Source organism: Zymoseptoria tritici, chromosome 6 (genome assembly GCF_000219625.1).
Source record: "Zymoseptoria tritici IPO323 chromosome 6, whole genome shotgun sequence".
NCBI lineage: Eukaryota > Fungi > Ascomycota > Dothideomycetes > Mycosphaerellales > Mycosphaerellaceae > Zymoseptoria > Zymoseptoria tritici.
In genome coordinates, this window is record NC_018213.1 from 644,139 (window position 1) to 784,367 (window position 140,229).

Genomic DNA, 140,229 nt, shown 5'->3' on the forward strand with positions numbered 1-140,229 from the left:
TCGTCTAGTCGCTTGGCGAATGAACAGAATCCGATCGTGATACAGCTGACTGAGATGGAGACAATATCGAGCCCGGTGTCGACAGCGGGCCAGACGGCGAAAGGTGGATGTGCTGTGTTTTGCGCGATGATCCTGATGTACCCACAGACCTCACAGGCCGCCGACACAGCCGCCACGGTGGATACCAACGAGGATTTGGCAGTCGGATGACAATCTGTCGTCTGTCGGCTTCACCTTCTCTTTGTATGGCGCCCGAATGAGACATGCAAATACCACGGATCCCTTTCGCATCCAGCACAACGAACACGCCATCGAGGAAGTCAGCGGGGTCCGATGATTGCGCCCAGAATTGCAGGATAGAGGACGTGGGCAAGTTCGACGAGTTTGAGTTCGCGGAGAAGCGTCCCGGTTGATGTTGAGGCTGCGGTTGTGGGTCGGAAGAGAAGACGGCAGTCCGGCATCGCAGAACAAGGTGCGACGGCGGACACTTCCTGTCAAGGTCATGGCGGCGGGAGAACAGAGGCAAGCTCGGCGAAAGAGGATCGAAGGACAAATGTGAAATTGGATGACCGGTGAAATTGGATGACCAGGGTGCGGCAGTCCGACGGGAATGTGGAGTCTCGAGACGGCGGATTGTGCCAGATCCGGAGCGAAGGAAAGTCTGTCGTGTGGCAACGATTGTGCACGAGCGTAGTGTCCGACGTGCGAGATGGAGCCTTGCATCAGATGCGGAAGGAGGTATCTTGCCCACGTCAGCGTCAAGGCAAAATGGCGATGCAGCAGGTGGCGCGAGTCGCTTGGGCGAAAGACAATGCGTCGGCGTGGCCCAGACGTGAATGATCGGCATCCTGGTGCAAGGAGGAAAGGGAATAAGTGGCGCATCATTCGCGATCCCGATGGCTTCCAGTGAGGCCAAATTGCTTGTGCAGTGAAGAATTTCAGCCAACATCTCGCGATAGCGCCAGGGCATTCGTGTCGCGGGAAGACGACGTCAGGGTTTGCACGCATGACAGAAGAGCCACGGTGAGTGCATTCGTTCAAGGCTAGATGGTCAGGCAGCGTCCCTGGAAACTTGATGCACACCACAGAACAGACAAGATCCTGTCATGGCAACCAGATGATCGGAGGATGATATTCTCATCAGTCTTGCCTTCCATACATGGCGCCGGAGCAGTAGATTGCAGGAGTATTGATGTGAGACCTGGAAATGCCGTGTTGGGAGACCTGGCGCCGTGATTCCGGCGATGTTCGAACATCGAAGATGGAAGAGACGAGGCGCATAGTCATCGTATCGTGAATCGCAGCTATTCTGGTCAGGTGTATCTTCAAAGACAAGCGATGAAGGCTCTGCTTTTGCATGCGCGATAAGAGACGGCAGGATCCACGAGGGGTCCAGGTCGTGTATAGCAACTGCTTCAGGCCATGGACAGAAAGACGATTCCGACGTCGGATTGGAGGAGTTGTTGAGCCGCCAGTATCATGCGTGGAGCACACAGCTACTCCATTCCACGAGACGTGCATACAGCGCTTGACTTGTCCGTGGTGGTGCTGTTCCGCTCCCTTCATATCTCGTGCAGTGAACGGACCACGTCTTGTGACGTCTCGGATGGCTCAGACGACGAGAAGAAGGGAGGGCCGAGCAGATCCGTCCAGCGCAGCTGATATGGACTGAGCAGAGAGAGACGTTTAGCATGTGAGGCGCATGAGTCATCGTCAGCGGTCGACCAGCATCAGTGCTGCTCATCATGCCAAATGGTGAAACCGCGAGATGTCATCATCTTGGAGGCCTGAATCTCGGTGGATGCAGACGGCGCGGAGATCAATTGTGTGTCGATGCACTCCGCGGGTTTTGCGGGCTCAGACGAAGGAGCCTAGTGGTGACACTGTGGGAGGCTGATATGAGATATGGCTTCGTCGCATGGATATCATTCCAAGGGTGGGCGGTGTTGGATTGGCGCAGTGTTGCTTGCCGCGACAGAGGAGTTGCTGTACGGTCCAAGGCGGGAGGTTGTGAGTACTGCAGGTTCCTCGGAATGTCGCCCAGCTGCGCGAGTCGTTGTGACTTCGAGCGACCGAAACCAGTCACAATCGGAGATACGGAGCCCGTCCAGGCTTGACAGCATGCACCGACGAGATCACTCGAAAGGAAAATTATTGTTCCACCCTCGACGGCACGACGATGTGTTGACAGACGAACCGGGGGTCTGATGAAGCTACCTTGACTGTTCGCTGAGGTGTGGGTGGATGAAGGTTGAGATTTGAGTCGAGAAAGTCATGGGCGTGCTTGTGGTGCTGGCTGGAACGCCGCGAGGGCTCGGAAAGGCGAGATTAGTTCCACGAAAGGGTACTCTAGTGATCGACGAGCCGGTTGATGTGCCTGCGAGCTCCCGCGAGGAAAGAATCTGATGTATGCGCACGAGCATCTCCTAGATGGCGACGCGCAAAGTCAAGCTGCGCCATGCTGGCTCGTATGAAGCTTGAGTTGACAATGACATCAACGCGGCAGTGCATGCTTCCGAAACTCCGGTCGCCTTGACCGAAGTCTACGAGAGCGATCTGGCGGCGAAGGCGGTCTTGCTCGTTGTCCTGGTTGGGAAGAGCGCCACTCATCATGGCCGGATCGATCTCAGCGAGGGCCTGACGACCACGGTTGTTGCGTGTGGGGGTCTCTGGGCTACCAGGGAGAGTGTTCTCATCGAAGGTGATGCGGTTGACGGAACGGTTGTGAATGAAGTTGTCGCCGGCGGCACCGGTGCGGCCACCTTGCGAAGCAGGGACGGAGACACCTCCGCCACGGGAGCGGTTGCGCTTGTTAGCAAAGCGAATGGCCCGACGCTCCACTTCATGACGGACGCGCTGCTCTAGACGAGCGGCCTTGCGCGCTGCCTTTGCACGCTTCTCCTTGGCGAGGCGGAGAGCACTGGCGCTCTTGCGCGGCGATTGGCTCTTGCGCACGCGACCACCGGAAGCCCCATCGTTGTTGGAAGAGCCGCGGCGACCACGGCGAGCCGCAGGCGAGTATACAACGTCCTCCTCTTCTTCTTCGGATGACTCCTCGGTGTCGGAAACCTCACTCAAGCCAGCGTCCTCCTCTTCCGAATCGCCGCCGGCACCCGCGGTTGCGCCAGATGCGCCACGGTCGTTGGCGCGGGTCGAATGAGTGCTAGGGATTTCGCGGTTGGATTGAGGACGCATGTCGGCAGGACCAGCGCCAAAGGTGATGGCACCCTGTTCGTTGGAGGCAAAGGGGCGTGCGGCGAGGTGTGGTTCGAGAACTCCGTTGGAGCGACGGGTCTGATCAAAGTGAAGAGTCAGTGAGAAGTCGTTGCGGTATGGTTGCGGGACAACATACGCGCGACGCCCCAGAGGACAACATGCCAGTCACCTAAGAGGCGTGTGTGCCGTTGAGGCGCGCAGCAGCCTCGTTGGCAAGAAGAGTGGCCTCCATGTTAGAGCGAGGCTTTGAGGTTGGGCCAAACAAGCGGTGTCCCTGGCGGGACGCATTCGTCTCCATCTGCTAGATTTTGCGAGAAGGCGAAAGCGATGGAAGATGGCCATTGGTCCACCAGACCCGGGAATTGAGAAAGGCAAATATTGCCGCCTTCCTGAACGCGAAGAGTGCCTGTGGAAGATGTGCAAGCCGCCGGGTCATCGGACTGTGCATGGAGACGCCGAATGGTCGCCTGGCTCCTTGGTCAGCCATGATGCCAGTAGATTTGCCCATCGTTGACAGGTCGTTCGATAGCTCCGAGGCAACTGCCGCCCGCGAACATTCGTTGACACGGGATGCTTTTCCCTCACGGTCATCCTGCTGATGCAATTCATAGCCAACAGTGATAGCAGCGCGCGGCGGAGCAAGAGGAGCCCTTGAGATTGCCAGGCGGGCGTCTTCTGCACAGCTTCTGGATCTGCAAGCGCGACCACCAGACCAGGTATAAAATTGACACCTTCGGAACGCCGCGCGACGGCTGATCAATACCGGAAGCTTGTGTCCAGTCGGCTCGCTGCCTCCTGCGGACCCAGACCGGCAACCACGTGCACTGGCAAAGGGAAGATCGAATTCGGTCCAAATAATGCGTAGTGGCGCTTGCGAAGCACGGGTTGGATTGAATAATCAACCCAGAGTGAGCACTGATGCGACGTGCTGTTGGCAAGTCAAATCGTCGGCTGTGAGGCACCGGAGGAGGCGCGGGCATGATTCGAAGGAACTGTGACTCGATGGACCAGAACAAGATGCTTCCAGCATTGAAATCGCAGTCGTCCACAAACCGATGATGTCTGCAAGCATGCGAAGCGTACCATGGGCAAAGCTGCGCAGTCCAGTGGATTCCATGCGAGGAAGAGTCGGAAACTGTGGACGAATCCCAGAGGCTGTGGCCGGGAATCTGCTATGCGGCTCATTTGATGTCCACGAGCTGTATGCCATACCTCGTCTTCGGTCTGCACTCATCGGCGCGCTCACGTCACTCATTCCAGAACCACTGCGTTATCCTGCGATGCCTAGGCTCCACTCGCGCCGTCGACACTCCATTGAGCGGGCTCATCTCCACGCCGCCTTATCTCAGTATCCATCCCATCTCTTTTCCGATCGAAAGCAGCAAGGCATCCTAGCAGCGGCCAGTCTGATTCAATTTAGGGGCTCGTCCTTTGGGAGACGCGGAATAAGTGTAGAGCGGCGGTGCGGAATTGGGGTATCGGGTTCGGTAGCCGGTTTCGAGGTGGCGATGGCATCGAGGCGGTGGTGGCATCGAGAAGGTGGCGGCGAGGACATCTGGACCTGTAAGTGCTGGAGGATGATGCTGAGCGGCGTAGTGGCTTGCTATCAATGCGGACGCTGTGTATTGACCCTGAATGCAGCAGCTTTTTATTCCCCCGGTGATGCTCTCTCGCTACATTCCCTGCCTCTCATGACATGGATCGCTGCAACGCTGGCAACGTCCAATCTTCGTCGCATAGGGTTGTGCGGTGCAGCCTTGTCGTTCTTGCCCTTTAGTGTCGTGCATTTTGAACCACAACTGCTCTTTCGCTTTCTGACCACCTGATCCAGCATATGGCCGGTGTGTGTGTGTGTGGCCAAGGAAAGAGCCAGGTTGCTGCGAGGAGGTTTGGAAGACAAGCATGGCTGTCCTGCCGTTGGTGGCAGATGATGCTCCGTCCAACCGATGAATGCCGAACTTCATCTCGTACGGTCCCGCTGGATTCTCACGTGATACGCCCGTGATGCGACTCGATGTGTTCGTCCCAATCGTCTGCTCTACCTTGAGATGATCAGATAGTCTCCTCGCTCGAACCGCGAGCATACCCTCAGTCGTCTGCGTATGCTCCCAAGCACTCTTTCGTCATGCTCGTCCACTTTTCATCTTCATTTGCGTACCCTCGGCATTCAAGACGATGCGGGTCGCGACAAGGGATTGTGATGATCTTCCAGCCGTGCCACGTCGATAGGTCATGCTGATCAGGGTTGACCTAGAACCTTTGACGCCTCTCGTAGCAATTGTGTGCGCTCATCTTTCCACTCGTTGAACTCCTCGAGGTCTGGAACGCAAACCGGCGTCTCGCCTGCCATTCATGCCCTTCTGTGCTGCCTGGCGCTGTTTTTCCACGTCTTCTGGCTCTTACTCCTGGCAGCTTCTTCGATCGATTTCGTCGGGATTTCCGAGCGTTCGTTCATCAGCACTCCCGCCTCAATGAGATACAAGTCGCTGTGTGGAAGAGGACTGCTGGCGTCGCAACGCGTGCGGCTGTGGTCGAGATATTGCCCAAACGGCTGCACATTGTCTCTCCGTTTCGTGGTGTCATCGAGGGCCGTGGTTTGAGGCGTGGCAAGAAGCGCTCTTCCGAGGGATGTGTTGACGTTGGGAAGGTGATGCCGACGGGATGGTGAAGTCGTCACGCGACGGATGATGGATTGGCGACAATAGAAATTCGCGGCCGTACGTTGATCCGTTCCGAGATCCCGACCGAATCGAGGCAGTGCAAATCCTGAACGCATCACCTCCTCCACACTACCTTTCAAGCGCAAAGACGTCCATTTTTTTCTAATTAAGTCGGCTCTGACCTATGCAAACGCCTCCATCTCCTTTTCAACGCCCCTCCCTACCTCTCGAACAAAACAGTCTTCGTCTTCAACCCCCAGCATCCCCGGCCACCAGGTCACCGCGATCGTCATTCCTCCTCGTCCCACACTTGCCACACTGAACGACAGAGGCTCGCCTGTACCGTTCCCGGACTGCGAGAACGCCATCGAGTCGACTTGCCAGCCTGCAACAGACGCATCGAGCACCCCGAGATTGCTTACGGAGAACGAGACCTCCGCCGACGAGCTTGCCTTGTTCAAAGTCCAACCGCGAAAGTCGCTCAAGTACTTTAGCAGACCTGTCGGTTGGTCTTGCAACGACTTGGACCTCTCTTCCAACAGCTCCGTGCTCTTTTGTACTGCTGTCCAGTCGATGGGATCGTTTGTCCGTTTGACATCGACAGTCTCCGTCACAGCAGAGACGTAGTTGCAAATCTGCCCTTTGCCCTGCTTTAAAGCCCGGCGGAGATCAATGGGAGTCTCGCAGACGAGCTTTGTGAACGGCCGCTGTCTCTTGTCGAGGGCTCGGCAGAGACTTCGGGCAATCACGTGGTTAAGCAGGCCTGTTATTCGAGCGTCATGCTTGCGACAAATAGCAAGGGCGCGATCGACAATGTCCGGCGAGATTGAGAAGAGTGCAACGGAGGTAACGGGATCGGAGTCGACTCTGTTTGGTCGAGATGGCGCACCGCACCATACATCGGCTGTTGTGTTGGACTGCAATCCAAGCAGCCGGCCGACGAAACCAGGACAGTACTCTCCAACCAGCGGTCCGAGAAGAAATTTCCAAGATATCGGGAGCATGCCTGCTTTTTCCATAGCCGGAGGGATCAAAGTCGTCGGACCAGGCTGACAAATCGCCGACGAGTCCATTCCAAGCTGTTTGAGCCCCTCCAAAGCGTTCAGAACAGCGGTGTGAAATGTGAAGCCCGATCTGCCATCGACAAGAGAGTGGGAGGCCGCAAAGGCAAGGCGGAAGCGGCAGGAGGACGGGTGATCGATCGGCTGAACGACCATACGCCATTGCGGACGCACGTTTGATCCAGGTAGAGGGTCGTTGTGAATTGATTCGAGAAGGCGTCGTGTACTCTCCTCATCTGCTGAGGCGGAGCTTAGCATTTGAAGGTGCGCATTCAAATCGAGCGACTCTACTCGAAAGAGCTTCGGATGCTCGGTAGCCGCATCGTGAACGACCACGCCGAGCATGGGATGCTCTGTGACGCATCGTTTCAGAATCTGGACAAAATCCGAGGACTGCAGGACTCGAGGTCCAATATATGTGCCAAGCGTGACGATAGAGCCGTACAGCTTGAGGTCATCCCTCGCGATACAGCGGAGCTCATTCAAGCCTAAAATCTTATAAGTTTTGAGCTAAGAGGGTATGGTCAGCTCACTTACCAGCTGGGCGAACAAACTCCATTAAACACTTGAAGCCAGCTGTGGATGAAGAGAAATCAACTCTTTTCGTCTGAGAAATCATCATTTCACTTGCCCTCTCGCGGCCCACGATACACTCAGCGGGACAGGAGATACGCGCAACGCTGGAAAACATTCTCCGTTCAATTTTCTCTCACTGACAGGCAAAGCTCTCCGCGATCCTCGAGTCACCTCCAACATAGATTTGAACCTTCGGCCAAGGACATGAAATTCTCGTACCACTTCCACTCGGGCTGATCGCCTCCAACACATCAGGCGACACCCCCTCCTCCACCCACTTCACAACCGCTCCAAGGGTATCGCTCGGCTCCGGGCCCGCACCGCCACTACAATGCGCCACGCCTGGAGCTTCGAAGTACCCGATAGAAGTCGTGTACATTGGGCAGCACATCCATAACCCGTTCGTAGTACTCCTTGGTGACATTCGGAGGGATAAGCTGATCGGTCAGACCATGCCAGGTAATCATCTTGCCTCGACGCTTGTGAAACTCCGAAAGATCCGGATCCGTAGTGCCGATGATGCTGTCGTACTCTTGCACGGATTTGTGTATGTTGTTGAAGAAGTCCTCGACCGTCAACCTAAGCACATCAAACTCTGCATCCTTTTCAACAAAGTATCGGGTCCACTGCTCGCCATATCCTTCCACGATTCCCATGCACGACGTCTCGCTCGCATTCTGACAGACTGTGCCTGCTCCGCCGTTGCCCGTCGTCGCATTATCGAAGGTGAAGAAGTCCGCGCCAGGTGTCAAGCCGTACCAGCTGTACCTCCCGTTCGGATCTTTGGGCCCGGTCCAGAACTCCTTGGCGATAGCAGCGGTCTGCGGAGCAAACGTCTTCATCGTTCCGTTGCAATTATACTGTTGCCCAATAAGCACCTCGGGATCAAAGTCGCACAGACCTGGCAAGGAGATGATGCCATCTTCGACTCCATCCATACCATCGCATGCTTCCAGAAGAGCGGCATTGACATGTTCGAGTTCGCATGGGAGCGGGTAAAATTTGATATTCTTCATAAACTGCTGCGTCCACATCATACCTGGGAGTAGCCTCGCCCAGTTGATCGCAGGAGCGGTGGCCACGATCCCGTCAAAGGCGTGTGGATACCTCTAAGCTAGCATAAGCACCTGTCGACCACCGGTACTGCAGCCATTCCAGTACGACTTCTTTGGTGGGGTGCCGTAGAAGCTGGCAGTGATCTGCTTCCCAATAATAGAAAGATCGTTCAATGCGAGTAAGGCAAAGTCCTAGTATGCTCGCTAAGTATCCTTCTAAAGGTAAGCCTCTTAGTCCTCCTTTTACTACTCTTATCGATAAAATAAGCACTTATACTAAAGATCGAATAGCTATTCGGACTCGTCTAGCTATCGAACGATATATATACGCTACTTAGTATACTTACTAACTCCTCCTTTAATACTACCTTCCGAGCCTAATACTTAGCTATAACCTACCTTTAAATAGTCGCCGCCGTATAAGGAAGATAGCCTACGAGGCCCTTATTTATAAAGGATCTAAGAGCTCGGAAGTACTTATTCTCGAGTATATACAAGGCGATATAGTAATATATAATCTACCTTACTAGTAAGTACTTAAAGCGCTCTACGCTCTTATTAGTTATAACAGACATTATAGTACTTATAATACTACCCTCCTTAGCCGGCTCCTTACTTATTACTTCGTAGCCGTTCTTATTAATACTATAGACCTTTAATATACATATTAAGGGCCCTTAATTACTATTTAATACTAGTAGCTCTTACTTCTTCCTTTAATCCTTATAGGTATAATAATAGTAGTAAGAGGGCCCTAATAGACTAACTAGCTATTTATGTAAGGGTCTAAACCGAAGTTACGTATAAAGGTCTAGATCCGAATGTATAAAATTCTAAAGCTACCGAAAAGAAGATCTATCTAGAACAACGGAACGTCGAGTATAAGCTATATATGCGCGTAGCGTCGCTTAGCGTATACGTAGCCTTCTAGTCGGCCGAAAGGAAGCTTGTTCCCGATTCGGCCTAGTGGATTTCTAAACCGGCGTTCGTCCGTTAGGCGTTAGCCTAGGCATCGGCATAGCCGATGTAGCCTTAGGCACTAGCCTCTAATAATACCCGCCCCCCCCCCCCCCCCCTATCCCTACCCCTAATCGCAAAACTAGTGTAACTATTAAATCTGCCTTAAAATTCTACCCTATTCCTAGAAATCTAGCTCTGTTACCTCCTAACCTACTAATCTTATACTCTATAGCTTATAAAAAGCCGGAGGTAAAGGGTCTATTCTACTTAGCTATTTAACCTCCGGGAAATTGTTAGGTATATATTTTTTAGGAATCTGTATATACTTAGATTTATACGTTCTTAAGACGCCTTATACAACCTACTAGTCGACAACGTCTAGGCCGATAACGAAGCGGCTAATAGACATAGTAGCCTAATAGCTAGCTATTTAGGGTGCGTATAGAAGTAGTTCGGCTAACCCTATATCGTAAGTAGGGTTATGCTCTATATATTACTATATACGCTATTGCGTTATATAGGTCCTCTATTCTATAATGCTCCTCTTAAACTTATAGGTTTTACCCGGTCGGGAAGTCGTAGACTTCTAAGTACTTCGTTATATAGTCGATATAGTTTACTATAAGTTTAAGAGGGGGAAGACTTAAATCTTTTACGAGATTCTTATCTTTTATCGAAGGAAGAGGGTCGAGTCTAGTATACTAAGCGCGGTGTCGTAGTTTTATATTATACGATAGATAAATAGGTATCTAGTAGTCGTATCTAGTATCCGGTAAAGGTAAGGGCCCGTAATAAAGGACCGGACTAAGGAGTCTAACGTCGCGTAGTTTAAGGTTATATAGGACCGTCTACCGTATTCGCGTCGCCGTAGAGTGTTTCGAAACGCTCGAGGGCTACTATATCCTTAAACTCGCGTAAAGGCTCCTAAGTAGGTCGGTCGTAACCTACCTACTTAATAAGAGCCTCTCGGCGATAGCCGCGGCCGACGCGCCTCGTACGATAGCGAAGAAGCGCCTCTATACTATATTCTTCGTCTCCCGTATTATTAAGAATCGCGGCGGGCTACGAATCCGTAACGATCTAGGACGGAAGCGTATTATTATATACTAAGCGTAAGAGCGACGTATAAAACCTCGGATAAATACCGCGAGGAACATCGAGCTCGACGAAGTAGGGCATACTCTCGAAAGTACGAACAACTATATACTTCGCGTAAATCTAGTCGAGCTTCTTCGTTAGCCGGTCTATCTTAATATTCTAAAGTAAGAGCTAGACCTTATCCCCGACCTTATACTTAGTAGCGACGTTCCGGGACCGGTTCGTATAGTACTCCTACTACTACTAGGCTACGGCTATTACTAAGGCGGCGAACTCGCGAGCCTATTATAGCTTAGTAACGATATACGTACCTTCCTCGCGAGGGTTCCGAGGCGACTTAATAGTATCGGAAATAGTCTCGATCGTACGCGGGTAGTACCTATATATAAGGAAGAAGGGAGAGACCTATATTATAGAGGGTACGCGCGAATCTAAGGCGATCTATACGAGCGAGAGCTACTTACCCTAATCGCCCTAATTATAGCTAACGAATGCCCGTAAGTAGGTCTTAACTTCCTAGTTCCGTTGTTCGGTAGAACTGTTAGTCTCCGGGTAGTACGCGGTAGATAGTCGCTAAACGACACCTAACTGCTCGTATACTTCTTTCTAGAGGGCGTTAACGAATTAAACACCTCGATCCGACGTAATACCGGTAGGTAGCTAGTATATGCCGACGTAGCGTTCGATAAGGAGCTCTACGACGCTCTTAGCGTCGAATTAGCCGGGAGGGACTCGTAAGAGTATAGTACCTTTCCCGAGGCGATCCGTAATAATAAGGAGGGTAGTAGCGCCGTCCTCCTCGTTAGGCGCTAGGTCTATAACAAAGTCTATCGATATCTCTATCTAAATACGCTCTAGGATCGGTAAGGAACGTAATAGCCTACGTCGCTTCTCTCTCTAGATAGTAGTCTGTCTATACGTAGTATAGTTTTGTATGAACTTACGTACTTCGGCGTTTATTCCCGGCTAGAAGAACTATTAAGATAGAAAGTCGATAGTAGTATTGCGTCCGGTATATCTACCGAGGACTAAGTCGTATATCGTTTAGATAACCCTTATCGTTAGCGGTTCGAAGAGAGGTAGCTAGATCCGTTCTCGAAAGTAAAGTAGGCCGTCCCGTATATTACATTCCCTAATAGAGAGCTTAAGGTTAAGATCTATAGGGAACGCCTATTAACCTTATTCGACGGCCTCGAGTACGCGTAAGTAACTATTTCCATACGGTAGCAAAAAAGCGTCTATCTAAAGCTACGATAACTCGGTATCGTCCGGGAAGGGAGAAGTAGGCGTAGATAGCTCGGTAGGGAAGGTCTTTAGGCTAGAGTCGAGTAAGATTCCCTCTCGACTACGTAGCCTATCGTCGGATTCGTCTCGCGGTATGTCCTACTCCCGTCGAGATAACGTATCTAGGATAGTAGCTTATTTTCTAGGTCGATAAACTAACAATATACAGAAGGGCGCGAGGAACTTGCTCTATCGGATTTAGCGTTCGTTAAGAGACTTCTTAATAAAGAAAGGCTCGAGGTTCTTATAATCTATAAGGACCTCGAATTCGTACTTTAGTCCGCGTAGTTCCGAATTCTATTCCTTTAAACACTTAACGATAGCTAAGAGTTCTTTGTCGTAGATGTCGTAGTTAATCTCGGTAATAGCGTATCGCTACAAGAAGAACGCTACCGGTCGCTAAGTCTATAGTACCGTATCGAATTAATGTAGTATACCGCCTGTCGCCTAGCCTAAAGAGTCGGGCTCGACTTACGTCTTCTTATCCGGGTCGTAGCTCGCTAGGACAGGTCCGTAGATAAAAGTGTCCTTAATATCCTCGAAGGCCTTATCCTATTTGTCTTCCTAACGAAAGCCTATCGTCTTCTTCGTAAGATCGGTAAGAGGGCGAACAAGATTACTATACTTACGGATAAACATCCTATAGTAATTAGCGAACCCGAGGAATAAGCAGACTCCGCGAATAGTTAGGGGTCTATCCTAGTCCCGGATAGCCTATACCTTCGCGGGGTCTATTCGTACGCCGATACCTACTTCGACAATATATCCTAGGTACTTCGTAGTACGAGTCTCGAACTCGTACTTCGATATATCTAGGACAAGCTCGCTATCCTCGATACGTTATAAAACCTATATTACCTTCTCCCGGTAGTCGGTAAGGGTACCGGAAGAGAAGATAAGGATGTCGTCGATATAGGCTATATAAAAGTTGTCGAGTAAGTCGCGTAGGATCTAGTTTAGATACCGTTAGAAGGTAGCCGGCGCGCTAGTAAGACTAAAGGGGTAAACGTTCTACTCGAACAAGCTATAGCGGGTACGGAAAGTAGTCTTCTATTCCTTACCTTTAGTAATACGGATCCGATAAAATGCGGTAGAAACATCGAGCTTCGTAAGCTACTTAGCTTTACTAAGAGACGTAAGCGTCTCTCGGATAAGCGGGAGGGGAAAACGGTCCTTTAGAGTAATAGCGTTTAGGCTACGGTAGTCGATATAGAAACGAAGGCCGCCGCCGGGTTTCTTAGTAAAAAGAACCGGCGTAGTAGTAAGGGACTTACTATACCGAATATAGCCCTTCTCGAGGAGCGAGTATAGTTCCTTCTAAAGGACTAAGAGCTCGTCCCGGGTTATATTGTAGAGAGGGCCCTAGGGAGGTTCGCTAGGTTTCCCGTTACTATCGGTAGTAAGTAGGATCTTGTAGTTAAATCCGGGTCGATATAGCGGTAACTACTCTCCTTCCCGGATAAAGGTACGTATCCAGGGGCGGTAGTATTTAGGAAGCTTCTCGACAATGTCCTTACGAGTAAGGGCTTTCTTCGTATATAACGCCTTCTCGATGTCTTCGAGAGAGGCGGTAAAGATAGTAATATCTCGTTTCCGAGATAACTAAGCAAGGTATCTAAAGGTAGCTCTACTAACGGCCTTAGCCTTCGTAGAACCTATCGGCTGTATCTCGTAAGGTATCGAAAAACTGTTAAGAAGGAACTCGAGACAGTTCGTCGACTCGATAACTTATATACTCTCGTAAAAGAGATAGGGCCTTCCGAGAATAAGATCCTCTTATAAGTCGGGTATAGCGTAAGTAAACGCTATAGACTTATGCCCGCTAACATTAAGAGAGAACTTAGTAATAAAAGAGATTCCCTTCTTCTACGAGGGGGATCCTTACGCGCCAATAACCTTTCGTCTCGGAATAGGAATCTATAGGAGCCGGAGTCTCTTAGCTAACTATTCGTTTATTAGATAATACGATTAGCTACTATTGTCGATAAGAGAGAATCGAAGTACGTCGTCGTTAATAATAGCGGAAGTATAGAAAAGAGATCGTTCTATTTTTATATCTCGAAAGATATTCTACTCTACTTCTACTTATATCTAACTCTACCTCTACGGACGACTTGTCGTAGAGGCTACTCGTTTTCCGATACTAAGTCGTTGTCTTCTTCTAGAAAGACTTCCCGTATCTCGCGCTCGGCCTTACTAACCGTAGCTTATATAGCGTTCGGGTTTCGGGCAGTAAGATAGGTATAGTCGGCGATAAGGTGCCCTTTTATCCCGTAACGGAGATAAAGGCCTTATTCCCTTCGAGCCTATATTATTTCTCTCGTAACCTACTTTGCTCTCTTCTTATTACTTAACTCGACTTAGTTAGATCGAGTCGGTTCCTAATCTATTTCGTCTTTCGATTCTCGCGGTAGGGTCGCCTATAACCTTATCGATAATAGGGTCGCCTATAACCCTATCGATAGTAGGGTCGCCCGGGGAGCGGAGGGTCTAGATATGTTCGACCGAAAACGAAGGTTTACAAGCAATCCGCCGATAGTAAGAAGGTTTCTTATAAAGGTTAAGTACTTGTCCGGCGGGTTTAAGGTAAACGGGAGTAATGCCTTATATATCTCTTCGTTAAGAGAGTTCTCGAGAAGGGTAATCCGAATACCTTTAAGCTTTAGGTCCGATTCCGTACCTAGTAAGAGGGTCTCGGCTATTCCTATATTAGCGAGAACTACCTCGAATCGAGGTAGGTAGGTCGCGATAGGTTCGTTGTCGCGCTATTATATCCTCGAGAGGGTTTGTAGCGCTCGTCGTTACTAGTTTATGTCGCTATAGATACCGTTTAGGTACTTAAGGAAATCGTTCGCGTTACCTTACCCGAGTCGGAGAGTATTCTCGATAGCTGTTCTTACTATTCTCGCCGTACTCTCTTCGAGCCTACTTATTAAGTAGAGGAATTAGTCGAAGTCCCTACCGATAGCTACTTTATCGATAGCGAGCTTTAATAGGGTAGCGAGGTACTAGTCTTCCTATTCTAATCTTTTGCTACTAAAGGTCCGTAGCGTCGGGAGACGCTCTTTTAGGCGTCTTAGTATATAGTCGTCGTTCGTATTTATGTCCGTCGTTGTTGTTTCGATTATTTCTAGGGCGAGTATAGAGCTACTTGCTTCCGGCGTCCGTTATACTAGTCGTTTTCCGGCTTATTCGAGACGTGTCTCGAGTTTACGTTATACTACCTCGAGTTCGCGCCGTACTGTCTCGAGTTCGCGTTATATGAGCTTATTAGCTCGATGTCGTTCGTTATATATAGCTTCGGTCTCTACGATAGTAGCGCGATATTCGTTTCGAATCCGCTCTATCTCTATAGCGAGCTACGCCTAAAGTTTAGGTAGTATTTCCGTCGAGGAATCTATTCGATAGTAAGCTTTAGAAAATATAAGGGTCTAAACTAAAGTTACGTATAAAGGTCCAGATCCGAATATATAAAATTCTAAAGCTACCGAAAAGAAGATCTATCTAGAACAACGGAACGTCGAGTATAAGCTATATGTACGCGTAGCGTCGCTTAGCGTATACGTAGCCTTCTAGTCGGCCGAAAGGAAGCTTGTTCCCGATTCGGCCTAGTGGATTTCTAAACTAGCGTTCGTCCGTTAGGCGTTAGCCTAGGCATCGGTATAGCCAATATAGCCTTAGGCACTAGCCTCTAACAATTTACTATACTTCTATATCTTACTCCTTCTCTTACGGATATCCTTCGGTAGTATAAACTTAAGCTAACGTATGTAACTTACGCTACTAATAGTAATATAGTTTAGTAAGGATAGCCTATCGTATTTAGGGTTCTAAGGGTTAAGGATATACTAGCACTCGCTAAAGTAACTAGATAACGATATTAGCTATATAAACGGCATAGTAAGAGGTAGAACAATAGATATAATAACCGGTTAAAGAAGTAGTAGAAATAGTATTATATATACGCGTAAACGCGTTAAAAATAAGGTATACGGATTTTACGCATTCTATTAATCCTATTAGCTCGGAGACACTTCCGGCTAGTTACTAACGATAGTATGGTTTATACTAACACTAACTAAGAGGGCAGTAACTATTAACTACACTAACTAATAACTACACTAACCATGACCAGCCACTAACCGCACTACACTAACAAGCAGCCTGATCGCCGCCCATCCGATTTTATTGCTCTCTGAGAACGGCGTGCCGTCGACCAGACAATTTGCTCTCTTCATCGTCTGCCTCGTAATGCGTACCCAAGATTGGCGAGCGGAGCTGCATGTAGCCACCAGAACATCCCCCCTTCATGTCCTCTACCCCAACGCAATAACAAACCGGGAGACGAGAACAGAATTGATGCAACAGAAGGACCGACAACAGGACAATGCATAAAGTATCTGCAGATGAACAATGTCGTGATCCGAGATCATCCCACGTCTTAGCCCATCGAAATGCTCCCAAATCCGCAATATGAAATCCAAACGTCGACGTTAAGGTCGCTCACACACATTCGCTTGCCCTTTTAACAGAAACACACATTAAGAAACCAAAAGCCGACGTTGAGGTCGGCCCTGCGCACCCGCCATCTTGTCGCTCATTCCTCCACAGAGCAACGCACGAACTCTCAAGACCCATCCATCCGCGCTTCACCAGATCCGGCCCGCGCCCCGAGGTATCGACGTGCGGCCACTATATCATTCCGTGCTGATAGACCACATCGAGGGAGCGGAGGGTGACCCAGTATCGTCGGCCCTGAGGAAGCCTCTATTGACATCCGGGAGGGTTCTTCTTGCCGACGGGGCCTCCGCAGAAACACCTGCAAAGCAAAGCGTATCAGGTCAGCGGACATTGTAGACAGCGCGGAATGGATGAAGGCCCGGTGCCCAAGACAGTTTCGGACGATGGAGGCCTTCTGCACTTCAGTCTCTTACCTGGTGAGGTGTGAATTGCCTGGGACCGTAGAGACCAAACAACCAACAAACAGCGGACCTGCACTTGAGGCTGGGCATTTTGGGCACAGTATGGCACACTGGCGTGAGCAGAATGATCGGTCATCGTCTGGGTCCTGTGCGTTCAAAGGTGCACATGGCACTACTTTACTGCCGTAGATACCCCTGCAAAGCAAACAGTATAACATTAGCGGGTGCCGCAGACAATCTGGGATGGACGAAAGACAGACCGCTTGTTCTTGGGCGGGGTAGAATAGCACCACAGATCACCACCTTCATATTCATAGGCCACGACTTCGGGGACCAGAGAAGTGAAAGCCATAGCGGCGAAGAACAACTGCTTCGGCAACATCTTGGGAACGTTTGAAGAGCTGAAGATGATATTTCGGAATGATGTTTTGGATGATGATCTGAAGTGATGTTCCGAAGTGATGTTCTGAAGATGACGTGAAGTGATGATCTGAAGATGATCTCAAGTGACGATCTGAAGTGATAATCTGAAGTGATGATGAGGAGGGCAAAGAGCGACTCTTATGGCCGTTGGACGACCCGGCTTCCCATGAGATTCCAGCACACCATCGACACTTTGGACACCCCTACCAGGGCCATCTTGGGTCTATTGAACTTTCGCGGACCGCGTCGGGTCGTCGACTCTTCCAGCACCCAGCAGCTGAGATAGCTTTATTGAAGTCTGAAGAACCGCCCAAGCTTTTACGAGCTGACATCAGGTGTCTTCCAAGGTCTCGTCCGGAAAGCATAAATCGACGCCCGCTCCTTGATCGCTTCCTGGACCACATGAGCTCCGGTAATCTCCTTATGCAGGGTATAGTATGGTCTGTACAGGGTAGGTCCTGTCGTGAGCAGGACGAATGGCGAGGTACAGTCAAGTCGCAGCGCCGGTGGTGATTCACGCTATTACAAGGGTATTAACATACTGTACAGCATCTTCGCACATCGGACGGGTCACCGGTGGTGGGCGTCAGGGGGCTATGTCTGGGGTTGAATTGGCTGACTGCCTTGCAATCCGGCCATCAGCCTGCGGACAAGGATTGAACGGTGACCCGTCCGATGCGCTCACACGCTGTAGGTTTGGTCTTGCCCGTGCGTCGTGTAAACAAGGGAGATACTAGGTTCGAAGGGACCGTCCAGACGACCTTTTCGCGCTTGCAAGCCTTTTAGCATGCTCTAGGGCCGTGTACTACAGGCACCTTGAATATGACATGGTTTGAGTGGGTCACCATGGCACTGGTAAGGTAAATATAACTTCCACCAATCTCGTGTGATACGCATCACGTTGATGGCGGGGATCAGATCGTACGGTTCGAGCCTAGGGCAAGGACTGTTTTGTTTGTTTGTTTGTTTGTTCCATTTACGTCCTGTAGGAGTCTATGACTATGTAGGACGGCTGTCTCGCGACAGCAGTCTATCTATGTACAATCGTTGTTCTCTCGTATCTCTTGACCTTAGGGAAAGACCCGTGCCTAGGATAGTAGCAAGCTAGTATCGAAGGACTTTAAAGAAAGACAAATAAGGAAAAGTAAAAGGAGTGTAGGCTAGACGGTCTCGTCTTCGCCTCTTGCTAGGTGCCAGGACCTAGAAGCAATCTTTGTATCCGAGAGAAAGGTAGTGAGGTGTTTCCGGAGTTCCTTATCTTCTACTATTTCTAGTAGAGATTGTGCTTGTCGTAGCGGTAGTGGCCTAAATACATCGTAGATAGGGCAGCTACATACGAGGTGTTCTGCTGTTTCTCGTCGTCCGCAAGGGCAGTCTGGCGTCGTTGCGTGTCCAAAGCGATAGAGATAGGACTTTAGGTATCCGTGTCCTAATAGGATAGTATAGAAGGCACTAGTTAAAGCGCGTCTTCCTCCTATTCTATGTTTTCCTGGCGAGCTCCATGGAAATCGACTAAGGTAGCTATTTGTATTCCTAGGTACCTTATTAATCTCCCGTTGTCTTGCTATTTCGTATCGGGTTTTCCAGACGCTAAAGAGATCGTCTTTTGCGTAGTTAGCCCTCTCGTGTTCTACGAAATGCTTGTATTGTCGGAGTCGATAACAGAGTAGTTGTATCTGTGTTCTCTGTCGTTTTTGCGGAAGTATCTCTCTCGAGTCCTCGTGTCGGACTTCTCGCGTATCCGAAGGCGCGCTTTGGATAGCGAGTCTTATAGGGTGGTTTTCGGGTAGCTTTGCTGCGCGTAGAGAGTATAAAATTGACTGTCTCTCTAGGCGTAGATCCGGGGGGAAGAGATTTGACTCTACTTCGGACGGGACGTTTGGGGCGGTACGGAAAACGCCTAGGATCTTTCTACAAGCTTTACTTTGTAGAGATACTAGAGGTTTTATGCTCTTTTTCGACCGCCACCAAACCGGGGCCCTGTAGTCTACTATTATAGTAACGCAGGCTAGGTAGATCTTTCTTAACGATATAGAAGATAGACCGCGTTCGGTATTTGCTAGTCTTTCTAATCGATAGAATGCTGCTTGTGCTTATGCCGCTCTTATTATAATATGCTCCTTAAAGGTAAGACCGGCGTCTAGCTAAATCCTAAGCTACCTTATTACTTTCTTTACTAAGCGAACAATATTACCGTTTAGAAGAATTACCGGGCAATCGGACCCTTTCCCTTTCGAGAAGTGTACTAGGTCTGTCTTTGCTAGGTCGAAAGTAATCGAGTTCTTCTTTCCTAGGTCTATTAGCCTTCTTGCCTTACGTTCTAGTACCTTAGAGTTCTTCTTAAGGGACGTAGACGAGGTAGATAGTCTAATATTGTCGACGTAGGAACTAGGAGTAACTCCTTATAGCAAGAAGAATATGTCGCGCGTATAGATAAGAAAGAGGATAGGAGACATCGGGCTACCTTACGGAACGCCGATCTCTACGTCCTAGAATTCCTATATCTATCCGTCGAATACTATTCGTAAGCGTCTATTACTTATAAACGACTAAACCTAATATATAAGGCTATACGGAAGCCTTAACTAGATTATTATTCTTAATAGTCGGTTCTTTGTAACGTAGTTGTATACTCCTCTTACGTCGAGGAAGATAACCGAAGTCTTCTTTTTCTTTCTTCGATTCTCCTCGATTTCGTTCGTTAAGAGAAGCACCGTATCGATAGCCGATTTCTTCTTTCGCCCTCCTAACTACGAGTCGTATAAAAGGGGCTTCGTCTCTACGATAATCCCTAGGCGTTTTGCGAGTATTCTCTCGCTAATCTTACTAAGATAGTTTAGGAGAGAGATAACTTGGTAGGCCTTAGGGACCGAATAGTCTAGTTTTCCCGGCTTTGCTAGAACTACGCCTATCGCAACTTTCTAGCATCGGGGGTAGTGTCCTTCGTTAAGTAGCCTACTATATATACGTAGAAAGGTAATAGGAATAGCGCTATACGCTTTACTAATAATAGCTTGCGTAATACCGTCTAGGCCCGGCGTTTTTCCTTTTACTATCTTCGTACTACAGGCGGCAGCGAGTTCCTCTTCGGTTAGCGTAGTCCAGCCCTAATCCCCAGCTGTATACGCTTCCTAACGGCTAGGTAGAGGTTCCTTAGTAGGAGGGCGCGGAAATAAGGCTTCGAAGAAGGCCTTATATTTCCCCTCGAAAGAATCTTCGTTATTTATTATAGGTATCTGTCTTCGGCTGCTATTCCTAGTATAGGACATAGCTTTAAAGATAGATTTCGAGTCTTCTTTTTTAAGGAAAGCGTTCTAGTAGTTCTTCTTAGCTGTTTTAATAGCTTAGAAGTACTCGTTTCTCGCTTTCGTATACGCCTCTTTCTCGTCTAGCGTCGGCGTACGTCTGTAGGTAAAGGTCTGTCTATATGTTCTAGATATTGTACGGCGTAGCGTGCGTAGCTCTCTATTCTACTAAGGTTTTGCGTAGGCGTGTACTACTTTCTCTAGGATTGCTCCCTGCATCGATTCGGTAATACACGAGGTAAAGGAGTCTGCGATATCGTCGAGGGAGTTCGTATAGTTAATAGACGTCGCCTTGCAGGGGCCGGTCTGTCAGAGTAACATTACTTATAATTAGAAGGCAATTAATACTCAGCACTAACAGAAGCCTATTAAGACTTCCTTACGTGGCGAGGTCGGATTATGTTAGGTTACATTAAATGCCGATGGGTCGCATTAATGTCCTTATAGCGGCATTAGCGCCGGCAACTCGTTAAGTTCTATGTTACTCCGCCGCGCGAATGTATGCTAAGCAAAAGCCGGGTGTAGGGTAGTTAATGCACGTCGGTGCCGGAGGCAACGAGGTCTTCCGACGGTTAAGGGATAAAGGCTTATTAGGGCTCGTTCGGAGAATTTTTAGGCCTTGTTTAGCGATCTTATAAGACAGCGTTATAGCTACATAGCTGTCTAACGCGGACTAATAAATAACGCTTAGATAGCGCGATATAGTGTTATATAACGAGAAGGTTAATATAGCCCTACAAGAGCCTACAATTTAGCTTAATACTGTAGCTATATCGTCGCCTAAAGGGGCAAGCCGAAGTAAATAAAACTCTATATAATATACGAGGATAATATAGCCTTATTTACGCTAGCCTTATATTGTAACAACCGTTCGGTAACTATATTTACCTAACGCTATACGAATTAGCCGCAGTTTAGCGTTCGGTAACCTTATATATATAACGCTAAATAAGGTGTAGAGATTCTCCGAACGTGCCCTTAGTCCTTATAAGGTAAACTAAAAGCTGTAGACCCTAAAATTATATTAACCTTAGGCATATGCTTTTAGACATAAGCGGCGAGAAGGAGCTGCCTTAGGGCTGTTGTTAAAAGCTTATTAGCCTATAACGTGTGCAAGGAGGAAGTTAGACGACCTAGAAGTTAGTAGCGCCTTAGCACTCTACCCCCCTTAGCTATATTTACTAACACTACTATATTGCACCTTAACTAGACGTCCTATTAACATTCTAAGTAGGCTAAATAAAAGAGCGTTATCTGTTTACTAAGAGGCAATAAAGAAAGCGCTCGTATAAAATAGTAGTAGTGTTATAATTATCGCACGAAGTTTATTAGCTAGCTTTACTAAGAGGGGCTTTATGCTACACACCTCTACTACTATTAAATAAGATAGTAAGTTTACTAGCTAATAAGAAGCGTCGCTTAGATAAGAACAATTAATAGGTATTAATAAGAAACTGCTTCTAAGGGCGGCAATCGACTTAGAATAGCTTAGAAGTAGCTAATACCGCTATCTACCTTAGGCCCCTCTTTAAGAGCCTAATCTAACTCGTTGTCGGTATATTAATAGCTTCCCTTACCGTATAGTAGTAAGGAAGGCTGTAGTAAGGCTTTACGGAGCCTTAGATCGAGCTGTTAAGGGTAGAAGGGCTCGTCGTCGTCGTCGTCGGTACTATTGCCCTTATCCTTAGCCTTATTATCGGCATTACTAGCGGCTAGCTATTTAATAGCCGCTAGTGTTGCTGCCGCTCTAAGGCTCGTAAAGTAAGCAATAACTATGTCGTTGAGGAGGTCTGCTTTAGTATAGATTGCTTCTATTATAGCTACCCTATCGGCTATGTTAGTAGTCTCCTTCTTTACTGTCTCCTTCTATGCGTTATAAGCAACACGAGCGGCTTCCTTAGCCTCCTTCTACGCTGCAAGATCCTTATTAATGCGGTTAAGGGTGCGCTAAACAGCTAGCACTAGAATGTTATGCCCTTTATGCCTTATTACTACGTCCTTACGGAATAATATTAAGAGCTCGTTATATATAGCGTCCTTCTGCTAGCTCTTGCTCTTGCTTATAGCTACTAGCTTATTAGAGCGTATTCGTTCCTTACGAGCGATAGTCTAACGTGCCCTTACAAGCCCTTGCCTTATTGCCTTAACCGCTCTAAGGGCAACAATGCGTTGTCTACAATGCTAGACTGTAGCATTAAGATGCTCCTTGTTAGCTAGCTTAGCGAGTAGCTTATTACGGAAGGAAGCATTAAACCGCTGCCCCTTAGTAACTAGCTTCTTAGTAGCCTTCCGTTATATCGATCGTGCAGTACTCTTACGGAGTTTAGTGTTTTCTACGAGTAGGAGGTTATACGAGTCTACTACAATTACAATGCCCTTAATAGCTTGCTTATATAACCGGCTAATCCTCTTACCCTCGTCCTTACTAATAGACTTAATTAGCTCGTTATGTAGCGCTATCTTAGAGGCTGTCCTTTTTAACCGATTGCGTATAGCTAGCGTATATCGAGGGGAGCTTATTTCCTACAGAGGCTGTTATAAGGGCGTTGCTAGTAGTCGTGCTGCTCGTAATAAGGGCGTTAGTAGATCGTTCTTATCTACGTAAAACGAGCCTAATAGTGCGAATTAAGTAGGTACGATTTAAGTGCGCTTCTTCGGTAGTAAGACGTCGGTAACGAGTGTTAGTAGTAGCTTGCTAAGGACTGCTTATGCATTAAGAGGTATAATTCTAGTCGTTCTAAACGTAGCCTTAATATTTAGCTGTTACATCTGCCTCCGCCGAATACCGACAATCGGCATCTAATCCCCTGCCTTAGCGGCATATGCACCCCTACTAAGGCCTTTCGAGCTCGTTCGAGCTAGATTACGCCTGTATTATAAGGATACGTAGAATCTCCTCCTTCCGAGAGAGTATCGAATCGAGTCCGTTCTAAAGTAATTTATACTGCTACTCTATTCTTAACTGCACCTTTTATATACGATTCGATCCTCCCTATAGTACGACGAATTACTTCCGAGATAGCTTCGTCTCGTCCCGGCTTATTAGGGAGCAAGAGCACCCGTCGCCGTACGAACGAACCCGCTAACGACCCAGAGACTATAGAAACCCCTACTTAGACTACCGTTAGCGACGACGAAGACGCCGAAGGCGGGCCTAAAAACCTAGAAGAACCTATTAGGTACTAGGATGCCGCTAACGAGGGCAAAGAAGAACCGGAGAACCCTCTATAGGAAGAAGACACTCTACCTAAGGGAGAAGAAGATAATATTAATAAACAAATCCGTAAGGAAGAGGCCGCTACCGCTAGATAGGAGCGCCTCCTCTAGCTTAGCCTTCTTTAGGTACGCAATAAGGCTATAAGGAACTGCATCGCCTAGGTATAGAACGGATCTATCCCTACTATCCTGCCCGATGCCCTAGTTCGGCTATCTATCCCTAAGAACACGCTCCTAAAGGCCCGGAATCCCTACATCTTCGAGGGAAAGAACTGCGCCGACTAGGAATAGTAGTAGGAAGACATTAACCGAGCAATTAACCGGGCTAGTATAGCTACCGACGAAGAAAAGATAGAATTCGCTAAAGAATAGATAGCGAGACCCTAAAAGTAGCACTAGAAGCGCTACCTTCTTAACAAGTTACCTATTCGGCTAATATAAAGCAATATATAGCTCGTAATACTAGATTCTATAGGTACAAAAGACGAACGCACCTAAAGAGCTATAGATAATATTAAAGAGGCTAAATAGGGCGACAGGACCCTAACCGGGCTAATAAACTATCTAAAAGAATAGTAGGATAAGATCGGTTGTACCGACATTCCTAGGATAATCTATAAATTTAAGGGAGCTCTTACCCCGGCAGTTAGAAACAGGCTCGAATAGGGCTAAGTTACCCTTACGACCCTCGTAGATGCGGAGGAACGAGCTAATATATCGTACCGACAGATATAGGAATTTAACAAAAAACGCTTAGTAAAGACTTCCGTCGACGAAACTAATAGAAGGCACCTAAACAAAAACAATAAGCCCCTAAGTAGGCCGAGAAGGGCTAAAACCCCCCCGAAGGCGGCTAATAAGGAGAAGTCGGCTACCGCCTACTAGATATGTAGTAAAGAGGGCTACCGGCGCTAGGAATGCCCTAATAAGGACTAGTTAGGAAAAGGGAGAGCCTGTAGTAGATCTCCTCTAACCGCTACGGGTTAAGTCTAGTACTTAGAGGCCTAAAGAAAGGCTGCCGAGCTAGGAGGAATTACCCGAACTATAGGGGAAGGGCTAATACGCCTTAAAGTAGAGATATAGGGTCCTAATAGGACTAAGACACTCCGAGCACTACTCGATTACGGAGCGCAAAGTAACTTTATAGACAATATAGTAGCTAAAGAGCTAGGCCTAAGCCCCGAGTTAGGGCAAACGGCCTAATACGTAGTACTAAACGGCTAGAGGATAGCTATTTAGGGAGAATGCTGCGTCCCGTTTAAAGTAACGGACACTTAAGGATATATAAGAGGATATATAGAAACCTTCGTAGTCGGAAGAATCTACGGGTTCTAACTAGTCCTCGGCATGCCCTAGCTAGAACGATAGAACCCGAGGGTGAACTTTATCTACAAAAGCGTTACCTAGAAGGGGACGAAGGGTAGACAATAGAGGCCGGTTAGGCTCGTCTTACCCGAAGAGTTCTAGAAGGACGCCTCCGGCATCCCCTCGGGGCGCGTTTAGGCCCTTGCCGCTTAACGTATAGACGACGCGCTAAAAGAACCGGAACTTCTAAGCGAATTCTCGGATTTCGCGGACGTTTTCGTAGAAGGAAACGAGTCCCTTCTCCCTAAGACGGGGCCGAATAAGCTTAGTATCGACCTCGAAGAAGGTAAGGAGGCCCTATATAGCCTATTATACAACCTCTCTATAATAGAACTAGAGACTCTACGCAACTACCTCGCTAATAGCCTAGAAAAGGGGTAGATCCGCTCCTCGACCTCCCTAGTAGGGGTAGGCATCCTCTTTATAAAGAAAAAGGACGGTAGCCTACGTCTATACGTCGACTATAGGGCCCTTAATGCCGTTACTATTAAGAATAGACACGCCCTACCCCTCGTCTAGGAATCGCTAGACTAGCTAGCGCCGGTAAAGTTCTTTACAAAGCTAGATATATAAGACGCGTACTATCGTATCCGAATTAAGGAGAGCGACTAGTAGAAAACTACCTTTCGGACGAGGTATAGCTACTTTAAGTACACTATAGTCCCGTTTAGGCTAACTAACGCCCTAGTAGTGTTCTAAGGATATATAAACTACGCCCTCTGGGGCCTACTAGACTACTATATTATAGTATACCTCGACGATATTTTAATATACTTATAAGATGCCGAAAGCTATAAGAAACACGTTAGGATAGTCCTCGAGAGACTTAGAAGATACCGACTCTTTACTAAACTATTAAAGTACGAGTTCTTTAAGCGGCAAGTCGGCTACCTTAGGTTCGTAGTAACCCTAAAAAGGGTCGAAATAAAGGTAGAAAGGATCTAAGCTATTGCTAACTAGCCCCTTCTGGCCTTAGTTAGGAACATTCGCATCTTTATCGGATTTGCGAACTACTACCGCTAGTTTATTAAGGGATTCTCCCGCATAGCTAGCCTACTAAACCGCTTAATAGAGAGAGGCCTAAATAGTACTAAAGGCGGACACCGATAGAGAAAGGAGGAATTAGTTCCCTTCGAACTCCTACCTAACGCAGTACAAGCATTCTAGCAGTTAAAGACTAGGTTTATTAAAGCGCCTATCTTATAGCATTTCGACCTAAAACTGCCTATCCGCGTCGTAATAGATGCCTCTAGGTTCGCCGTTAGGGTAGTACTGTCCTAACCGCATAAAACGGAGGGCAAAATGCACTAGCACCTAGTAGCCTTCTTCTCTAGTAAGATAAACGCGGCCGAAAGGAACTATAATATATACGATTAAGAGCTTCTCGCTATAGTCGAGGCCTTTAAGCACTAGAGACACTACGTTAAGGGCGCTTCGCACTAAATTAAGGTCTTAATAGACTATTATAACCTAAAATAGTTTATAACAACTAAGCAACTAAGCCGAAGACAGGTAAGATAGGCAGAGCAGCTATTAAACGTCGACTTCTGTATAACGTATAACCTAGGGTCGCTTAATACCGCCGCGGACGGAGTAAGTAGACGCCTAGACCTAGAAGATAGGGACTACTCGGGACGGTAGATTAACGAGAGCGACAGTGCTCCTACATTAGATACCCTTCGGTACTAACTAGGTCTGTCCGAGGGAACGACGGCCGAATCTAGCCCCGTCCGGTTTATAATAGTAGTTATAACCTACTATCTATAGCTCGCTAGGACCTACTATAGCAAAATGTATATAATAGCGAGCACTCTAATAGAAGAATTATTAGACTCCCCGTTAATTAATACAATACGCGAAAGCCTAAAACATAACCCTATAGCATCGATAGTCGAACTAGCTATAAATAACCCGGATCCGCCGGAATAGACCTAAAGGTAGGCTATATAGGGCGAATTCCTCTTCTACGAACGGAAACTGTACGTGCCTACGGGCCTAGTACGCCTAGCAGCTCTCTGCTAGTACTATAACGATCCCCTAGCCGGCTACTTTAGTTTTAAACGGACCCTAGAGCTGTTGCAACAGTCGTTCTACTAGCTAGATATAAGAAAATACGTTAAGGACTACGTAAACAGCTGCTAGACATACGATAGGGCGAAGCTATAGCGATATAGCCTATACGGAGAACTCTATACGGAAACTCTACTAAACGGGCCCTAGGAGGACCTAACATTAGATTTTATTACCGATCTACCCCTAAGTACGTTTATAGGGCATATATACGACTTAATCCTCGTCGTTATAGATAGGTAGTCTAAAATAGCCTACTATATTCCCGTATAGAAAGACATTAATATAGAAACCCTCGCGGAGGTCTTCCTAAGAGAGATCTTCTACCTTTACGGAACTCCTAAGTTAATTACGTCCGACAGAGGACTAATCCTTATATCTAAGTTCTAGAGTACGCTCTACTACTACCTTAGGGTCCGAAGGGGCCTAAGCACTACATATTACCCCTAAACGGACAGTTAGACGGAGTGTTAGAACTAAACGCTAGAGCAATACCTACGAGTATACTACAACTACGAACAGGACGACTAGGTACAGATGCTGTCGGTAGCCGAATTCTCTTACAACGATAGCGTTTATGCGACAATAGGGGTAACACTATTCTAAGTATATAACGTTCGCGATCTAATTACCGCTAGATAGCCTAACCTGCCCTAATTAGAGGGCAAAGCTCCTAGTGCGGCGGAGATAGCGCATAGAGTAATCAGCCTATAGAAAACGCTACATAAAAGACTAGCTACGTTATAGGAGAGACACGCACGATACTACAATGCTCGCAAAACTGCGAAAACATATAAGGTTAGCGACCGTATGTACCTCTCTACTTAATATTTAAAGTCTATCCGGCCGTCGGAAAAGCTCGATTATAAGTATGTCGGCCTATATAGGATTAAGCGAGTCGTAAACGACGTCGCGTATACGCTAGAACTACCGGAAACGATAAACATCTATCCTACATTCTACATCTCCCTACTAGAGGAGGAGAAACCTACCAAAATTACTAAACGGGCCTAGAAGAGCCTAAAGGAGATCCGATTAGAGGACCCCGACGTTTATATAGTAGACAAGATCCTAAAGCGTAAAAAACAATATAGCAGATAGATATATAGGGTCGCGTAGAAGGGTTGGCCCGCGTCTAAAAACACTTAGGAACCTACGACTTATATTAGCCCTACTACGATAAGAGCATTTAATAGAAGCATAGGAGGTACTAAGGGCGGTAGACTAGTACGATAGATATACAAACGCGTTGTTAGTTACTATTAAGGCCTAAAAGACACTAGTTAACACTATATAGACTCCTTAGTCCGGTTCCTAGTTACCTTAAAAAAAAATTCTACCTTAGAAGAATTTTACGAACCTAGTAAAATCCTAGGGGGGGAAATTAGGGGCCAAACGGGCCCCTAAGGACGACATTATTACACAACGAGAGACAATCGAGCATAGTAAAGTTATTTTAATTCTATCTAATCTATAAGTCGCTAAGTCGTAGCAAAAAGAAACAACCCGGGCGTTACCGCGCCTATTAGTCCTAAAATAGGCCTAAAAGAGGCTAAAAGAGACAAAAGAAATATAAAAAAGCGCTTACATGCTTATTCCTTAGGCTCGAGGTCCCTAGAGAGGTCGTACTCGGTCGGACGGAGTACTCCCTCTATAACGGAGGCCTTCGAGCCCTTCTTAGCGCCTGTACGGGTATAGACAGTGTCTAGAGCGGCCGAAAGGGCCCGAACGCGACGCCTTAGGCGGTCCTCGGTAGATCCTTAGGCTAGAATAAGTCGCTTGTAGGGGGTATCGGGCACTTCTTTACCCTATTAGGGTTAGTAGGGCACTTTTAGGTAAGGAGGGACCTAAATACTTATAAGCTCCCTCTTTCGCTTTATAGCCTCCTTAGCGAGCAACTTCTCGTGCTTTCTAAGTATAAGCGGTCCCTTCTAGTCGAATTCGTCCTTACCTTAGTACAAATAGAGGCCGTTAACACCGGTAAAGGAGTTAAAGCGCCTAAAAGGGGGTTAACGGAGCTAAACAGACCCGAACTAACTACATATACCCCTAAATGCGTACGTAGATCGCCTTATAGGCCGAACAAGCCGCTGTAGCTATCGCTTCGGTACTATCGGCGGCAATAGCGGCCTTACGGAGCGTATTAGCCCTCGTAATGTTGCCTTTAACTAGTTCCGGCGGTCGGCGACGAGGAACACCTGTACGTAGTGCCGGCTACGAACCTGCGACGATACCGTCGTTGCAGAGCTAAGTTTCCTCCGGAGGATTGGAGAGGCCGTCGATCCCTCTTCCCTTACAACAACAACACGACCTAGAGGTACGCCTCCTATTAAAACACAAGCTATAGAACAACAGCACGATTCGAACGAATAGCCCTCTACGCTACGAACGAGAAGAAGAAAGAAGCAGTCCACTCTGCCCTATACGCGCACCTCCTCGAAATCCGAATCGAAATCGCATGTCCCTTCTCTAGAGACTTCGTCGCCCTCGAAGGAAGTATACATACACTTTAAAGAGCTGGAACAACGGTAGAATCCACAACTCTACGATTAACCTACGTTATCGTAGATAGAACTGCTACTACGATACTACAAAGGCATATTAAGGACAAGAGAAGGCAGCGAGTTAGACAGCTGCCTTTTGCGCCTTTGCGCTACATCGCCTTGCGCTACATCTCTTTCGAATTCGTAGCGTATGTGCGAAGCGGAAGGATCCGCTAAAAATTCTACAAAAAGCTTAGCGCGAAAATTCTGCAGCCCTAGCTGTAGACAACGATACGCGAAAATTCTACAGCCCCGGCTGTACGACACTCGTTGGATTTCCTTTGTTTTGCGCTGCTTTTAAAGTCCTTCGGTAGATTCTGCTTTGTAGATTCTACCTTAGGCACGGGGTTTTCCCCTAAGGTTAAAGAATACCGAAAGAATTTGATTGTAAATAGATCTACTGCCTTACGCGCAAGGCCGTCCTACATAGTCTTGGACTCCGAAAGGACGTAAATAGAACAAACAAACAAACAAACAAACAATAACTAGTTCCGGCATCTTTTAACTATATTAGCCCCCGAAAGCCCCCTTTTAACCCTATGTATATATACCTAGAAACAATCGCGGTTAGAGCAATTATAACACTTTAGGTAATATTCGTCCTTATTATTAGCTACCTACTTATCCGGCGAGTCGCGCGCAAAGAGGTAGAACTAGGCTAAATCGGCCTTGTTCGAGGGCTTGTTAAGGTAGTTAATGTACGGATTGCCCTTAAAGATGCCGTTAGTAGCGAATTGCTTACGTTAGGTCGCGATAGAGGCAGGTTGCGTTATAATAGGCTCGTTCGGTCGCGGATAGGGTCGTTTAGTAAGAATAGCGGTTTTTCGATAAAATTCGAGGTCGTCCGGTAGAAGATAGGGCTAGAAGGGAACTAAACGCTACGTTAGCACTATATAGGCTACAAATGCCCCTTAGGGGGGCACTTTTAGACCTATTTAGCTATCGGATAGGGTTAAGTTATACTTACTAAGTCTATATAAGGTTGTTAAAGAAGAGAAGAATTCGAGGGATCCAAGCCTAGGTTTTAAAGCCGCGGTAGACCCTAATTAAGGCCTTAGGCTATTAAACTTAGCAAACACTAAAAAGAATTTACTCGAGGTAAAACCGTTTAGAGCGCGACGCTCTACATAAGGAGGGGGGCTATGTTACATCTGCCTCCGCCGAATACCGACAATCGGCATCTAATCCCCTACCTTAGCGGCATATACACCCCTACTAAGGCCTTTCGAGCTCGTTCGAGCTAGATTACGCCTATATTATAAGGATACGTAGAATCTCCTCCTTCCGAGAGAGTATCGAATCGAGTCCGTTCTAAAGTAATTTATACTACTACTCTATTCTTAACTGCACCTTTTACATTAGCTTATTAAATACTATTGCCCTTATCTCCGTATACATATCTAGGAAGTCCTCCTTATTAACCTAAGTTAGCCCTTCCTTAGCTATAAGCCTAAGTAGTATTAAGCTATATGCCGCCTTAAGGGGACCGAAGATGCTAATATTAAGAGGCTACAAAAGGTAAGTAGAGTAGCTTAGTAAACAGATAAGCTATATACGGTTTGTAAGGGCGTAGTTAATAAACTCGAGGTCCTTATGTGTTAAGTAGCTATCTATAATAAGCAGTCGCTAGCGGTTAGGAGCAGAAGGTAGACTAGTAGTATTAAAGTGTTGTAGCTATACGATGCTATTGTCTCTATTACTCTAGCTATTATTAGTAATTGTAAGGAATGCCTTATCGACAAAGCGAGCTTAGAATGTTGTTAGTAGGCTCCTTGTTATCTGCCTCGCTCTAAAGATAATATAGGGTAGCACCTATGCACTAGTAGCACTAATAGCCTTAATTACTATAGCCTATTTACGAGCTCTAGGTTATAAGAATTGTATAGTAGCCGCTAACCTTCTACATACGGCTTAATGCATACGGTTAGCTATGCCGAGTATGTAGCTAGTCTTATCTATATTATATGTATCCGGTAGCACGATATCTAGCTCTTACATCGTCTTCTTAAGCAGCTTAAACTACTCCTTTAAAACCTAAGGGTTTCCTTCTATAGTACGTTAATTAGAGTCCCTCGCTATTACCTATTTTAGTTGTAATATAGGGTGTTTACTAATAAAGTCTGTAGGCTAGTAGACGCTAATAGGCTCCTTATTAGGGTTATAATTAAGCTAGTAAGTTCGTAGTTACTCTACCTACAGCCTAACTATTTTATATACTAGAGGGAAGCCTATATTAATTAGCCGGTTAATGTAGACTATAAGGGCAGCTCGGCTAGCTCTACTTAGTCGATTCTTATGCTCGTGTGCAATAGTGCGTTCCTAAGTAACACGGTTTAATCGATTAAGGAAGGTGCTATATAGAAGATCGTAGAGGACGGCGCAATCGATGTAGTGCTAGAATCTACCGGTGCCCTAGTCTCTAATAGTATTCGTAATAGTGGCCTCCTTCTTAGGCCGTGTTTTAGCATTCTATGCTATACTAGCTAGCGGTCGAGGTGGCATTATAGTCGTTGTTTTAAGGGTGTTGTTTTAAAGAGCCCTTAAAAACACGCGTTCAGAGGTAAGATAGAAGTTTGGTTAATTACGGACGATAATTAGTGCGGGAGCCTCCCGCAGGGGTTAACCGCTGTAAAGCGCTTCCATTTACGGTTTAGCGCCGGGCGCTACCAACTTCCAGGTCGTCTAACTTCCTCCTTGCACACGTTACCCTCACTACAGAGGTTATGCTGCATACTAGAAGCAGCAGGCCGCCAGGGAAGTCAGATCGAGCCAACTATTCCCCGTCTTCGAACGAACGTGTACTCCAATCCTTCGCCCGACTCCGGCACTGAGCCCTTTATGCGCGAGTTTTAACTGTCGGTCAAAGATGAGCACATTCCAGTGGCTCGGGTCTTCTTTATCATGGCAGCCATGAATGACTGCGTTCTTGCGGTGTGGAACGACACCACTCTGCAGTCCAAACTTCAGGATTAGGAGAGCCTGGAGCGATTGATAGTCTTGAATTCGAGGCGACCAAGTTGTACTTCGTAAATGTAAAACTTGCGGTTGGAGCACGACCTGGTAGTGCGAGAGCATTGGGAATTCGTTGCACGTGTCGCCCAGGTCGACGTCGTCAATGACAATGATCCAGCGCGCGTGTCACATCGCCTAGTGTTTGGGGATACCAAGTTGGATTGTGTTGTCGAGGGGATTCTCGAATGGTGGGTGAGGGAGGCTTGCTTCTTCCTTTCAGGAAAATCCTCGATCAGATTCCGGAGCTCCGACCTACGCGAACCATGATTGATGGACGAATCTGAGGAGGTTTTGACGCTAACTTCGAGATCGACAAGACTGGCATCGTTATCCATCCATCGGCGGGTACGAAGATTCTGCACAACGTTCCACTCGGAAATGATCTTGTCAGAGTTGTCTTCGGAAAGGTTGACGATTTTCAGGTCTGGAGGGGCATGCAGAGACCATCTACAACAGAGCTACCCATCAGTTCCGGTATTTCAAATCGAACAGCCTTGAGGCACTTCCTGGCCGCGCCTTCGAGGGTCTCCCGGGCGGTACCCAAGTCGGCAACCATTTCCAGCCTGTGGTTCACGCTTTCCAAAAGACAAAGATGATGGCACGTCAGGCAATCATTACAGACGCGATTGAGGTTACGGCCGAGTAGTCCCTGGAAGAGGGTGCTCTAGGGGAAATGGAAGGTGAATTCGAGATCAACACGGAGGGCGTGGCCATTGCACCACGCGGAGGTGTAACTATCTGTCCTAAAAACCCATCGGACATGATTTTTGAGTCTGGAGGGCCCCTCCCAAACAGAAGAACAACTCGCAGAAAACCAGACCATCAAACATCCCCAAACGCCTAATAAGGAAGATCCTCCTGTCCCGTCATACCATCTGCAGGCGCATTCTTCGGGACATCTGGGTCAACATCCTTCTTCCGCTCCTTGTTGTTGCGGTGTGCGCGTGGGATCGATTTGCCTCGTGGTCCAGATGGCGGGCTTCCGTTGAGGTTCGCCGCGCCGCGAATGGTGAACGATGAATTGGTGTTGTTGTTGTGGGGAGCGTTGACCTTGTAGGGGGAGCCGCTATTGTGCGAGGCGCTGCTTCGTCGACGTTTGCTGGAGTGAGTGCTGAATCCAGGAGATCGCTGCCCGCCCAGACCGTTTTGGTTGAAACTGCCATCCGCGCCAAAAGCGACATTCCGCATCAGAGGGTTGTCGTAGCCTGCAGTCGGTGACGCGGGAAACGCTCCAGCAATCAGAGGCCCCGCCTAAGAGCCTCCGCCGCCGCGTCCACCGCCAGGATACGGAGCCCAACCTCTGCCCGCTCCACCACCGCGTCCACCACCTCGATAGTTCGCACCGGGCCTACCAGCGTTCTTCGGACCAGTGGGCGCGTTGGGAACCCCACCTCCCCCTCCGCCTCCACCAAAGTTACCTCGACCACCACGTCCGCGTCCAGGACCAAAGTTGCCACCGCCGCGGAAGTTTTGAGGAGCAGGAACGTCGTCGTACATTCCATCCCAGGTGTTGCTCGGCCCCCCGAAGTTCTGCTGTTGAAGGCGGGCGTTTTGTTGACGTTCGTACTTTTGCTGTTCGAATGAGAGCTGTTCGGAGGCGGAGAATTGGCCGTTGTTGTTACCACCTCCCCCGCCAGCCATGGGTGACTGCGAGCCATTTGATCCTCCACCTCCTCCCATGCCCTGCTGATTTTGCTGCTGAGCCTGTTGTTGCTGCTGCATTTGCTGCTGTTGCATCTGTTGCATTTGCTGCATCATCTGCGGGTTCATCTGTCCGCCACCACGTCCAGCGGCAGCCTGCATCATCATCATCTGCTGCATGGCCGGATTCATCATGCCACCTCCCATACCGCCCATGCCACCCATGCCGCCCATCCCTCCGTTCAGGTGCGAAGCGAGGAATTGCTGCATGCGTTGCCAGTACTGCGCCGCCATAGCAGGAGTCATGGCGTCTCCACCACCTCCTGGTCCCTGCTGCGCTCCCATTTGGTTGTTGAAGCCACCTCCGCCGCCATTGTTGTTGTAGCCGCCGGACTGCTGGAACCCGCCGCCACGACCGCGTCCGAAACCGCCCTTGTTGTTTTCCTCCTCACCCATCTTGCCCCTCGGCTGCGCTCTCTTGACCTCGATCCCCTTGCCCAGAATCGCGAGCGGGCCCTCGAGCGTGCGTTCTACAGCCTTCTCATCATCGAACGTGACGAAACCGAAACCACGGGGCCGGCCGGTGTCCTTGTCCATCATCAACGTGGCATCCAGCACACGTCCGAATTGCATGAAGAATTCCTTAAAGTCCTGTTCGGTCGCTTCTTGTGACACGCCACCGACGAAAATTTTGGCGGTTCGTTCTTGTTCGTCTCTTGGAATGGCACGCTTGGGATCGATGAGCTTTCCGTCGAGGGAATGTTCCTTCACCATGACCGTGTTGACTGTCTTCGGGTCCTTGAACGTCAGAAATCCGAAACCACGCGAACGGCCGGACTGGCCGTCACGCATGACGGTGCATTCAACCACCTCGCCGAATTGGGAGAAGTAGTCTTTGAGCGATTCTGAGACGGCGTTAGAGGAATGAAAGAAGAGGAGGAGAAGATTAAAGCTTACGATCGGTCGTTTCCCAGTTGAGGCCGCCGATGAACATCTTTCTATGGGTTGGGTCAGTGGTACGTTACAAAGGAGTGGCTGGGTGCATGGGATGGGCATGTGTGAGTAGTGTATGTTGTGTGCATTTGTGTAGATTAGTATATGTTCCTATGTCCAAGAATCTCGAGCGGCCAGCATCTTGGATAGCAACAGGTCTTGTTTCCTTGTTTAGGTGCCAGGATATGATCGCGTTACGACAACATCGAATGCGCGCGCGTGTTATATTCGTACGGCTGCTCAAGGTCGCAGCGGGTGGCGTAGACCACAATACCAGAGTGGGGTATTTTCTGAAGTTTGTCCGGATGAGAGCGAGCGCAGAACAGCGGGAGAGTTTGATCGTGCGAGAACGGGCGCCTTGCGGCATGGCCTGCTTCTTTCGGGCATATCGAGCTGACTGCATGTCGTGACCACCGTGTCTCGCGACTTCCTCAGGAAGCGAGTCAACGCGGTGATCTTACGACTCTATCGGCTATCTCGTCTCTGCTGAGTGACTGTCTGACTGTCTGATCCGACTCTGCTGCTGCTAATGGACGCTAGGCGAGTTGTTATCGATTCCAAAGCCAAGGTCGTGCGCTGTTCTGAGATTCGACCTCACAAATAAAGTAGGTATGGTGAAGTGTCGTCCTGAAGGACCCTCCTCATCGACACGCCAGTCGGATCTGCAACATTGTGCCTTGAGGCATGCGTATAGCGAGAGAGCGCGCTTTCCCATGAATCAAGAACAGCTTGCCAAGAGTTCTTCCAGTCCTTTTCCTGCAGCCGGCCACGAGTAGCTCTGCTTCCTTCCAAACCACAACTTCCAGACCCTTCACAGAGTATGCGCCATGACCGCGCAGCAATCGTTGTATGGTTGTGTCGTTGCACCATAATTGAGCATATTGATATTCTCGCTTGTAATTCCCAGAATCGAGACCGCGTGGTTGGGCCGTCGGCATGTTGACATGGCTCGTTCGAGTCGGACGTTGGGCAGGATATGACGCTCGTCGTGCCGTTGTTATCGCAAGCACGGCTGCTTCTGCTGCTGCTGCTGCCATTGCCGTGATTTCACGTGTCACATATCACATTGCACATACTCACTCACACAACCCACACACGTCGCGCGTCAAAGGGGAGTACGTACCCATCTTCCTTGGTGCCAATTGGCCGCTCCTCGCGCGGCTGACCATATGATATACCGAAGTCGTTGCTGTTCTGCTGTTGATGCATGCCTTGCATGTCATTGTGCTCTTCTGTGTGCTCCTGGTTCGCCTGTGTGTCCTCCTCCTGGGCAGCAGCGCCGCCGGCACTGCCGACTGCGATGACTGGAGATGGATCTTCGGCGGTGTCGATTTCAGGCTCGGTCGTGGTCGCCGCAGGTTCGCGCGCAGGTTCTTCGTTGTCGTCGCCATCGTAGCTGATACGTGTTAGCTCGAGTCCAGATGCGCGCGGTAGAAGAAGTGACTGACAGATCAGCGAAGAGGTCCTCGTCCATATCTGGTTCAGCCATGTTGGTAGACGGTCGACTGAAGTGTGGCGAAGAGAGGTGCGCGGTCTGTGAGGGCACGCGCGGAAGAAGAAGTTGGTGTCGAGGGTAAAGAGGACAAGAAGAGCTGTTGAACGAATGCGGAAGACGAAGGTTGAACCGGGTTCGGGTTCGGGTTCGGGTTCGGGTCCAAGCGCCCGCGACCAATGACTTCAACATCACCTCGCATGTGATTGAACCACAGCAGATAACATGTCTTGACCAACACGACATTTCTCAGCATGAATTTCAAGCGACCGTCGCATCGTCAGGTATATACCATGCCATTACTGCCTTCCCAGTCGAACGTCGTCAGCTAACAGATCAAGACGCCCTCTCAGCAGGAGATGATCCAAGTCGGTTCGTAGATTGCTCCACCTACGAGGACCTCCGCTAATATGGACATATGGGCGTTCATAGATCGCAACGAGTAACACAACGCATCACAAGATCAACACGACAAACGCTTACAATGCCAGCACCGCGACACCCTTCTGGCGAACCACCTCGGCCAATAGCCAGCGGAGCAACGACAGCGGCGCATCGAATGCGCCGCCTGAACCACCGCGCAAGGTCATTGGCGCATCATACTCCCACGCCGATGTCTTGAACCTCAGTCAGCTGTACGATCTCAGTACCAAGGTCAATGCGATCCGGGCTAATCGTGAAACAAGATCCGTTGCCGGCGATACTCGACCACGAACTCCTCCCTCGAACCCCAGATCTACCTCTTACGGAAACCGAAACACACCACCACCTGGATCAAGCTCAGCGGTATCATCGCCTCCTGCACGGCGAGGCAATAGCAGTCTTCTGGCGGAAACAAGCAATGCGTGGAGTCCAGCAGAAGATGAGGAGGACCACTTTGGCGTGGACGATGACGAGGATGAATTCGGTCTGCCCAGTATAGCGAACATGCGGCGGAAAGGAAAGAGAGCATCCAACAAGCGAGGACAAGATCCAGGAGGAGGTACTTCAAAGTTCAACACTACTACAAGAAACGGCACATCAATCACACCCGCTTCCATGTCAAGTTGGGCCCTCGACAACGGCGACATCACCGAAGAGCGCGCCCAAACCATCCCGACCTACCCGTCCACTCGACCATCTCCCACTTTCTCCAATCAAAAGATTCTCCGACCTCAATACAAGGACATCCTCCGCGACCCTGCAAACTCTCTGCATCTCATCTACCACCCTCCAATCCAGCCCACCGCATCACCCAAGGACATTGACGCTCACGCCGCCCGCATCACACGAATAAACAAGTTCAAGAAGATCTTACAAGCCTCCTCAATATCTCTCCCAGAATTACGCAATCTCGCCTGGTCTGGTCTCCCACCCGAAGTCCGCGCCATGTCCTGGCAGATCCTGCTGAACTACCTCCCCACATCTTCCGAACGTCGCGTCGCTCTTCTAGAGCGAAAGAGGAAAGAATACCTCGACAGCGTGCGTCAGGCGTTCGAGCGTCCCACAACAAACTCCGGCTCACCAAGCCTGTCATCAACAACATCCCCTGCCTCCCCTGCTCGTGCCCCTCGTGGCCTCGATGAAGTCCTCTGGCACCAAATCACGATTGACGTCCCAAGAACGAATCCCATTCTCCCACTGTACCGCCATCCGACCACCCAACGATCTCTCGAGCGAATCCTGTACGTCTGGGCCATTCGACATCCCGCAAGTGGGTACGTACAAGGCATCAACGACCTCGTAACGCCTTTTTTCCAAGTCTTCCTCGGGCAATACATCACATCTTCCTCCGATCCCTCAGACGACATCTCCGATTTTGATCCAGGACAATTACCGAAAGCGGTCCTCGATGCTGTGGAAGCAGATACATATTGGTGCTTGACAGCTCTGCTCTCCGGGATTCAAGATAATTACATCCACGCGCAGCCAGGAATTGTACGGCAGGTCCAAGCTCTACGAGATCTCGTATCTCGCATCGATGGTGGCCTAGCAAAACATCTCGAAAAAGAAGGCGTGGAATTCATCCAATTTTCCTTCCGATGGATGAACTGCCTCTTGATGAGGGAGGTATCTGTCGAGAATGTGGTGCGGATGTGGGACACCTATCTGGTGAGTCTGTCAGATTTTGTTACGACTTGACATTACACGTGCTGACCTTACAACCAGGCCGAAGAGACGGGCTTCTCCACCTTCCATCTCTACGTCTGCGCCGCCTTTCTCGTAAAATGGTCCAACGAACTGCAGAAGATGGATTTCCAAGACATCATGATGTTTCTACAGGCGTTGCCGACGAAAGGATGGACAGTAAAGGATGTGGAATTATTATTGAGCGAGGCGTTCATCTGGAAGAGTTTGTTTGAGGGGACGAGGGGGCATGTTACTACGCAGAGTACGCCGGGAGGACAGTTTTTGAATTTGTAAGGATGGAGAACGGAAAGCGTGGTGGGGTGAGAGGATCTGACGAAGCAAGACGATCTTATGAGGCATAGACGGCTACTAAGCGTGTGCAATGGTGGCATGCATGGTGATGGCGAAGCTATCAGTGCTGTATGGACTCAGTGGAGGGTCGATGGGCTAGGAATTGACGCATTCGCAATGTGGCGCGCGTTGGTGCAACGGACAAGGGACGGCCGCATCGAGAGTGAAAGGCGTCGTTGAAAGGATGGCTCACGAAAGCTGGTGTCGGTGGAGAAGATGGGAAAGGATATGTGAGAGCCCTGCCACACGACCAGAATTGACGAAATGATCGTCGAATGCCGCCGCCTCGGCACACCTTCATCTGTCGCCGAATCGATCGTCTCGACCCGTTCTCACATCCTCCTAACTTCTCGCGCTACCGCCCTCCTACCCACCCCACCCCTCCCCAACATCCACAACTCCCTCTCCACCCACCAACCCGCCGTCAAATTGCCTCAACTTCACTCCCGCCTCCTCAAACACCTTCGCCGCCTCTGCATCCATGTAATAGCTCTGGCTGAACACCACCTCTGCAATTCCCACCTGCACAATTTTCATCGTGCAAGTCAGGCAAGGGCATGTATTGCAATACAGCACCGCTCCACTCCCCGGTGGTCCGCTTCGATCTCCGATCCTCTCCCGCCCAGCTTCAAGAAGTGCATTCTCCTCCGCGTGGATACAAAGACAAGTATCGAGCGCTGCGCCGCCGCCGCCGGTGGGTGGTTGGAAAGGTGTCGATAAGGGGAAGCTTGTCTCCTCCTTGGCTACTGCTGGTTCGGGAGCGGGACCTGCAGCGTTATTACAGCGCGGACACCCGCCTTCGCTGCAGTTCCGAACCCCACGAGGAGTACCATTATATCCCGTCGCGAGGATACGGGAGTTGCGGACAAGCACGCAGCCGACTTGGCGACGCATGCAGTTAGAGCGGCGGGCGGCAAGGGAGGCGAGGGTCATGAAGTAATGGTCCCAGGTTGGTCTTAACCTCGTCGGGTCGGGTAGGTTCAGTTTGTCGAGGGAGGCGCGAAGGGTAGATGTCGAGGTTGCAGAGTTGAGGATTGTGAGGGAGGCACGTTTGGAGAGGGCAGCTAGAGGGTGGGGAGGAGAGTAGAGGTGTGTGTCGGAGAGGGTAATGAAGGACTCTAGGGAGGGAGGAGGGGTATGGAGGGCGGAGTAGCGTTGCCAGCGGAGAGTGACTGGAGCGTCGACGTGGAGGAGGAGGAAACAAGGACGGCGGGAGAGGATGTCGACGGTTTCGGTGGAGTGGATGGAGACGGTGACGAAGTTCTTGCGCCAGTCGCGGGTTGCATGGGTGAGGAGTCGGTCAATGGTGGGGAATGTGGTGATCGGCTGGATGTGTCTTGTCCGCGGAAGAGAGATCGAAGAGTCTTGCTCGTCCGAGGCCAGAGCCAGCACTTGGAAGTCGTGTTGGGTGACGAGGTAGTCCAGGACGGAATGCTTGCCCGCGCAGATTGCTGCATGAATTTAGTGGATGCTCAATCAATATGGATCAATGTGCAATGTGCTCACCGCCGCAGATCCCTATGAGCATCTCGAGATCGAGTCTTCGGTTGTCTTTTGATACCTAAGCTAGGTAGGTTAGATCGATGGATCTTGTTCAATTCACGCATCAAATCGAGTCTCCAATTCATTTCACTAGAACTAGCGTGTCTTTCATTCCAACTCGGACGAGATCGACGCGCCCCGCGTCAAGCTGCCGGTCGAGCCCCACTCATTGACCTCACGTCCTCTGCCCTCCTCCATCATCACCAAACCCGCTGACTCTCCCGGTCACGAGACCTTCTTCCAAGACACGACATCCTACGACCACCTGCGGCGCATGACCGCGCTACGATAGCAACGTCTGCTCCTCTGCGACGACCATTTTCTCCACCGACCGCATTCGATTCACCAACAATGCCAACCCTCCTACCGCTGCAATACGCTCCTTGGAGCTCAGACGTAGAGCTGGCATTCTACTCAGCCCTGGCCTCGCTCAAGATCAATCACGACAAACTCGACTCATCTGCTCGGAAGGTTCTCGGACTGTACGAGATCAGTCACAAAGATGCTCCCGATCGATCAACACGAATGCAAATCCATGGCAATTCCTTGACGACTGACGAGTAAGTAGTGAGTTGTTGTGCTTGAAGAGAATGGATTCACGACACTGACCTGCATGTCCTCAGAACTCCTCAAGGCTTCTACCGCGCCGAAGGCTTCATCCGCAATTTCAACACCATCGAAGAGTTCCGACAGGTCGACAAGGCCGCACACATCGAAAGAGCCGGCCGCATGATCTGGGATGCAATTAAGGATGGCACAATCTACTCATGTCCTTCGCTGCTCTGCTCCTTCACCGCAGTATGCTTTGCCGACTTGAAGAAATACAAGTTCTCATACCACTTCGCATACCCCGCATTACACTCCGATCCGCAATGGAGACTGGTCGCACCATCGAACGATCCTGAGAAGGCCACGAAGCAGCTGGAAGCGAAAGAGACAACGACACTAGTGGATGCAGTGCAGACATGGCGGTATAGCGTGGACACCAGACAGCATGGTTTCTTCCTGGCAAAGCGACTACGGAAGGAAGTGCTGGAAGCACAGTGGAAGAAGGGATGGGGTGAAGTCGAAGAAGAGGAAGAAGACGGCAATCTGAGCATGAAGAAACGGAAGAACTCGAGATCTTCAAGTCTGAGTGAGTTGGGCTTTCTCTGGTGGATCGGACCGTTGTCGGCATACGAGACTGGTTTCTTTGATAATGCGAGACCGGATGATCGATATGTCTGCTTCGCCGACCCTTCCACATTTCCCTCCAATCCCGGCTGGATGCTGCGGAATCTGCTCGTTCTGGTACGACAAAGGTGGAGACTGGACAAGGTGCAAGTTCTCTGCTATCGAGATGTGCATGCTCGAAGGGAGCACCCTACTTCTGTCATCATGACATTGCAGACGGCGGAACCTGTTTGGGACTTCTCTGCGGAAGAGAAATTGCAAGAGGTCACCAAGATGTCCGACTCCAGCGCTCTCCTGCCAGGTCAGGTCGATCGATTTGGTGAGCTCATCATCGAGAAGCCCAAAGCTGTGGTCCCAGTAATGGAAGAAAAGGTAAAAGCAGTCAGACCGCCACCAGAAAGGGTAGTACAATTTCCCAAGGTCACTGGCTGGGAGCGAGGAGACCAGGGAAAGATCATGTCCAAGACAGTTGATCTAGCATCATACCTCGATCCATCACGCCTCGCAGATCAAGCGGTCGACCTCAATCTCAAGCTCATCAAATGGCGGATATCTCCCTCAATCGATCTTGATACCATCAAGCACACATCTTGTCTCCTTCTCGGCGCGGGTACGCTTGGATCCTACGTCGCGAGAAATCTGATGGGCTGGGGCGTGCGCAAGATCACATTTGTTGACAACGGCCGGGTCAGCTACTCGAACCCCGTCCGCCAACCACTGTTCGATTTTAAAGACTGCCAAAATGGAGGCGTGTGGAAAGCACAACGAGCAGCCGATGCTCTGTCCGAGATCTATCCTGGTATCGACTCGACGGGCGTGGTCCTCAGCGTTCCGATGGCCGGCCATCCGCTCGTCGATGAAGAGAAGACGAAGAAATGCTATGAGCACCTCCGAAAACTGATCGACTCTCATGATGCGATCTTTCTTCTTATGGACACTCGCGAGTCTCGCTGGCTGCCTACGCTAATGGCCAAAGCTGCTAACAAGATTGTCATCAATGCCGCTCTTGGCTTCGATACATATATGGTCATGCGCCACGGCATGCGACTTCCTCAACTTACGACTTCCTCTTCATCAGCCGTCACCGCCAAAACCCACTCGAACTCTGTCCCAGATGCTCTCGCCGCCGCCGCCTCAGATCCCATCGAACAGTCCTCCTCATTCTCTACGAACCCCACGCCGTCCCTCTCCAGCACACCACAGACAACTCAGTCCCTCTCCTGCTACTTCTGCTCCGACGTTGTCGCTCCCGCAGATTCCCTCCGCTCCGCCACTCTCGACCAGCAATGCACGGTAACCCGCCCCGGTGCCGCTCCCATTGCGTCTGCGCAAGCCGTCGAACTTCTAGTGTCCATCACACAACATCGCTTGAAGGGCCTTGCGCCTCCACCGCCGCCTCTCACATCCACCGCCATCGCCGCTGCGCCCCCTACCGACCCGTTAGAACCTGGGTCTCACCCGCTCGGTACTGTACCGCATATCCTCCGCGGATACATGTCCACCTGGCAGGTCTTGCAGATTTCTGGACAAGCATATGACTGCTGTGCGGGATGTGGGACGGGAGTCTTGGAGGCGTACGAAAAGGAAGGATGGGAGTTTTTGAAGAGAGCGCTCGGCGAGAAAGGCTACGTGGAGAAAGTCAGCGGATTGGAGGAAGTGCAGAGGAGGGCTGAGGAGGCGGAACGATTGATGGCTGAGGAGGATACTGATGGAGAATGGGGCGAGGATGAAGGTGAGGGCGAGTTGCTCTGAGGATGACAACCCTGTCTGATGGTCGGAACGGAGCCCTGAGTCGCGCAAAGAATGTCTATCGCAGAGACTGCGCGAACAGCGCTAAGTGACGTTCAACCCTCCATCCGCGCTCATTTCCACACTAAACGGAATGCACAAGGGACTCCCATAATGACTTTGCGCCGCAGCTGCCGAGCACGGTGATCGTGTCATGACAGATTCGAGCATTTTCACGCCTCGTGTACTATCGTTCATCGCATTGGACAAGCCGCTCGCTGATCACCACAAGTGTTGCTGTGCATGCTCGGGCGGCACATCTTCGAATTACGATGCCGCCCTTTCTCCACGTCCACCAGGGCCTAGCCTTGCGAAGATGACGCGGCATAGCAGTATCCATGCGCAGGAAGATAAGTATAGCGATGTGAAGCAGGGTGACTCCTGATGCGCGCTGTTTCGAAGCGGAGTCCTTGTGAATACGACGATGACCCTTCGCTGATGCGGCGCAGTGAGAATGACCTTTGAGGCGGAAGAGACGTCTAGAGAGGGTTTTCAGTCAAGTGTAATGTGTCGTTCAGCTAAAGAGAAGAAGCGAGCGGAAAAGAGAAAGTGCGTGAATTTGAAGTAATGAGTGGACGACAGAGCATGCGTCTGCCTCGAACACGATCCGAACACCCGCCTCCTCGAGATCTTGCATCTTCAACCGAACAGTGACAGTGCCACAAGAACTTCCTCCCTCCACCAACTCCTTCTCTACAATGCTTCCGATGTTCCTGAGACGAACCTCTAGCAGTCTAGACTGCCGAATCAGCATCCCGACGTGGATTCGGGGGCGTTGCACTGCGAGTAGGTCAGTATGTGGTAGCGAGGATCGCAAAGCAGGCCAGAGAAGACATACGCATCCACAATCTGTGGTGAAAGTATGTGGATTGCATAATGGCACGCATTCGGGTTTGATGGCTGGCATTGCGGACACGCAGACCGCCAGGATGGCCGCAGCGAGGAAGAAGATTTTCATGTCGTTGGGGTCGTGGGTTTGGTGGTGGGCGTGATGTTGTTGATGACAGTTGTCGATGACTTGTGATCTTCTGTCGTGTACTCGATGGCCGGCTGACTTGGAAGTGCTGCGCAAACTTCAAGAAGTTGTGCCGTCGAGCGGAGGCTTTTATGGACGCAGATGGCTCGGCTGACGACGACGATGTTGAGCGATAGCGGAGCACCGGCGCTGGAGTTGGGCCGGGGAGGCATGGCTGTCAATTATAGCACATGACGCAAGTCAGTGCAATTAATGCTGGAACCCGGTCCCGGGCCTGACTGGAATCCTCGTACACGGCGCACTTTTTCCGCATAGCCATCTCTTGGCTGTTTTCGCCGCTGGACATTTCTTCATGCTCTCCCTGTTGGGATTCGGCAGTCTCCAACTCGAAACAAAGACCTTCTCGATCTTGGTCGTCGCAGCAAGTCTGCATCTGATCGAAAGCTCCATCGTTGATACGCGAGCGTCAGCGGGTCACTCGCATCTCGGCGTGCAGGGGAGTCATGGATGTGACGCTTCAATAGACGTCGGGAGACCGGGCGATGCTGGAACCTGGGCTGCCGAAAGTTCGGTAAAGACTGGATGCTTCGTATTCGGCTCATGTCGGGGACCGTCCACGTGATCAGACCAGATCGCTTTCTCCTTCCCACAAACTGAACACGATCATCCTGCGAAGACATCCGTATCACTCCGTCCACGAGGTCGGGTGCCTCTTCATGCTTGCGAAAAAAAGCTCTCGGAATATCCAGGCGATACAAGCCCGATGAAGAATGTCCGTCGCCATCTCCGTGACTCCAGTGGAAATGCTCTGAGATTCAGGCTGGAGGATTGGGGCAAGTCGGATCGCCGTACTGTCGCAGTATGGCTAGCATTTTTGCTCTTGCGACATGAACGCTGGTTCGACATGGGACGAAGTGGCTGCATACGCAAGCACAATCCAAGCTGTCCGGAACCTGGCATTCCCGGTGACAGTCTTTTGCCAGCGCGGAGGTGCAGAGCGCAAGCAAGGTCGATGCGAAAAGCATGAAGTTCGTCCTTGCAGTTATTGGACGGTCGTTGGGGTCGTTAGAGTCGATGGTGTCGGTCGTGTCGATCGCGATTGTTTCTGGTTGGCGTAAAGTCAGTAGAAGGCAGGCCGAGCAGCTGGGCTACGGTGCGACGGCCTTGGCATGAAAGGTCTGCCGCTCTGCGATGACGTTCGCGGAGTCTGGCATTGGATGCGAGATGCAGGGAACACATGTATTGCCGTTTTAATTACTGTTGTGGAATTGACCAGTCAATGTCACATTGTGTTCATCGAAGGTCGATCCTAGCACAAACGATGCTGGCATGATCAAATTGCCAGCGCCAAATCCAGCCCACACTCTCTGGACGGAACGATCAATTATGCCCGGGACTGGAAGATCTCCGCTTCAGTTTCCGTATGCTGTGGGACGTGTGGATCGGAAGTCACATATGGATAGCTGCATGAAGCAGCGTCGTGGCTCGTCCATGAGATTCACCTTGCGAGGAGAAGAGCGGCGATGTGTTTGAAATAGAGCTCATGTCCAGTGATCAAGAATTTCCGGAGGATCAGCAACTCCGAGGTCGGTCGTATACACAAGGGGCCTGCAGTTCCGCCGGTCTGCGTATACTGAAGACTTCGTACTGCAGCAGTATCATGTCTCCTCTGCCTGTTTCGCACCTCCATCATCCTGCCGGCGCGTCTTCACCGCTGAGTCGAGATCCGGCAGTGGGTCATCCTCGAAACTCACCGCTCTAGTCGGACCCCAAGGTCGCCATGCATGAAAGTCTATGCATTGTCCCGATCTCCAGCCGCCAGCCTCTCGGATTCAATCTTTCGGACTTGATGGGAAGATGGAGCGTGCATTGGTGGAGGGAATGAGATGAGGTGCGACGGAATGCGATGGTCGGGTGGGAGTGGAGCTGCTGACAAATCGGCGCTTGCTGGATCAGGTCCCGGTCCACTCTCTCGTTCCATTCTTTCTTGGTCCAACTTGAATATCTTCCACCCACCCGATCAATACTACCGCTCGCATAAGACGAATTGGCGTGCAAAAGCAGACGGGCGTGCTGTCTCCCTCCATACGTGTGCTCGGGACGGTCTTTGGGCAACTGCTGCGTCCGAACGAGCGTGTCAAAGCTGGAACAGCCAAGTCTGGACGAGCCACGGAACTCCCGAACGCATACCTACGAAGGACCTGAAGGCTGCCGACCCTGTCCATGTCTGGCCAGATTCTATATGGCGAACCTTCGGAAACAGCGCCGCTACTGGATTACTACCGAGAATCTGGACCTTACGGAACCGGTCAGTGAAGAAACTTTCCTTGAATACGATTCGCCGCGACATGTCACACGAAACCTCAGAGCGGCACATTTTCCTGACCGCAACTTTCCCTTGCCTTGAGGACCATTCTACTCGCAAAGCGTGGCGTGTTCCCGTCCTACCCATCGCCGGCTGAGTACCGTGAGTACGCCACGCTGCTTTCTCATCCACCCATCGTTGCACGAGACACACCGGTAAGATCGCCGTGCTACCACAGGTTATTCTCGCGGCAATTGTTCCTCCCACCAGAGTCAAACAAGCGCGGCTTTCAACTCCCGAGACGTGCTACGGTACTTCTACCGGGTCCTTCCCTGCTTCGTCATGCCTCTTCAAGGGCCCCACGTTGCTTGCGGCTCTCATTGTGACCCAACCCAAATGGCGGTCGGGAGTTCGCATAATACCTGCGGCTTTCCGTCTGGGTTCTCATGGGTTGGGATGTCAACGTTCCATGCTCCGTCTATGTGTCTGTGAAGCGTCTTCATGAATTTTGAGAAGTTGACCATGATGACCAATGGTGTTCTCCCAGAATATTCTCCGAATGCGAACACAGCGAAAGACGTCAAAGACCGCAAATCCGTCGAAGAAACTCCTTCTTCCGCCAAGTCTACGAATACCACAACAAGCCAGGTAGATATCCAGGATGAGGATGCGAGGTTGTTGGCTAGGATCGGCTACAAGCAGGTGAGTCTGTCTCGATTGTGCCTCAGAAGCATCAAATGACTGACGACTGGTGCAAAGGAATTGCGGCGTGAATTCACCAAATGGTCCACAGTCTCATACGCCATCTCTGTACTTGGAGTACTAGGATCGCAACCAGCGACATATGGCGTTCCGATCAGTGTTGGAGGTCCAGCAACTGCGGTATGGGCATGGCTGATCGGATCGTTCATGGCTTATGCTATTGCCAGTTCAGGTAACCGTGGGCTGTGGTCTCAAGCTTGTTCTTTTGCTGACCATGTGGAGTCGCTGAACTGGTCTCGGCATACCCGACCGCTGGAGGCATGTACTTTGTCACCAAACATGTCGTCCCCGAAGAGCATGTCGCCATCTGGGCCTGGATCATCGGCTGGTGTAATTTCCTTGGTCAAGCATGTGGAGTTGCTTCACTGGCATACACTATCGGCCAGATGATCCTCGCTGGAGCAAGCATGAACTCTGGCTTGCTGGGCGACGGCTACCAATATTCTCCGTGAGTCCGACCAACAGCTAGTCCTCCCTCCAACTAACGCATCTCCAGCAAACCCTGGCAGACGGTCCTCGTAGCCCTCTTCGCCCTCACGATATTCGGCTGCGTTTGTTCTTTGCCCACCAAGAATCTCCACCGCATCATCCTCTGGTTCGCACCCATCAACATCCTCGCTACAATCGCAATCTGCATCGCCCTCCCTCTCTCCACTCCCGACCTCCGCTCCTGGCAATTCGTCTTCACCGACTTCCGCGCCTCCTCCGGCTGGTCATCCATCGGCTTCTCCTTCCTCCTCGGCTTCCTCTCCGTCGCATGGGTCATGACAGACTACGACGGCACAACCCATCTTTCCGAAGAGACGCACGATGCCGCAGTCCGCGGTCCACTCGCCATCCGTCTCGCAGTCGCCGTCTCCGGCGCTCTCGGTCTCGGCCTGAACATCGCCTTTACATTCTGCCTGCCTCTCGACTACCCAACTTCCATCCTCGCCTCACCCACCGGTCTTCCTGTCGCCCAACTCTTCCTCAACGCTGGAGGTCCCGCAGGTGGCACAGTAATGCTCTGCTTCGTCATCCTCGTGCAGTTCTTCACTGGCTGCTCCGCCATGCTCGCCAACGCACGCATGACATACGCTTTTGCACGGGACGACGCTCTACCCTACTCCTACCTCTGGAGTAAGATCGACCCTCGTACCGGAACTCCAGTCTACGCCGTGTGGTTCGTCGTCGGCTTTTGCGGATGTCTAAACCTCATCGGTCTGGGAAGCACGCAGACCATTACGGGGATCTTCAACCTCTGCGCGCCGTGTCTGGACTTGTCATATATCGCCGTCATTGTAGCGCATTTGTACTATTCCCACTGGCAACCGTATCTCGCTGAGAAGTTTCCCACCCTCGCCTCCTCAACGGCATCGAAGGTTACGTTTACACCCGGCCCATACACTCTTCCGGCGTGGAGGAAAATTCCGACGAATCTGGTGGCGGTGATATGGGTGATTTTCATCAGCGTGGTGCTGTTCTTCCCGACGACGAAACCGGTCACGGCGGAGAATATGAATTGGGCGATTGCGATTGCGGGTTTCGTTGGGGTGTTTGCCGTAGGGTGGTGGTTTGCTGGGGCGAGGAGGAAATACGTTGGGCCGAGGACGAAGGATTTGGGGGTTGGAGAGGGTTGGTCTTAGGTTGAAAGAAGAGTAATTCTTGATCGGCATATTGCCCTCAGCTTTAGCTCTCAGTATGGAAATGTGCAAGACTGCCACAGCGGCGAAGCAATCAGCGAGTGAAGTTCTTGAACCACTTTGAGCTCTTGCCTACATCGAGGACCTCTCAATAGCAAGCCTTTGGAGAAGCGGACTGGAACTTCACCTGTGTTTCTCTTCCTCGGCCAACTCCACTCCAGATGTAGAGCGCAATCAGGAAGCAGGCAGGACCCCGAATCTTTCGACCCATCTTTACTTTCTTCGATCTCGCATGCCATCATCTCATCTCTTCCACGACGCTCCCGGGCGGTTCACAAACAGTGACGCCACCGCCTCAACATCCTCCAGATTCAATCCCTCCGGAGACGGCCACTCAGTCATATTCTCGGCCATCCAGTCCACGACCAGTTCATTCAGCTTCGCAATCTTCCAGTGACCATGCACAACCTCGGCAAAGATATCAACCAAACCCGACGAGCCGTCACCCAGCGGAACAATTTGTCCCGTACCCTGGTATGGTTCTCCCGGACGAACGAAGGTGATGTAGACCCGGGCAAGCGAGCGAAACGCAGTTCCCACATCAAAGCGAACACTTCCGAAGCGGATATCGTGAACGCCGCCTAGGCTCTCGAGGGTTCGATGCACGTCCGCGTGCTCGCGGAGTGACAGCGTGAATTTACCGCAAGTTTCGAAGCGCGAGTCGTGGCTATTGTACCATGAGCCCCGGCGACCGTCGTAGTTGGTCCACACTGGGACTACGATGGTCGAGGAGTGGAAGAAGTCGTCCAGATGTTGGCGGTCCTCGGGTAGAGAGCGAGGCAGATGGGAGAGAATGTAGACTGTAGGCTGAAACGGTATCGGTGCCGCGTCTAGTGATGGGTGCTCCAGCTTTGTGGACGCAGCAGCTTTGGTGCCACGAGGTGCATTTTCTGCCGCCTGTTGCTTGTCACCCTCGTGATGTGCGTTGTCGATTGCTAGCTGCTCATCGAACTCCGCTGGCTGCACATCAATATGAGGCTGCTCGAGCATCATCATGTCGTCCACCACCGCTTGTGACTGCATCTTCGCCGCTGTGTACGATGCTGCTGGCTGATGATGTGGGAATTGTGTTGTGGAGAGCAATTGCGGGTCAATCCCCAAGTCCGGCGGTGGCTGGGTCGTGCCGTCCTCCTGAATCGCTGTGCCATCGCTGTGTCTGGCCACGTCATTCATGAAGGCGTCCATGTCAAAATCTCCGTCGACGTTCAGCACCGATGCATCATCCGAGTGCACAGCGTCGTCTTCGACGGAGGTGAAGCGAGCAGAGAACTGATGGCGGTTCGGTGGAGCATTCTCCTCGATATGTCTGCCGCTTTGGAAGCCCAACATCCTGTCAAGGAAAGCGCCCATGTCGCCAGGCTGCCCGATTTTTGAACCCGATGTGATGTCTGAGTGTACACCCTCGCTCGCTAGCGAGTTGAAGTTAGCCTCGAGGGCCTCCTCTGATGTATCGTCGAATGCATCTTCGGATGCGCCAGAGGCGAAGTCTGGGTCCTGCTCTGCGCCCGCGGAAAGCAGAGCTGGCATGGAGTCGGACGATGATGCAGAAGTCGATGATGCCGGAGTCACGATGCCGGACGATTCGGGCGACTTCGACTCGCGCTTCGTGGGGCGAGGAGAGGCGGTTGGATCTTCGAGATCGTGCTTGAGGCGCATCTCGTCGTTGATGAAGTTGTTGTGATGAGTCTCGATGGACGTCTTGAACGTGCTTCGTTTGCTAGTGGTGGTTTTGCTGTGGTGACAAAGCCGTGGGTGGTATGGCGTGTGTGGGAAGAGAGGATGGCAAGTGATGGAACAGACTTGGTGGATGAGTAAGATGGTGATGAATATTTCTTCTTATTGTACCAAAAGTGTCGTTTGCAAATGGAAGTGCGCGGCGTCATTGCGGATGACGAAGTGAAGTGAATATCACCAACCAAACAGCTTAGCGTGATTTCACGTGCAAACAAAAGAATCTGCCAAGAGGTCGCTTGTTTGGTTAATGACCTCACGCTACAAGATGGGAAACGAGAAGAAGTGAAAGATATGGAAAGCCTTACAAGCCTTACGAACCTTACATGCAGGTCCCCAAGAGGTCTTCCTGCCAGTTTGGCTACTCACTGGAATCGGTCTCCTTCGAGGCGGCCGCATCGTTCGCCCATTCACTCACCGTGTCCATCACATCAGCGATTTGCGCCGCAACCCCGTGCTGGAACATTGATTTCCGACACTCGACATACCCTCTCAGTTTTGCGAGCTGATCCGGTGCGTTCTTCTCACACCAATCGCAAAGCCTCACATCCGATTGCGCACACAGTCGTCCTCGCCAAGACAGGGACATGAGGTCCTCGCGGATTGGCCAGTGCTGTCTCGATCGTCGTCATCGTCACTCTCGAAGTCCTCATCACTCTCGGAGTCCTCCTCATCACTCTCGGAATCCTCATCGTCATCACCGTAGTCTCCCCACAGGCGTTTGACTCGCTTCCGTTTCCGGCTCCACTCTGCCTCATCCTCCAACAGATCGTCGGCTTCCTCCACCAGACGCTGCATTTTGCCCTTCTGGAACTTCTTCTTGGCATTGATCGACGAAGTAAGATACCCGCGATAGTATTGGCTCAGCTTCCTGTGACGCCGAGGAGGTTTAGGCCAAACTTGAGCTTCTTGATAGAGCAGTTTTCTCGGAAGGATCTCGAAGTTTCGCTCGTGCCAGTCTACTTCGCAAGGCTGGAGATGGGGCATGTTGAGCTGGCCGCGTTTGACGACGGAGAAGTTGAAGTATTTAGTGTTGAGGGCAGTAGATCGATGAAAGGCTTGCGATGGTGAGCGAAGGTCGAGATAGAGGTTTTCGATCGTGCGATTTGGCGTCCAAAAGAATCTGCTGCGTTGGCGGATACGATGCAGAACGATGTGCTCCTTCTTATCGCCAGCGGATTCATGCTCGGAGTCTTGGGTGTAGCTCTTCTTTGGTGGAGGGTCTGTTGGAGGTCTGCTCGCAGCTGCTCCATTCAGCTTTGCAACTCCGCCAACCATGACGAGATATGGTTGCTCAGCGCTGCTTGAGTGAGAAGAGGAATGAATGTTGTAGGTTTGAGGTGCGCCAAGGAGTCAAGACCTACCAGAGGACCGACGTAGAGAAAAGAGTCAGCATATCGATGTGCTTTCACAAATCTGTAGCAAATATCCGCAGCCATGATTCTTGCGCCCTCTGAAAATCTCGAGCTCTCACCTGTCGGTCTCGGACAAGTCATCAAGCACAAAGAAGCTCCAAGTAATTTCGCGGACATGTCAGCTAGGCCCGCGCGAGTCAGTCTAACACGCGTATGCCTGCATGGGGTTGCGTATTCGCATTGCGTTCCGCTTGAGGCGGCTTTGATTGCAGCAGTTTTCGACAGTTCCAGTCATTGGGCTGGTCTCTCTATTGTACCAGATCGGCTAGGCCACTGAGGAGTTGCTTGTAGGTACACGAACGGTGCCATGGTCTTGCTATTGTCGTGAAGGCTAGTGTAAAACAAGTGCGATGGTGAGTGAATGTTTCGAGAGAAAAAGGGGTCCAAGCGTGCACTCGCGGGGATGATGCACACGGGCCGCGATGGAGTAAGGTCCGCTCCAATGACAATTCTCCGACATGCTTATCGGCCTACGAGGCCTTGTCGAGGCGTCTACAGTGATCGCGTGGGGGAAGGGAATCCCTCGCGAGCTCCATCTTCTCTTTTTTTGTTACCTTTGCTGCACAAGTATCCGTACAATTCTCACGCCTTTGAAACCACTGCTCACGCTCACGAACGCTTCTGCTCCGACAACGACATCGACCTTCCGACGCTTGTACGCCTACAGCTGTGCCATTGCTGTGAGCATATCGCCGACCGACCAATCGTGTACGACCTACGATCCCCAGCGACGAGCGCATGGCATGCTGAGTGACCGTTCGGGCTTGAGCTTCGCGGCTCGCCCATGGCGGCGAGCTATGGACAGTCCATTGGTCGAGCAACGCTAGGCGGTAACGGTGGAATCAATGGAGGTGGGAATGGAGGACAGCTGCAGTCGACATATCTTCCCAATGGAGCGTGCGGATATCGTGATCTGAGCGGAGGACCACAGGCACCGACTTGCGGGTGTCGGCGATTCTGGTTGAACACAAGCGCCGTAGTGCGGGAAGAAAGCGAGAGGACATCTTGCTTCTGCGGACATCATGCTTGCTTTCACGATTTTGTGAGCTTGGGCTTGCCGAATGGCAACACACAGGACATGATCTACGGATCGCAGATGCGATCTCCTGGCTTCAATCAGGCGGGATACACAGCACCGACATGGAGTCAATTGATGGGAGATACTAGTGTGGGTGCTACCAATGGCACGTGTCCTGCTACATATCAACCTCCTGCACCGCCAACGCCAGTTCAGCAGACGCCGGTTGACCACCAAAATCCACTCCAGACGCCATTACAATATACGCCAGGAGCATTTCACGGCGTCGGACTTGGCATCGGGAACAACGCTCCTCCACAGTCACAACCGCAATCGCAATCCATCAACACCCGCCTGTGGCAGGCTCTCAACGGATTCGCGCGCGACCAGGACAATGGCAGCAACTCTGGCAACTCGTCCAAGCTTCCATCGACTGCAGTGCCAAGTGTGGTCGACGAACCTCAAGTCAGCAACGTGCCGGCAGCGAGCACGGCTCGTCAATTTCATTCCATGGCTCCACCATTGAACATACCCTCTGCACTGACGAACGAAGCTCGACCTGGCGACATTCATAGCGCGACAGAGGTTGCCACTCCGAGCGTTCGCGGGACTCCCGATTTCCACGCTCTAGCGGCTACTGGCGCGCAGGGCGTGTCTCCGAGTGCTCCTCAGTCAAGACAATCGCATCGTAACACCGACCAAGTCATTTCAGCGGATCTGACCGGCGGATCTCGCGCGATTGATCGACGTGCGTCCAGCGTAGGTCCCAGTCTTTCAATACAAGAGATGTGCAACACAATACAGAACTTCGGGCAGCGAATTGATCAGCTCGAGAGCATGTCGTTCGCTCACCTTCCCAGTGACGAAGTCATCGATCGGTTTGACATGGTCGACGGCCGCCTGATGGATCTGGAGAACTGGCGCACGGAGCAAGACAAAGCTGATGAGAACAACGATGTGGACGAGAGATTCGAGTCCTTCCAGAACCGTGTGCTAGACCTTGAGCAGTGGCGTGAAGACCAAGACGCTCAGCCGAGTCATGATTCCGACAGTCCACGGGAGCGTGCAGGACGGCACTTCCTGCCAGAGACCAGCTCGTTCGCATCGGATGGGTCATTCGATAGTGACGCTGCCGCTCAGACTGAAACAATCGTTCTGGCGACATTGGCCGCCAACGCAGAGACTGGTCCACGCATCGACGCACTGGAATCTCGTCTGACCGAGCTGGAGGAATCCGCAATGCCATCGTACATCCGTCCCTGGCATGTACAGATTGTCCTCCTTCCATTCGGCCGACAACTGCCGGGCATTTGGTTCTCTTCAACTGAATCCTCTCGTCAATCACAGCGAAGATCGGCTTCTCGTGCTTCGGAAGAATGGAATGGTCCACTGGAGTCGCACTCCTTCACAGCGAAGAATTCGTTCCCGTCGAGTGCAAGTGAGAACGCAGCCTGGACGACCGCTTCAATCGAAGAGTGGGCCCGTAGCACTCAGGAAGAGTGGCTGTCTGCTAAGGCTTGCGGGCCCAGCGGCGCCGTGTTCCAGCGTTTAGAGTCTCGAGGCTTGGTCCGAGATATCGAGATCACATCGCCCAATGCCCGTCACATCTGGTCTAGCATCTCCGAGGCACTCGGCGATGTCCTGGGCAACGACAACGAACACGAACTGACATCAACCTCAACGCTGGAGAGATACCACGCTCTCAAGCAGCCGTTCGTTCCGCTGCGCAAAGCACGGAAATCCTCCCGTTTGCGCTTCCTGTCACCAGCAGAAATGCTCACATGCGCTCTATGGACTGCCGAGTTCCTCGACTCCAGCGCAATGATGAAGTTGCCAGACGGCCAGCGACGCCTCTATCTCACCACTCCAGAAGCCTATATTCAGCCTTCCACTCACAAGTTCTGGTCCTGGCCGGCACTCCGCAGTCTGCCAATGTATGGCGCCGATGGCGAGATCCACGCAGCGCAAGTCGTCGGCAATGTCATCGAAGCGTGCTGGTCTTACAACGACCGGCTCGACCACCGCGCCGCAAGCCTCCACTCTTCTTTCGCAGACCAAATCTCCATCTCCGACTCAGACAACGAGCGCGATCAATTGTCGCACTCCGTGCCAATCACCAAACTTCGCCGCTCGTCGACGTTCCGGTCAGCTTCGATGCCAACGTCTCAATCGCCACCTGTAGCGAGATTTCCCATCGCACCTCCGCCATCCTCCTCGCCACATCCTGTAGCTGCCGCCAACCCAAAACGTCGCGATCGAGAAGTGGAGCACAAAGCCGACAAACGTCGCCGTGTCTCCTCACTCTCCTCGCGGAACTCCTCTTCCTCTGCCCTTGGACCGTTAGGCTCGCCAGAGCTCCATCGCGGAGGCGTGAACTTCACTCCCCGCTGGAGTCGAGAGCCGCTGTCGCCTTATACTGGCGGTGCATCGTCCAATCCTGCACGTGGGAGCAGTCCCGCCGAGTTTGAAGATCATGGCATCCTGCTTGGGCGACGAAGTGTAGGCGCCTTTCCAGCTGGCAGTCGCGAGGGGCTGAACGATCACATAAATGAGAGAAGAGGAAGGGCAGCGAGCGGCACGCCGTTCGCGTACGCGACGCCGCATAGTGGGGTCATGGACGACGGCACTGAAGGTGGTGGAGATACAGAGGTGGAAGACGAGGACGATGATGACGGAGCGGAGAGTGAGACTTCGTGGCCGGGATGGGACGATGGGATGGAAGTTTGATGTGAGGAAGGATACGGAGCTCATCTCTTGGCGCATATGGGAAAAAATGCATTGGTCTCTGCTCCTTCCTGGATTGTGGACCTGGACTGTGGATCTCTACTTTGGAATCGTGGGACGGCGAGCAACATGGAGCCGAAGGACAAATTGCATTGCGAACGGGATGATGCTCCACTCGACATACACCAACTTTGCGCTCAAGGAACATATGTTAGGAAAGATGCGGCGAGGAAATATCGAGGGAATTAGGGGCATACGCTGGACGAACGTGAAGGCTTTGGAAAACGGGTACTGGTATTTGAGCGAAGCAAGCGAGCGGCTGTATACTTTTTTGTTTTGGTCTTGTAACTAAAGTCTCCAATCTAGGGAATAGAAAGCATTTTCACTCTACCAGCTCTGGCGAAGTAGTGGCAACTCACACGATGCAGTAGCTTGGGGTACAGGTCGATGGAACGGCGCTCGTGGTGATTATCTGGGCTTGTTGGTCAGATGCTGCTTGTCGCTGTGCATCTCTCCGATCCAAGAGTGAGTCTGAGCCGTTCATCTGTTCATTATAGGTGCTGACCGCTTGACATCGAGAGAGAATACTAGTACCTGCTACACCATCGATCGATGCTCGAAGCTGACTTGGGAGCCCAGCCAACGAAGAACGAACGCAGATATCCGGCGCTGTCAGATCCGTGATACTGGAGAAACCCGACAGCTACCCACAGATGGTCTGCATCAATCGTGCAACTGCATCGTACCGAGCAGTATGTACCGATTCTTAAGCCGCTCGGTCTGCAATCAAGGGATGCGGTGCAACTGCCAGTACCGCCATTCATACTCGTTCCATTCATGCGGTTTTGCTCTGTTTGGCTTCTGCGGAATACACGGCTGCGTCTTCCATGCTGTGACCACGATTTTCTGGGAAAGATCTGCGGATCTGAAGCAGGAGGCTCAAGCTGATGGTGAGGGGAATCTGGTGGCAGCTCCTTCGTCGTCAGATCCAGGATGATGCGTCCAATGGCTGATCAGTAGCAGCCGCGTGAGGTTGCTTCGATCACATGCGGTCGACGGTGAGGGCCATGTGCAGCGAACTTGCCAGCTGTGGACACACGACCAGTACGGCGATACTTCGCGAGGATTAAAGCTTGACAACGGGAGCCAGCGGGCCAGGGAGCTTCCTCCACCTTCGTGGTACCGCTACTGTATCACTGCAGCTTTGCTGCGTATCCTTCGATTTTGCCTATTTTCCTGGTCATGCTTCGGCTCGGATAGCGCTCCCCTTCGCCAACGTGGCCCGGCTTTGAGACATTTCAAGGCTTGTTTCGGCGACCGGTAGGGGAAATCCATAGACGAGTCGTACTGGATTCTATGACTACTCGGTGGCATTTGCCTGGCTAATATCGTCAAAAACCATTCTTGAGGGTACAAAGTGCTCGGTTTGCCTTCAATGATCCCAGTCAGCTTGCGTGGACATCCTGCGTCGAGCTCCACACTCCATCAGTACCCGGATGTTCCGACTCCATGCCAATGCTTGAGCATGATACTCTGCCCGCATCGACCGGGAGGACATTACTTGGACGTTGCATCAAGGCTGCAGGGATTCCAGCTTCCCCGCAAAGTGCTACATGGGTGGTCTCTCCACTTTGTGGGGATGAAGCAACGACGAACAGCTACCCCTGGACGCATACTGCGCCGCCCTTCACAGAATCTGACGTCTATTCGTTCGTCGGCAACTCTGTCACCTGCTCCGCGAATCAACAGCAGAACGTATGTGGCGGCTGCGAGTACAGGTTCCGAACGCTCATGTTCAAAAACAGCTAGGGCTTGGGAACGCCCGCTGTCCTTCCGACCTCATGTGTCGATGTGAGGGACAAGTATGATCGCAAGCATCTGCGGGCACGATATTGCCGGCGTGCTCATGGTACAGCCTCTTTGGTACTCACGACGAACGTGACCAAGTCCTCGCCACAGCCTCAGAATCTTACTTGTGCTCGATGAGAGCGGGGCACAATCGTTCGATGTCGTTGGCGGAGCTAGAACCATACCGTGTGCTGTCAGCTCGGTGATCCGATTCGAAAGCTAGTGCTCTCGCGGGGAGTATCGATACCACAGCGTACAGCTCTTCCATGCATGCAGTGCGGAACATCTCGTCGAGCTGGGTTCTCCGCACAGCCCAGACGAAGCGAGACGACGTGCCAAGTCCATGTCTCAAGGATTAACGAGGCATCTTCGAATGAGCATCAGCGGCATTGCGGTAGGAGAACAGTGACATCGCGATGGATCCGTCTGTTGAGTCTGGGTAGAGCAGACCAATTTGGCGACCAAAGCCCAGAACAAGCACAACGACTCCGCAGCAGAACGTTCACCCGAGCGAATACGCAAGTGAATCCCTCAGCCATTGGCTCATAACGTCCGTTCCGGATACTCGCTTGAACTGTACCTAACGTGGGGCTGGCTATGCTACATCAGGATCTCACTCAGGAAGCGGGTCTTCACATCCTTGCACATTGGACGGAAGTTCGAAAGCTCCTCTCTTCCGGGCATGCTCCTGAGCGGGGTGGAAGGTGCTGATATACAGCTTCAGTCGCCCACTCTGACACAAACTCAAGACCTTCTTCTCGGATCGATCTTCTCAAAAACCAACGACGTATATCTTGATTGAACGACGACACGCATTTGAGCTCAACCGCGAAAATGACCATTCCAGACGAGGTCGACATCATCGTGTGCGGAGGAGGATCATGCGGGTTCGTGCTACTCAGTTACGAACAGCAACCCTGGCTGATCAGATCTCAGCTGTGTCGTGGCCGGCCGATTGGCCAACCTGGACCACAAGCTCCAAGTCTTGTTGATTGAGGCTGGCGAGAGCAACTTGAACAACCCGTGGGTGTTCCGCCCGGGTATCTACCCACGCAACATGAAGCTTGACAGCAAGACGGCCTCCTTCTACTACTCTCGTCCATCTGAATGGCTTTCTGGTCGCCGTGCCATCGTTCCCGTCGCCCACATCCTCGGCGGCGGCTCCTCGATCAACTTCATGGTAAGCACGATCGATTTTCTGGTATGATCACATCTGACAAAAGATCAAGATGTACACCCGCGCCTCTGCCTCCGACTACGATGACTTCCAGGCCAAAGGCTGGACCACGAAGGAATTGCTCCCACTCATGAAGAAGCACGAGACATACCAGCGTGCCTGCAACAACCGTGATATCCACGGTTTCGATGGGCCCATCAAAGTGTCCTTCGGCAACTACACATACCCAGTCATGCAGGACTTCCTTCGCGCCGCTGAGTCTCAGGGTATCCCGACCACCGATGACTTGGAAGACTTGCAGACTGGCCATGGTGCTGAGCACTGGCTGAAGTGGATTAACCGGTCGGTCGCTCTTTCCTTCCTACGCGATTTCCATTTGTACGTGCTGACTTTTTACAGTGACACCGGCCGTCGATCTGATTCCGCACACGGTTATATCCACAGTACACGTGCGGTGCATCAAAATCTGCATCTCCAGTGCAACACAAAAGTCGACAAAGTCATCATCGAAAACGGGCGTGCTGTCGGCGTCCGAACTATCCCGACAAAGCCCCTTCATCCAACTGAGAACATCTCTCGCACTTTCAAGGCTCGCAAGCAGATCATCGTCAGTGGTGGTACTTTGAGCTCTCCGTTGATCCTCCAGCGATCCGGAATTGGTACGACTATCCGTCATGTGCTCAACGATCTTGACTAACGATTCAATACAGGTAACCCTGAGAAGCTCCGCAAGGCTGGCGTGAAGCCTCTTGTCGACCTTCCAGGTGTCGGTCTCAACTTCCAGGACCACTATCTCACATTCGCCCCATACAGAGCCAAAGCTTGGGCTGATAGCTTCGACGATTTCGTGCGTGGTGACAAGGAGACGCAAGAGAAGGTATTTGCTCAGTGGGAGCTGAACGGTTCGACACACACCCTGAATGTCTTCGAGACTTTGCTAACCGTTCCGCGCTCATAGGCACTGGTCCTCTGTCCACGAACGGCATCGAAGCCGGTGTCAAGATCCGTCCCACGGAGAAGGAACTTCAAGAGATCGACTCGTGGCCGATGAACGAATTCCGCTCTGGCTGGGACAGCTACTTCAAGGACAAGCCTGACAAGCCAGTCATGCATTACTCGGTCATTGCTGGCTTCTTTGGTGATCATATGCAGATCCCACCTGGAAAATACTTCACCATGTTCCATTTCCTTGAGTACCCATTCTCACGTGGACATATCCACATCACGTCGTAAGTCTAGCTTCAGAAATCTGATCTCGCCATCGGTCTGCTAACAGAGCACTAGCCCCAACCCGTATGAAGCTCCCGACTTTGACGCTGGCTTCATGAACGATCGCCGCGACATGGCACCAATGGTCTGGGGATACATCAAGTCGCGCGAGACCGCCCGCCGCATGGATGCATACGCCGGCGAAGTCGTATGTCTACTTCTCCTCCTCACAGAAGTGCCCAGTCTTCGCTAACCAAATCACAAAGACTGCCATGCACCCCTTCTACGCGTTCGACTCTCCGGCCCGCTGTCACGATCTCGACGTTGCGGAGACCAACGCCTATGCCGGCCCGAACCATATTACATCGAACATTCAGCACGGTAGCTGGACCACAAAGAAGCTACCTGGTCGTGCTCCGCAGACTACGCACCTCAACTCCAACGACCAGCCCATCCAGGACGACCTTCAGTACACCAAGGAAGACTTGCTCGCTGTTGAGGAGTGGACCAAGCGTCACGTCGAGACCACCTGGCACAGCCTGGGTACGTTACATATCATCCCACCTTCTCACCCACCTTGCAACATACTAACCACTTCGCCCAACAGGCACTTGCTCTATGGCGCCCAAGAATGGCAACTCCATCGTCAAGCACGGCGTGCTCGACGAGCGTCTCAACGTGCACGGCGTGAAAGGGCTCAAGGTCGCCGATCTGTCCATCTGCCCTGATAACGTGGGCTGCAACACGTACAGCACTGCGTTGCTGATCGGCGAGAAGTGCGCTATGCTCACTGCCGAAGACTTGGGCTACACGGGCCGTGCGCTTGAGATGAGAGTGCCTGAGTACCATGCTCCCAAGGAGACGGTTGGATTGTCGAGGTTGTAGGATCTGACGAATTCTGTTGTGAAGGTCACCGAGAACGAAGTATGCTTTGGAACGCTTGAGTGCTGCTGCTGCTGAACATTTACAAAATCAATGAACGCATGTTGGTATTTGGCAACCGTTGCTTTTCAGGATTTGACGGTGACTACTCTCACTACTCCATCTTCCTCCAATTGACAAGCCCGCAGCAACCATCTATGGGAGTGTGCCAAAACGGCTCGAATGATATCGAGATGACTTCAATACAAGCGGGCATGAACAGCCAATTGCTCCACCGCTATACCCTCAAAGTGCTGTACACTATACAAAACCCCCGCTATAGCCCGAGCTCCTGCGCTGTTCCGGCCAAACAGTCAAAACGCTGTCCAAATGCTCATGATCTCATATATCTGAATCTCCTCTTTCTTCTAGACACGAATCCGTGAGGACTGGGCCCATGCGCCTTCCCTGAGGCGGCTGTGATGCTTGTCCCGGATCTTTCATATCTCTGCTCTGGTTGGCTTTCATCTCGCTTTTGTGTTTATAAGCCCGATCTGTGAACTGGGCTCACGACGATGCTCATGTGCTTGACCCGCTGCTTTCGTCCTCCGTCTTCTTCCTCCTTTCGTCCAGCGCTCTCTCAATGCCCGGCCCACCTCGCCGAGCACTTGGTCGTGGACTTCCAGTCGACCGCGCCACTGGAGCGTTGTTGTTTTCTTGGCTCTTTCGCTTCGAGGATAAGCTGGCAGTCCGCGAGTCTCGAGCTGGTCGTTCCGGTACTTCGGTCTTTTTGCTTGCTCCGACGTGTATCTCCGTCGTGTCGCTTCGCGGACTGACAGATGGCTCGTCACGGGATGCTGTTTCCTCCGTATTGTCGCCGAGTCTGTTGGTCGTGGGCATCGTAGTTGATACATTCCTCTTCGCCTCAACCCTTCCGTCGTTCCCGGTCGTACCACTTTTCGCCTCGCTCCCACTGACGACTCGGTTGACCAGCTGATTTGCCTCCTCCTGCAGATTGGGCATCGCCTTCGCTGGCTGATGTAAGTAACTCTCCAGCATCTGCTTCAACGTGTCCGCCCTGACCGGTTTCGCCAAGTAGTTGTTCATTCCCGCTTCTAGACACTTTTCTCGATCACCTCGTATCGCACTCGCCGTCATCGCGATAACCAGAATGTCCCGGACCGCTGGATCGGAATGTTTCCGGATCTCTCGGGTCGCATTGTAACCGTCCAGGACCGGCATTTGGACGTCCATGAGTACCAAGTGGAAAGGATCTCCTTCCTCGCTAGCGCGGGTGAGAGCATCGACGGCTTGCTGTCCATCGCCATAGGCTTCACATCGGAAAGAAAGCTTGCGCACGAAGCTGATTGCAATTTTCTGATTGATTGGATTGTCCTCCGCGATACAGACTCTGAGCTGGTCGCGGGGTATGCCCTGGAGACTGCGTATAGCGCGAGCACCTGGGCCGTCATCGACAGCAGGAGGCGTAAAGATGGCCATGGGATCGGTCTCCCGGGAATGAGGCGTGGGACCATTGGATTGGGTGCTGTCGCCGCCAGGATGCACCTTTTTGAACGGCAGACTGAAGGACACGGTTGTGCCGACGCCGGGAGCGGACGTCAGCCAGATTTGACCGTGCATAACGTTCTCCAGTATGGCTTTGCAGATGGAGAGGCCAAGACCTGTGCCGCCGTAGCTGCGAGCGGTACTAGAGTCGGCTTGGGAGAAAGGTAGGAAGAGTTTCTTCTGCTGCTCTTCCGAGATGCCGATGCCTGTGTCGGCGACGGAAATAGTGACTTTGATAACTTCGTCGTCTTCGCTGTCGACGGTGGCACGGATTGTCACGCTGCCTTTCGATGTGAATTTGTATGCGTTTGACATCAAGTTCATGAGGATCTGGTGCAGTCGGACCGGATCACCCATGACGACCAATTCTGGTGGCAATTCAAGTGCGGTGATCGTTTCCAGGTTCCGCTCAAGGTTGGTGTACGACAAAGCTCTGACAACCTCGTTGATTGTCTCACCCAAAGAGAGTGGGACGCTGAATACCTCTGTGAGACAGTGTTAGCACAAAACTCAAGTCATACAAAAATTGCCAAAACTTACGCATCTTGCCAGCCTCGAGCTTCGAAAAGTCCAAGATGTCGTTGATGACACTCAACAACGTATCGGCGCATACTCGAATCGAGTCAGCATGCTCCTCCTGCTCCTTGCTCAATTGTGTACTCTTGAGCATCTCCGACATGCCGATGACTCCATTCAAAGGCGTTCGCAGCTCATGTGATACATTGGCGAGGAACATGGACTTCGCCTTCGCCGCCTCTTCCTTGAGTCGCACCATCTCCATCGCCTTGACTTCCGCTGCCTTGGCCTTCTTTTCCGCTTCGCGTGCTTGGGCAAGAGCTTGCTTCTGGACCTCCAGCATGGAGGTATTGCTCGCTTGGATCTTCTCCGAACGTTTGAACAGCAGAGCGTTCGCGATGGAGATGGCGATCTGATTGACCAGCAGCTTAAGCAAAGTCACCGTCCGCTCAGTGAACGAGTTTGGAGGAGCCTGGCAGTAAAGACTGCCCAATAGCACATTATTGCCGTGCAAGATCGGAATGGAGATCATCGAAGCGCCTTCTGGGTTCTCCTTCAACCATGACTCCGGAACGTTGCTGAATCGCTCGTCTTTCAAGATGTTGCTAAGGAAGACATTTTCCTTGAAACGGAGGCAAAACAGCGTGACTTGCTGAAGGACAACGTCGACTTGGTCCAGCGGAATTGGCTGTTCATGGGCTGTAATCCCATCAGGCGTGCCAAGGGAAGCAAGACAATACTCGCCTCCCTCAGCCTCGACCACTAGACCGACCAACTCGGCGCCGGTGGAGTCGACGATGATTGAGGTGAGTCTTGCCAGTAATCGATCGACTTGCAGCTCCGAGGACAAGAGTTGCGACGACTGCAAAATTCCGGCGAGGTCGATCATATCCAAACCCACGGCGGAAGACAGCACAGTCGACGCCTCTTTCCCGCCTGCATCCATATGCGAAGCTGGAACAGGCTGAGGATCAAGCCACTCATGAGTTCGATCAGCCGAGCTCTGTGGCACATGATCCCGCGTGATCGACTCGAGCTTATCGGCGTACGCAGGATCATCCGTGCCAGAATCTTCGTTTGTGGCCGTCTGTGTGCCTGCATGAACGGCCGACAGCGACATTGTCCCAGAGAGCAGGTAATCGTATTGTTGCGAGACGTGCTCCGCCTTGCCGAATGCGCCGACGCGCCGATACGCAGAAACGCAGTCGAGGAGAATTCCGCGTGCGGGCCTCGCGGCGCCTCTTCGGACCAGCCAGTCTCCATACAGCTCATTGCACAGAGCCTCTTCCAGAAGATTGCTGGTCAGATTCGCGTGGTTGACAGCTTCCTCGTAAAAGCCCAGGACTTCTCCGTATCGTTCTTCTACATCAGCCAATTCCGCGCTCAAGAGATTAAGGAAAACAGCAAAGTTGATGGAATTGACACTCGCGACGACTTCGATCTGCGCGGTGTATGCGCCGACCCTGGCAAGAAGATCCGCGCGATCAGATCGGCCAGGATCCTCACGGATGCACGCTAGGATGGCCATGGCGGTATAGAACATGGTTCCATAACGATATCGCATACACAGCAGGCCGTCAATCAAGGGCAACAGCTGCACACCGAAATCCATGGCTTCCTTGTAATGTCCGAAGCGATAGAGTGCTTCCATTTCGTAGCTGTAGTAGATACTCAGCGGACGATCGGGATTAGAGACTGTGCTCTTGAGATAATCGACGTAGTCGGTAGTCGAGTGACTTGCGTCACACAGGACTTGTGCTGGGCTTCCATAGTAAGTCTTGCCGGCAAGCGCACAAACATATTGTCGGACTCCCATGAGAAATGCTCCTCCGCGAGTGTTTTGAGGCCACTCTGGAAACTCTTCTCCCACAGAGGCGATGAAGAGTTCGATCTCAGCCAGGTTATCGGATGACCACAGTCTCATCGCGGCTGTTATCCCTATTGAAAGCAGATGAAGAATCTTGTCTCCCGCAGCCGAGGCAGCTTCTAAGCCCCGATTGAGGACCGTGAAATTGTCGCGAATGGGTAACTGAATGTGGCCGAGCCACAGTACATGCAGAGTCAGGCCTCGTCCAAGGGTGTACGATTCGCTCTCGAACAGCTCCAGAATTCGTACTGCGGTATTGCCAAACTCGACCGCAGTGGTAATCATGCTGAACCGAGAGGCAGCGATGGCCGCGAGATTGACATATCCCAGCGCTACTTGCGGAAACAATCCCCGCTCCAGAAAACATGACAAGATCGTCAACGAAGCATTGAAGAACAAAATGTCGGAATTCCAGAAGGCTGCGCTTTGGAGCTCCGTCAACAGTGCTGCCAGCGTCGTCAAGTCTTTGTCAACCGACGCTGGATCGAAGCCGTCGATCTGTGGCAAATCTGAACGTATTAGCGGCACAAGACGCTGAAACTCGTCGTCCGCCTCGTCCCAGGTACGATCTGGTATATCCAAGCCCAATTCGGCCAGCGCAGTCTTGAGCAGTTCGAAAGCCGCCGCACTGTCGCCTCTCTGGGCGAACATTCTGCTGCGCAGGATGGCGACTGGAGCTCTGTCGGAGACTTCGCGAGCATGTGAATTGACCTCCTCGAGGAGCTTCGCCGCCTCAGCGTGTTGTCCGGAGTACCAGTATGCTTCTGCTGCTCGGGTCTTCAACGTAAGGCACTCGGTATACGTTGTATCGCCGGAGTAGTCATCCCAAGGATCATCGGGCAGCAATTGCAAGCAGTGTTTAAAGTAGTACAACCCAGAGGTCCGAGCGCCAGACTCGCGGGCAGTCTCAGCAGCCTGATAAAGAAGATCTCGATAGAGAAACTTGTTCTGCACTCGTCGCTTGATGGTTTCGATGCCTTCGCAAATATGCCGGGCGAGCTCAAATAGAGCCTTGCTCGGCTGTGTGACGGGATCGTAGGGATCGTGTTTGATGATGCTTGCAGCTGCAACGTAGTGCATTGCGCTTTTGTCGTATTGATCTGCGAGGATCTCAGCTGCTGCGATGTACCTATCGTGGGAGAACTTGAAGCGATCCTCGTGCTCTGTTGGCATCACAACGAACGATGCCAACGCGATCTGAAGCCCGGCAACGGCGTCCTTGGAGATGGGAGGAATGAGTGGCTGCTCAATTAGTGACCCGCATGAACACGACATTACGCCCCTGATGAGATGGAACTGGAAACTGCTGCCCATGAGAGACGCCCAAGCCATCATCGTTCTGGCGTCAATGCTGAGGGTCCTCATGCGGCGAAGGACGAAGTCGTTCGAAGAGTAGGCATCGGGACTGGCGAACTGTTCGAACAGCTTATCCATCGAGAATTCCCACAGGGAGTGCTGCCAGCAGAACGTGATAGCCTTGCCCCGGTGAGCAGAATCTAGCATCTCGCGCACAGCGAAGGGATTGCCTGGGTGCAAAGTGAGCAGGGTCAGCGTATTGTATAGGAACGGTTGGAGTCGGCAGGGACCACAAAGCATTCTGCCCACGGCGTTTTGCTCTCAAATTTCGTACCTTGTGTCTTCTCTTGAACCACCCCAATTAGCGGCGTAATATCCTCCTCAGGTCGATGCAGCGTCTCAGAAATGAACTTCGCGGTTTCCGCCTCGCTCCAGGGTCCAACCTCAACCTTGACCGCGTGTTCCAGAATCCGCTTGATAGGCTCATTGAGCATGTCCTCCCTGGAGTAGCTCAGGAGCAGGACGATCGGCAAGCGGTTTTTGACGATGATCTGGATAAGCTCGAGGCTTTCCGGGTCTGCCGACTCGAGATCTTCTAACACCCAAGTCACAAGCTTTTGCACCGCCAGCAAGCGGAGTACATCCAAGAAGATGTGAAGGAATCGACTAGACTTGTTAGACCCACCCATTCGCAGCCAGTCCTGCGCGTTGGCCAGATTACAGCTTTTTCGGTCCGGCGCGACACCAAGAGAGGTCTTGGGAGACGTTGCTCCAGCGTCGCTGGCTTTGACGTCAAGAAGCCAGATAGGAAGATCCAGGAAGGAGTGGAATACGCCCCAGAACGGCTTGACAAAGATCCTGATATTTTCGTGAAATGGCGTGTTAACATCATTTTCCGAGAAGATCTGTCGAAAGACAGAGGACATCACCCTCACCATAGCTTCAAAGGGCGAATTTCTGACTTGATCGAACTTGGCAGAGGCGAAGTAACAATGCCTCCTTGCTGTGCTCTGGAGACTCTGTACCAGAGCCGACTTCCCGCAACCTGTAGCGCCGTATATTCCGATAATTTCTGCCTTGCCTTTTCTTTTCAACTTCTGTGCAGTTCGCAGCATCGAGCCCGAATCCGCGGTGCTCCGCTCGCCATTGATCTGATAAGATGACAACGTCTGGTGGAGACTGCCTCCATTGCTGTGGAGATTATTAGAGATTGAGCCCCGGCTGTCTGTCGAGTCCTGCTTCTCGAGTGGTTTGATATCATTTTCCTCAGTTGCAACAGATGACGCCACACTGCCAGATCTGTTAGACATCACTGCCTCAAACTTCTCTTGGCGTATGTTATTCTCATAAGGCGAGAACTCGGGAATAGAACTGAGTCGTGAATCATCGCGTCGATGGTCTCGACCTCCCGTAGAAGAAGTGCTATCGCTCATTGTTTCATCGAAAAGCTCTGATCGCTCCCCTTGAATGAGGGAAGAACTGGAGCTAAGGCTCTTTAGGCCCGCGCGCGTGACCGGAGCTGCTCGAGCTGACTTCTTCGCAGCCTTCTCGATGATGTTTAGGATGGTGTCCCGTTGAATCTCTCGGCCGACAAGGGTCGAAGGTAACACAAAAAAGCACGAGACATCGGCAGTGGCCACTTTGAAGTCCGACAGTGCCGACTGATCTCCATCCGTGAGGATTTGCTTTAGGACTTGGAAGTCATGCTTCACTCCGGTAGTAGAGTTGTATCGATCCTCCATGCTCCTCGAGGTCATCTTCTGCAATACCTTGGATACGGCATCGGGAACATCCTGCCGGATAGACGAGCATGGAGCTATCCTTCGCGATAGCACGTTCTGCATAATATCCAGAGGTGTAATCCCTTCAAAGGGTACACGACCGGTGAGAATCGTCCACAACAATATGCCCAGCGAGTAGATATCAGTCCGGGCATCTGGCTCCGCAGGCAACCGTCCGGTCTGCTCTGGCGCCACAGACATCAACCTTTGTTGAATGCCACGTTCTGACATGAGAGTCGACCAATTCGCAGAGCTCAAACCATGCTCGAAACTCCTAACACCCGAGCCAAAGTTGATCATGCGCACTGCACGAGTGTCGCGGTTGAAGTGAAAAGCATCGCCTCTGATTTCACCATGAACCATGTCGTTACCATGGTGCAGGATCTCCAGGCACTCCGTCGTCCCAATCGCAAAGTCCAAAAACGTCAAGAGCTCGATCTGTTCTCGCCGTTGGACGTGGGACGAATCGGATGTGCTCAGATAAAAGTTTGGTCCAAACTCCAGCACTTCACTCAAGTAGTTCTTGCTCGGAGCCCGGACGATTGACGCACACAACGTGACCTCGCCGGGTTGTCTCGCAGGCAGACGGAAGAAGTCGAGAGGCTCCACGAAATGCCTTCTTTGTGATGCCTTCTCATGCAATGTCTGGCAGAGCTTGAACTCCCGCTCCAATCGTAGCACCTGCTTAGACACTCTTGCGACGACCCACTGATCTTTCTCCCGCTCTTCATCAACCGTGACTCCATCGTAATCGGATCGCGTTCGGACGCTCGAAGGCCTCGAGGCTGAGGTATTGGATGGTGCGCTCGATGCGGTGCCACTAGGCGTAGACTTGCTGGACCTGACGCGACGTCCAAAGAAGTGCCAGTTATCGTAGCTGGAGTGGAATGGAGAAATCGTGTCGTCGAAGACGTATCCTTTCACATCGTCGCGGATGCGCTCGAAGAAGCGCCTGAAAGGGGCGTTGCGCGACTCTTCCACCGCGCGAGGCGTCTCCACCGAGGTTGCGTCGTCCATGTCCTACGTGGGAGGTACAACGGCTACCACATGATCGAAGCTGGGCCGCGATCTGCGGAAACCGGATTGAGATCGCTCGCCACGCAGAAGGAGGAACAGGACCAGGCGGTTCGTATGCGATTCGTCGTGCTGGAGGAAGTGAAGTCGTTGGAAGTGAGAGTCTGAACGCGTCCGATAATGGTGGTGATGTAAGAGGTCAAGTCTAGTAGAAAAGCACTTGCCTTCTGGAGGTCGGGACGAGGCGCACGAGGCGTCGATCTAAGGTTTGTGCAATTCAAGCTCTCCTAATAACCATCAAATTGCAATCACGTCACTCATACCGTTGGAGTTCTTGTCTGTCGCTGAACGGAAAGATAGCAGAGTGATCCGAACAATCTTCAAGCCGTCGTATTGCACTGATACGTACCGCGTCTGCGGTCTGTCCTTAGTTGTCAAGAAAGCAATGCCGTACTGTCGTCGCACCGAATCCTTGCTGCACATCAACGGCCCCCCGCGCTGCGGACCTCAGTCCGAATAGCGTGCAGGCCGATTCATTCGACGTGGTGGCCTGTATATCACCCTGTTCTGTATCTTCACGCTTGCCTCTCTCGAACTGTTGGCGATATTGCTAGTGGCAGCATCGACTACGATTCCGGTTCTTACTTGATCACGACTACACCGCTTCCATCCTCATTGCTCACTGGCACCACGCGTAGCATGACGACACGGCAACCACAGAACTCTTGAGAGCTTCGACATTGGTCTGGCTGCGTGGTGATGGACACGGAGGACAGAGACATCGCCGAGCATCGCAATGGCGAAGGAGATGAGCACGAGGAGGAGGATGAAGAGGAAGAAGACAGCGACACAATGACAAGGCGGAGACCGCGAGAGCTACCGGCTGATCTGCCACGCTCGCTGAACGACCGGACAGCATATACGGGATACACACAAGAAACGGAGTACTATGATGCATGGCAGGGTACGACAAATTCGTTCACGGATCGCTGCGACAGACACATACTAATGTCACCTCAGGCCAATCGCAATTCCTGACAGCCCCGACCATCGCGAAACCCATCAACTTCAATCTCTCCCTTCACGAGCCCGACGACGACGGCGATTTTGGACGAGACTTTGGCGACGACGATGTGCGATTGGCACAGATGCTTGTCGCACAAGGCCGGGGTCCGAGCGATGCGGCAGAGGCAGAGGAAGACGAAGTTCTAGCGGACGACAAACTGTCGCGTGACCAAAAGTCGTCTGCATTGCAGGACTTCCTGTTCATGGCTGCTAGCAATGGCGATGCGCGAAGAGTACAGCGGCTTGTGCGAGGCGATGCGTCAGACTTGATCAAGCTCGATGGAGTCGACGCCGAGGGTACGCCACCTTTAGTGTATGCAAGCTGCTTCGGGCATAAGGACGTCGTTCTGGCTTTGCTCAACGCGGGTGCCACGGTGGATAATCAGGACAAGAATCAGTGGACGGCGTTGATGTGGGCCATGACAAACAGCCACAAGGACATCGCGAAGATCTTGCTGGATCACGGAGCGTCTACGGATGTGAAGTCCTCTAGTGGTAGGACTGCGCTGGATTTTGTGCCGCCCCAGAGTGAAATTGCGGAGTTTCTTCAGCGCAATGGATACAGTGTTGGAAGCGCGGGCGTTGGTGGGATGGGAATCACGGACGATTACTACAACTCTGGGTTTTCGCAGGATCGGTTCGAGGAAGAGCTGGCTGAGAGTGAGATGAGACGAAGAATGATGATGGAGAGTGCAATCAATTTGGAGGTGGATCTGGGAAATTTGGGCCTTGACGAACAGCCAGACTCGCCAGATGATTTCGAAGACGCCCAGGAATTCGTCTGGGACCGATGTCTCAACGACCAAATGTTCGTCTTCATGCAGAGCGACATCGAGCGGATACTGGATGTCGTGATCACCAAGATGACACCACAACGGACACCGTCGCAGAAGCCAGTACCTGCGAATGTCATTTTCCTTGGAGCTCGATACGCGCACTATCACGCCGACAAAGACCTCCTCATAGAGTGGCTCGAATCGGCGCAGGACAAAATCTACGCGGTAGTAGACCAGCACCAATGGGATATGACGATATTGGCATTCTGGGTATCGAACGCGACTCTTTTGTTGCACTACTTGAAGAAAGACTCGGGTTTGACACAGGAGACCACACAATTCCAAGCACAAATGGCGGAACTCATCCACGAGATCTACATCTTGATCATCCGAGATGCTGAACGGCGAATGGACAAAGTCTTGGATGCCGCCATGTTGGATCACGAGACGATTCCTGGATTTGAAGACATTGCCTTCCAGAATGAGTGGAAGTTCTTACGGAGTAAGACGAAGGTGAAGCCGGAACCGGTCGAGAAGCGCTTTCGGCCGCCCTCGCCGAAACGAAAGATGCAGACATCGCCGCGCAACATCACATCTTTACTCTCGTCGACATTGTTCGTCTTGGATCTGTACGACGTGCACTCTGTTATCACGGTGCAGATTCTCTCGCAACTTTACTACTGGCTCGGTGCAGAGATATTCAACCGGATAATGTCCAACAAGAGATATCTCGCTCGGACCAAAGCGATGCAGATCCGCATGAACATCTCCACACTTGAAGATTGGGCACGCACGAACAACAGACAGCCAGAACACTTTGACGCTGGCAGTACGGTAGCTGTCGGCGAGCCCACAGTTGACTCGGCAAGACGGCACATGGCACCTGTCGTGCAATTGTTGCAATGGCTTCAATGCTTCTCATCACTCGGCGAAGATCGCGAGGCGATGGAGGTCACTATTCAGCAGCTGCCAAATCTTGGCACGAAGCAATTGCTGCACGCTGTCAAGCATTATCGAGCTGAGGTTGGCGAGAAGACACTAACGCGGCCTGGACTGAGGCACATTCAGGAGATCAAGAGTCGACCGAAGAAGTCTCCGAGTGCAGAGCCCGCAACTGCAGGATCAGCAGAGCCTTCCACACCGATGTCACCTAACGGCCAGGCACTTCCGGCGACTGCAACCCTGCATGCGGACGAGGACGATTCACCACCAGAGAGCAACCTCATGAACCCAGCATTGCTACTGCCTTTCCACCTCCCAACATCTACAGACATGCTTGTCAGCTATGGTGCCGGCTTTGGCGGCATGAACAAGGAGAGGGAGAGGCGGTACATACCATCCATTCCGCCCGAAATCTTCAGCAAACTGGATCCGTCGGGAGGGCAGACGGCCAAGAGCATGTACGAGAATGCGACGTTCGACGACAGCTCTTGAGCAGAAAGCATGCCAAGAGATATCGTCGGAGATGGCCGATCGGCTCGAGTCCCGGGCCCCGCGCCCTATCGATAAGGTCGATAGCGGGAGAAAGCGATCTCGGCAGCTTGGATACAACAATTCCCACCAACATTCAGACATTGTTTGTTCCTCTCTGAACATATCAATTTATCCTACGATATCAATAGCCAAAATGGAGGCCCAAATTCTGTCCCCAGAAATGATTCAAGACACTCTCAGGGAAACCGTGACGTTCGTGCCAGCAGACAAGATCGACGAGACGTTCAAGTCCGATAGCATCGGTGAGCGGTAAACACTCCAAACTTTCCACTTGCAGGACTGACCAACTGCTCGACAGATCTCGTCAACAAAGCCCTAGGCTCCCGCATCGTCTCCACCTCGGACGAGTGGTTCGCGGCTGCCGAGAACCTTACGACGCCCACACCTCCGATCCGCAAAGCCGGCGTCTTCACACATGCTGGTGCCTGGTTCGATGGCTGGGAGACCCGCCGCCACAATACTCAACCCTTCGACTGGGTCATTATCCGTCTTGGCGTAGCTTCAGGACGTGTCAAGGGCGTGGAGATTGACACGGCATATTTCAATGGCAACGAAGCTCCGGCGGTGGGCGTGCAGGGATGTTTTGCAAGAGATGAGGATGAAGAGGAGATGAAGAAGGAGAGATTTGGTGGGTGGGAGACGATACTTTCGAAACAGCCTTGCGGACCAAGTCAGAGACATGGATGGTTGCTAAACCAGGAAACGGAAAAGGCGTATACACATGTCCGTTTGCAGATGTTTCCCGATGGAGGTATTGCGCGGTTCAGGCTGTTTGGCACTGTGGTCCCCGTTCTGCCGGCGGATGCGAATGAAGTCTTCGACTTGGCGGCCTGCGTGAACGGAGGCGTAGCGGTTTCCTGCTCGGATCAGCACTTCGGCACGAAAGACAATCTCATCCTCCCTGGCCGAGGTGTGGACATGGGAGACGGATGGGAGACAGCTCGATCTCGAGGCGAGCATGTCGACTGGACGATTATTAAACTTGGTGTCCCTGGACAAATTGAAAAATTGGTAGTCGACACCGCGCACTTCCGCGGAAACTTCCCGCAAAAAGTGCAGATATATGCGGCGCCTGCGAATGGAGACTCCGTACCCGGATCAGACGATGCGAGCTGGATTGAGATTTTGGAGCCGCAGAAGACGGGACCGGATGCGGAGCATGAGTATGCTGAGAAGGTGTCGAAGAATACGTCTGGGAAAGTTTATGGGTGGGTGAAGTTGGTCATTATCCCCGATGGAGGCGTCAAGCGGATACGGGTGTTTGGGAGAAGAGGATAGTAACGAGGGCGGCGAGGTGGATTTGGATAAGGGGATTGGTGGGGGAGGAGGAGATGGAGAAGGACGTGTCGGAGTATCGCAATACCATTCGATGATTCGTCCCGTTACATACACAGTCATCAGCTACTCGACGTGCGAAGTGTTGGAGGAGTCGCCTGCTAGTCTCACGAACGTCGGTCCGGTTCCCTTTAATGTCGGTCCCGGCCCATACGAGAAGCAATCGGCTCATACTCTCCATGATACGAGCAAGAGCACGCCCTCTCGGCACCCATGAGTGGAGACTCAGTGATCGACATGAAGAGATCGTAGCGATCAGCATAGCAATCCTTCGAGGTATAAGACTACATCTTTGATTCCGCTCCAAATGCACCGCAGATGTCGACCTCCGGTGCACGAAGTGTCCGCGCCAGAGAACGCATCGACGTTAGTGCTTCGAGACACAATTTAGACGAGAGTGCTGCATATTTCATATAGCCTGCGTTGCTGTAGTCTAATAATAGCGTTAACTTGAAAGGGATAGTATCGAGGAGGGAAGGAGCGATCGTTGTTCTTTACGAGAGCATGGAGCATAAGAGTGTAGAGCCTGAGGCACAAATGTACACGCCGCTTCTTCCAATGCTTCTCCCCCACCTCTATCTAGGTACTTCGAAACTACCGAACATCCCATTTACATGCCACACTGGCGGCAATTCTGCCGCTCAACTCCGAGGTCCTGTGCCACACAAACAGCGCGCAATCTTCATCCCCAGCGCTGTTCCCTCGGATATCCATCGCCCAAGCAACCCTCTTTCACGGACGTCCGCGGATTCGGAATTGGAATTACAGTGTACGCACCACAAGGGAACAACCATGGTGACAATGGATTGTAGTGTACCTGAGACGCTGCATGCTCGAGCCTCCGGCTCATAGGATTTGTGAGCACCACGCTCTCTCGCTACGAGGCGTCCAGCCTCACCTGACTGATCCGGTAGCGTACAGAGACGCGGGAGAACGCCATCTTTCACGAACCCGTTGCTCTATTTGTGCTCGGATGGGCAACCCGGATACTTTGTCCTTATTCGAACCTTGATAGCGTCGAGCTCGCTTCTCAAAGCGCCGCTCACAAGCTCGAGGGATTTATCCGTGCTTGCGGTACTGGCCGTATGCGTTCTGCGTTCGAGGTCCAAGATGTATTGCGAACAGTGATGAGTATGCGCGAAATCTCTCGTATAGGAGTCGATCCATGCGCCGGAGATACCAGGCTTCAAGCCTCGTGCTTCCACTTCCATCCCGCGATGGAGTTTCCTCCACATGTACAAGCAATGTACTAGGTGGTACGATCCGGTCACGTACAGGTCCCCAGTCCCTCCTTGCTCGACTATGCTCTGATGAACAGGTTCCGGCTCGAGTTCGGAAGCCGAATGATATCCTTGCTTGTACCAGCTCCAATCGCTGTGGTTGAGGAACTCCGCGGATATCTCAGCGTCGTAGCATCGTTGAGGTAGCCAGGAAAATGAAAGCAGGTCGAATGCACAGTGGTTGTCTCTAGCCTCCTCTGGAGAATCTCCACAAGGCGACCGCGTATCATTGATGTGATGGCCACTGTGGGGCTGGAGCTCCGGTCGCATCTTTGCGGGAAGACTTGGGAGACCGGCTGAAACGGTCATACCAGCAAAAAACGATGTGAGAATGAGAATGGTGGAGAATGTCGCTAGGATCCATTGCGGTGCTCGAGGCAGCGCTTGATGGCAGGTGCCCGAGGTATTGTCCGGGAAATTGCCCGGGTCAAATTCGTGTCTGTTGATCATTATCAGCGCAATGCTGGCAAGGAGGGCCGCCCTTGAGCAATCAAGATATAGGCTGCCGAAGATGCACCCACACAGCTTTCATGGTACAGAACTAGGACGCGGAGACGACGATCAGGCCTGTTACGTGTGCGGCTCGAAAATGATGCGATTGCATGACAGATACCTTACATGATCTGCTGTAATGAGGTAAGTGACTTTGCGTTGACAGATGCTTGGAGTCAGGCGCGGAGTGAGGGCATGAAGCCAACCCGTGCATCACGTAATACCTGAGCTGAACACCAAACACAACTGAACGATGCAACAGGATGGCTTACGACGACGCTACCGACATCTCGGGTTCGCACCAAGGTGCAGTAACGTGATCAAAGGAGGTGCATCCACGAAGGTCCTCCACGTTCTAACGTAGTGAGTAGTGGCTGGATCTTATTCCTCAACACATCGAACACAAACAATTTCCATCAACGAACGAGGCCATGGCTGGAAATCGCACAGAACGGCGAGACGACGAAGAGCAGCCTTTCCTGCACCACCACAAGGGATCGCCATACCCGACTGAGCCTTTTCTGGGCATGAAGCAAGGCCGAGACTGCTGGTGGAGCGTTTCCGGCCTTCGAAGTGGCATACTGAGACTGAGTGATATGCTCGCCTCGCCTTTGTTGACACATGGTCTCGTCTTTGTCATGGCCTTCCTATTTTCGCTAGCGGCGACATACTTCGTCATGTTCAAAGCGACGGCACCATGTTCTACGGATCTGGCCTCTGGACATACGCATCACAACGCCGAGCGTCCTCCCTCAATTCGACCGCAATGGCCGACCCCTCCAATGCACGGCAATTTCTCGCTGAAGGCAAAACTTACAACTTGCGGACACTCGACGCCAGAGGCGAAGGAGCTTGGTTGTCGATACGATATCCTCAGCAACCACTGGATTCCTGGCGCTTGCATGGACGAGGAAGCGGTCGTGGAGTATCAGGCTGACAATTCCTGGTATGGCTTCGCTGATCCAGCACATACCAAGCTCTTGACTATCGAGGAGATGAGCGAGCAGGACTTCTATTACACGAACGAGCGTGACCACATCGTTCACTGTGCCATGCTATGGCGCAAGCAATTCCGCGCATTCTACGAAGAGCGGCCAAATATCGATGCGCTGATCGCCAACGTGGAGCACACATGCACTGTTCTCAATTTCTCATCGATATGTCAGAAAGAGGGCCAGACTATCGGAGCATGCCAATCAAGACGTTCGTGGGATACGCGGGCTGCTGGATGAGAGGCGAGTAGCTGTTGCGCGGCTTGATTGGAATAGACAACACTGCATGATTTGTTTTGCACTATAAGAAGCTCATTGATTTACGACATTCTACGCATTCTCGTCCATTGCGAATCGACGTATGCAGTGCTCTAAGCGACTCATACATCATCAACACCTTGCACAGCTCTGACATGTGCGGACCAACGTCGTGAATAGCAGCCTTTGGCCCATGTCTAGAAGGACCCAGGCACGATCAGAGTCGAATTTTGACGCTGTAGAGGAAACCGTTGTTCGAGGCGCCACGCCGTCCTGACAGCATCCGAAGATCCTTCGTAGCCATTCGTGAGCTTCGCCGAACCTACAGCAACTGTAGGCTGTCGAACGGCGTCTGAGGTCATGCGAATACGAGCATTGCTACGTGATACTGGCAACGGAGCTTGTATATATTTATGACGGGCCAAATTACCAAAGAAGGCGCATGAATTTCGAGCATACGGATTGAAGGTGACCGCAAGAATCGATATCAATGTTCTTGTGTATGTAGAGACTGAGCGATTCCAGACGCACTCATCGACTTCCGATCTTCCCAATGACAACGCAGTACATTCTCTTGACCATACGCTCGCAGACAATCTCGATGTGATCTACCTTCTCGCCCCTTCAAGTCTCCGGATCGCGCTTGATGTAGTTCATGATCCCGCCGCGCTGAGCCTCCGGATCACGCTTGATGTAGTCCATGATCCCGCCGCGCTGAGCCTCCGGATCACGCTTGATGTAGTCCATGATCCCGCCACGCTGAGCCTCCGGGTCACGCTTGATGTAGTCCATGATCCCGCCGCGCTGAGCCTCCGGGTCACGCTTGATGTAGTCCATGATCCCGCCGCGCTGAGCCTCCGGGTCACGCTTGATGTAGTCCATGATCCCGCCGCGCTGAGCCTCCGGGTCACGCTTGATGTACTCCATGATCCCGCCGCGTTGAGGCTCGGCAGCACGTTTGAGCTCGGCGTTTCGCTTCATCTGAATCTCAGGGATGGGGTAGTATGCCCCGAGAGCCTCTACTCAGCTCGCAATTAGCATGATTCGCGCCTGAGGATGAGAGACGATGCTCACCATACGAGCGAGCCTCCACATTCTGAATTGGCGCTGCCAGAGCGGAGCCGGCCAAGACTAGCACGAGCGATGTTGAAAGATGCATGGCAGCGACTGTCGTTGCGGGTGTGACGTAGAGTGAAGTGGAGGAGCAATGTTTCCACTTTGTGAAAGCCCGTAGAGTGGTGCTAGAAATCAATGGAAGCAAGCAGTCCAGCTGACTCGTATTTGTGCCAAACGACGCCACTGCATATTGGAGCATATGACAACTAAGCCAGCCTCACGAGATACTACATCGAGCAGATCTGACTGGGTCGCCTGTGGTAAGGGAAGGATGAGTAATTTACGACTGTACACAGCTCATGGTACAGTCATTGGAACCCGAATAATCATGCTAACCTCTGTCGGGCTCTCATAACGCAGTGGAAAGCTGAAACTCTCGAGTGATATGAATCACTCATGAAGTTCCTGACCCTGGGTGCTGGATTGGAATAAAAGACATCACGATGGCAAGTGAACACCCACCAAGAACGATAAAGGCCACATCCGCGAGAATGACAGTGAAAAGAATCATTAGAGCCGGCCGATCAGGCTCATCGACTCAAGTCTGGTCTTACTGTCCAATCGTATCCTTGATAGCTGAGAAGATGAGCATTCCGAAATTCTGACGTGAGTCCTTGTCCAGTCCTTAGGTGTGGGAGGTCATTCCACGGTCGACCCACCCATGGACCTCGATGTTCTCGAGCAAGCCAACGCTCTTGCTCGTCCTTCACTGAGCCTCATTCGTTGCGAAGGTATGTCTGACCATCACGAAAGCACGGCCGCCATTCAGGAGAAGTGCAGTCTGCTCGAGGATCGCGACTCGGCGAAGGAGCGCTGGTCGTCAAGGACGAAGCGCTCTAATCTCTGTTTATGGCTCTCGGTAACCATCAATATCGTCCTGTTGGGCATCCTCATCATCTACTGGGCGCTGGTCTCTCGAGTTTCGACCATCTCGGGCTCATACGAGGAAGGCTTCGACACCGATCTTGGTATGTTACCAATTTGCTCGTTCGAGAACATCATTGACATGAACAGCAAACCTCTATTCCAGCGTGCGGCTGATCAAGCGGGAGTTCGACGGTGAGATCATTGTTGATAGCGATGGACACTTGAAAACATCTGGGGTGGGCGAGGAGTACGGAGGCCCACCTTCTCCAGCAGTGGACGGTGCCTGGAACAACCTGCTCGCTGGGCGTAAGTTCGATCTCTGTTCATGCATGCGTTTCAGAGAGTGCTCACTAATTGCATTCCACATCAGTCAATGTCGATCTTCAAAGCAGCGCAAATATTGAAGGTGGAACGTTCCAATGGCCGGAGTCTGGCAATTATTTCACCGGCCTTGACGTATTTCATTCCCTACACTGCCTGGTAGGTCCCAGCACAGCCTTGGATCACGACGGAGCCCTGCTGACAATGCGTAGAATCGTCTTCGGCAAGCTCTGCATCCCGAATACTACCGGCACGGCATCTTCGACAGCCCAGACGACCCTTCCAGGGCAGATCATATCAACCATTGTATCAATCACTTGCGCCAGTCGATACAGTGCCACTCCGATCTTACTCCGATGGCGTGGGTCCAAAGTGGACGGAAAATCATCTTGAAGGCAGGGACGGAGCACACGTGTAGAGACTTCGCGAAGGTCCATGATTGGGCAAGTCGTAGAGCCACCAAGTTTGATAACATCGAGAGCATCAGCAACGGTAGCCTTGTCGTAGTGGATTGAACATAGCTGAGTACCGTCCAGTGTCACGGAAGATATTGCGTCGACGTCCAGAATTAAATATGCGCCCTCTTCCAGCTGGAAGCTCTCCAACTCAAGACACCTTTACGTCTCATGGTGTCGCGTTCGTATACTGTGAAAGCTGTCAGACAGATCTGGATCTTGCCCTATCGTATATATGCGTCCGTAGAGTCACGGAGAACGTGCACGAAGGTGGACCGCAACGCCAGTGAAGATTCAATCTGCACTGAGGCTACGATGGAAAGCCGCCCAATCAGGCTTCCGGCCAAGGAACGTCGTCAAAATCTCCATCTCATCAATGCTCCCTCCTTTGCTCAATACCGTGCGACGGTACCGTTGGCCTTGCTCGCGGTCCATGAGGTCAGCGCTGAAGGTCGACTCGAACATGTCTGCAGCGAAAGCCTTGGAACTGCGTAGCGGAGAACTTGACGTTAGCGTACATACGAGGCTTGGCTGCAGTCTTGACTTGTCCTTCCAAAATGTAGCTGTAGTATCCGGCGGAATAGTCTTCCTGCATGAGATGTGCAACAAGAACCTGCCCATGACCCCAATTGAATCCTTCCCCGCTTGCTTCGGGACCCAGGGGAGGATACACCTTGCTTCTTATTTCGTTGAACACCACGGATATGTCCATGGCCTGAATCGCCTCGTGGCTCGATGGATGATGGACAGCCATGTCGAACAGACCGTAACGTATCTGATTCAGGTAAAAATGGGCCGCATTGACATATCTGGCGCTTGTCAGTGCGGTGATCATACTCCCAATGAGGATGTTTGATGCGGCACCTGTTGCCAGTGATGTCCACACGTCATGCGTTGCGAGAACAGCAGACTGACTGGCGTGAGCGCTGGAGTAGCGGGTTCTCAAGGCTTCTCAATTGTGAAATGGCTCCAAAGCAGCGTAGAGAAAGAAGGATGGAAAGCATTGACTTACGTGAGCCCTGTCCCGTCTGTCTGTCGAGTAGATTTAACATTACGTAGAAGAGAGGGCCATGCTGTGCACGGGCCACGCTGTGCACGGCTTAATGTCGAGGATCCTTCTACAACTACCACCACTTCTATAGCTAATATTATCACAACTAGTAGTTACAACGAGGTGTTTAATAGCTTAAATTCATCGCATTAATTATATCTATTAGCCCTAAGCAGCTTAAAGTCGTTGCCTTAATGTTATGCGTGTTAGTAGCTTAGAGGATTTAGCTACTTATGCACCGGCCCTCTAACCCCCCCTTAACATAGAGGGCAGTTTAAACACTACTACTAGCTTCTTCTTTACTATACGATATTTAGCTAGCTATACTTTACGTATAGAGGCTTAGAGGTCTGTATTTAGCTATAAATTAACCTCCTTATGCTCCTTCTAAGTAGCCTTCTTAGCCCTCTTTTGTGCCGCCTTAAAGAGCCTGTCTGCCTTAGCTTATATCCGCTCTTTAGCTCTTAATTAATTATCTACCTTCTTCGTAATTAATGTAATCTAAGTTTATTGTTATATTATAAAACTATCTGTCCTAAACTACGAAGGTATAGTCTACTACTAAGGGCAGCTGCCGTATTAAAATCCCCCCTATAAAGGAAGCGATTTACGACCTCGTAAAATTAAAAAGCAAAAAACATCTCGCACTTCCGAGTTAAACGCTATATTTCTCCTCCGTAAATTATAACTTTCTACTATGTTGCATTCCGTAGTAGATTCCGTCGCTCTAATCTTTACTATGTCTCGATTCTTTAGATCCCTCTCCGTTAATATATAGACCTAGGGTCCTCTCTCGGGCCCGTAAGTAAACAACTAGTAAAATAGTTCCTTTAGCGGCTTAAAGTTAGGTCCGATGTTCTTATACTAGTTCTAGATCGTCTTAGCTAAGTAACAGACTCTAGTAGTTTTCTTAGCTAGTAACACTACGTTGCGGCAGATCTTTATAGCTTACGGGTAGCGGCACTTTCGACTATCGAGTACGATAGAGAGAATGTGCCTTATCTTCGTCTTAAGCTCCTCGGGGTCCGTTATATCTAGGTAGTTCTTCGAGATCTACTTAGTCTACATCTCGAGATCTAAGTACTATAGTACTTTACTACGCGGAATTTAGCCTTTCGTACGGCTAGAGCTAAGGTTAGAGGACTTAGAATGCGAGTGCATAGACCTAGCCCCCCTAAGTCGCTAGGAAGATAGGTCGGTCGGATCCTAGGGGTTAGGCTTACGACCTACGAATAACCTAGACGAAGTCTATAGTTAAGCCTAGCCCTCTACCGGGTTAGTAACTTGTTCCTTCGTAGCGGCGATGCTATACTTACGGAGTAGGCGAATCGCCTTATAGATACGCTCTTTAGTCGTAAATAGGTCCTCTCGGATCTCTAGTATAAGGTAGAGTACGTCCTTTCGGTAATTAGACTAAGTGTCTTAGAATAGACTAAGAATGTCGTCGATAGACGTAGGGGGCTCTAGGTCCTTAATTTCCTATAACTAGTTTAGCTTCTTACGGAAAACCTACTCCTCTATCTAGAACGTAAGATATAGGTCGTTCGAGGGAGTACGGATAGTTAGGGCGACCTTATTAGCTAGGGCTTAAGTCTAGCGCTAGATTAATCCGATCTTTATCTTTAGGTCGATTTAGGCGTAGAGGAAGCGATAGACCTAGGGGTCTATAGTCTAAATGTTACGGGGTGCAGTCGGAGTACTGCCCTAGGTACATCTGAGCATGCTTAGTTAGTAGCTTTACGAGTAGCTACCCTTCCCTTTTGTTCGGAAGTCGAGCTTCTCTCGACCTTCCTTCTTCTTTCTTTAGAGTGTATTAATAATCTAATACTAACTATACGTTCTGTCGTCTTACCCGTATTATTATATACTCTCGCTTTAAACCTACCCCGACTTCTCGATTCCCTATCGACCGGTCGCCGTAGCTTAATTCTAAACGCGACTCTAATCGCCTAGCAAACCCGAGAAAGTAAGTATACGCGCCTATTTAGCGTAAGTACTGTCTCTCTTCTTTATAACCGGCGACGACGAAGTGCGCGCCTACGTAAGTAAGACACTAACCTAGTCCGAATACGAATTTAACTCTTCGACAATCTAAGACCTAAACATTAACGACTTAACTAAGAACGAGTTGTTCTAGGCGTAGAAGAAACCTAAGTCCAAGTACGTACGCGCTAACTTACGAGCGCGCTCTCGTTCTAAAGTCCTCGACAAAGCTATGTCGAACCTACGTTCCTAGTCCTAGGCGGCTTAGCGCCCCTCCTAAGTCGATACCTAGGTCTCGTACGCTACAGCCGCGTCTTAGAGCACTCTTTAGCACCCTTAGAGTTAGACTAACTAGTAGGGCAACTAGCGAGCACCGAGCCGCCCGAAGAGCGCTATACGTATACGCCTACCTAAGGAGTAGGAGTAGGAAGTCGAGACCGAAGATAACTTAGATAGGATAATTCGTAAATAGGACGAACAGAAGGACAAGAGTAAGCAGAGCGAGAAGGCGGGTAAGGATACGGAGGATTTAGAGGATTCGCTCTCCGAACTACTACTACCGGCTAAGGAATTAGTTAACGCGATCGGTTAATATACTAGTCCCTTCGACTTAGTAGACATAATTCCGGTAGCTACCAGTGTTACAGATGCGGACGGAAAGCCCGTCCTAAAGTATAAGCGCGCGCAATTCGAGTTCTTAGGGCTAGAAGACTTTAAGGTTAAGTATAACTCGTAGACAGGCCGTTTCTACGATGTCCTGTTCCGGGCTAAGAAGTTCCTTTTAGCTCTTCGAGACGCTACGGTCGACCTTAAACGTAAGGTTTCGGACCTTACGAGTTAGAACGGCTCTTTAGCGCATAAGCTTACTAAATACGAGGCCCGCGCTAAGAGGATTAAGATCTTTATTTAGGGACTTTAGAACGACATTATCTCGTAGAAGCGTAAGCATAAGTCTACCGCCGAGCAACTCGCGGAATCTATTTAACGTAAATAGGACCTTAATAAGCAGATTAGTAGTCTCGAGACCGAGATTTAAGCCTTTATCGAGCACTTCTATACCGACAATAAGATAACCCGTGCCTACTTCGAGCAACTCTTAGACACTAAAACCCTAAACCTAAAGGCTCGCGCTAAGAAGATGCGCGCCGCCCTTAATACCCTACGCATCCGCGCTCTAGCTAATAACCTAACCGAACTTAATAGAGACGAGCTCTCGGAAGAGGAGGACCTCGATAAACTCGATAAGATTCTTAATAGCTACGATAGGCGTAACGAGACGCCTATACTAGCTTAACCTTTGTAGCTAGCTATACCTCTAGGCCCGCTGCGCGCTTCCTCGAACATCGCTAACCCCGTCTTCCGTAGTCGAACACCGCATCGGGGACTAGCGCTAACCGTCTAGCCCGTCGCTTACCTTTAGCGCGCCGTTTCTCCGGCTATCTTAACCTTGTCGGCTTCGGGCCGTAGCAAGAAGGTTATGTTCGAAAAGCCGGATAAGTAGTTCGGTAATAAGACTAAGGATACTATACTCTTTAGCGAGTAGAAGTAGAAGATCTCTAAACACTTCTAGTATAAATCCGGGCACTATACTACGGTAGCCTACTACGTCGACGCCTACGTAGTATAGACGAGCGGTGCCGCCTAGAAGAAGCTGTAGCCCCGGATAAACACTACCGGATTTAACTCGGTTGTAGCCGTTATTAAGCTACTGTCTACTTTCTATAGCACGCACTATAAGACTGCCTAGATGTAGACGAAGTTCTACTCCCTTAAGATAGACTTCGACGGCAACCTCGATAACTTCCTCTCTCTGTTTAAGGAATGCGCTATATATATCGAGCTTAAACCCGAGTAAGAAGTATTCTTCCTCGAACGCGCCGTCGAGACTACCCGGTTCGGCCTATATATAGTCGGCTACGAGTATACGACTCCCGAGCAGTTAAAGACGTTACTCCGTAATATAGATATCGGACTGTCCCGGTAGCCGAAGAAGGCGGCCCCTACGGGTACAGGCTCTAGTAATAGTCGGGGTGCTCGTAACAATAAGGATAAGGACAAGAGTAGCAATCCCGAGCGTACCCTACTTAGTAGTATAAACTACGGCATAACTAAGGCCTACGACTAGTCCAAGATCGGTCGTTCTTACAAACCTATAACGTAGGCAGAAATAGATCGCCTGTCCGACGCTAACGGATGTTTTGCTTATAAGACTAAGGGCTATAACCGCGGCAGTACCGACTGCCCGCTCTTTAAGCACCGCCTTAAGCGCGGGAACACTAACACTAAGAATCTAGCTTAAACTCGCTAGAACGCTAGTACTACGTAGACCGCCGAATTGAATAGTACTGTTCTCGTTAAAGCTAATTCGGGAAATGCGGTCGCCCGCTCCTAAGTAGCTTAGGAATAGGCGCCACACCGACACTAGTACTACTACGACCGCCTAATCCTAAGAAGGATCCCGAGGAGGAAACCGGTTTCCGCGAATAGAAAAGTAAGCGCGTTACTAACCCTAGCCCTATAGTTAAGAGTAGTAGTCCCCGGCGCGTACGAAGGGCCGAGAAGAAGGCTAAGGATAAGGCGCTCCGCCGCGCGATTCGCGCTTATTAAGACATAGGCGACAATAACTCCTCCGAGAATAACGAGGAGGAGGATAAGGTTTACGAGGAACTATACTTTCGATAGGCTGCTATAGAGCTAAACAACACCCCTACCGAATTAGCCTCGTCTTTAGTAGTTTACCTCTCTTCTACCGCTGTTCGATCTAAATGTCCGGTCGAAATTACTAACTACATTATCTTTAAGGGCCTAGTTAGCAATTAAACCGTCCGCATTTACCTCGACAGCGGCGCCGACGCCTCTTACGTAAGCACTTCATTTGCTTAGAGACTTATACGAAAGACTCTAGACAGCCCGCTAGGGGTTGTATATACCGATAGTAGTTACGGCAAGCTAATTACCGAGTGGACTAGTATAGAGCTTAATCTCGTAGGTTATACCGAGGAACTCCCCTACTTTGTTACCGAACTCGAGTACGATATAGTCCTAGGAGGGCTATAGCTTCGGAAGCACAACCCGCAGATAGACTAGCTAGAGGGGACGATTACCTTCGACCGTCCCTATTATAAGGACTACATCGTTCTAGACAAGCTCGCCGGTGCGCCGGCTATCCGTTACTACTTTGCTAAGGATAAGGACGCTAACTATCTTTAATTATACTCGAAACAGGAGGCTAGCGCGGACATCTACGCTAACCTCGCATCTCTTTCTATTTCCCGGCTCTTAATCGGTAAAGCCTACGATTCTATGTAGAGGGGCGATAAAGGCTTCTTTATATAGGACTACGAGCCGGGCGAGGAATATAAGACCTACTCGGAGGTAGATAATCTTCTACGAATGTATAGACTCGCACCTAAGGACTTCGAGAAATATATAAAGGGCAAACCCGACAAGGACTACACCTAGGATGTGCCTAAAGAGTTTAGCGCTTTTAAACACCTTTTCGACTATAAGGCGGCCGAGTCTCTACCTAACTCCCTGCTAGCACACCGCGCAGACGGTAATCTAGCTATCGACTTCGAGCTAGGATCTAAGATCCCCTTCCGTAAGCCCTATCCGATAGGAGAAAGGAAGCTTACTATTGTACGTAAACATATTAACGACCTTATTAAGAAGGGAGTTATTCGAGAAAGTAAGTTACTATACAGCTTACCGGTGCTCTTAATTAAGAAGGGCGACGGTAGAATCCGCGTCTACATTAACTACCGAGCGGTTAACGCTATTACCGTTAAGAACAGGTATCCTTTGCTATATATTCGCGAAACCCTACTCCGTATAGGCAAGGCTAAGATATTTACCGTACTCGACATTGTTACTACATTTAATCGGTTGCGCATCCGCGAAGGGGATAAATAGAAGACAGCCTTTACCTTACGGTACGGCACATACGAGTACATAGTAGTGCCGTTTAGACTAGCTAACGCGCCCTCCTAGTTTTAAGCCTACATTAATCGCACGCTTAGCGAATACTTAGATAACTTCGCCTCGGCTTAGATCGACGATCTAATTATCTATAGCGAGTCCTACGACGAGTATATATAGTATGTACGCAAGGTGCTCTAACGCCTCGAGGAAGCTAACCTCCCTCTCGACATCGACAAGTACAAATTCTTCGTCTTAGAGGTTATGTACCTTAGAATTATTATTACTACCTATAGCCTTAAGATAGACCCGCGTAAGGTAGAAGCAATTATAGGATAGGAGACACCCCTCTATTTAAAGGATGTTTAAGCGTTCCTCGGTCTAGCTAACTTCTATAGGCGGTTCGTACGCGACTATTTAGACATTACGCGCCTATTAACCGCGCTATTAAAGGGCTAAGGGGCGAAGAACGCCGATAGCTCTAAGAAGAAGATTACGTTTTACTAGACGACTAAATGCTAGTCCTCGTTCTAAGCCCTAAAGGAGGCATTTACGATAGCTCTAGTGCTCGTACATTATAACCCCGAGAAACCCTACACTTTAGAATGCGACTCTTCTAACACCGTTACGGCGGGAGTCTTGTCCTAGTACGACGATAATAGCGTCCTTTATCCGATCGCATTCTTTAGTAAGAAGATAACGCCGGCCGAGTACAACTATAAGATCTACGACAAGGAGCTAATAGCTATTATTAAGTCCTTCGAGGAATAGAGGCTAGAGCTAGTTATAGGCACTACGAGGGTGCTCTCTAATTATAGGAGCTTAGAGCACTTTATAACAACTAAACAGCTAAATCGCCGCTAGGCTCGCTAGTTAGAGTTTCTAGCTAAATTCGACTTTTAGATTAAGTACCGCGCCGGCAAGCTGAACGGCAAGGTTAACGCCCTTACGCGCCGGTCCTAAGATATAGACAAAACTATAGACAGGGCAAACCGCACTATCTCGCTTCTTAAGGACTACTAGCTCTCGCCGGAGCTAATCGCCGCGAGGGAGGAGTATAGAGCTCGCCGCTAACGAATAGTAGCTTTGCGCTTCCTTTAGGATAAAGACCTGTCGGTAGATAAGATAATCTAGAATGCTTATACGTTAGATGTACTTATATAGGCTATATCTTCGGCCCTAGACGATAGACTTACGCGCCTCCTACCTTCTATAGCGCGCATCTTACTTAGCGACTGCCGCAAGTAGGGTCGCATAATTATAATTAAGGACAGAGTCTACGTACTACTCGATAAGGACCTCCGCACCGAGGTCTTCCGCTATTACTATAACGCCCCTTTAGTAGGACACCTAGGGCGGGACCGTACGTATAATTTGGTCTCTAGAGACTACTTCTGGCCTAGACTCTACGACGATTGTAATCGCTTTACGCGCAATTGCTAGACTTATAAGCGCACGAAGGCATTACGGGAGGCGTACTAGGGACAGCTTCGGCAATTGCTAGTCCTAGCCGTAGCATACGACTCTATTACGCTCGATTACGTTATTCATCTGCCTAACAGCACGCTTAAAGCAAACGGTTCGGTGTATAATAACATCCTCGTCGTTACCGACCGACTAACTAAGCGCCGCTACCTAATACCTATAGTAGACATAACTCTAGAGACTATAGTAGAGGTAGTCCTTCGTTACGTTATAAGCTAGTAGGGCGTGTTTCGCTCTACTATTTCCGACAGAGGCATACAATTCCTCGACCTATTCTATAGACGGCTAAACGAACTCCTCGGCACTAAGTAGCACTTTAGCACCGCCTAGTATCCTTAGACCGATAGCTAAAGTAAGAACTCGAACTAACTAATAGAGTAGTACCTCCGCGCGTACGTAAACTACACCTAGAACGACTAGGCTCGATAGCTATAGACGGCGGAATTCGCATTAAATAACGCTAAATCTTCTACCGGCGTATTACCGTTTTATACGACTCTCGGTCGGAATCCGGAAATCTAAGTTCGTTACGTAGACGCTAAGCCTCTGCCGACAGCCGTATAAAGAATCGACTAAAAGAACGCCGAACTTTTCGCTACCGAACTCTAACGTATCTATAAATGCTATAAGACGACACTTACCGCCGCTAACGTACGCCGCGAGAAGGCCGACAAACATACTATCGCCCGCAAGTACTAAGAAGGCGATCGAGTCTAGCTAGATACCCGAAACATTCGGACTAAGCGCGTAACTAAGAAGCTAGCGGACAAATCCGCCGGGCCTTTTAAGGTAAAGAAGGTTTTGTTTACTAATGTCTACTAGCTCGACCTCGGCCTACTATAGGCGTAGATCTACGACGTCTTCTATACTAACCTCCTTCGACCCGTCGCTAACGACCCCTTCGGTACCTAACACCGCGACAATATTACCCTACCGCCCGACCTTATCGATAGAGAATAAGAGTAGGAAGTTAAGGAGGTAGTTACGTTACGGCGTAAGGGGCGCTAGAAGAATCTATACTACACGCTACGTTAGAAAGGCGGCGACTTAACCGAAGTCTATAAGGAGGAAGATTTAGTATACTATAGGGAGCTTATTGCCGACTTCTACTAGCTAAATCCGACGGCTAATAAGCCTACCGATTTTTCTCCGCCTAAAGGGTGGACTATACTAGGATCTATAGACATAGAGGGACTTAGTTACGCTGTTGGACTACAGCCCGCTAAGGATAGGAGACTCGACGAGTAACGAGCTTAGTATGTTGCCGTATTTACCTAGTAGCTCTACCGCGCCGGTGTTTCTCGTACGACCTCTTACGACATTACCGCCGGGTTAGCTCTGTTAAAACCCTTAACGTTAGTAGTGCGCATCGGTCGCCTCGTGCGCCTCGCTATTTAGAAAAGTTTAGATACTACCGTTTAAGGCATTTAATTTAATTTGTTTAATAGATAAAACGATGCCGCTTAAGGCTTTTGCGACTACGAGTTTAGTATATCGAGACGATACACGGTTTTAATAGGGGGATATGTTACGGGGTGCAGTCGGAGTACTGCCCTAGGTACATCTAAGCATGCTTAGTTAGTAGCTTTACGAGCAGCTGCCCTTCCCTTTTGTTCGGAAGTCGAGCTTCTCTCGACCTTCCTTCTTCTTTCTTTAGAGTGTATTAACAATCTAATACTAACTACACGTTCTGTCGTCTTACCCGTGTTACTAAAAGTTAGCGGCCTTAAGTTTAAGGTTGCGCTTAATTACCACGTCGTATATAGGTTTAAATTTGTCCTAGTCTAGGAATAGTCCTAAAGGAGCATCTAGTGCGCGTATGCCCTAATTTGCCGGTATAATCGGGTCCGTAGAGATAAGGAACAGTCTGTCTACGACGGCCGAACAGACTGCACCTTCACGCGGTGGCCGTCGTAAGTACCTTCCTTGGAAGGGAAACCAAGACAGTCTGGAAGAAACCTCCTCGAAAACCTCTCGAAATCCGCCCGAAATCCTTCTCGAAATCCGCCTCGAAACACAAGCTACAGAACAATAGCACGATTCGAACGAATAGCTCTCTACGCTACGAACAGAAGAAGAAGAAGAAGAAGAAGAAGAGGCAGTCCACTCTGTCCTATACGCGCACCTCCTCGAAATCCGAATCGAAATCGCATGTCCCTTCTCTAGTAGAGACGTCGTTGCCCTCGAAAGGAAGCATACATGCACTTTAAAGAGCTAGAACTCGGTAGAATCTACAACTCTGCGATTAACCTGCGTAGCTATATGCGTTTAGAAGCGGTATACAGTTCTACAAAGGCATATTAAGGATAAGAGGGGGCAGCGAGTTGGACAGCTGCTTCTGCTTTTACACTGCTTTTGCACTGCTTTTGTACTGCATTCTGCACTGCTTTTGCACGGCATTCCTCTCTCTCTTTTTCGAATTCGCAGCGTGCGTGCGAAGCGGAAGGATCCGCTAAAAATTCTACAAAAAGCTTAGCGCGAAAATTTCTACAGCCTTAGGCTGCAACACTCGTTTGATTTCCTTTGTCTTGCATTTGTTTAAAGTCCTTTGGCATTGCCTTAGGCACGGGGTTTTCCCCTAAGGTTAAAGAATACCGAAAGAATTTAATTGTATATAGATCTACTGCCCTGCTTGCAAGGCCGTCCTACATAGTCTTAGACTCCGAAAGGACGTAAATGGAACAAACAAACAACAAACAAACAAACAACAGTCTGTCTATATTATCGATCTAGTCCTACGAATAGTAGAACTTAGTAAACTCGTTAGCTACTATTATAAATCTTATATTACGCTCCTCCTCCGTTAAGTAGAGCTAACGGACTAGGCACTCGAGGTACTCCTTAACAATTCGGGCTCTAGCCTAGTAGATTATACTCTTCGGCATTATAGTTCCTAAGTTTAGTTTAGCTAACTAGCGCTAAGATTTCGGAGTAAGGATGTCGGTCTACGCTTCTTCTCCCTAGTCGCTTTACGGATGCTCGATTAGATTAGACTTATCGTCTCCGTAAAGAGTGCCTATTTGTAGCTTCGCTATACGCTACTTCGCGGCTTAACCTTATAGTATGTTTATTCGCGGAACCGGCATAGACGTAGGGGTGTCCTCGTTAGTCTTAAGCGTTAGGTCTAATTCTATAATTATCTACATTATACTAGTTAGTCTACTTCGTCTCGCCGTTAGTCGTCTCCTCGCGGGTACGGGAGCCTTAGGCGTAGGGTCTAAAGGCTCTTCGGCGGCTACGTCGATAGACGTAGGCTCCTCGTTACGCTCCTCTACAACCGGCGGTTAGGTAAGCTTTCTACGTTTTTGTACTAGTTCGTTATTCTCCTCTTCGACATCCTACGCTTTAGCTGCCGCTTTAGCTACTACTTTAGCTACTACTGTCTTCTTCGATTTACGCTTCTTAGGTACTTTCTTAATAGGCATAGACGTAGGCTCGCCTTCCTCGTCTTTACGGACGGCCTAATTCGGCTAGGAGGCTAGTAGTACTACTTAGGGAACTTTTATACTAGCGAGCTTTACGGTATAAAACTCTAAAGGGATGTCCTATTGCTTTAGCCTAGGGCTATCGGGAGCTAGCGTAAGGAGCAGGTCTACTAAGGGTAGCTTAAATTCGGTTAGGAACTGCCCGAGCTGTATTACTATAGACCCGTATAGGTGCTACATCTCTTCGAACACTTCCCCGTTCGCATCCTACTATAGATCGATAGAGCTAGCGGCTATAACTAGTTAGATAGCTATATTTGCTACAAGACGGCGGGTTTAAGGCGGGATGTTAGGCATTAGGGCGAAAAGGCCCTTAGTTAATGCCGCTTTGTTTAGATCCTTTATCTACTCTTAAACCTCTAGGTCGCCTTTAGCGAGGTTAAGGAGCTCGTTAAACAGGTTGTTAAACTAGCCGTATAGGAGGTAGGCGAAAACTAGGGAGCCTTCGGATAAGTAGTATCTAATAAGGCAGCTCGCTAGCACTACATCGTTACCTCTATTAGACTTGTTCTTATAAAGGAAGTAGATGTTTTAGCAGACTTGCCGTCCCTCTTATAAGCGGTAGTAAGTAGATAGCATAGACGTAGCCTTAGATTATACTACTTCGAGTAGTACGGACTTTAATAATGCGAAAGTAGCTGTCTAAAATTCTAGAAGTAGCAATTCCGCGTACCTATCTTTAGTCTTGCGGATCTTCGAAAAGGCCTACGGAGGCATAGACGTAGGGTCCTTCTTACCTAGCATATCCGGTGTTAGGTAAATCTCTCTAGTCGGTTTGTAGTACGAGGTAGGCTACTTAACTAGTAGGCGACTACGCAATCTGCTATATAGCTTCTTACGGTTAGTATATTCCTTGCCGTAGTCGAAGAGCTTAGGGTAGTCTCGAAGCAGCTTAGTACGCTTAGCCTTAGTAGTAATAACATTAAGCAGGTCTCGAGTATAAAGATTACTACGCTATTATATTACGAACTTCTATCTCGCGGAGTCGGTGTCGAGGTCGGGGCTAAGAGGCTTCTACACTAAGGGTCCTTTCGGGTCTGCGGGCTATAGCTTTACGTTCGCTACTAGATTCGTAGCCTTCTCGAGCTCGATCTTTTCCTTCTATATCTCGAGCGCCTTGCCGGAGAGCCTAGGGTTTTTAGGCTATAGGATTGCTCTCCCGTCGATGTCCTAGAGTTCGAAGTAGTCCTTAATAAGCTCGGGGTTATTAGAGCGAACCTTAATCTAGTCTATATATAAGTTAACCTACACCGGGAGGATTAGGTTAGCTCTAGCCTTACCGAACTTCTAGCGCTTGTTCTTAGTACCGATAATTGTCTCGTAGTCGTAAGTACGCGGAGCTCGAGGGATAGCTAGTTAAGGTAGGTAATCGCGGTTTAGAGCGATAGACGTACGCATCTTAGACTCTCGTACGATAATGTTGTTAAGCTAACGGCTTAGAGCTTAACGCAGATTAGGCACTACTCCTTTCTTATAGGATCGCTTATCGATGTCGTCGTAGTTATCGGTAAAGAGCTAAGCGTTTAGTTCGTCGGGGTAGCCGATACGGATAAGTTGTCCGGACTTAAGAGGTAGGAGCGGATCCTTCGGGAAGTCGATTACGTTAGCGGTTTTAGACTTTTTAAGTTGCGCTCCTACTTTGCTACCTAATGCGACAGCCTCGTAGCGCGCCTTCTTACCTTTTGCTTTCTTAGGTTTAGGCGAAAAGCCTACGCGCTAGCCGTTAGACGAGCGTATATATAAAGCGACAGATCTAGCATTGCTAGGTTCCGACGCTATAGTAGCGATAGACCTAGGTCGAGCTACGAAGGAAGTAGATGTAGTTAATGTTCTATAGTAATGTTATATCGTAAATGCTTAACTACGGCGGTATATGTTAATATTTAATAAAGAAGTTAGAAGAGAAAAGAAACTTCGATATTAAGGCAGCCGCGTAGTATATGCGGTAAGCATGTGCGTAGAGTATATACGTTAAGCGCATGTGCGTTAAGCGCGTAAATTACGGATTTGTATATGCTTTTTCGGAGCTTAATTCTAAGGCTTTAAAATTTTGCTATAATAGCTAAACTCTAATAATCGATTGCTCTAAAGGAATTAAGAGCGGTAAGATCGGCCCTACGTAATAGCTAGGTCTATCTCGCGCTATCGTTCGCTAATAAGTCTCGTTTCGCTAGTAGCGGAATCTTACAAAATAAGAATAGGTAAGGAAAAAGCTAACGCGAAGAAGGTAGAAGGGCGAATGTCGCGGTCTAGTAATGCCTAAGTATTCTCTCGGGCGAGCCGCGCGCTTCTACGAAGCTAAGGAGGTTATATAAGGTAAGGATCTCGTATATTAGTATTCTACGATAGACCTAAGGTAGAGTTTCGCGATATAACACTAGGGAGCTACACCTATGCCGTACAGGAGTTCTACGGAATCGTCTCCTATATACGGAACGATAGACCTAGGGTAGGCCTTCGAGCTAGTAAAGCGCCTCGATGCTAGGAACCTCGACGATCCGTACTATACGGGTCTAACTACTATTCGTTATCGGCAGTATCTATAGACGTAGGGTAGCCGGTTTCGCTTAAAGTCTAGGGTAAGGTCTAGGATAGCTAACGATTCTTATTTAGGGTTTCTACCTACTACTCGCCGTCGGCCGGAGGTATAGACGTAGGCCCCTCGTTTCCGTCGGGTATAGGCTAGGATACGAAACGACGATTTTAGCGGGTTTCTACCTACTACTCGCCGTTAGCCGGAGGCATAGACGTAGGCCCCCCGAAATCTTCGAAAACCTCTAGTAGGGCTCGGGCTATAAAACGGCTGCCTTAAGCTGTTTCTACCTACTATTCGTCTTTGCTAGCCGCTATAGACGTAGGGGTCGGTAACTCTCGGTATAAATTAAGCGGTAGCGCTCGCGGGTATCTCGTTCGTCGTAGTAGTTAAGGTTAAACTCCGTTATCGACCGAGGAGGAGTCGTCGCCCTCTACTAACCTAGGGTTAAACGCTTTATCGCTAGGTTAATCGCTTTCCGCGTCTAGTTCTACGATGTTGCGAGCTATTAGAGCGTAGGACTAGGGTTCGTAGACGCGCATAGTAGGGTAGAGCTAGTCGTGTCTATTAAAGACTTTCCGGGCGGTTTCGAATTGTACGATTATCTACTTATAGTATTAAAGTTTGTCCGTATTAATCTAGTCGTTATATAAGGGCCCGAGATTCCTCTACTTAATTAAGTACTATAGTTTCCTATTAGAGTATCGTTTTAAAAGAATTGCTTCTACGTACTCGGTAGGACGTAGAGCGTTAGCTACGTCGATAAAGTTAGGCTGTTCGGTAGTAGGCCGATTATATAGGTTAGCTCCCTTCGTAGCGGGTTCGAGCTACGCGACTAAAACGACTAGGTAAAACCTTAATCCGGCCTCTAGTAGGAGGTAAAGCTAGTATGCGAGTTTGCCGACCTTCTTAATAATTCTAAAAGGTCTAGCGCGCTAATTACTATACTTCCTTAATTCTTCGCCGTAAATGCGATATCCGTAATAAAGACGAAGGTACGCGTAGTCGCCGACATCGAATATTAAACGCCTATGCTTCTTATCGTAGCGGTGCTTTATATCTACTATAGCGAAAGCTAGTGCCTTATCTATAGCGTCTCGATAATGCTACCGCATACTAGTATAATCTACTACGGGCAGCTCTCGAAGTCCTACGAGGGCATCTATATTTAGGTTAAATCCGAAAAGTATCTAGTCTAGTAATACGCCGGTGCTCGCGTTCTTAGAACTCCCGATATATAAGGTAAGTAAGGGGAGCACATCCGTCTAAGGGGCCTTTACGTTAGTAGTAACGAAGTATCGAATAGCAATCTCGACGGTTTAATTCGTTCGCTCGCTCTAGCCGTCTATTTAAGGATAGTACGCGGTCGAGGCGAGGTAGCGAGCTCCTAGGCATTTAAGGAGTTTAGTAAAGAATTCTAATAACTATTTAGGGTCTCTATTAGAAATAAGGGCCCTTATTACTAACTAGCTACGTTCCTAGATAGCTATAAGGTATACGACAGCCTAATCTTAAGCGGTCTAGGTTGCCTTTCCTACGATTAGGAGTACTGGCTTTAATTTCTTATAGGTAATCGTAAGAAGTGTATCGAATCCCTCGTTAGTCGGGGGTAGCTTAACGATCTAATCTACGCATTAAACGTCTATCGATTAGGTAGGTACGTCTATAGGATAAAGGAACCTATTAGGTAGGTGTCGATAAGTTTAGTTAACGTCGTAGACTTTATAGTAGTCGAGGTATTACTATAGGTGCCTCCTACAATCCTTAACGTAGAAGCTAGCGTTAATTCGATCTAAACAGCGGTGTATTCCTACGTAATAGCGGCGGTTATGTACAGATTCGAAGATTTTATACTATAGTAAGGGTAGGACGTAGAGCCGGGGTTGTTTGTTTACTAGATTGTTTGTTTGTTTGTTTGTTTGTTTGTTCCATTTACGTCCTATAGGAGTCTATAACTATGTAGGACGGCTGTCTCGCGACAGCAGTCTATCTATGTACAATCGTTGTTCTCTCGTATCTCTTAACCTTAGGGAAAGACCCGTACCTAGGACAGTAGCAAGCTAGTATCGAAGGACTTTAAAGAAAGACAAATAAGGAAAAGTAAAAGGAGTGTAGGCTAGACGGTCTCGTCTTCGCCTCTTGCTAGGTGCTAGGACCTAGAAGCAATCTTTATATCCGAGAGAAAGGTAGTAAGGTGTTTTCGGAGTTCCTTATCTTCTACTATTTCTAGTAGAGATTATGCTTATCGTAGCGGTAGTAGCCTAAATATATCGTAGATAGGGCAGCTATATATAAGGTGTTCTACTGTTTCTCGTCGTCCGTAAGGGTAGTCTAGCGTCGTTACGTGTCTAAAGCGATAGAGATAGGACTTTAGGTATCCGTGTCCTAATAGGATAGTATAGAAGGCACTAGTTAAAGCGCGTCTTCCTCCTATTCTATGTTTTCCTAGCGAGCTCTATAGAAATCGACTAAGGTAGCTATTTGTATTCCTAGGTACCTTATTAATCTCCCGTTATCTTGCTATTTCGTATCGGGTTTTCTAGACGCTAAAGAGATCGTCTTTTGCGTAGTTAGCCCTCTCGTGTTCTACGAAATGCTTGTATTGTCGGAGTCGATAATAGAGTAGTTGTATCTATGTTCTCTATCGTTTTTGCGGAAGTATCTCTCTCGAGTCCTCGTGTCGGACTTCTCGCGTATCCGAAGGCGCGCTTTAGATAGCGAGTCTTACGGGGTAGTTTTCGGGTAGCTTTGCTGCGCGTAGAGAGTATAAAATTAACTATCTCTCTAGGCGTAGATCCGGGGGGAAGAGATTTGACTCTACCTCGGACGGGACGTTTAGGGCGGTACGGAAAACGCCTAGGATCTTTCTACAGGCTTTACTTTGTAGAGATACTAGAGGTTTTATACTCTTTTTCGACCGCCACCAAACCGGGGCCCCGTAGTCTGCTATTGTAGTAACGCAGGCTAGGTAGATCTTTCTTAACGATATAGAAGATAGACCGCGTTCGGTATTTGCTAGTCTTTCTAATCGATAGAATGCTGCTTGTGCTTGTGCCGATCTTATTGCAATGTGCTCCTTAAAGGTAAGACCGGCGTCTAGCCAAATCCCAAGCTACCTTATCGCTTTCTTTGCCGGGCGAACAATGTCGCCGTTTGGAAGAATTACTGGGCAATCGGACCCTTTCCCTTTCGAGAAGTGTACTAGGTCTGTCTTTGCTAGGTCGAAAGCAATCGAGTTCTTCTTTCCTAGGTCTATTAGCCTTCTTGCCTTACGTTCTAGTACCTTAGAGTTCTTCTTAAGGGACGTAGACGAGGTAGATAGTCTAATGTCGTCGACGTAGGAACTAGGAGTAACTCCTTATAGCGAAAAGAATATGTCGCGCGTATAGATAAGAAAGAGGATAGGAGACATCGGGCTACCTTACGGAACGCCGATCTCTACATCCTAGAATTCCTATATCTATCCGTCGAATACTATTCGTAGGCGTCTATTACTTATAAACGACTAAACCTAATGTATAAGGCTATGCGGAAGCCTTAACTAGATTATTATTCTTAATAGTCGGTTCTTTGTAACGTAGTCGTATACTCCTCTTACGTCGAGGAAGATAACCGAAGTCTTCTTTTTCTTTCTTCGATTCTCCTCGATTTTGTTCGTTAAGAGAAGTACCGTATCGATAGCCGATTTCTTCTTTCGCCCTCCTAACTACGAGTCGTATAGAAGGGGCTTCGTCTCTACGATAATCCCTAGGCGTTTTGCGAGTATTCTCTCGCTAATCTTACTAAGACAGTTTAGGAGAGAGATAACTTAGTAGGCCTTAGGGACCGAATAGTCTAGTTTTCCCGGCTTTGCTAGAACTGCGCCTGTCGCAACTTTCTAGCATTAGGGGTAGTGTCCTTCGTCGAGTAGCCTACTATATATACATAGAAAGGTAATAGGAATAGCGCCGTACGCTTTACTAATAATAGCTTATATAATACTGTCTAGGCCCGGCGTTTTTCCTTTTACTATCTTTGTACTACAGGCGGCAGCGAGTTCCTCTTCGGTTAGCATAGTCTAGCCCTAATCCCCAGCTGTATACGCTTCCTAACGGCTAGGTAGAGGTTCCTTAGTAGGAGGGCGCGGAAATAAGGCTTCGAAGAAGGCCTTATATTTCCCCTCGAAAGAATCTTCGTTATTTATTATAGGTATCTGTCTTCGGCTGCTATTCCTAGTATAGGACATAGCTTTAAAGATAGATTTCGAGTCTTCTTTTTTAAGGAAAGCGTTCTAGTAGTTCTTCTTAGCTGTTTTAATAGCTTAGAAGTACTCGTTTCTCGCTTTCGTATACGCCTCTTTCTCGTCTAGCGTCGGCGTACGTCCGTAGGTAAAGGTCTGTCTATATGTTCTAGATATTGTACGGCGTAGCGTGCGTAGCTCTCTATTCTACTAAGGTTTTGCGTAGGCGTGTACTACTTTCTCTAGGATTGCTCCCTGCATCGATTCGGTAATACACGAGGTAAAGGAGTCTGCGATATCGTCGAGGGAGTTCGTATAGTTAATAGACGTCGCCTTGCTTATTAGGAGATCTGTAAACAGTTCCTAATCCGCGGAAGCTATATCTAGAACTACTTTCTTCTGTTAGGCTCGATCTTGCGCGCTAATAAGGTCTATAGATATAGCCTTATAGTCTAAGCCTATCGGAATCGTTCTCTAGTCGATTTCTTTCGTAGATAAGGATCCTCTTATAAACGTAAGGTCTAGGACCGACTCTGCGTCTAGGTGCGGCCTATAGAAGGTCCCGACACCTATCGTATTACATAGAGTAAAGCCCTAGTCTTCTATCTACTTTATAAATTCGCGGGCACTAGTAGTATCCTTTCCCCTCGGATCCTAGGACGGGTGTCTAAGGTTAAAGTCTCCTACTAGTAGAGTATTTAGAAGGAACGTGTTGCGTAGAGAGTAGAGGCTTCTCTCTATTATTCGTCGGTTTTGCGGGTTCTCGGTATCCTAAAGGTCCTTCTCGTTATAGAGATTAACTATCTAGATCTTGTTGCCCTTCTTGTCTAAAATAACAAAGGAAAGTATGTCGCTATCGTCTAATAAAATAGGAGAGATATTAATGTTAAGTCTTATGCTAATATATAGCATTGTTCTTAGCTAGATCGTCGAATCCGTAGTCGTTAGGAATAGCTAGTTGTAATCCTAGTGTACGATAGATCTTGTCTCTTTGTAGCCTATTATCGGGTCTTCTATAGTCTACGGTTCCTAGACTAGTAGAAGGTCGGCTTTCTGCTTAACCGCGACGTCTAAGGTAGACTCTGTAGCCTTGATAGATTAGTTAAGATTAACGTAGAAAATCTGTAGAGAGTGTTCTAATATGTAGAACGTTCTAGGGGCCTCCCTTTCTGTTATATACGATTCTTCGCCTTCTTAACTCTTAGGCTGTCCGCGCTTACGTATAGACAGTTTTAAATAGCCCTTTTCGCCTCCTCCTTAGTAGTAAAACCTACTAGAACTATCGCCCTAGTAAGAGTCCTTCTTCTCTCTTCGTTTGTTAGCTAAATCGGGGTGCCTACGAGTTTAAGACCTCTATTAAAGGTCTTAATTTCTCGTTAAATGTCCTATAGGCCTATTAGCGTATTAAAGTTCGCGGTCGAGACGCCGTAGACTATAACTTTGTACTAGAGAGAGTCCTTTATTACCTATACTTTGCCTACGATATCGGTAACCTTAGTAAGGCTATTAATCGTTCGTTAGCGGGCTTTCTCTGTTACAAAGTTTAGGACAATGTTACCCTAAACTAATTTCTTTATCGCAAGGACAGCTAGCTCTTAGTCTTCGCCTTTAAGAGCGTTGTTAATTTTGTCTCGGGTTGCGATCTAGTCGAGTTCCTTCTCTTTATCCTTTAGTACAAGGATAAGAGGTATTAGTTCTACTTGTTCTTTCGGCTTGCTAGCCCTCTAGGAGACGGTCGTCTACTATTGTTGTTATTATTGTTATTATTGTATTATCTTTGTTGTCGAGGAGGTAGAAGTAGAGGTAGCGGATCCGCTATCTCCCTTAATAACGTCTGCGAAAGTAGGCTTCTTCGCTTATGCTACTAGTTTCTTTATTATCGTTTCTAGGTTCGAGACTTGCTTTACGAGGATTTAGGACGTTATCCTAAAGTCTGTACACTCGGTAAAGTGCCGAAAGACTTCGAGAAGGTCGAGAACCTAGGTTTATTCTTCTAGAATCCTGCCTAGATCCCCCGCCGCTTCGACTAGTAGCTGTCGGGCTTGTAGGATCTTCTCGTTCGCGGGCGTACGAGAGAGTGTTTATTTCTTTCCGAAAGAAGGGCTACAAGTCGGGGAGCTACTAAATTCGAAGAGGTTTTGCCTTTTCCTAAGTAGGAAAGGAATGCCGGTTCTTTTTAGTAGTTCCTTCGGTAACGGCAGGGTTTTAAGAGACTTAAACGTAACTTCCTCGTCCCCTCTAGCCGTAGCTTTTAGAGTCTAAGGGGCTAAGCTTGCGTCTATTATTTCCGTCTCGGTAGATATTGTCTTATTGTTGTTATTTGTTGTTTAAAAAGAGGCTTAGTAGTCTTACGCTAAGAGGGCTGCTTGTTCGTCTCTATTTCTAATCGCGTTCGGGTCCTAGCCTACTTACGATACTAGGGCACTCTTCTCCCTACTATACAAAGTAGGAGTATAGGAGAAGGTATACTTTAAAGAGGAGAGAAGAGATATATAAATATACCTCTACTTCTAAGAAGTACTCTAGCCTATAGTAATATACGTCTTTATAGCAGGCTTTAGAGGCGTTCTGCGGGTAGCTGTAGTAGGTTCGGGACAATCTTTGTCTCTAGGGAAAGGTAGGCCTATACTCTATATATATAGCTAGTACTACTACTCTAATCCCTAGAGGTGCAAATTCGTCCTTACTAAACTACACTGCTCCTTTAGCTTCCTCTCTCGGCAGCGTAGGACAACAGGTAACTCTAGTATAGAGAGAACTAAGTGTATATGTATGTTTATGTATCCTAGGAACACTGCTCTTATTTGGCCTTTGGCTCTTTTAAAATTCGACCAAATCAGGCGTTTAATAGCTAGAATAAAAGCTCTCGTCGAGGGCTTTTAAACGGGCTACACGGCGTCCGAATCGGCGGCGTATTAGTTATGTTATAGTATGTTAAAGTGTTGTAGTACAGGTTATAAACCTTCCTTGTGCAATACCCTAAACAGGGAATATTTCGAGTATAGGGAAGGTAAGGTCGGAATAAGGTTTCGGAGGTAGGGGCCAAATCCCGGAGTTTAGGATCCAAATTTGCACCCTAAAGGGGGTAACAAGGTAAATCTTTAAACTCTAGTAGCGGCGTAGGTTTTGAGGGCAGCGGGGTGAATGCGGGTTCGTTGGAACGGCCTTAATAAGGGCTTTCGAATAGTGCGTGTTTGGTAATGATCGGGTCAATATTGGGTGTGCAATGGAAGTGCGGATGTCGATGTTGTTTACTAGATTAACGTAGTAAATAAGGCTGTCCTCGAGGAAGAAACGTAAGCCCTCGCGGAGGCCTACGTCTATAGCTAGATCTTTCTCGTCGTCTAAGAGCTTCTATAATCGCTAAGTGTTTATAGTGTCGGTCGTTCGATCGGTCGTATAAGGAATTAGTAGCACTAGGTCCTGTCTATCTCGTGTTCGAGGTCCCTCTATAGTCGGAGGAGGGTTATTTACGGCCCTGTCTACTACAAGCTATAACTCTACGAGCACAGTTTCGAGGACGGTTAGCATACGGCGCTATAGGCGGCTTTCGGAGTAGCCGGTTTTAACTTAAGCGATAAATTCTAGCGAGAGGCTAAGAATAGTGTTTACGTAGTTACTTAAGGTTCGAGCGGTAGAAAAGAGAGTAGGAAGGTCGTCTATCTAGCTATTACGAATATCGTCCTTAGAAACAAACGCTTATTAAAACAAGGTAGGGATATCGTTAAGTCCGCTCGCATTTAGATCCCGCTTAGCTTTTTCGTCTCTTAAGCCTTATAGTCGGGAGAGAGCGTTAGGAGCAACGTAGTTCCGTCTAGGACGGTAGAGAATCTCTAGCTCCGGGTATTGCGACAGGAAGACTATAGCGCTAATTAGTCTCCGATTAAGACGGTTAGTATTTACGGTCGTTACGATTTAAGATTTCTTCGCGATAGCGGTTACCGCTAAATAATCGGTAAATATTATAGTCTTATAGGCTAAGTCTATAAGCTAACGGGCTCGCCTTACTACCTATATAACTCCGAAAAGTTTAAGCTCGGTAGGCTAGTATCTTAATTTAGCTCCTATTAGCGCGTAACTAGCGAATCCGATAATCCTAATCTTGTTGTACGGAAAATTCTTTGCTCTCTTTAACTAGCTAGTAGAGTCGATAAAGTCTACGAGCAATTCGTCCTTACGCTCGACTAGTATCGTAGCGTCTTCCTATTCTAGAGATAGGTTGCCGTCGACTTAGTAGTACATAACTCCGACGCCGAACTCGGCTAAAGAGTCTACGTCGATATAAAGCGTCTATTCGGGATTAAGGTAATAAAGGAAAGTCGGCTTATCCTATAGGGCTTATATTTCTTCCTATGCGATATCTATAGCTCGCGTCTACTATAGGGCTTAGGACTTTATATAGTTCTTACGCTTTTAACCCTTCGGTAGGGCGCTTACTTATATATCCGTTTTCGCGGCGTAAAGCGGGGCTATAATAGTTCCGTAGTATAGTATCTTAGATCTTAGATATCCTATTAGACCGAGGTATTTCTCTAGCGCGGCTACGTCGTTCGGTTTAGAGATGTTTTTTAGTATAGCGATCCTTTCCGCATCTATAGTAAATCTAGTCCCGTCGACTATTTAACCGAGCAATCTAACGTAGGGGTATCCGATAAAGGCTTTATCGGGAGTAAGGCTTACTCGCTTAGAATCGAGAACCTTAAAAAGCTGTCTTAAGTAGGACTTATGTTCGGATAGTATATTAGAGCCTACGACTATGTCGTCGATATATACGTACGCGAACGGTAGATCTCGAAGGAACTTATCTATTAGGCGTTACGCGTGTTATACGCTATTATAGAATCCTATCGGAGCGACCTTAAGGTATTCCTAGCCTCGGTGCGAGTTAACTATTAGCTTCTAGCGGTCTTCTTCCTTTACGAGGAATTAATAGAACATAGCCCTTACGTCTATTACGCTAATGTACTTATAGCCTCGAAGCTTCGAGATTAGACTTTCTTATAACGGGAGAGGGTAGGAGTCCTTCTACACAATCTTATTTAATCCCCGAATGTTAATAACTACGCGCGGTTTCTGCTCTAATGTACTATCTTTGTTATAGATTGTCCGCTATACTATAAAGACTAGTAAAGCGAGAGGTGTAGGATATTCTCCCTAACCTATCTTATCTTATATATAGAGACCGTTAAACGTCTTGTTTATAACGACCTCGCACCTTTTTAAGAGGGGATAGACGCGGATGCTCTGTTTCTCTCTTTCTTAACCTAGTAGAAGGTTAATAGGTATATGCCTATCCTTTAGGACGAGGATAGTGCTGTCCGTACCTCTGTCCTTCTATAGCGCTAGAAACTCGCTTATAATCCTCGCGAGAGTTCTCGCGCCGTCGAGGTTAGGATTAGTAGTATAGACTTTAACTCCTTCGGGTATAAGTAAGTTTCCTTTATTATTAAATTCGGACTTCGATAGGTCTACGTCTATATAGCCTACGTTAGATCTATCGGCTTAGGAAGAGAAACAGACTAGCATAATCCTATCGATCTTAAGCTCCTATATAGTACCGAGACGCATCTTCGCCGGGATATAGATCGGCTTGTCCGTAGGATTAGAGACTTCGACCGAATAGAAGTCTACGTCTATAATGTAGCCGGAAACTCTCGCTCCCTAGCGTAGGTACGCTACGTCGTTCGTTAGTGTTATTAGAAAGAATTCGTAGTCGCGAGTAGGCTAGAGTAATTATTTTATACTAATACGTACGTAAGATTTAGTAAACGGCGGGAGGGTTACCAGAGCTATAGACCTAACTATCCGTATTGCCTTCTACTTCGAACGTAGAGTTACTAATATAGGCATAATAGCGTTAGCGTTTTCCCTTAAGAGGACCTCGCGGTTTCGTAAGTCGATGTAGAATCTAGCGGGCGCTATTACGTCTATCCCGAGGAGGATGTTATGCAGACAGTCTTTAACGACTTAAACGGGCTATTCGATAAGTAAGAGAACTAGTTCGTTAGTACCGCTACGATATAATAGGAAGTACATAGGTAGTAGTCGCTAGGTGTCGTTTAGCTTTTCTCCTCCGAGCGACGTAAAAATTAAAGGCTTACGAAGTCGCTAAAAATTAGTCTCTCCTAGAGCGTCGACTAACTAGGCGCGGTTAACTATTAATACTATGTTCCTAGTGTCTAAGCAAATTCTCCTTAATTTACCGTCTAGTAAAAGCTTATATATCGCCTCTACGATGTTATAATGCCTAAAGTTAAAAGGTACGTCCTTACTAACCGGTATCCTCGTACTATACGGCACGACATCTAGGCCTACGTCGATATGTCCTTGCTCTTAACCTCCTACTCCTACGGGAGCTAAACGGAGCGCGGTACGAACTTATAATGCGAGTATACGGATAGGTTCGTATTACTCTTCGGTAAAGCTGTTCGCGAAATCGAGGTATAGGGCCTACGTCTTAATTAAGGGCACGAATAGCGGCTTCGGGGTAGACGCGGTCGTCGGTAGTAGGGATGCTATATTGCTATTCTTAGGTTAAGAATGTTCTAATAAGCCGTTCGGTATGCTAGTACTTAACGGTAGGGTAAAAGTCTACTTCTTTAAAGGCGTAGTATATTTAGTATTAGGATACTAAAGTAAAGCTCGGCTTTTATTAGAGTCGGAGTCTTCGTCGACATCGGTAATAGTAGGTTAAAGGTGCTAATGTTTTAGCCTCTTGTCCTTGTTGCCGAAACTCGCGACTAATACTTTAGAGTCGGTAGAGGCCGAGAAGTCCTCCTCCGACTCTAAGAGTTTCCCGCCGCCTTCTCTCTATTGTTAGGGAGAGTACGGTTCGTACGCTAACTAGTTACTACATCCTTCGGGTAGACATCGTTAAGGTACTAGAAGAGCTAGTTTTTAGATAGGAAGAGGCTACCGTACATTAAGCACTTCTCGAATTTCGTAGGCTTCGAATTAGAAGTACTACTCTACTACTACGGTTAAGGCTGCGAGGCTAAGCTACGCGAAGGGTTAGAGACGTAAAAGTTCGCGACTTTAGAGGGCTCGGTAATATCTTCGTAAAAGTAGTCGGAATAGTCTACGTCTATAGATTAGTCGTACGGCGTAAGATCTTGTTGTTCGAGTGCCTAAAAGTTAGTTCTACTAGATATAAAACCTATTATATGTTGCTATTCGCTCTCGGCGGTAACTTCGTGTTCCGCGCTAAAGTTAACGGGCACTCTTACGGGGCCTTAGGTAATCGTTAATTGCTATAGCTAAGCTAGATAAGCTACGCGACCGTTTGCGTAGTATAGGTTGTTCGAGCTAATCGGCGCGGTTAGGTTAAACTACTACTACTAGAAGGTGTTATTATACGGTCTCGAGTTATTAAAGAAACCGCCGCGGCGCCCTTGTCTACGGTTAAAGCCTCCTCGCTGTCCGCCTAACATCGAGGTTAGGTCTTAAAACCGCTGTTAAGTTATGCCGTTCTAGTTGTAGCGTTAGTAATTACCTTATAGTGCGTATTTACGGAAGATGCCTTCCTACGAGACGTTTAAAGCCTCTATTGCGCTAATAAAGGTTATCTAATTAGTTACCTTAAAACGTAGTATAGGGACGTTAATGCGAAGCTCGTCTACGATATAATTCTAGGCTAGAGTAAGGATTAAATACTCGTCCTTCTTATCGTCCTACTTATATCCCGCCTAGTACGCCTTACGGAAGACGGCGAGAACGTAGTCGCTAGGTATACGTCCGTTCTTAACGTTAGTAATAGTATATTTCTTATGCTCGAGATTACTTATAGCTCTCGATACGGGTAAGCGGAAGGAAGATTTAAGCTTATTAACCTAATTAAAAATGCCGGGTCCCTTACGTAGTAGCGCGCGAAAGCCTTTAGTAAGGTTCTAATGAACCTAATCTTAAGCTCGGCCTATTAAGTAGCGGTTAATGCATAGACGTAGCACATTAGGTGTATACTACTAAGTCTTAAGGACGATCTTAAGTCTCCCTATAAAGGCGAAAACATTACGGAAGTAGGTAACTCCTTTATAATGTACGGATGCGCCTTTGCCGTAGACTTCTTCGCTTAGGTAGGGATCGAAGAAACCGATACTGTCGGGGCGAAAGCTACTAAGCTAGGAGTTCGTATAGTAGTTGCGGGTAATAAGAGCGCTAGGCCCCTTAGGGCCTACGTCTATACCTTAGTTAAAGAACTAGGGCTTAGCGACAAAACCGGGATTTCTAACGGGAGGTGCTAGCTAGGCCTGTTCGGCTCTCTCTTAGGCGGTAAGGCTAGGTCGGTAGAAGTTATGCCCCCCGGGCTAGTTGCCGTAAGACTATATAGAAGTTTAGGCTACGTTTATCTAAGCTAAGGGGTTAGGTCCGTAGAAGTTCTAACCTACGGGCTAATTTACGTAGTTTATCGAAGCTATTTGCGCGGCGCTTATTTAAGCTAATAGGCTACGTCTATAAAAGTTTTAACTACTAGGCTGCTAGACGTAATTTCCGGCTAATGTCTAGACACTATTTATTTACAATAAGGGGCTAGGTCCTTAGAAGTTTTGCGTACCGGGCTAAGCAACAGGATCTTAGGTATTTCCCTATATAGTAGTCTACTACCGACGGAGCTTAGGTCGATCCGCGGCTCTAGTCTAAGTCGGCTATAGTCCTATAAGCGCGTTAACGATTATCTGCTATATCTTAAGCATCTCCCTCGAGAAAATCTCGAAGCTACTATCTAGGTCGTTAGCTCGCTAGCCGGATCTAGTAGAAGATTAAGCGGTACGTTGTTCCTTAGCCTTCCCGCTACGGACTTCGGTAAGGAGTCTCTCGCGGTAGAGCTTAGCTTACTTAGTAGCTCGGTCGGCTTCTTCCTACTACTAAAGGAACTTTTAGTACTAGTACGAAGCGGCCTCCTTATATATTATGTTTTTACCGTCGTTTTCTCGCTCTTTACTCTTACGGCCGCTGTCGGCTAGCGGGGAGTTATAGTCGTAGCGTTAATTGCTACTACTCGGGCGCGCGCCGCTAGGCTAACGGGAATGTCTATAGACCTAGGCTAGATTTAGGGCTATAGTAGACGGCTTAACGGTTTAAGGTAGAGCCGGAGCTAGTAGAAGCAGTAGGCGTTGCGAGGCTAGGCGGATCCTACGAGGATTCTTCGGTTATAGTTTATCCTACTACTACTCTTTCTAAGGTTAGGGAAGTGTAGCGCGCTTATCTTACTCGCGAGAGTCGGTACCTTAATCGAGGCTCTAAGATCGACGAGGTAGAGGAGTTACTTCTTCGATTAACTAGACGAGCGACTACGGCTTCTCGAGGTTGCGGATAAAGTTAGTATATTACGGAGCACCGACCTAGTATGCCGTCGCTTTAATTAGGCGATTTAGTACTCGCTTAGGAAGTAACGGATCTATAGTCTACGGTGCTAGGAAGCCGAGTGTTATGTCGGGAGCGACAGATTAAGATCTCCCGCGTCTGTACTATAGTAGTAAGAGTAATAGGTCGTTCTAAGCGATTAGAGCCTTAATACGGTTAACAAATTTAATTAGGAACGTAACCGGATAGATCTACTCGGTAGGGTGCAGCTTCTAATAATCGACGTAGTTACGTAGGTAAAGAGCGTCCTTATAGATAGCCTTCTTAGTATCCTTATTAGCGCGAATGTTATAGACGACTATTCCGTAGGCGTAGGTAACTAAGCTATTAAGTTACGCGTATAGCGGGAGAAGCGAGTTAATCGTCCTTACGGGTCGAGCGTAAGAGGTAGATTACTAAAGACGTAGGGTGCCGTAAGCGAATTGCGGTAAACTTTAAGTTCTCGTTCGTACGGTAGAGAAGATCGTACGGACGGTATAGGAAGGGTAAGAAGGAGCGAGAAGTAGTAAATATCTATCGGCCGTCTAGTCTTTCTAATTCGAAGTAGAAGGAGTAGTAAAGCTAACGTTACTATTTATCGACTACGGATTAGAAGTAGCTAGCGGCTAGTAGTAAGAGGGTAGTAAGTGTGCGGAACAGTAGTTTAGTATAGCTAAAGACCTAGGTCTCGAGGAATCTGTCGAATCCGAGTAGTAGTAATCGCGCGGTGTTACTAAAAGGGTAGTTTCGACGGTTCGCGAGGAGGGCGGTCGTAGAATCGTCTAGTAGGGGTATAGTACCGGGGAGAGTTAGATCCTCGACGATAGTAGAAATTCCCGTAGTATTATAATAAATTGCTCGGGAGGTAGTACTAAATTAACGATTTAGCGGATAAACAAGCTCTTAGCTACTATTTTAATGTAATCTAAGTTCATTGTTGCATTATAAAACTGTCTGTCCTAAACTGCGAAGGTATAGTCTACTACTAAGGGCAGCTGCCGTATTAGTAATAGCGTTAGCTTCCTTCTACTTCTTCTTAGCAACCTTCTTAGCCTCCTTAGTAGCTATAAGCTCTATACTAGCTTATAGTTTAGCCGGTAAATAGAACTAAGCTACTTAGCCTTATAGTAGAGCTAGTAATAGCTTACTACGTTGTCGCTTCTACTTCTTGTTCTTAAAGGACTAGCGTAGGCTACTATACTCGCTCTTAAGTAGCTAATTCTGCGTCTATATATATATAAGGGTGTTAGTAAGCTTCTAAATCGCCCTACGTTCCTTCTTATTCTTAGGCTTCTTTAACACGCTCTTTATTAGCCGTCTTGTCTCCCGCTAGTTGTTAGAGATAATAGAGGTATCTATGCCGGCGGTAGAGGGTCTAGCGGTGCTTAGCCTTAAATCGTCGTCGTCGTTATTAGCGGTGCCTAGCCGAGAGCTATCGCTAAAGTAGACGTGTTTGCCCTTAGGCTCTTAAAACTTCTTTAACACTAGCGAGGGATCTAGTAGATAAAGGCTAGTCTTACGGAAGCTAGAAGCGATATTAGCTAGTATAAACGCCTTCTTATAAGCTAGCTAGAAGAGCCGGAAGAAGTTACGCTTTATAACTACTAATAGCCCTTTAGACTACTAGATAAAGCGTAATAGCTAAGAACTATAATAGCTAGATAGTGTACCGAAGACACTAATATCTAGAGGTTATAGGCGGTGTATTAAATAAGGTAGAAACACTATAACGAAGATACGGTGTTTTATATAGAACTATAAGAACGCTATATTTACGTGTAATCTATAGCCGTTAATAATAAGTAGTCTATAGCCTCTACCTACCTTCTACCTCGTTTAAGGCTCGAATATCTTCGTAAGCTAGTAGAGTCTAAGGCTGTTATTAGTCTAGCCGTTTAGTAATAATGCGAAGAAGGTATAGTGCTCTTTAATATTAAAGTCCTATAGCTACGAGGACTAGATGTTGCTAGTTACTACCTTATATATTAATGCCGGTAGTAGTAAGGTTAGGTTAGTATAGATACATACTATTAAGGTAATCTATTTACGACTACCGTCTTAAATGTTACTAATAAGCCGGCCTAAGAGGAAGTAATCCTTCGTAAATACCCGTCGTAAGTTCTAAAGCATACTAATTAAGAAGCCCTTCTCGTCTATATTATAGGTATTATAAGTCTTAATATTATACTACTCCTTCTTACTTTTAATTATATCGAAGTAGGCCTTGTATTGCCTTAAAGAGTCCGCCTTCTTCCTGCTCTTATCTAGTAGATTAAGGTATCTCGAATCGATATACTTCTTATACCTTCTTACGAACTGTCGTACCTATTTCCGCTCTAGCCTAACCTTCGCAATGTCGTAAACAAAGGTAAGAACTATTACTAGTATCGGTAGAATGCCTCTACGTATAAGGATGTCGATATAGGCTACGAGGGTGCGCTCTTGTTAGTATAATAAAATCGAGTTATTCTTATCGCGTTAGGCACGAGATTCGTTAACCTTACGCTATCGTTAAGATAAAGTGCTACGATAGACATTATACTTCGTCGCAATTTCTAAAATATTCTTCACCTCTGCCTCTTTTAGCTCCTTTAATGCATCGTCTATTAGAGCTATAGTTGTAGTGTGTTAATTCATGGAAGATTGGCTAACATTATGGATTTCGACGTTCTCGAAATTCGAGCGTGCACAGCGTGGCCCGTGCACAGCTTGGCCCTCTCTTCTAATCCACACTCCAGATCCCGTCCGGTTCGATGGCGATGCTGAGGCTTTGTTATTAAACAACCAATACAGTATGACTGCCCATGGGCTGGATTCCAGGCGGCATGGAAACACGGTGCATTCAGCATGGGTTTCGTGTCTTATTACAAATCTCTTTGGCCTCAGAAACGTTACTTCGCTCTACCGCACAATACCATTGACCATCTGCATGAAGGAATGATCGCAACAAGCTCATCGAGGACCTCATCAAGGAAAGCACAATACTGGTTCCCTGTACTCATATTGGCTTTGACATGCCTCGGGACCGGCTTCCTCGCGGGCGAATTCATTCAGGATCACAATCTTCTCGCCAGACTGAATCTCGATGCTCTGGCGACCAGTCAATGCACTGCTCCCTCATTCCGTCGCGAATGGCGGAGTCTCAGCTCGGAAGAAAAGATCGCATACACTGATGGAGTAAAATGTATGCTCTCTCGAGGATCCAAGCATGAGCAGAATGCCTCCGCAGGAATATATCACGATTTCACCCGGATTCATGCAACGCATGCCAAAGCTGGTCGGTGGAGTCTTTTGCGCGCAAGCGACTGCTAACTCAACTCATCATCAGTCCACGGCGCGGCGGCTTTCCTCCCTTGGCATCGATATATGCTTCATCTGTTCGAGGCAGAAATGAGGACGACGTGCGGCTACAAAGGTAGCTTGGTGTGAGTAGTCACTGCAAAGTTCCAGAACCACGCCTACACGAACTTACCGTTGCTGCTTCAGATACTGGGATTGGACTCTGGACTGGTATGCTCGCTTCAAACGGTATACGACTCCACGGCTGATGCGTCAACAGGGAAGCGTTGCAAGATGCACCCGTCTTCACAGAACAACTAGGCTTCGGTGGAGATGGCAATGCAGCAGCGCACGAGTCGGTCGGCGATGGTAACTGCGTGACAGATGGAGCGTTCGCAAATCTCACTCTGTTTTTCCACTCCCTAGGGGAAAAAGAACATTGTCTGTCCAGAAGCTTTGCTGACGGCAAGATTCGCGGCCGTATGGCGGGCGACCAGCTGAGGCCACAAGCGATTGAGGGTATCCTACTCCAACCAAACTACGAATCTTTCCTTGACAGCATTGTGAAAGGCCCTCACAACCAAATCCCAAATGGCATCGGAGGCGACTTCTTGACGTTCACAGCGCCAAACGACCCATTATGGCATCTACATCACAGGTATGAGCCCGTCTTGCCTATATAAGCAGGAATGTTCAGAAATCGATCACAGCTGACCCTTTCCAGTCAACTCGATCGTTTGTGGTGGCTATGGCAACAGGCCACACATCCTCCGCGACTTGGAAGCTACGGTGGTGCCAAGCGGAAAGGCTCGCTGGACAAAGCGAATCTGAAAGATGTCATATCCGTTGGCGCTACTCTGGGACCGGATGTGGAGGTAGCTGACCTCATGAGTACAAGTTCGAGCTTGCTATGCTATCGATATCTGTAGTCGGCATCATCATATCCACGACTCGGGGCCAGATGTTCTTGCTGCATTGACTTTCCAATTCCTGATCACACACAGATCAGCAGTAATTCTGTAAAGTGTTGCCATCATCAGACGCCTTCCATTCGTACAGTTCCATGATGCCATGGCCCACGGAGTGCAACCCCAAACGAATCTGCTTATGAAGTTTGAGAGCCTGCAGTTTCTATTCATGATTGTAGCTAGTCAACACCGCAACGAGATGACCACAATCCAAAGGCATGCGTGACAATCGGCCTCGGAATCCGCCTATTCGATTCCCCATTGCGAACGGAGTCGCCTAGCGTTCTCGGGATAACGTGCTGGATCGGTCGCATCACGGGCCAGAGACCAAGTCCGCAGTGCCTCGTAGTCACGGCAGGTATGGGGCACAGCGAAATCTGGATTTGGCGCGCCACGATTCTCCGACCATCTCACTGGAACCAGAGTCATTTCGCCGGTACACATGAGGCTCTCGCGGACGACGTCAACGCAGTGATCTTGCTTGGGTCAGCAACATGCCATCAAGTATGGTCACAATTGTTTCCGATCATCGTACCTATGTGATCTTGTAGATCATAGCTCCTTAGCTCTGGATAATGTTCAAGACGCAGCGCCTTTCTGATCATGTTCTGCGGATATTAGGCGGGCGAAGCTGAACATAAGACATGACTGACACTTACCATGCAATGAAGATCATGGAACACGGTGACACTGGCGACAAATGTTAGCCTGGCAATACGTTCGCGCATCAGCGATCAGCGCGATTGACCATACTGTGCAGTGTAAAGCCCGGACTCGGGCTCTTGCCACAAGTCTCCTTCCAGTGACTTTGCCTCCTCAGGTGATATGAAGATGTGCGACGCTGTTCCATCGAATCAGTACTTTGGAACAACGAGATGTTTGCATTGATCGCACCTACCACCAAGCAGACGCTGCCAAGCCTCATCGACTTCGGGAGTCGGTTCTCCCACATAGTCGGGAGTAGTTGCAAGGCGAAAGGCCTTATGGCTCTCGTTATAGCGTATCGTGGCGCTGTATTCTACCTCTTTGTAGGACGCAGGTAGTTCAAGCTTTGCCGTAGCTTTGAGACGTTCGTATCAGCTTACTTGGGCCGTGGCTCAGGATGACTCCCACTTACTAAATTCTCTGGCTCTCCAGTAGCCGTTGACGGCAGAGTGGTGAACAATCAATCGGCCGATTGACCAATCCATCGAGTTGGTTAATCCATTAATCAATCCTCGCTGTTGCTTAGCATTGCAGGGGTTACAATTAATTAATCTTAGCTATAGCGATAGATTAAGGGGATTAATAGATTAATAGTGTTAGTGGATAGATTGGTAGATTAGTGGTGGATTAATAGATTAAAGGATATAGCTAGATTAAAGGGTATAGCTATATACAACATAGATTCCTACACCTCCGCTCGGCGGTAGATTCGAGCACGCCGCCGCACATCTCTTACTCGCGCAAACGACTCGCATAGGAGCTAGAAACGACGAATCTACTATTAAACGGTCGGCTAATAAGAAGGCTAGAAACTCCTTTCGTTTTTATAACTTAGCCGGTAATGTTTATAGTAGTAAGGGCAGTAGAGGTATTGTTAGTGCGGCTCTTAGTGCGGCTCTTAGTAAGGGTGTTGTTAGTAAGGCTCTTAGTAAGGGTGTTGTTGTAGGGCTCTTAGTAAGGGTGTTATTGTAAGGCTCTTAGTAAGGGTCTTATAAGGCTCTTAATAAGGGTGTTGTGAGCGTTTATTCGGCTATGTCGCTGTCGCCGTCGCTATCGTCGTCTAGTAGTATTACCTCCGGCTTAAAGTCTTGCTATAATATTACGCCCTTACGAGTCTAGCTATATAGTAAGGCGGTTGTCGATATAGTGTCTTCTTTAAGGCGGTTGCGGTAGCTTGTAACTATAAGGCTAGTCTTACTAAACAGCCGCTCTAGCTCGTTACTTATAGGCGGCGTAGTAAGTACGTCTAGTGCTATAGCTATTAATTAAGGCTATTTAAAGCGCTTATTCTACTACTACGCATATACGTCGCCGACATAGTAGTTAGACTCTATAGCGGTATAAAGCGACTATTGCTTATCTACTGTTGCTGCCGGTCGTTTCTGCTTTATACGCGCCTTATTACTACTATTACCTATATTAAAGTCGTCCGGCTCGTCTTTATCGAGCACTCGGTAATAGCGTAGACCGCGTATACGTTGTAGTTGCGAGGCTAACTAAGAGGGTATAATATCGCTACTATCGTATACGTTGTTGCTATTAAATCTATTTAGCTACTACAAGTAGTAAGTCCACAACGCCTTTAATTCTACCTTCGCGTTAGCGATCTAGTCCTTCTTCGCACTCTACTTCTTTATAAGCTAGCCTATGTTATAGCGTAGATAAAGCACGACTACTACGACGTAGATAGGTGTTATGTCTATAAGGGTGTAGTAAGCATCTAGCTTCTTCTACGCGAGGTTAACGTTCTAGCGGAAGTGGAACTCTTAGTCTAGCTTAGGTGCATAAGGATACTGCTCTATTACTGCCTTAGCGTTATCGACGCTATATAGCCGCTTTATGTCCTCGAAGTAACTAAGCAGCTTCTTAAGCGTTAGCAACACTAGCTAGATCTAACTATGTTAACCGACCTTTCCTTAAAGGCGCAGTGTAGCCTAAGCGAGCAGCTTTAAGATCTTTATATATTATATTAACACCTACTAATTCTCGTACGTAAGGCGGTTATTAAGGATCGTTGGTCGCTAGCGCTTCTAAGGGCGTTTATTAACCGGCTTATAGCTATGCTTATAGTTGTAGGATGTCTACGAAGGAGTTAGTAGAAGTGTCGATATTTAGTGTACGTTTACTAGCCTTATATGCGTGCTACTTAGTTACGATCTGGAGCACGAATGCATTAAGGGGATTATGTAGCTTAATTGCACGCTCGATTATAGCATACAAGCTGTTCTAGCGTATGTCGTTGTCGCGAATAAGCTTATATATCGTCTTTATAACGGTGTAGTTATCTACGTCGGAGGGTAGCTACAAATAAGCGAGGATCTCCTTACGCTACGGCGAGATAAGGACGTATATAATAATGTTGTAGAGCTTACTAATAGAGCCCTTCTTACGCTATGTTAGTAGCATCTCGAATGCCTTCTTACCGTCCTAATTAAGCTCTACTTCTAAAGAGTCGTCGTCCTTATAGCCGACTATATAAGCCTTCGCAACGAGGTTAAAGATGTAGCTAACGTAGCGCAGTCTCCTTTTAATAGGGTCGAAGCTATAGCCGAATTTACCTACAAGAGTAGCTATGCACGTATCGTTGTTGCTTACATTGTTACTATAGAAGTAGCCGATCCGGTAGTAAGGAATAGAGAATTAGTATATAATTATAATAGTGGTTTTAGCGATGTTAACACTGCTATAAGAGCTATAGTGTACAGGTAGGCTAAGGACGAAGTTCTAGAGCTTGCTAGTGTTGTCGATAAAGTGCGCTATAAGGCTATTAAGAGTAATGCTATTCGAGGACGTCTATATGTCTATTAAGAAGTAAATAATAATAATAAAGTCTTGTATTGCTGATCTATCCCTCTATGTAACTATGTATAGGGCAAGCAGCCTTCCCTAAATTTCACTAAGGGCAAAAAGCTATAGGCATAAAAACCCTCCTAATCTCTCTCTGCTTGTGTCTCCTAGGACTATTAGTAGACACCTTTTATTTTAGGTTCCTCTTTTGGACTCTAGAAGGATCTGTTATCCTATCCTCTTACTAGGTTGTGTACCTAGGCTCCCTTAGCCCTCTCCTCTCGTTCCTGCTCCTCCTTAGCTAGTAGGAACTAGTCTAGGACTTCTTCCCTAATTATCTACTTTGCAATTGCCCTAAGACCCTTCTTTGTTAACATTATGCTTTTCTAGTTAGATGTACCTAGCTGCTAGAATGTTCTGTCTCTCCCCTAGAGGAGAGGGCAGAATATTACTATATGCTTTACTGTCTAAGCCTAACTTCTATAGCTACATTCTAGTGTCTTCCCTAGGACTCTTCTCTTTGTTAGGTAGGTATTAAATCTAATGTGCTTAGTCCTTATCTGTATAGCAATTGTGCTCTGTGCTCTTATCTAGTTCTAATGTAGAGACCTTCCTTTTCCTCTATTTGTCTATGCTATAGGTAACCTCCTATTACTGTGTTGTCTCTTCTTTCTGACTTCTGCCTCCTATCTTGCTTTCTATCTCTCCTAAATAAAGGATCTGTTTAGGGGTATTCTATCTTAGTTTCCCCCCTCCTGTTAGAATTTTTCTAGGAGTCTTTCCTATACAGTTTCGTAGGGTGCCCTCTGGTTTCTTCGATGTCCTTGTCTTCTCTAGGCCCCCTGTTCCTAATTTAAGAGTGCCTAACTTGCTACCTTTGTGTACCTCCCTACATCTCGCCTATCCTCCTTCCTTGCCTAGTTCAAAGTTAGTTGCTACACATATAGATTAAAGGGTAGTATCTCTGCCTCTTGTTAGAGTACTCCTAGTAGGACACTCTTGTATGCTCTAGTAATCCTTCTTAGGGCAGCATTTTAGACTGCTTTAAGCTCTTTTGTCTAGCTTTTAGATCCCTTCTGAACCCCTTCTACCTTTGCCTACACTTTATAGCTAAAGGCTATTGCTGGCCTTATAACTATAGTGTAGATGTGCCTAGCCTTCTGGAAGGATGCTCCCTAGGTTAATTAGCTAAGCCTATGTAGGGAGTTTATATGTAACTCTGCTTTCTCTGCAACTTTCCTAATATAGGGTTTCTATGTAAGTTTGGTGTCTATTTGCACTCTAAGAAGCCTAAGGTTAGGAACGGGTTTGCTATTAAATCCTTAGATGTTAGCTGTAGCTTGTAGGTTGTGTTTCCTTCTTAACCTTGTAAAGTGGATTAGTATGTACTTTTGTAGGGACTAGACTGCTCTATAAGTCTTTGCCTATTCTGCACATTTTTTATAGGCTCTCTTAAGTTTTCTGCAGTTCTCCTCTGTACTTTTTCTAAAGGCTAGAATGTTTGTATTATCTACAAAGCCTATTGCTAATACTCCTGTTTCTTTAATTAGAGGAAGTAGGGTTCTTGCAAAGTACAGGAAGAGGATAGGTAACATTATTAATCCTTAGGGGATTCCTGTATGCTAGGGCCTTAGTGTGTTAAGGTAGTTCCCTAGCCTAAGACATGTTGTCCTATCCTAAAGGAAGGATTCCACAAAGGCTACTAGGTTTGGCTGTATTTAGCACATTCTTAGGTAGTAGATTAGTCTTAGGTGTAAAACATTTGGGAAGGCCGCTAAGATGTCTAAATACAGCATTAAGGCTACATTCCCTAGGCCTTTTCCCCAGATAGAGTAGACCTGTTTAGTTACTAGCTCTAGTGCTAATGTTGTTAACCTTTTTAGTCTTCCTCCTATCTAGTTTAGTAGGAACAGGTTTCTTTCCTTAGCGGCCCTGCTAAGCCTTGTCGCCATAAGGGCCTCTAGGACTTTAGAGATTGTATTTAACAGGGCGATTAGTCTGTAGGCTCCTGCCTTTAAGTAGTCTGGTTTCTAGGGCTTCTTAAGGACTACTGTTGTAGATTCCTTAAAGGGCCTAGGGAGGTATCCTTGTACTATGCAGGCTTGCAGGAATAGTTGTAGGAGGTCTGCTAGCTCTTTCTTTGTCTTCTTTAGGAATAGGTTTAGGATCTGATCTAGTCCTAGTGCCTTGTTTAGTGCAAGCCTCTAGATTGTTGCTAGGATTTCTCCCTAGGTAATTATATAGTCTATAGGGATTAGGGCTAGTATAGATCCTATTATGTCTGTAAGGTCTACCTCTGTCGGCTAAGGGAAGAACTCCTCTATAAGGGCCTTAGCCTTCCTAGATATTGTTGTCTAGAGGAGTCCAGCCTTGTTCTTAATACCTAGGAACTAGGGAAGAGAGGGTCCTTTGTTTGCCCTTTCTCTTGCCTACCTTGTAAACTTTTATATCTTGCTCTAATCCTTTAAGATCTCTGTAACTGTTTTCCTCTAAGCTAGGTTCCCGCTCCTTTTAATGTACCTCTTCTTTGCATATGCAGTTCTAAGTGCAAGTAGGTGGTTTAGGAGGGATTTGTTCTCCCTCCAGGCTCTCCTAGCCTTCCTCGCTCTCTTAACCAGCCTAGTGCTTTCCTGGTCCTAACTTATCTTTGCGTATAGTAAGGGTCGGGCTTGTGGTACCAGCTCCTTAACTAGCTGCTAGATTGTCCTCTAAAGCTAGAGTGCCTATTAGTCTAGGCTCTGCTTTCCCTCTGTAGGTAGCTGTTTAGCCTCTCCCTTTGCTTCTAGGATCTTAGATCTAATTTGTTCCTATAGTACCTTCTTCTACTGTAGCCTTTTCTGGTTCTCTTGCTCTATAATGCCTTAGGTAAAGAGTAATGTCTAGATTAGAAGGTAGTCTAACCCTGTTTCTAATTTAGTGCAGGTCCTGCATTGTGTTATCTAGTCCTGGATTTCCTTTGTCCTAAAGACCAAGTTAAGGGTTTAAATGCTTAGTCCTCTCTCCTATGTTGTTGTACCTAGTTCTAGGAGGAGCTGCATATTAGCCTGTTCTACCGTCTTAATTAGGTAGTCTGCAGCCTAGTGCTAGTTTGTTGCTGTTTGTGCTCCCTACTTCTAATAATGTAGATTAAAGTCCCTAACTAGGATGTGCTAGTTTTCCTTTGTGTCCTAGAGAGCCTTCCTAACTTCCTAGAGGGTACCTAGGTCTCTGCCTGTTATTAGGCTACTTAGGTTGTAGCAGTTTAAGATGTAGAGTTTTGGCTCTGTCTGGAGGAGGGTAATCCTAATTAGGTCCTTACAAATTAGCCAGGCTTCCTAGGTTTCTGGCTGCAGTTCCTTTAATACATATGTAACAACTCTTAGTGTCTCTCCTTCTGGAACTATTGTGTAGTATCCTAGGTATTGCTTAACATTCCCTCTAGTAGAGGTGTTTACCTATAGTTCCTAGATTGCAACAATATAGTAGGTTCTTAGGTTTATTTGTTGCATAAATAGGGTTTAGATCTGGTTGCTACTCTTGTTTGTGTTGTACTATAGGATGTTAAGTTCCTTTAGTGTGTTATTTATCCTGTGTTAGGAAGAAGTAGTCCTTAATGTCGCTCTCTCCTATTTCTAGGTCCTCCTGTCCGGGGTCCTGGGCTTGGTCCTGCTGCTGCATTCCTGCTTGTACCTAGGGTGCTTGTTAGTAGCCCTCCTATGTAGAGCTCCTTAGCATTATGTTAATCTTGTTGGCCTAGCTTTGTCCTACTTTTAGGATAGCTCTTAGTCTCCCTGCTAGATTCCTAATCTAGTTGCCTTTAGTTTGCTTACTGTCGATAGGGCTAGCCCTTCTTTTCCTTGTGTTTGTTAGTTGCACTGTTGTCCAACTCTCCTCCGGCTGGGTTTAGGAGGGTTTCCTATATAATCCCTAGGCTATAATGCTCCTAAACTGCCTTGCCTTTAAGATTGCCGCTTGCTTAAATTTGCAGGTTGCTAACTAAGATAGGTGCTCCCTCTAGCAGTTGCTACACCTTGCTTTAGTCTCCTTACATATATCTGTTCTGTAGTTTCCTAAGCACTTTCTACAGGTTTGTGTGCCTCTACAGTGCTTTGCAATGTGTCCAAACTATCTACAGTTAAGGCATTATGTTAGTCTCTAGTGTAGGTAGAACTCTTCTACAACTAGAATGTTCCCTTAGAGAACCAGTCCCTTAGTAACGATTTCCTTTGCCTATGCTGTGTTCTGGACATTTAGGATTAAGGAAGAGAAGTCCTTACCTTCCCTTCCCTTTTTGCTTTTTAGCTATCCTGCTCTAAGGACTTTTAGGTGTAGGTAGAGTCTTCTATTCTCCTCCTTAATTTAAGTGTTTATTCCCTAACTCTTAGTATTAATAGTCTAGATCTTAATACTATGTACTAGCACTTAGAAGAGCTGCACTATAGCTTTAGCACTAGGGTATTTGTCCTAGGCCTACTTAAGGTCCCTTTCCAGCCTTTCCTAGGAGCTCTAGCTATAGGTAAAAACCCTAATGTCTCCGCTTTCTAGCTTCTTTACTGCTAGCACTGCTAGGTCTTTTAACTCCCTAACAATCTCTATGCTTGTCTTCTTCTGGATCTCTTCTCTTTCTGCTAGGTTCTAGATCTTAAGGAGGAAGTAGTAGCTTTAGGGTAGGGCTAGCTTTGTGTACACCTGGCTAGATGTCTGTTGTTTAGGGAGGGCTGCAGCTTGTGCCTAGGTCTTTAGCTAGGTAGCCTAGATAGTCTTCTAGATTTCCTAGACTCTCTAGATAACTGTCTGCCCTTAGAGAGTATGTAGGAGGGTAGTTTGTGCCCTCTAGAGGAGGGAGAGGAGGAGAGACTTTAGGGTTTCCTCCTAGGGGGAGGATAGGACCTTTGCTACTTCACTAGTTAGTTTTTGCATGTCCTTGTTAATTTCTAACTGTATTTGCAGCTCCTTAAGGTGCTGCTAATGGCCTTTTAGGCCTTTTAAGTAGTTTAGGGTAGTTAGGGGGGCTTGGGAAGGCGGAGGATAGTCCCCTCCTCCTTCCTTTACTCCCTAACCTCCCTGAATGTTTTGCCTCCTCTAAGGGTGGACTGCTGCGTGTTAAGAGGCCTGGAGGCCTCTCTGTTCGTGTGGTGGCTGCGTTGGCATGATTTTTTCCAGTACTAGCTATATGGCATATAATATACGTATATTTAAGAAGTAAATAAGGCCGAGCGCTGTTACGAGCAGCTTAGTTACAACACCGAGGAAACTATTATATACCTTGTGCAGCTACCGGCTTATAGTCGTATAATCTAGCAGCGTTCTTTTAACTATTAGATTAAGGTAGATTAGCATCTCTCTAAACTTAAGGTTATTAACCTTACGGAAGGGGATTAAGCAGAAGATAATCTATTAAAGAAGCATAGCCTTAAAGTAACTAGCATTAAACGTAGCTGCAATGCGACTAATAGTAATATAGTTAGTCTCGAGAGGTAGTCTAAACATGTCTGTTACCTTACGCTTCCTTAGGGATTGTAGTACTTCTGCTATTATTACTCCGTTTGTTTGTTTGTTTGTTTGTTTGTTCCATTTACGTCCTGTAGGAGTCTATGACTATGTAGGACGGCTGTCTCGCGACAGCAGTCTATCTATGTACAATCGTTGTTCTCTCGTATCTCTTAACCTTAGGGAAAGACCCGTGCCTAGGGTAGTAGCAAGCTAGTATCGAAGGACTTTAAAGAAAGACAAATAAGGAAAAGTAAAAGGAGTGTAGGCTAGACGGTCTCGTCTTCGCCTCTTGCTAGGTGCCAGGACCTAGAAGCAATCTTTGTATCCGAGAGAAAGGTGGTAAGGTGTTTCCGGAGTTCCTTATCTTCTACTATTTCTAGTAGAGATTGTGCTTGTCGTAGCAGTAGTAGCCTAAATACATCGTAGATAGGGCAGCTACATACGAGGTGTTCTGCTATTTCTCGTCGTCCGTAAGGGCAGTCTGGCGTCGTTGCGTGTCCAAAGCGATAGAGATAGGACTTTAGGTATCCGTGTCCTAATAGGATAGTATAGAAGGCACTAGTTAAAGCGCGTCTTCCTCCTATTCTATGTTTTCCTGGCGAGCTCTATGGAAATCGACTAAGGTAGCTATTTGTATTCCTAGGTACCTTATTAATCTCCCATTGTCTTGCTATTTCGTATCGGGTTTTCCAGACGCTAAAGAGATCGTCTTTTGCGTAGTTAGCCCTCTCGTGTTCTACGAAATGCTTGTATTGTCGGAGTCGATAACAGAGTAGTTGTATCTGTGTTCTCTGTCGTTTTTGCGGAAGTATCTCTCTCGAGTCCTCGTGTCGGACTTCTCGCGTATCCGAAGGCGCGCTTTGGATAGCGAGTCTTACGGGGTGGTTTTCGGGTAGCTTTGCTGCGCGTAGAGAGTATAAAATTAACTGTCTCTCTAGGCGTAGATCCGGGGGGAAGAGATTTGACTCTACTTCGGACGGGATGTTTGGGGCGGTACGGAAAACGCCTAGGATCTTTCTACAAGCTTTACTTTGTAGAGATACTAGAGGTTTTATGCTCTTTTTCGACCGCTACCAAACCGGGGCCCCGTAGTCTGCTATTGTAGTAACGCAGGCTAGGTAGATCTTTCTTAACGATATAGAAGATAGACCGCGTTCGGTATTTGCTAGTCTTTCTAATCGATAGAATGCTGCTTATGCTTGTGCCGATCTTATTGCAATGTGCTCCTTAAAGGTAAGACCGGCATCTAGCCAAATCCTAAGCTACCTTATCGCTTTCTTCGCCGGGCGAACAATATCGCCGTTTGGAAGAATTACCGGGCAATCGGACCCTTTCCCTTTCGAGAAGTGTACTAGGTCTGTCTTTGCTAGGTCGAAAGCAATCGAGTTCTTCTTTCCTAGGTCTATTAGCCTTCTTGCCTTACGTTCTAGTACCTTAGAGTTCTTCTTAAGGGACGTAGACGAGGTAGATAGTCTAATGTCGTCGACGTAGGAACTGGGAGTAACTCCTTGTAGCGAGAAGAATATGTCGCGCGTATAGATAAGAAAGAGGATAGGAGACATCGGGCTGCCTTGCGGAACGCCGATCTCTACGTCCTGGAATTCCTGTATCTGTCCGTCGAATGCTATTCGTAGGCGTCTATTGCTTATAAACGACTGAACCCAACGTATAAGGCTGTGCGGAAGCCTTAACTGGATCATTATTCTTAACAGTCGGTTCTTTGCAACGTGGTCGTATGCTCCTCTTACGTCGAGGAAGATTATTACTCCGTGTTTATTAAGCTAGTGCACTACCTTTAGATAATTACTAGCACTACTCGTCTAAGAGCTCGTCTAATACTTATATAGTATGCTAGATCTCTTCTAATAACAAGTCCTATAGAGCTACTACTCTACCGTCTTGCCCTTATTGTCTATCTTATTAAGCCGATAGCTATACTGCTATACCTAGGAGTCCTTATTAAGGGAAGAAACGGCGATAGTAAAGCTATAAAGCGACGGCCGCGTAAGATCGAGGCCCTCGTAGCTACGGATCGGTGTAGTAGCTAGCGCTTAAGCTACGTAACTAAGGTAGTCGTTCGTACGTTAAAACTCGGTAGGGATCGGTAGTTCTAAGGGAGCGATAGACGCGGTAAGGACACTATCGGCGGCTTCGGAGTCGAGGATATACTATAGGAACGGCGATACGTTTAATAATGCCGCGTAAGATAAAGGAGGGCGTAATATAGTAGTGTTGTTAATAGTAAAGTATAAGGAATAAGGCTCGAGAATTAGAGTTTGACGGTACGGCTTAGCATCTCCGACGCTAGTATTATTAACATATTACGGTAACTATTTAAATATAATCCTAATGTACTATTATAACAAAAAGTAGTTTATTAGAAAGCGCAAAGACTACGCTTAAATGCAAATTAAAAATTATGTTAATGTAGTAAGTATTAAGAATAGAGTTAGTATAATAGCTGTTTAGTTATTAAATGTCGAGAGATTGCTGTAGCTAAAACTCTAATTCTTAATCCTAAAACCTTATAATATTTCTAGCTTCGATAACTCTATAACTACATACCCGATAATACTTATTCTTTTTTTGTAGGAGAGCGCTAGTCGAGATCTCTACGATACGCTTACTTAAAATGTAATGTGCGGGTTTTCTAGTAGAGAAATCTAGTATTAGGAAATATGTGACGTTAGATTAGAGCTAAGATGCGGCTCTACGCTAGCATATGCGCGGATCCCCCGCGTTTCGGCTGCTCCCTAACTAATAGAATTAATCGATTTATAGGGCTCCGCAATTAGGGTTTAAGCTTAGGTTTACAACTTCTTCGAATTAACCCTAACCTACACCTTTATAACAATACTACCCTTACTAACGCTAACAACACCCTTAAACCACTCGGATTAACTAATCCTTAGCTATACCGATTAACTAATCCTTTAAAATCGCTCCGCCTGCGGCGCGCTGGCCTCCGGCGGTGCCTGTAGTAGGCTGGCTACACCGGCTAATCCATCCTTAATCGATCCTTAATCTACTAATCTATTACTAATCTACTAATCTACCGGATTAATTAATGCGATAGCATTAATTAATCCTTACTATAGCGATTGAATTGGTCTATCAATCAATCCTGGCCATAGCGTCAATCCATCAATCCAACCCCTTCGGGGATAGGTCGATTGATTGTTCACCACTCTGGTTGACGGGTCGAAGAGCGATTCCGGCCCAGGTTAAGGCCCATCCCATGAGCAGGAAGGCTGATAATGCCCATGACAGCAATGCCGACAAGTCGTATCTCCTCCGTCTGAGTTGGCCGCCGCATTGTTCACAAAGCGGATGCAAGTGCTCATACACGCCCTTTGCATCGGAAGGACCGCGTTCGGCTCCTTGTTGAAACGTTGAATGGGCCATTATCGTAGTGTCAGCGGAGCGTACCCTGCGCTCAGGTGTGTCTTTCCTCTAGGGAGTTCGAGAGGCCCGTTCGCGGACGAGCACCCGGTGCGTGTTTGTCGGACGCATTGTGAAATGTCGTGTCGGACGGCTTACGAGATCCAACGTCTGAGGTGGCGAAATTCGTAAGACGTGCAAAGTCGTGCTTCTTCGCATCATCAGTCAGCTTCGAGTTACTTCTTACGTGATGTTCATGACCTTAGAGAATCCTCGGAATGAAAACCGAACGAGACAGTATGAACGTCCTGGTATTCCGGGAGTTGTGCAATCTGGAGTGAAAGTCTGAAGAACACCTCCCAAGAGAAACGAGGGATCGGACCGTCCACCACTGGATCGTTTCCACTTCACCATGAAACTTCCAATGTTCGGCTCAAATGGCCACTACGTGCCTCTGGATTCCGACCTTCCTGCCGCAGATACCAAAGAGGCCCGAGACGACGAGCTTTCATCAGGCACGACGCCCAAGTCCTCAAGAGTTCGCATGATGTCAGTTTACGGTGTTGTACTCGTTTTGACGGCCGCTTTCGTCGCCCTTCTTCTGCTTAAGATACCACTCGATCTCCGTTCTCGGTCAGATGGTCGCCGCGCACCGGCCGCGGGGCAAGACCACTTCCACTGTGGCAATTCCTCGGCGCAGGCTTTGAAGGCGGGATGTACCTTCGACCAGCTTTTGTGGGCATGGCTGCCTCCAGATTGTCCAGAGTACGCCAATCAAGAATTCATGAAGGCGGGCGACTGGAGATATTATCTGGATCCCCTCGGCAAGCAAAGAGCGACCGGAGCATCCTGGACGGCGGCGATGGACAACGAGATCAACCTTTGGGGCGAGAAGGGCGAGCATTTGAGCCATTGCGTTTTCATGTTTCTGAGTCTTGGAAGAATCGTCCACGACGGGACAGCGTATCCTCCTCGGCTCGTGAGCAATGAGCACTTGGATCACTGCGCGGAGTATCTTCTCGAAGCATTGCGTAAGGGAGATGATTGGCAAACAATGGAGAACTCGGTGGGAAAGGTTTCGTATGAGGAGTACTGCTTCCGATATCATTGATCGTGGCGAGTTTGACAAGTGAGGGCTTGCTTGACAAGCGCACTGATGCTGTCGGTTACGTCAAAGCATCGCTGAGGCGAGTAGACGGGATGACGCATCACGACTTGGAGAGTCTCGTCTCGACAGGCGTGTCTGTCTATGTGGCTGAGTTAGCACTTCGTACAATGCCATATAGCCTCGAGTTTGATATCGTGATGATCAGATGTTGCTTAATCTCGAGAACCATCATTCCCCTGGGTGGACTTTTGACTCTTCGTGACAACGGAAAGTCTGGCTGTGCGGGTGCTGAGCGAACTGAACGTGTCACTCTTTTACCGATTAGCATGCTCGTCGCGCACCGTGATCCGCATGACACATAGTGACCGGCTGCTTCCATTGAATCACTGCAGTGGCGCGTAGTGAATTGGCGAGAATGCTCGTCCACTGCGAATCTTGGATTTCGAGCTGTTTGATGACTTTGGCGAAGGGAGATCGCATAACCGCATGCGACGTGTCTCCGTAGATGCTTGCTTCTTATCGTTCCTACTACTCTCGTGCAATGATGTACGAGCCCAGTCGGCGTCTCGTGTCATAGGGGGTTTACTTTGAAAAATCTCAGGGCGGGCATTACTTACGGCAGATCCGCCTCGCATTGTGAGCGGTATGCCAGTGATCACACAATATGCTCGCATGGCCGACCAACAGCATGAGAGCATGGCCGGCCGAGACGTGCCTGCCTTTTCGGGGCATGATTGGCATGAGAGACGAACACGCGACGCGGAGCTCCAGAGTGTCCGAGGGGTCCAAATCCTGCCTCGTGCAGATCTGCGGGCGCCTCGGGTATCCGGGATCGCGCTCTAATCCGAAGTTTCCCTCACTACCTCCATTTATCGATTTACCGGATTAACTATATGGCTCAATGGCTATATATAGCCCTGATTAACACACTTACGTTGCACTGTTGCTATGCTATAGTGTCGTTGTTGTCGCTGTCGTCGCCGTCGCTAAGCTACTATATATACGATAAGTCCTTACGCCCTCTACCGATATATATACGCCCTTACGCCTTACGCCCTCTACGCGTATATCTATAAGCGGCTCTTACTAGAGCTCTTAGCGTAATCTCGCTTACCCTCCGCCGCCGCCGCTATACTACGCCTACCGCCTAATTATAACTACCTCCGTAAGGAAATTAAGGTTCTACTAAACGTCTTAGGACTTATATATAGAGCCGTAAGAGCATAGATAAAAGACGAGAAGGGCGTAGATATCTCGTATACTACATTTAAGCGTATAATAGCTACTTAGGGGATTATAATAAGGCTACGCCGCCTAGAGCTTAGTAACTATAATAAGGAGCGTCTACGTATAAGGATTAATAAGCTGTTTTAGTAGACGGATAAGAACGATAGTAAGTGCTATACGATCCTATAGTTAGACAGATTTAAGCTCTCGAAGTAGTAGTTCGTTTAATTAAGGAAGAGTATAGGCTACTACTATAGAATCCCTAAGGACGATTTACTATCCTACTATAGTAGGTAGAATCGACTACTACTAACCTAAGGCACTAAGAGGTAAGTGCATAAGTGCCTTAAGGGCGCGGTATCGAGCGTAGAATTATATTAAGAAATAAGTAGTAGCTATAAAGTACATTAAGTACTACCGACGACTAGTAATGTTATTATTAGATCCTTAAAAAAAGGAAGAATCCGACTACTATACATCGCTAAGACCTAAAACTACGCTATACTATAAACTATGTTCGACACTATTTGCCCTATAACATTTCCCTCCCCTACTTATTATATGTCTATACTATAGATATAATAAGCACTACTTAATAGCGACTAAGTTCCTTAATATCGTCGTAACGAAGATCTAGCTTATTAAGCTAGTTCTTAGCGAGCTAGTCCTCTTCCTTACTACCGAACTATAGGTATTGCTAGTAAACCTACTCTATAGTCGGTACGTATCCGTCGGCAACGCGACCGGAGGTGCTAAAAATAGGCAGATCCTTAGTATTAGTCTTAGCCGAGGGGTTACGAGCCTTACTCTCCTCGACTATGTTACCCTTAGCATTAATAGTTACCTTTAAACCCTTACTATTATTACGGTCGTTAATTTCCTAGGCTATTTCCTTAACCTATAGCTTACTCTTATTCTTAGCTAGTGCGGCTATACGCTCGGTACGCTCTATATCGCTCGCGCTTACCTTCTCGTACTTACTACCGCTAAAGTAGCTATTATTAAATCTAAAGGCTTCTTACTCTTGCGGACGGACGTAGTCGGCTATAGTAAGGAAGACGCGAGCGACTAATGTAGCGCGAGTCTTAGTAATATACTCCTTACGGTAGGATTTAGACTTAGAGAAGAGGGCATCTTAGTTAGCCTTAATACCGGCATCGAGGTAGGTAGTAGCACCGAGAATAGCGTTAGATAGAGCACTCTACGTACGGATAACTACCGAGGTAGGGAAGGGCGTAGTCGGTGTACCGTAGTTATTAGGCTTACTAGACGGAGTCTTAAAGCTAGGCATACGTACGGAGTAGGAGTAGGCAAGCTCGGCGACGGTACTAGCTAAGGCATTCTCGATAGTACTACCGGGCTTACTAGCGACAAACTATAGTAGAGTAGTTATACGTAGCTTAGTTACTAGTCCGGTAGATCTATACGGAAGTAGTAGATAAGAGATACGAGCAACACCGGCCTTTACTAGCTAAAGATGCTAGTTAGTCTTAAATTCCCGAAGATCCTCTATAGTAATTATCTTGTCGGTAATCGTTAGAACTATCGTATTACGTAGACTAAGCTTAAAGCGAGCATCCTTCGTCGCAGCCTCCTTGTCTATACCCTTAGCGACTTTAGAGTCGATAAGTGCCTACGTACGCTCCTCTATGTTAGTATACTACTTCTTCTAGTGTAGGTGCATACCGGGGATAATTAGGGTGCAGTTCTCCTTATCTTTATCGGTAAGGGAGACTAAACCTTAAATTATTATTACTATTAACTTATTACCCTCGAGCATGTCGATAGGGTTGTAATCTATATGCTTAAAAGTAGTAAACGCCCCCGGAAGCGTAAGCTTAGCGTAGTACGGGTATAAGTAGAGGTTTATTACCTTATCTAGTCGGAGAAGGCACTATAATACGTAGTACATTAGGTCTTAGCGTATACTCTACTATATTAGCGAGTAGAAGTAGTTGCGCAACTAGCTAATGTCGTTAGTGCCGGGAGGTGTAAGGAAATAATAGTAGTACATCTTAAACTCGCTCTTAAAGATGTATAGAAGGTCGAAGTTCTTCTACTAGCCGAAGATGTTAATAGCGATCGTGCCGTCTAGCTAGAACTAATCGTAGACTCCGGGCAGTATAGCTTTAGCGGCTATAGAGAAATCGTCGTTTATTATATAAACCTCGAACACTAATTTGTTAGGGATCTTACGGTACATAAGGTAGGCGTCGCGGGGATAAGGGGACCGAGCAAACTTCTTAACATTAGCGTAGGCATTATTAGTTAATAAGAAAGCCGCAATACGATTACCGGTGTTGTTCGCGTAGTCGATAATGCGCTACATAGCGGTGTCGTAGCTAAGTGCGTTAACGTAATATCTAGCCTTTCTAAGAAGCTAATGCTAATGCGCGAAGTAGATGTAGTAACCGTCGCTTAGGTAGGTAGTAGCAAGAGCTATAACCGTATTAACTTTAGCACGAGCAGCTACGGTAATTGTAGCCTTATCCTTAAGGCGAGTAAGTTTCTTAATTTTCTCGATAACCGCCTTTAAGGCGGCTTTCCGAACAGTATGCTATCCGAAAGGTTAGTAGTTACGGATACATTCGGGCGGAAGCATATGTAGTTATCCTTAATTCTAGCCTTTATAGCTATAGTCTTAATACCGCGGTTGCGACGACCTAGCTTGTCCTTAAAGTCGTCGTTGCTAGTATTATCCGTATTATCTTCCTCGGCGTTATCGCCGCGCGTAGCTACAAGCGTAGTAGTAGTAGCATAGGCACCTACGCGTAGCCGTATAGTCGGCCGAGCACTCGCCGCATCCTTACTAAGAGGACGCACTTCTTAGTTATCGATATCTTAAAGGGCCTCGGCTAAGAGCTCGTCTTCCTTAACTTGTCGTGCCGCGCTAGCATCGAACTTATTCGTAAATTTAGCGCTAGAGCGTATATAGCCGCGGTTAGGTAATAAAGTGCGAGTAGGCTTAGGGCTATTAACCGGGCTCTTAGGGTAGTCGATAGTAAGGGCGGCAGCAGGGTGGAATCTAACAAGCGCACCTTATATATTAATGCGGTATTAAGAGTAGAAGAGTAGGTTCGCCTTTATCTTATTACTACGGTTATTAATAGCCTTTTCTAATTCTTCTAATTCCGAGCGCGTAATTGCGCGCATAGTAGTGTCCGGATCGTTCTTAACATTCTAAACTACTAGCTTAATATCGCTAACGGTAATTTCGGTCGTACGGGTAGTACGGGTTTTACTAATATTAGTAATTATAGTACGAGTAAGAGTATTAATTATTTACTCTACTTTCTTCGAGGAGTTAATAAGTGCACTTATGTACTTATTAAAGTCGTTAGAGCGCACTTTGTTAATTATAAAGTACGGATGTACGACTATACTCGGGGCATCCTCGATTTAAAGGTTTATACTTAACGTATAGCGATACTAGTCGTTACGCTTTGCCGAGTCGCGAGAAACTTAAAGATTAGCGGAGTAGTTCTTAACTTTACTATTAAGCAGATTAAAGTAATTAACCTCGACTAGGTAGTAGACTACTAGCTCCTTATCGAATAGTATACGTATATTGTTAGTAGTTGCCTTTATAGCTACGCCGAAAGCCTTAAGCTTCTTAGCTATGTCTACGTAGAACTAGAGTGCTTCTTCCTTATCGAAGTTTGCCGCGTAGGCACGAATTTTATTAATGCTGCTAAAGGTGTTACCGTTATATTAGATAGGGGTAAGTAGCGCGCCTTATAGTATAAGCGTAAGCGCTTATAAAGTCGAGTCGGCTATCTAGGCCGGTTGTAAAGGGAGTAGTAAACGAGGATGTTAATAAGGAGGTTGTAGTCGTAAGAAGTAACTCGAGAAAATGTATAAGAACTACCGGTAGGAGAAAATAAGGCTAGCCGGCTACTCCCGATTAAGGCGGAAAGTAGTAGTTAATATACACCTACTATAAGTGTCGATGTTAAGTGCGAGTAGTTGCGCTTTAGTACGCACGTTAAAGAGCGTAGTTAGTTTAGTAGTTCGCTATTTCTAGATAGTCGAGCTAGTGCTAGTTACTACCTTAATGCGGCTGTTTTCCCTCGATTACCCCTGGGGGTAGCCCGGGGTAATACCGGGACGGGGTAGCGGGGACGGCGGCAGCAGCCGCGATATAACAATACTAGTCGCAGCGACAGTTGTTAGTAAATTCTAGATGTTTATAAACCTTCTATTAGAGGTAAATTGTTTCTAATTGTTAGAAACTGCTTATAATTATTCCGGAAGCGTAGCTAAGCCCCTAAAAAGCTTTACTACTTACTGTTCTTTCTCCTCTTCTTCCTTACTACGCCTTACAATTAATAGTAGTGTTCTAGCAGCGATAATTCCGCTTATTAAGCTACTCTACTCCACACACATCGACATCCGCACTTCCATTGCACACCCAATATTGACCCGATCATTACTAAACACGCACTATTCGAAAGCCCTTATCAAGGCCGTTCCAACGAACCCGCATTCACCCCGCTGCCCTTAAAACCTACGCCGCTACTGGAGTTCAAAGATTCACCTTGTTGCCCCCTTTAGGGTGCAAATTTTGAAAGCTAGACCCTAAACTGCGGGATTTGGCCCCCACCTCCGAAACCTTATTCCGACCTTACCTCCCCTATACTCGAAACATTCCCTATTTAGGGCATTGCATAAGGAGGGTTTACAACCTGTACTACAACACTTTAACATACTACAACACAACTAATACGCCGCCGATTCGGACGCCGTGTAGCCCGTTTAAAAGCCCTCGACGAGAGCTTTTATTCTAGCTATCAAACGCCTAATTTAGTCGAATTTTGAAAGAGCTAAAGGCTAAACAAGAGCAGTGTTCCTAGGATATACAAACATATACATACACTTAGTTCTCTCTATACTAGAGTTACCTGTTGTCCTACGCCGCCGAGAGAGGAAGCTAAAGGAGCAGTGTAGCTTAGTAAGGACGAATTTGCACCTCTAGGGATTAGAGTAGTAGTACTATTGTTTGTTTGTTTGTTTGTTTGTTTGTTCTATTTACGTCCTGTAGGAGTCTATGACTATATAGGACGGCTGTCTCGCGACAGCAGTCTATCTATGTACAATCGTTGTTCTCTCGTATCTCTTGACCTTAGGGAAAGACCCGTACCTAGGATAGTAGCTAGCTAGTATCGAAGGACTTTAAAGAAAGACAAATAAGGAAAAGTAAAAGGAGTGTAGGCTAGACGGTCTCGTCTTCGCCTCTTGCTAGGTGCTAGGACCTAAAAGCAATCTTTGTATCCGAGAGAAAGGTAGTAAGGTGTTTCCGGAGTTCCTTATCTTCTACTATTTCTAGTAGAGATTGTGCTTGTCGTAGCGGTAGTAGCCTAAATACATCGTAGATAGGGCAGCTATATACAAGGTGTTCTGCTATTTCTCGTCGTCCGTAAGGGCAGTCTAGCGTCGTTACGTGTCTAAAGCGATAGAGATAGGACTTTAGGTATCCGTGTCCTAATAGGATAGTATAGAAGGCACTAGTTAAAGCGCGTCTTCCTCCTATTCTATGTTTTCCTAGCGAGCTCTATAGAAATCGACTAAGGTAGCTATTTGTATTCCTAGGTACCTTGTTAATCTCCTGTTGTCTTGCTATTTCGTATCGGGTTTTCCAGACGCTAAAGAGATCGTCTTTTGCGTAGTTAGCCCTCTTGTGTTCTACGAAATGCTTATATTGTCGGAGTCGATAATAGAGTAGTTGTATCTATGTTCTCTGTCGTTTTTGCGGAAGTATCTCTCTCGAGTCCTCGTGTTAGACTTCTCGCGTATCCGAAGGCGCGCTTTAGATAGCGAGTCTTATAGGGTGGTTTTCGGGTAGCTTTGCTGCGCGTAGAGAGTATAAAATTAACTGTCTCTCTAGGCGTAGATCCGGGGGGAAGAGATTTGACTCTACCTCGGACAGGACGTTTGGGGTAGTACGGAAAACGCCTAGGATCTTTCTACAAGCTTTACTTTATAGAGATACTAGAGGTTTTATGCTCTTTTTCGACCGCTACTAAACCGGGGCCCCGTAGTCTGCTATTATAGTAACGCAGGCTAGGTAGATCTTTCTTAACGATATAGAAGATAGACCGCGTTCGGTATTTGCTAGTCTTTCTAATCGATAGAATGCCGCTTGTGCTTATGCCGATCTTATTGCAATGTGCTCCTTAAAGGTAAGACCGGCGTCTAGCTAAATCCTAAGCTACCTTATCGCTTTCTTTGCCGGGCGAACAATGTCGCTGTTTGGAAGAATTACCGGGCAATCGGACCCTTTCCCTTTTAAGAAGTGTACTAGGTCTGTCTTTGCTAGGTCGAAAGCAATCGAGTTCTTCTTTCCTAGGTCTATTAGCCTTCTTGCCTTACGTTCTAGTACCTTAGAGTTCTTCTTAAGGGACGTAGACGAGGTAGATAGTCTAATGTCGTCGACGTAGGAACTAGGAGTAACTCCTTGTAGCGAGAAGAATATGTCGCGCGTATAGATAAGAAAGAGGATAGGAGACATCGGGCTGCCTTGCAGAACGCTAATCTCTACGTCCTAGAATTCCTGTATCTGTCCGTCGAATGCTATTCGTAGGCGTCTATTGCTTATAAACAACTGAACCTAACGTATAAGGCTGTACGGAAGCCTTAACTGGATTATTATTCTTAATAGTCGGTTCTTTGTAATGTAGTTGTATGCTCCTCTTACGTCGAGGAAGATAACCGAAGTCTTCTTTTTCTTTCTTCGATTCTCCTCGATTTCGTTTGTTAAGAGAAGCACCGTATCGATAGCCGATTTCTTCTTTCGCCCTCCTAACTGCGAGTCGTGTAGAAGGGGCTTCGTCTCTGCGATAATCCCTAGGCGTTTTGCGAGTATTCTCTCGCTAATCTTGCCGAGGCAGTTTAGGAGAGAGATAACTTAGTAGGCCTTAGGGACCGAATAGTCTGGTTTTCCCGGCTTTGCTAGAACTGCGCCTGTCGCAACTTTCCAGCATCGGGGGTAGTGTCCTTCGTCGAGTAGCCTACTGTATATACGTAGAAAGGTAATAGGAATAGTGCCGTACGCTTTACTAATAATAGCTTGCGTAATGCCGTCTGGGCCCGGCGTTTTTCCTTTTACTATCTTCGTGCTATAGGCGGCAGCGAGTTCCTCTTCGGTTAGCATAGTCCAGCCCTAATCCCCGGCTGTATACGCTTCCTAACGTCTAGGTAGAGGTTCCTCGGCAGGAGGGCGCGGAAATAAGGCTTCAGAGAAGGCCTTACATTTCCCCTCGAAAGAATCTTCGTTGTTTATCGTAGGTATCTGTCTTCGGCTGCTATTCCTAGTATAGGACATAGCTTTAAAGATAGATTTCGAGTCTTCTTTTTCGAGGAAAGCGTTCTAGTAGTTCTTCTTAGCTGTTTTAATAGCTTGGAAGTACTCGTTTCTCGCTTTCGTATACGCCTCTTTCTCGTCTAGCGTCGGCGTACGTCCGCAGGTAAAGGTCTGTCTATATGTTCTAGACATTGTACGGCGTAGCGTGCGTAGCTCTCTATTCTACCAAGGTTTTGCGCAGGCGTGTACTACTTTCTCTGGGATTGCTTCCCGCATCGATTCGGTAATACACGAGGTAAAGGAGTCTGCGATGTCGTCGAGGGAGTTCGTATAGTTAATAGACGTCGCCTTGCTTATTAGGAGATCTGTAAACAGTTCCTAATCCGCGGAAGCTATATCTAGAACTACTTTCTTCTATTAGGCTCGATCTTGCGCGCTAATAAGGTCTATAGATATAGCCTTATAGTCTGAGCCTGTCGGAATCGTTCTCTAGTCGATTTCTTTCGTAGATAAGGATCCTCTTGTGAACGTAAGGTCTAGGACCGACTCTGCGTCTAGGTGCGGCCTATAGAAGGTCCCGACACCTATCGTATTACGTAGAGTAAAGCCCTAGTCTTCTATCCACTTTATAAATTCGCGGGCGCTAGTAGTATCCTTTCCCCTCGGATCCTAGGACGGGTGTCTAAGGTTAAAGTCTCCTACTAGTAGAGTGTTTGGAAGGAACGTGTTGCGTAGAGAGTAGAGGATTCTCTCTGTTATTCGTCGGTTTTGCGGGTTCTCGGTATCCCGAAGGTCCTTCTTGTTATAGAGATTAACTATTTGGATCTTGTTGCCCTTCTTGTCTGAAATAACAAAGGAAAGTATGTCGCTGTCGTCTAATAAAATAGGAGAGATATTAACGTTAAGTCTTATGCTAATATATAGTATTGTTCTTGGCCGGATCGTCGAATCCGTAGTCGTTAGGAATAGCTAGTTGTATTCCCGGTGTGCGATAGATCTTGTCTCTTTGTAGCCTGTTATCGGGTCTTCTATAGTCCACGGTTCCTGGACTAGTAGAAGGTCGGCTTTCTACTTAACCGCGACGTCTAAGGTAGACTCTGTAGCCTCGATAGATCAGTTAAGATTAACGTGGAAAATCCGTAGAGAGTGTTCTAACATGTAGAACGTTCTAGGGGCCTCCCTTTCTGTTGTATACGATCCTTCGCCTTCTCGACTCTTAGGCTGTCCGCGCCTACGTATAGACAGTTTTAAATAGCCCTTTTTGCCTCCTCCTCGGTGGCAAAACCTACTAGAACTGTCGCCCTAGTAAGAGTCCTTCTTCTCTCTTTGTTTGTTAGCCAAATCGGGGTGCCTACGAGTTTAAGACCTCTATTAAAGGTCTTAATTTCTCGTTAAATATCCTGTAGGCCCGTTGGCGTGTTAAAGTTCGCGGTCGAGACGCCGTAGACTACGACCTTGTGCCAGAGAGAGTCCTCTATTACCCGTACCTCGCCTACGATATTAGTAACCTTAGTAAGGCTATCGATTGTTCGTTAGCGGGCTTTCTCTGTTGCAAAGTTTAGGACAATATTACCCCGAAATGATTTCTTTATCGTAAGGACAGCTAGCTCTTGGTCTTCGCCTTTAAGAGCGTCGTTAATTTTGTCTCGGGTTGCGATCTAGTCGAGTTCCTTCTCTTTATCCTTTAGTACAAGGATAAGAGGCATCGGTTCTGCTTGTTCTTTCGGCTTGCTAGCCCTCCGGGAGATAGTCGTCTACTGTTGTTGTTGTTGTTGTTGTTGTTGTTGTTGTATTGTCTTTGTTGTCGAGGAGGTAGAGGTAGAGGTAGCGGATCCGCTGTCTCCCTTAATAACGTCTGCGAAAGTAGGCTTCTTTGCCTATGCTGCTAGTTTCTTTGTTGTTATTTCTAGGTTCGAGACTTGCTTTGCGAGGATTTAGGACGTTGTCCTAAAGTCTGTACGCTCGGTAAAGTGCCGAAAGACTTCGAGAAGGTCGAGAACCCGGGTTTGTTCTCCTAGAAACCCGACTAGATCCCCCGCCGCTTCGACTAGTAGCTGTCGGGCTTATAGGATCTTCTTGTTCGCAGGCGTGTAAGAGAGTGTTTGTTTCTTTCCGAGAGAAGGGCTACGAGTTGGGGAGTTACTAAAATCGAAGGGGTTTTGCCTTTTCCTAGGTAGGAAAGGAAAGCCGGTTCTTTTTAGTAGTTCCTCTAGTAACGGCAGGGTTTTAAGAGACTTAAACGTAACTTCCTCGTCCCCTCTAGCCGTAGCTTTTAGAGTCTAAGGGGCTAAGCCTGCGTCTGTTATTTCCATCTCGGTAGACATTATCTTGTTGTTATTATTGTTTAAAAAGAGGCTTAGCAGTCTTACGCCGAGAGGGCTGCTTGTTCGTCTCTATTTCTAATCGCGTTTGGGTCCTAGCCTACTTGCGACACTAGGGCACTCTTCTCCCTACTATACAAAGTAGGAGAAGGTATACTTTAAAGAGGAGAGAAGAGATATATAAATATACCTCTACTTCTAGGAAGTACTCTAGCCTATAGCAACGTGCGTCTTTATAGCAGGCTTTAGAGGCGTTCTGCGGGTAGCCGTAGCAGGTTCGGGACAACCTTTGTCTCTAAGGAAAGGTAGGCCTATACTCTATACAGAGTATCTAGCTATACAGCTAGTACTACTACTCTAATCCCTAGAGGTGCAAATTCGTCCTTACTAAGCTACACTGCTCCTTTAGCTTCCTCTCTCGGCGGCGTAGGACAACAGGTAACTCTAGTGTAGAGAGAACTAAGTATATATGTATGTTTGTGTATCCTGGGAGCACTACTCTTGTTTGGCCTTTAGCTCTTTTAAAATTCGACCAAATCAGGCGTTTAATAGCTAGAATAAAAGCTCTCGTCGAGGGCTTTTAAACGGGCTTTACGGCGTCCGAATCGGCGGCGTATTAGTTATGTTGTAGTGTGTTAAAGTGTTATAGTGCAGGTTGTAAACCTTCCTTATGCAATGCCCTAAACAGGGAATGTTTCGAGTATAGGGGAGGTAAGGTCGGAATAAGGTTTCGGAGGTAGGGGCCAAATCCCGGAGTTTAGGGTCCAGCTTTTAAAATTTGCACCCTAAAGGGGGCAACAAGGTGAATCTTTGAACTCCAGTAGCGGCGTAGGTTTTAAGGGCAGCGGGGTAAATGCGGGTTCGTTAGAACGGCCTTAATAAGGGCTTTCGAATAGTGCGTGTTTGGTAATAATCGGGTCAATATTGGGTGTGCAATAGAAGTGCGGATGTCGATGGAGTAGTAGTACTAGCTATATAGCTAGATACTCTGTATAGAGTATAGGCCTACCTTTCCCTAGAGACAAAGGTTGTCCCGAACCTGCTACGGCTACCCGCAGAACGCCTCTAAAGCCTGCTATAAAGACGCACGTTACTATAGGCTAGAGTACTTCCTAGAAGTAGAGGTATATTTATATATCTCTTCTCTCCTCTTTAAAGTATACCTTCTCCTACTTTGCATAATAGGGAGAAGAGTGCCCTAGTGTCGCAAGTAGGCTAGGACCCGAACACGATTAGAAATAGAGACGAACAAGCAGCCCTCTCGGCATAAGACTGCTAAGCCTCTTTTTAAATAATAACAATAATAAGAAAATGTCTACCGAGACGGAAATAATAGATGTAGGCTTAGCCCCTTAGACTCTAAAAGCTACAGCTAGAGGGGACGAGGAAGTTACGTTTAAGTCTCTTAAAACCCTGCCGTTGCCGGAGGAACTACTAAAAAGAACCGGCATTCCTTTCCTACCTAGGAAAAGGCAAAACCCCTTTGATTTTAGTAGCTCCCTAACTCGTAGCCCTTCTCTCGGAAAGAAATAAACACTCTCTTATACGCCCGCGAACGAGAAGATCCTACAAGCCCGACAGCTACTAGTCGAAGCGGCGGGGGATCTAGTTAGGTTTCTAGGAGAACAAACCTAGGTTCTCGACCTTCTCGAAGTCTTTCGGCACTTTACCGAGCATACAGACTTTAGGATAACGTCCTAAATCCTCGCAAAGTAAGTCTCGAACCTAGAAATAACAACAAAGAAACTAGCAGCACAGGCGAAGAAGCCTACTTTCGTAGACGTTGTTAAGGGAGACAGCGGATCCGCTACCTCTACCTCTACCTCCTCGACAACAAAGACAACATAACAACAACAATAACAATAACAATAACAACAATAATAGTAGACGACCGTCTCCCGGAGGGCTAGCAAGCCGAAAGAATAAGTAGAACCGATGCCTCTTATCCTTGTACTAAAGGATAAAGAGAAGGAACTCGACTAGATCGCAACCCGAGACAAAATTAACGACGCTCTTAAAGGCGAAGACCAAGAGCTAGCTGTCCTTGCGATAAAGAAATTATTTTAGGGTAATATTGTCCTAAACTTTGCAACAGAGAAAGCCTGCTAACGAACGATCGATAGCCTTACTAAGGTTACCGATATCGTAGGCGAGGTACGGGTAATAGAGGACTCTCTTTGGCACAAGGTCGTAGTCTATAGCGTCTCGACCGCGAACTTTAATACGCTAACGGGCCTATAGGACATTTAACGAGAAATTAAGACCTTTAATAGAGGTCTTAAACTCGTAGGCACCCCGATTTGGCTAACAAACGAAGAGAGAAGAAGGACTCTTACTAGGGCGACAGTTCTAGTAGGTTTTGCTACCGAGGAGGAGGTAAAAAGGGCTATTTAAAACCGTCTATACGTAGGCGCGGACAGCCTAAGAGTCGAGAAGGCGAAGGATTGTATATAATAGAAAGGGAGGCCCCTAGAACGTTCTATATATTAGAACACTCTCTACAGATTTTCTACGTTAATCTTAACCGATCTATCGAGGCTATAGAGTCTACCTTAGACGTTGCGGTTAAGCAGAAAGCCGACCTTCTACTAGTCTAGGAACCGTGGACTATAGAAGACCCGATAATAGGCTACAAAGAGACGAGATCTATCGTACACTGGGAATATAACTAGCTATTCCTAACGACTACGGATTCGACGATCCGGCTAAGAATAATGCTATATATTAGTATAAGACTTAACGTTAATATCTCTCCTATTTTATTAGACGATAGCGACATACTTTCCTTTGTTATTTTAGACAAGAAGGGCAACAAGATCTAGATAGTTAATCTCTATAACGAGAAAGACCTTCGGGATACCGAGAACCCGCAAAACCGACGAACAATAGAGAGAACCCTCTACTCTTTACGTAATACGTTCCTTCTAAACACTCTACTAGTAGGAGACTTTAACCTTAGACACCCGTCCTAGGATCCGAGGGGAAAGGATACTACTAGCGCCCGCGAATTTATAGAGTGGATAGAAGACTAGGGCTTTACTCTACGTAATACGATAGGTGTCGGGACCTTCTATAGGCCGCACCTAGACGCAGAGTCGGTCCTAGACCTTACGTTTATAAGAGGATCCTTATCTACGAAAGAAATCGACTAGAGAACGATTCCGACAGGCTCAGACTATAAGGCTATATCTATAGACCTTATTGGCGCGCAAGATCGAGCCTAACAGAAGAAAGTAGTTCTAGATATAGCTTCCGCGGATTGGGAACTGTTTACAGATCTCCTAATAAGCAAGGCGACGTCTATTGACTATACGAACTCCCTCGACGACATCGTAGACTCCTTTACCTCGTGTATTACCGAATCGATGCGGGGAGCAATCCTAGAGAAAGTAGTACACGCCTGCGCAAAACCTTGGTGGAATAGAGAGCTACGCACGCTACGCCGCACAATGTCTAGAACATATAGACAGACCTTTACCTGCGGACGTACGCCGACGCTAGACGAGAAAGAGGCGTATACGAAAGCGAGAAACGAGTACTTCCAAGCTATTAAAACAGCTAAGAAGAACTACTAGAACGCCTTCCTCGAAAAAGAAGACTCGAAATCTATCTTT

General features: G+C 48.4%; 20 protein-coding genes across 20 annotated transcripts; 10 read left to right on the plus strand and 10 right to left on the minus strand.

The window, feature by feature from the left end:
- Nucleotides 1–6,058: 6,058 nt before the first annotated feature.
- MYCGRDRAFT_109763 (uncharacterized protein) lies at nt 6,059–8,547 on the minus strand (the record flags this gene model as incomplete). The annotated part of the gene is made up of 3 exons (XM_003851885.1): nt 6,059–7,425; nt 7,475–7,544; nt 7,873–8,547. 3 exons carry the CDS (start codon nt 8,545–8,547, stop codon nt 6,059–6,061), a joined length of 2,112 nt encoding a protein of 703 aa, XP_003851933.1.
- An 8,073-nt stretch (nt 8,548–16,620) lies between these two features.
- Nucleotides 16,621–17,352, minus strand: MYCGRDRAFT_104758 (uncharacterized protein; the record flags this gene model as incomplete). The annotated part of the gene is made up of 3 exons (XM_003851884.1): nt 16,621–16,729; nt 16,845–17,027; nt 17,093–17,352. The coding sequence occupies 3 exons, from the start codon at nt 17,212–17,214 to the stop codon at nt 16,678–16,680; spliced, it is 357 nt and encodes a 118-aa protein (XP_003851932.1).
- Nucleotides 17,353–34,869: 17,517 nt separating this feature from the next.
- Nucleotides 34,870–35,404, minus strand: MYCGRDRAFT_28846 (uncharacterized protein; the record flags this gene model as incomplete). The annotated part of the gene is made up of 2 exons (XM_003851883.1): nt 34,870–35,312; nt 35,365–35,404. Coding segments are annotated over 2 exons (483 nt in total), but the record flags the coding sequence as incomplete, so codon positions are not given.
- An 809-nt stretch (nt 35,405–36,213) lies between these two features.
- On the minus strand, nt 36,214–36,940 carry MYCGRDRAFT_81098 (uncharacterized protein; the record flags this gene model as incomplete). The annotated part of the gene is made up of 2 exons (XM_003851882.1): nt 36,214–36,796; nt 36,849–36,940. 2 exons carry the CDS (start codon nt 36,887–36,889, stop codon nt 36,481–36,483), a joined length of 357 nt encoding a protein of 118 aa, XP_003851930.1.
- A 181-nt stretch (nt 36,941–37,121) lies between these two features.
- MYCGRDRAFT_72874 (uncharacterized protein) lies at nt 37,122–39,295 on the plus strand (the record flags this gene model as incomplete). Its single annotated transcript, XM_003851347.1, has 6 exons — nt 37,122–37,176; nt 37,234–37,334; nt 37,384–37,527; nt 37,579–37,884; nt 37,939–38,983; nt 39,041–39,295. The coding sequence occupies 5 exons, from the start codon at nt 37,303–37,305 to the stop codon at nt 39,293–39,295; spliced, it is 1,782 nt and encodes a 593-aa protein (XP_003851395.1).
- Nucleotides 39,296–39,718: 423 nt separating this feature from the next.
- Nucleotides 39,719–40,940, minus strand: MYCGRDRAFT_72878 (uncharacterized protein; the record flags this gene model as incomplete). Its single annotated transcript, XM_003851881.1, has 3 exons — nt 39,719–40,029; nt 40,120–40,803; nt 40,859–40,940. The coding sequence occupies 3 exons, from the start codon at nt 40,878–40,880 to the stop codon at nt 39,719–39,721; spliced, it is 1,017 nt and encodes a 338-aa protein (XP_003851929.1).
- Nucleotides 40,941–41,245: 305 nt separating this feature from the next.
- MYCGRDRAFT_100434 (uncharacterized protein) lies at nt 41,246–44,241 on the plus strand (the record flags this gene model as incomplete). Its single annotated transcript, XM_003851348.1, has 5 exons — nt 41,246–41,454; nt 41,518–41,923; nt 41,999–42,331; nt 42,488–43,093; nt 43,271–44,241. 5 exons carry the CDS (start codon nt 41,246–41,248, stop codon nt 43,817–43,819), a joined length of 2,103 nt encoding a protein of 700 aa, XP_003851396.1.
- Nucleotides 44,242–47,661: 3,420 nt separating this feature from the next.
- MYCGRDRAFT_43763 (uncharacterized protein) lies at nt 47,662–49,523 on the plus strand (the record flags this gene model as incomplete). The annotated part of the gene is made up of 4 exons (XM_003851349.1): nt 47,662–47,838; nt 47,896–48,070; nt 48,121–48,346; nt 48,395–49,523. The coding sequence occupies 4 exons, from the start codon at nt 47,662–47,664 to the stop codon at nt 49,521–49,523; spliced, it is 1,707 nt and encodes a 568-aa protein (XP_003851397.1).
- A 300-nt stretch (nt 49,524–49,823) lies between these two features.
- MYCGRDRAFT_93735 (uncharacterized protein) lies at nt 49,824–52,589 on the minus strand (the record flags this gene model as incomplete). Its single annotated transcript, XM_003851880.1, has 4 exons — nt 49,824–50,195; nt 50,292–51,379; nt 51,681–51,768; nt 51,873–52,589. 4 exons carry the CDS (start codon nt 52,587–52,589, stop codon nt 49,824–49,826), a joined length of 2,265 nt encoding a protein of 754 aa, XP_003851928.1.
- A 921-nt stretch (nt 52,590–53,510) lies between these two features.
- On the plus strand, nt 53,511–56,471 carry MYCGRDRAFT_109766 (uncharacterized protein; the record flags this gene model as incomplete). The annotated part of the gene is made up of 1 exon (XM_003851350.1): nt 53,511–56,471. One exon carries the CDS (start codon nt 53,511–53,513, stop codon nt 56,469–56,471), a length of 2,961 nt encoding a protein of 986 aa, XP_003851398.1.
- A 2,679-nt stretch (nt 56,472–59,150) lies between these two features.
- MYCGRDRAFT_72883 (uncharacterized protein) lies at nt 59,151–61,587 on the plus strand (the record flags this gene model as incomplete). The annotated part of the gene is made up of 9 exons (XM_003851351.1): nt 59,151–59,203; nt 59,253–59,496; nt 59,546–59,835; nt 59,893–60,152; nt 60,204–60,395; nt 60,452–60,722; nt 60,778–60,910; nt 60,969–61,245; nt 61,310–61,587. 9 exons carry the CDS (start codon nt 59,151–59,153, stop codon nt 61,585–61,587), a joined length of 1,998 nt encoding a protein of 665 aa, XP_003851399.1.
- A 555-nt stretch (nt 61,588–62,142) lies between these two features.
- Nucleotides 62,143–69,606, minus strand: HHK1p (uncharacterized protein; the record flags this gene model as incomplete). Its single annotated transcript, XM_003851879.1, has 3 exons — nt 62,143–63,614; nt 63,670–67,038; nt 67,143–69,606. The coding sequence occupies 3 exons, from the start codon at nt 69,604–69,606 to the stop codon at nt 62,143–62,145; spliced, it is 7,305 nt and encodes a 2,434-aa protein (XP_003851927.1).
- A 756-nt stretch (nt 69,607–70,362) lies between these two features.
- MYCGRDRAFT_109769 (uncharacterized protein) lies at nt 70,363–74,490 on the plus strand (the record flags this gene model as incomplete). The annotated part of the gene is made up of 5 exons (XM_003851352.1): nt 70,363–70,567; nt 70,624–72,844; nt 73,119–73,180; nt 73,237–74,215; nt 74,340–74,490. The coding sequence occupies 5 exons, from the start codon at nt 70,363–70,365 to the stop codon at nt 74,488–74,490; spliced, it is 3,618 nt and encodes a 1,205-aa protein (XP_003851400.1).
- Nucleotides 74,491–75,232: 742 nt separating this feature from the next.
- On the minus strand, nt 75,233–75,823 carry MYCGRDRAFT_44495 (uncharacterized protein; the record flags this gene model as incomplete). Its single annotated transcript, XM_003851878.1, has 1 exon — nt 75,233–75,823. One exon carries the CDS (start codon nt 75,821–75,823, stop codon nt 75,233–75,235), a length of 591 nt encoding a protein of 196 aa, XP_003851926.1.
- A 361-nt stretch (nt 75,824–76,184) lies between these two features.
- Nucleotides 76,185–77,277, plus strand: MYCGRDRAFT_93740 (uncharacterized protein; the record flags this gene model as incomplete). Its single annotated transcript, XM_003851353.1, has 3 exons — nt 76,185–76,189; nt 76,308–76,339; nt 76,496–77,277. The coding sequence occupies 3 exons, from the start codon at nt 76,185–76,187 to the stop codon at nt 77,275–77,277; spliced, it is 819 nt and encodes a 272-aa protein (XP_003851401.1).
- Nucleotides 77,278–77,919: 642 nt separating this feature from the next.
- Nucleotides 77,920–78,454, minus strand: MYCGRDRAFT_93741 (uncharacterized protein; the record flags this gene model as incomplete). Its single annotated transcript, XM_003851877.1, has 2 exons — nt 77,920–78,314; nt 78,370–78,454. 2 exons carry the CDS (start codon nt 78,452–78,454, stop codon nt 77,920–77,922), a joined length of 480 nt encoding a protein of 159 aa, XP_003851925.1.
- A 1,250-nt stretch (nt 78,455–79,704) lies between these two features.
- MYCGRDRAFT_43565 (uncharacterized protein) lies at nt 79,705–80,114 on the plus strand (the record flags this gene model as incomplete). Its single annotated transcript, XM_003851354.1, has 2 exons — nt 79,705–79,758; nt 79,812–80,114. Coding segments are annotated over 2 exons (357 nt in total), but the record flags the coding sequence as incomplete, so codon positions are not given.
- A 30,890-nt stretch (nt 80,115–111,004) lies between these two features.
- Nucleotides 111,005–112,275, plus strand: MYCGRDRAFT_43919 (uncharacterized protein; the record flags this gene model as incomplete). The annotated part of the gene is made up of 5 exons (XM_003851355.1): nt 111,005–111,344; nt 111,396–111,492; nt 111,554–111,577; nt 111,627–112,004; nt 112,071–112,275. The coding sequence occupies 5 exons, from the start codon at nt 111,005–111,007 to the stop codon at nt 112,273–112,275; spliced, it is 1,044 nt and encodes a 347-aa protein (XP_003851403.1).
- A 204-nt stretch (nt 112,276–112,479) lies between these two features.
- On the minus strand, nt 112,480–113,312 carry MYCGRDRAFT_104764 (uncharacterized protein; the record flags this gene model as incomplete). The annotated part of the gene is made up of 5 exons (XM_003851876.1): nt 112,480–112,790; nt 112,850–112,922; nt 112,974–113,004; nt 113,068–113,155; nt 113,209–113,312. The coding sequence occupies 5 exons, from the start codon at nt 113,264–113,266 to the stop codon at nt 112,561–112,563; spliced, it is 480 nt and encodes a 159-aa protein (XP_003851924.1).
- An 11,894-nt stretch (nt 113,313–125,206) lies between these two features.
- On the plus strand, nt 125,207–125,770 carry MYCGRDRAFT_44190 (uncharacterized protein; the record flags this gene model as incomplete). Its single annotated transcript, XM_003851356.1, has 1 exon — nt 125,207–125,770. The coding sequence occupies one exon, from the start codon at nt 125,207–125,209 to the stop codon at nt 125,768–125,770; it is 564 nt and encodes a 187-aa protein (XP_003851404.1).
- Between the last annotated feature and the right edge of the window lie 14,459 nt (nt 125,771–140,229).